Raw genomic sequence first — 104,955 nt, 5'->3', positions numbered from 1 at the left:
ACCTTCCCACTCACTCACTCACCCGCCCACCCACCCTCAGGGTGATTTTAAGGTTGGTAGGCTACACATCACTGTTTAATAGCGAGATAATAACCTGCTTCCAAGATAGGTCAGACGGGCCATTCAGGCGCTAACAAGGCAACACGCGTGAAAGAGCCTTGTAAACCTGACAGCAATCAGTTCTTTGCAAATAATAATCATGCAATAACCCAAATAACCTCCAAATAATAGTAACAGTGCAACACACTGGAGAGCGCACACCGCCCCGTCCACTCTAGCGCGGCCAGCGCGACTGTCCCTTTAAGGCCGCCCCGCCACCTCCCAGCGCTGTCTGGTCTCCCGTGGGGCGTCCAGCGCGGTCTGCGGCGCGCGTGCGTGCGGGGCTCCCAGTGGGGCGACGCCGGCGCTTGTTGCGTGGCCCCTGGCCCCGCCCCGCTCCGCCCCTGCGCGGGTACTCCTCCCGCCCAGCCGGGCCAGTGACGCTGGCTCCGCCGCCGCAGCGTTCCATTCTCCGAAGCCGGCGACCGCCTGGCCGTCTCCCGCCCGCCGCCTCCTCCTCCTCCTCTTCCCTCACCGCCGGCCAGACAAGGGCGCGCGGGGGCTTCGCCTCGATCCCAGAGGGCTGCGGTCGCGCGCGGGCGGCGGAGAGGATCCGGTGGCGCGGCAGCCACGAGCGCCTCCTTCCCCTTCTTCCCTCAGGTCTCCGCGCCCTGCTCTGCCGGTGAGTTGTCACCGCGGCCCGGGCTTGGGAGGTTGGCGAGGCCGGCATTGTGTCACTCGTTGCGCCCGGCCGGTTGTCAGGACTAGGAGCTTGGGAGCGCACCGTCCGGGAGGAACGGCTGGCCGCAGTCTGGGCCAGCTGCTCTGCGCGCCGGCCCGCTTGTCACCCCGCCGCCGGCAGCCCCGCGCTGGCGTGTCCCGGCCGGGTAGGGCTGCGAGGCGGCGGGTGAGCTGTGTGGGGGGCCCGGGGAGGACACCTGATCCCGGGTTTGCCGCCGGCAACTTGGTGTCCGGCTCTGCGGGGCGCGTCGCTGCTCGCGTGCTGAACGAGGGGTCGGGACCCTCGGCGAGTTGGATACAGAGGCGGCGGGCAGGAGGCCCTTGATTGCTGTTCTCAGAGCCGAGCTGAGCCGAGCGGCGGGTGCAGCGCTGGGGCAGGGCCGGCTCGGCTAAGGTGCATTTCCTGAGGAAGTCAGAGGCCGGCGTGTGCGTCCGTGCGCATTGAAGCTGCCCGGAGCCCCTGCGCCTGGTGTGCGCCTCCGTCTTGAAAAACTTCTATTATCCGGGCCGAAACTTGCGGAAACCACTTCCTGTTCTTTCCTTGCATGCCCACATACTCTTTGTGGGTTTGCTCGGCCCGCATGGCTTGTGGCTGTGCAGCTGCGGAAGTGGAAAAAGTTACCTGGGCCGAGAAGGAGGCGGGGAGGAGAAGGGGCGGCAGGATCTGGAAGGAAAGCGGGCGTTAGGGTCCAGGCTCCCGCTGGTAAGGGGGTAGTTTCTGAGCGGGCGCAGGGAGGCTTGCAATACTGTTGTGCGCAGGAAGTTTTCTCCGGCTGGCTGGCAGCGGGCTGGCTTTTGTTGCTCACCGGGGCCCGTGTGCCCCCGTGCCCCCGTTCAGAAGTGCAGTAGGATCAGCCTTGGCTTTAAATGAGATCGGCAGAGATGGGAAGTGTCTTCGTATTCTTCTTGGCGATTGATCCATTTCTTGCTGTTTGGGTTTCTTTAGCTTAAAAAAAAAAAAAGAAATCTATGGATGAGTGATACACACACTCACACACTCACTCTTCCTGTGTGTGTGTGTGTGTGTGTGTGTGTGTTTTGGAAATTCCACACCCAAATTGTCACCATCTAGTGGAGGCAAGTTGAGACTTGTGGTTGGCACTGAGTTCCTGGGTTTCTAGGCTTTGCGTTTTTAGCTACATGCATATTCAAGCAGACATGTTTTCCCAGAGTTGCTGAGGGCTACACCTCAGTGGAGGAGGTATTTCATAAAGGAGAATGGTGGTATTGAGGCAAAAATCCTTGAGCATTTACTGAGCAGGAACCATTGTGCTAGGGGCCTGACTGTCTTGGTTTCATTTCATAAACAGACATCTGAATGAGATATTGTTACAGTCCCCTCTCTTCCCCTTCAGACCAGCCAGATCAGTGAGAGAGCTTGCCCAGGGTCACAGCATGGCTTGCCAGGGAGCCCACAGTCTGAACCAGAAGGTTGTTGTACCCGTTTCCAGTTTGTTTGCCTTTTGGTAAAACCGAAACTGGAGCGGTTTAGAACCCTCTTCAAGGATCCCCTGCTTGGGGCTGTGTCCTCAGGTCAGGAGCAAGCCTAACTTTCCAGGGTACATACTTCGTGTCTGTTTGCACAGTGTTGGTTTATTCCTTCTTGTTTTCACTCAGCAACAAGCATTTATACAATGCAGGATGTATGCCGGACACTGTGTGAAGTGCTGGGGCCGCAGCGCGGAGGAGGAACATGGAACCTAACTGTGCCCTTATGGGCTCACAGTCTTTATTGTTTGAGGAATTTGGCGCCTGGTGAGTTAGAGGATGGTGTGGATCTGAAGCCCGTGGAGAGGAGATAGTGGAGTACACATGGTCCAGGAAATGAATGCCCACCTGGAGACAGGCCCCTGGTGCTCAGGGCATGCTAATAAACACTTAATTTGGATTTGTGTCTGTGAGACAGGAGTGTTCCTATCCATTGGTTTACTTCCAGTGTGAAGGTAGGAACTCAAAGCTGAGTTCCAGGATGATGGCAGTGGGGCCCATGCACGTGACCTGTCACCACCTGTTACCTCCTGGGGCATGCATTACTGGGAATCCTGGGATGGGAAGCCGAGCCAGGACTCAAATACAGATACCCCAAAAGGGGAAGTAGGCATCTGGCCCCCTACACCAAATGCCTGCTCTTCTGTATTTCAACTCTGGGAGCTAATTCGTGGTCGGAGGGTAGAGTTTGACTTAGCTGCTTATGCTGGCCTTGTCAGAGGCCCTGCTTTGGTTTGATAGAGGAGGATCGAAGAGTGAGCTAGGACAGGTGTGGAGGGAGAGGTCTCAGAACGTGATCTGATTTCCTGGCTTGTCGTGGGGGTCTGGTGATTGAACTTGTGCCCTCATTTCTTGGTGCATCTTGCGACAGGGGATTTCCTCCTTTGTTGTTGTTAGGGCAACGCTTCCTGTTGCTCCCTCCCCCACTCTCGCCCTGCCCCTGTGAATGCTGCCAAGGTAATGATTCACCTGGCTTTTTAAAAGTAAGAACTTCTTCAGGTTTATTGCCACCAAGCATTGTCGACGTCTTTCCACACTTGTCCATCTCTCAGATGAAAACTGGATTTTGTTTATGTCATTCCACATCTCTAGTTCTTTCTGGCAACCTTGTCACTATGGGCAGTGGTCTGTGGCCTTAAAGTAATGTTGTATATTTAAACAAGTTTCATTTGAAAGGCAGAGTTGCAGAGAGAAAGAGAGACAGGGAGAGACAGAGAGGCTTTCCATCCATTGGTTCACTCCTCAGATGGTCACAACTGCCAGAGCTGGGGTGGTCTGAAACCAGAAGCTTCTTCCAGGTCTTCCACGTGGGCGCAGAGGCCCAGGCACTTGAGCCATTTTCCACTGCTTTCCCAGAGCTGAATCAGAAGTGGAGCAACTGAATGGATCCCCACCTGGCATCCATATGGGATGCTGACATTACAGGTGGAGGCTTAACTTGCTGTGCCCCCGTGCTGGCCCCTATCTAAAACAATGAATGAGGTACGTAGTCTTTCTCGGTTCGGTTCCAGGACAGGTGAAGAGTGGAGAGAGAAGAGGCACAGTTAGAGGGCACAGGTGCCCGTCTTGCCCGTTAGTTCCCCATTTACCAGGGGACAGTTCTCGAGAGGCAGGCCCAGGGCCACCACAGTGTGCACTTGTAAGCCCAAATGACAGCAGGTTTGCAGGGTTGGGTGTGTAACTATCCTCCAGCAAGCAGCCTAGTTCCTGAGCTGACATGGATTCTCCTAGTTGTAGCCGACAAGTGGAATTCTGTTTGCCTTGTCTGTTTGCCTGGACATTGGGAACATCTTGTTTAGGGGGCATCCCCTCAGACAGGAAGAGGAAGATAAGGAGAACTGAGAGAGCAAACATCAATCCTGTTTTTGATTTTTTTGTTTTGCTTGGGGAGCGAGCATGGCTGTGCTGCAGGCTTGAGTGTTGAGGCTCAGGACGTGGAGAGTCAGGGTCAGGATCAACTTGCTTACTTGTATGTGATGGAGACTCAAGATTGCATTGAGCCAAGGTCACCTGTTGGCACAGTTGGCTTTCTTTTGCTTTTACAAGATACCTGAGACAGTAATGTAGGAAACATTGTTTGGTTTAGGGCTCTGGAGGCTGGGAAGATGGAGAACACAAGACCGCGCTGCTTACCTCCAATGAGACATCTGGGGAGGGCCTTTTTGCTGCATGATAGCCCAACAGAGGGTCTCCTTATGGAGATGGCAGGTGTCTCTCCTCCCCTTCTTCTAAAGCCTCGAAGGCCTTCCTGAGGCCCCACCCTGCTGTCCTTATCCAATCTTAATTCTTCCCCAAAGGTCTCACCTCCAGATATTAGCATATGAGTTTGGGCATTCAGTTTCAACATGTGAACTTTTGAGGCTACATTCAAACTATAGAACTCATATATCCTAAATAATAAAAGTTCATTTAGTGGAATTTTTAAAAAATATTTATTTATTTTTCTTTGAAAGACATTTATAGAGAGGATAAACAGAAAGATCTTCCATCTGCTGGTTTGCTCCCCAAGCAGCTTTAGCTGCCAAAACTGAACCAATCCAAAGCTAGGAGCCAGGAGCTTCTGGGTCCCCCAGATGGGTATGTGGTCCCAAGGTTTTGGGCCATCCTCCCCTGCTTTCCTAGGCCACAAGCAGGGTGCTGGATTGGAAGTGGAGCAGTTGGGACTAGAACCAACACGCATATGGGATGCTGGCGCTGCAGATAGAGGATCAGATTAGCTTCTGAGTCAACGTGGCAACCGCAGAATTATTATTTTTTTAATATTTTATTTTTATTGGAAAATCAGATGTACATTGAGGAGGAGACACACAGAGAGAGAGATATCTTCCATCTGCTGATTTGCTGCTCAAGTGGCTGCAATGGCTGGAGCTGATCCAATCCAAAGCCAGGAACCTGGAGCCTTTTCTGGGTCTCCCACACGTGTGCAAGGTCCCTTGGGCCTCCTTGACTGCTTTCCCAGGCCACAAACAGGGAGCGGGGGTGGGAATCAGGTCATCAGGATATGAACCGGCGCCCATATGGCATGCAAGGTGAGGACTTTAGTCACTAGGCTACTGCACTGGGCCCCCAGAATTATTTTTTAAAAGGCAGTGTTTTTAAGTTATGCTGTATGTTTCAGGAAATTTAGAAATTGGAGCAGTGAGAAACACTACCTATAATGTGGCAGGGCTATACCTTTGTGGTTTTGCTTATTTTTAAAGGAGTTTTTTATTTATTTGAAAGACAGAGCTTCAGAGGGAGAAAAGGAGATCTTCCATTTGCTGGTTCACTCCCCCAAACGGCTGCATGAGCAGGGCTGAGCCAGGGCAAGGCTATGAGCCAGGAGCTCTGCCAGGTCTCCCACTTGGATGCAGAAGCCCAAGCACTTGGGCCACCCTCTGCTGCTTTCCCATGCTGTTAGTAGGAAGCTGGATTGGAAGTGGAGCAGCCAGGATTTGAACCAGTGCCCATCTCCTATGATACTAGCTTTACCAACTATGCCACAGTACTGGTTTCTACATCCCTGTTGATGAGAGAAAGGTATACAGTTTGAGGCTGAGGCTCTAGGCTTTGTGAGGGGTCTTTGGAGCTGTGGAAAGCTCCGGATTTGAGGACCCAGATGTACCTTGGGGTGACTGTCCTGGTGTGTCACTCACCACTGAATTATTTATTTTTATTGGAAAGTCAGATATACAGAGAGGAGAGAGACAGAGAGGAAGATCTTACGTCCAATGATTCACTTCCCAAGTAACCACAATGGCCAGTGCTGTGCTGATCTGGAGCCAGGAGCCAGGAACTTCCTCCAGGTCTCCCACGTGGGTGCAGGGTCCCAAGGCTTTGGACTTTCCTCGACTGCTTTCCCAGGCCACAAGTAGGGATCTGGCTGGGAAGTGGAGCTGCCAGAATTAGAACCGGCGCCCATATGGAACCTCAGTGCGTTCAAAGCGAAGATTTTAGCCACCAGGCCATCGCACCTGGCCCCTGTAAAAATCTTTTATTTAGGGGCCGGCGTTTGGCATAGTGGTGAAGACACAGCTTGGGATGCTCAGGTCCAATTTCAAGCTCCTGGGAAGCAGTGAGTCAGGGTACCAGTGACTAGGTCCCCATACGCACACGTGAGAGTTCCTGGCTCCTGGTTTTGGCTTGGGCTAGGCTCTGTTCCTGTGGGGATCTGGGGGAGCACACTGACAGATAAAGATGGCTCTGCCTCTGCCTCTCTGCCTTCCAAATAAATAAAATCTTTTTTAAAAAAGTAGAGACTAAGAGAAAGTTCAAAAAGAAGTGCTCTTGTCTGAAACAGCATGGGTCACTGCTCACCAGGGTCTGTCATTTTCCTGTGCCATCTAGTTTTGTGGCCTAGAAACCGGCAGGGTGCCCCTGTGTGCTGTCGTTCTTCTGATTCTTACCTTGACTGCGAAGTCTCCACTTTGGAGACCTAGCAGTGGCACCGAGTCGGTCTAGCTAAGCCATGAAAGGCCACCTGTGCCACTCTTTGGGGGTTGAGTCTCTCTGAAGGTAGTGGGTATAGTGACAGCAGGAAGTGCTACAGCTGCGGTGAGAACCGGAACAGGCTTCGGAGACCCTGCTGTGCTCTGTCTTATGCTGTCCCTCCCAAGAGCTCAGATGGCCACAAAGGAGAATAGCCACCCGTGAAGCATCTGAAGGCTGCACACCGGGCGGGCTTGCTGGCACACAGCATTGTTGCCACGTCTTCTTGGCCAGCTGCAGCTGGAGTCCTCTGTTCTTGTCATCAGAGTTAACGGATTCCTGAGATCACCGTGTAGCACTGGGGGGAGAGGAGGGATCCTGAGATCCACTCTCTGGCCCAGTGTTGGATTTCTTTACTTATTTTACAGAGTCCCAAGGCTTGACTTGCAAGATGTGAGCTTGGGGTTCCTGGTGCCCGTAACAGGTTCCCACGGCATTTGCCGACAGAGGTGGTGACTGACAATTCTTTTTCCCTGGAAGAGGGTTTTTATGGTGAAAAAATCACCAGGATTCTTTTCTCCTGCAGTTGGAAGCTGGAAACCAAAAGGTAGGGAAGAGAGCAAAGCAGGGCCGCTTCCCCACCTCTTCTTCCTGGTGGAGAGGGGATGATGATCTTTCCACACGCCATCTGCTGCCAGGAGTGACTTCCTTCACCGTGGGACGCATGGGCTTGCTCTTCACATAGACTGTCTGCTCAAGTTTTCTTCGGCTAGCCAAGGCTTTGGCTTCTCCCCAAGCCAGTACGGTGCCTTCAGGGTTGGGATAACAGCCTGTTTGTCCAATTCTTCCATCTTTGATTTGTTCTCAGTCTGCGTAAGTGAAGTGGATGGAATTTGAAAAAAGGAAAGAATGTGGTTTTGCTTATTTTGCATTTTAAATGTGGTAGCCTAAACCATTCAGGAAAGAGAATTAAAAAAAATTTTAAAAAATGTATATGAAGGGGTTACAGAGAAATTCCAGAGAAAAGACATAAGACTTAATCTAGGGTCCCGGCGGCATGGCCTATCAGCTAAAGTCCTCGCCTTGAAAGCCCCGGGATCCCATATGGGCGCCGGTTCTAATCCCGGCAGCTCTACTTCCCATCCAGTTCCCTGCTTGTGGCCTGGGAAAGCAGTTGAAGGACGGCCCAATGCATTGGGACACTGCACCCGCGTGGGAGAACCGGAAGAGGTTCCTGGTTCCCGGCTTTGGATTGGCTCAGCACCGGCCGTTGCGGCTCACTTGGGAGTGAATCATCGGACGGAAGATCTTCCTCTCTGTCTCTCCTCCTCTGTGTATGTCTGGCTGTAATAAAATGAATAAATCTTTTTTTTTAAAAAAAAGACTAAATCTAGTTTTAGAGCATTTTATTGCTGCAAAAGGAAAGCTGCTGGTAGTCCTTGTTCCTCTGTGGTACCCCCCCACCCCGCCTAGGTCACCATTAATCCACTTTGTCCCGCCAGGTTGGGCGTTTCGTATCAATGGAATCACGTGATGCATGGTCTCTGATGACTGGTGTCTTTCACTTAGCATCATGCTTTTTTTTTTTAAAGATTTATTTATTTTATTACAAAGTCAGATAGACAGAGAGGAAGATCTTCCGTCCGATGATTCACTCCCCAAGTGAGCCGCAACGGGTCGGTGCGCGCCAATCCGATGCTGGGAACCGGGAACCTCTTCCAGGTCTCCCACGCGGGTGCAGGGTCCCAATGCATTGGGCCGTCCTGGACTGCTTTCCCAGGCCACAAGCAGGGAGCTGGATGGGAAGTGGAGCTGCCAGGATTAGAACCGGCACCCATATGGGATCCCGGTGCGTTCAAGGTGAGGACTTTAGCAACTAGGCCACGCCGCCAGGCCCAGCATCATGCTTTTAAGGTCTGTTCCTATTGTGACAGGTGTGAGTACTTCGTTCCTTTTCATGGCTGAACAGCAGTCCATTGTGTAGGTGTGCCACGTTTGTTTGCTCATCTGTTCACCAGCTGATGGGCGTTTGGATTTTCATTCTTTTGGTAATGAATAATTTCTCCAAGGACATCCATGTTTACGTTTTTCTGTAGACAGATACTTTTTTTAGGATGATATTTTAATATTTCTATATTCTTTAAAGGTTTATTAATTTATTTGAAAGACTGATGGGACTGACAGGAAAAGACAGAAAAAGAGAGAGATCTTCATCTGATCATTCACTCCCCAGATGGTCATAACCGTCAGAGCTGGGCCAGGCCAGAGCTTCATCTGGGTCTCCCAGGTGAGTGACAGGGGCCCTGACACCTGGGCCATCTCCCACTGCTTTCCCAGGCTAATAGTAGGAAGCTGGATTGGAACAGCCAAGACATAAATCAGTGCTCATATGGAATGCCAGCATCATGCACTGAGGCTTTACCTGCTGTGCCAGAATGCCAGCCCTGGTATTTCTACTTTTAACTTCAAGTTTTTTTTTTTGTTTTTTTTTTTTGTTTTGTTTTGTTTAGGAGAGGCAGATATATACAGAGAAGGAGAGACAGAGAGGAAGATCTTCTATCTGCTGGTTCACTCCCCAAGTGGCCACCTCAGCTGGAGCTGAACCAATTCAAAGCCAGGAACCAGGACCTTCTTCCAGGTTCCCCATGTGGGTGCAGGGTCCTGAGTACTTGGGCCGTCCTCCACTGCTCTGCCATGGCATAAGCAGGGAGCTGGATGAGAAGTAGAGCAGCCAGGACATGAACCAGCGCTTCTATGGGATCCTGGTGCTTGCAAGTGAAGATTAGTCAACTGAACCCTTGCTCTGGGCCTGTGTCACTGTTTTATATAGAGAATTTCACTGTGAACTGCCACTGAACCTTCCTTATCAAATGTATCTGTTTTCCAAAGTTTTTTTCCTGTCCTTGTGGAGCATTCAAGCTGTGCGGTTTCTGCTCGGCTGGGGAGTAGGATGGTAACTGCACGAAGAGCCAGCTAGCCATGTGGGGAGCAGGGAGTGGGACTGTGAGGGTGGTGAAAATGAGAAAGAAGGCTCTTTAAAATAGCTCTCACAGGGCTCTTAGAGGTGGGCCTTGGAGAAACTGAGATTAAAAATACAGATTGGGCCAGACCCGCAGAGGAGCAGATGGTGCAGCTGGGAGTGTCATTTCCCCTCCAGGATCTAGCCCTAGTGGTTTTGTATCATGCCAGCCACGTTACTGGAGTAAGCCAGCAGCATGTCTCCTTTCGCCCTTGCCCTACTTGGAACACCAGCATTCATGATCAGTATCTGCTCTTGCATTCCTCGCTCCTAGATTCCTCCTTAAAACTCTGAAAGGTGTGCAGGTGCAGGATCCCCAGTTTTTAAAATTTGAGAGTCAGGATATTTTTGTCTCAGAGAAACATGGGATTTGTGCACATACCCTTTGTCCTAGAAAACAGACTAAAGCTAGGACCTTGAGTGATCATCTCTGGGTTCTTAAGTTTGGAGTCATATTCTAGGATCCATCTTTCCAGAAAGTTCCCTTCTGTGTGTGCACATGCAGTGTAACTTAGGTTTTTTTTTTTTTTTTTTTTTTTTAATTTTGTGTTTGTTTGAAAGGCAGAGAGAGGGTCTGGTGTTATGGAACTGGATTAAGTTAATGCTTGTGATAGTCTGATTACTCTGCTTCTGATACGGTTTCCTGCTAATGTGCTGGGAAGGCAGCAGAAGGCAGTCAAGTGCTCGGGTGCCTGCCAGCCACGTGGGATTGAAGGGTGGAATTCTTGGCTTCTGGCTTCAGTTTGACCCCTCCCCAGCTGTTGTGGACATTTGGGAATAGAAGCCCATTCTGTTCTTTGTATTTCTCTGTCACTTTATGCCTTAAGAATAAATAAATGCATATATATATGGAGAGGTAGACAGACAGAGATCTCTTATCCCTCTGGTTTACACCCCAAATGCCCACATCAGCTGGGGCCGGGCCAGGCAGGCCATACCTGGGAACTGAGAACTCAGGTCACCCAGTTAGGTGGCTGGGACCCAAATGCCTGAGCCATCACGTGCTGCCTGCCCTGGTGTGCGTTTGGAATTTGGACCTGAGCTGGAACTCAAACCCAGGCACTCTGATGTGGAATGCTTCTGTCCTAAGTCCTGGGAGTTTCAAAAGGCTATGTGAAGTGAGATAAACCAGCATGTCAAGATTTGAATTTCTCACTTGAGGTGTGTAGATGCTACCAGAACTCCCAGTCTGTGAAAGAGAAACTGTAGGCTAAAGAAATGCTGGAGTTGGGTGGCTGGAACTTTGGGTGCCATCTTCGTAGAAGAGAAAAATGGGAAGTGAATGCTAGCACTGACCCGCCTGAGATCTGAAAAGAGAAGCCAGAGTTCTGGATTCCTAGTCGAAGGCTTCTTCCATTGCACTGGGTTCACCTGTTTATTTCTCTCCCTTGTCACCTGGAACTGTCCCCGGAAAGAGGTTTGTATTGTTTGTACTGTTTGATTGTCCTTTCTGTGAGTGTGGTTGGTGACGTAAGCAGGGGGAATAAGTCTCAAAGTCCCTTTCTTTTGAGACAGAGCTGGTCTTCAAAAGGGTGCGGTTAGTTGTCTTGAGTGTGTGCCTGCTGAATGGTTGGGTCTGTGCTGTGCTGCTTTGCACTTCGGAAACACCAGCTGTCCCTAGGTTGCTGAGATGTGTTCTCTGTCATTTTTTCACTTTGGACTTTTTGCCCAGGCCAGACAAGCGGGAGGTGCTGTTAGCATTGTAGCTGTGCAGGATTGCCTGAAACTGGGAACACGGGAGTCTGGAAGAGCTAGCTGATTTCACTTCCCCACCTCCACTCCACTCCGTCCCATTAGCAGATCAAAGCCCGCACAGTGTGATTCCGACTTCCCCAGTAGATTTTGTACGGCATCAGCCACCCAATCAGGATGCAGTGCGAACACACTTCTGTTAGCTCTGTCTCTAACCAGCTTGGAAGGAAACTGGTCAGATAGGCTGGCATTCCTCATTCACACACAGCCGGGGAGGACAGTTTTGTGTTCAGTGGGTGCTGCTGTTTCACTTGGCACACTCCAGACATTTCTAGAGAATGAACGAATGGTGTGTTGGCTGGCCCCACGCCTTTATCAATCCTTACTTTCCCGTTCACCTCCAGGTAGAAACTCTGATGTGGAAAGGCCATTCACCTCCTTGTTTCAGTCCTATGGGGGTTTTGCTTGTGCTGAAGAACAGCAAGAAAAACAGGCCCTGGGTTTCATAAGAGTCATGGGCCCATCTTTTTCTTCCCTTTACTTGCATCCTCAAGTCATTGTAATTTGTGAGTTGATAATCTGGTTGGGTTGTGATGGCAGCTGGTGCAAGGTGGGTGGATGGTTGCTGCAGAAACCAAAAGGAAATAGATCTAGTCATTGTTTGGCAAGAATCTGGTGGATGTTGGTGCTTAGCATAAAGTTGTGAACAAAGAACAAGTGGAGACAGGCCTTGCCCACGTGGAGTTAGCAGTGCGGGGGAATGCTCACCCAGGAGTTATTTGAGAGCAGTATTGAAAGAATCTGCTACATACAGTGGACTTTCAGCTTCACTGCTCTCACTTTGTCCATGACTTCTGTGTCTCACACCAGCAGTCAAGGGAGGAGAGAAGGACCAGAAAGGATCCTCGGGAGTGCTTGGTCCTCTCCCAAGCAGGAGTTGCGAAGTACCTTTCCTTGCCAAGTGAGCTGGCTGTAGGAGTTTGGTCTCAGATAAGGACTCCTGCTTTTTGACTTGACTTAACCAAGCAGTTTTTAATCTGAGGCTGCTTTTGGACCCTGAAGTAATATTTTTGCATTGTAAGTGAAAATCAGATTGGGTTCAACAGTGAAACAGTGGGAGAAATTGAACATAAGCCTGTATCAGGGACCTGGATTTCCTAGGGAATCCTTTCTCTTCTCCCGTTTGTTTCTCCCAGGTCTTGTTTTTAGATAGGAATGTGGATTTGTGTGACTCTCCCTCTGATAGTGGAATTTCAGATTCTGTAGCCTGCTGCAGCTGGTAGAGGTCATGCGTCCTGGTGGCCCCTGTGGTTTGACTTTCTGTGTAAGCGCAGGTTCTAGGCAGATGTTAGAAGTTCCCTGAGATCAGTGATTGTCTGGTGCCCTTCTTTCTACCCACTCATGGATTAGTTGGTTGAGTGATAAGTGATTGGCCAGGTGTGGGTGATTAAAATAAAGCAGGTGGGAGTGCAGGGTGGCTTTGAAGCCATATGCCTTGGTGACAAGGTGTGGGAGAGTAGTATATTTCAGTGGTATGAAGAAATTCTAAAAGTGGAGATGAGAGTCTAGGAAGAGCAAATAAGACAGATAGTAAATAACTTTTTAAAAAACAATTATCTATTTTTATTAGAAAAGTAGATTTACAGAGAGGAGAGACAGAGAAAACACCTTCCATCTGCTGGTTCACTCCCCATGTGGCCACAATGGCCAGAGCTGAGTCTGTTTGAAGCCAAGAGCCTCTTCCAGGTTTCCCATATGGGTGCAGGGGCCCAAGGGTTTGATCTAGCCTCTGTTGCTTTCCCAGTCTGTAAGCTGGGAGCTGGAACATCTAGGACACTCATATGGGATGCTGATGTGCTGCAAGGTGGAGGATTAGCAAGTTGAGCCATGTACAGCCCCAAATAAGCTGTTCATGTTCACCAAGTTCGCACTGATTGTGAGCAGGAAAGAAGACAGCTCAGGGTGTTGGCAGGTTGTCCAGAATGTTTCGGTAATGCCGGGGAGAACCAAACCGCAGAATTCGCTGGTTGAAGATCAGGGAAGTTCTTGCTTGAGAGGCATCAGCATGCCCTAAGCCCGGCATATACATTTGCCTTTGCAGTTAGGAGAGATAAGTATATTTAGCATCCAGTATGACTCAGGTTGCAGAAAGGGTTGGCTTTTCTTTGTGCTGCAGTATTGAGATCTTCTGCGGACAGCTCTGTTATTACCAGAGCTGTGAAATACAAATGTGTGGGCCGTCTCATTTGAAGGACTGTGCTTTCCTTTTTAAAGGTAGGCTTTTGAAATAAGGGTTGTTCTATACAAATGCTGATGTGGTTTTTTGGGGACATGATGGCTCTTCAAAATGATTAGCAATGCTTGGATTTCAAAGTTGTTTGGCTCTCAAATAAACTCATACTAACTTGTTACAACATATCTGAACAGGATCTGGTTTGAAGTATTTTTATAATTTATAAGGCATCTGGGGGCCATATTGTATTTTTATTTATTTTAAAATAAGTATTTTATATTTGTAAATATATATACATAAATATAATAATTACTTTTCATCATTTATACAGTGCCTGGGGGCTGATGTTGCAGTGTAACAGGTTAAGCCACTGCCTGTATGAATGCCAGTCTGAGTCTTATCTGCTCAGTTTCCAATCTAGCTGCTTACTAATGTGCTTTGGAAAGCAGCAGAAATCCCAGGTGCTTTGACCCATCACTGATGTTGGAGGCCCAGACATAACTCCAGATACAACTCCTGGCTCCTGAGTTCAACCTGACCCAACTTCAGTCATTGTGGCTGTTTCAGGAGTGAACCAGTGGATAGCTGATTCTCCCTGTTCCAGCACCCCTGTCTGTGTGTCTCTCTGTGTCTCTGCCTTTAAAGTGAGTAAGGTCATTTACAACAAACAACAATAAAAAGAGTTTCAATCAGAACAACATGGATTCTGCTAAACTTGAATCAAGAATAAACATCAAATTGATGATGAAGCTTTGTGAAAAGTTTAGGCGCAATGATCCTAAGGAAATCAGCAGTTTATGGATGAATAGCTTAGTTTTGGAAGAGATGTGATATTGAAGATGAAACCCATAGCAGAAGACTTTCCAAATTGATTTATGAGGAGAGATATTCATCTTGTCTGTGCCCTAAGGACCAAACATCAGCAGTAGAAACAATAGCAAATACTATAGAAGTCTGTTGGTTCATCTTACATAATTCCGATTGGAAAATTTAAGTGGAGCAGGCTTTCTGCCTGATGAATGTTACAGCTGTGGCACCCAGGCCTGTGGCAAACAAGAGCAGGGCTTGCCCTGGACAATGTGAACAAGTGGGTTTGAGGTCCAGAAGCATTTCCTCAAAGAATTGGAGCAGAAGGTGAAACCTGCCTTGACCAGTGCAATCCTGCAAATCAGGCACAGGATGAACAGTGACTACCAAGGGCAGGCAGTGCTCCTGTTACAGCACATCAGACTGATCAAGAGCAAAGGGCAGGACATTTTCCTTCGACTTTGTGAAGGGCCTAAGAGTTGATCACATCTGCTTATTATGAGTCCTTCCAGGAAAGTAGGCAAGGCTTTAGCAGAAAAACACCAGGAAAGCTTCATGCAAGTGTTTTTTTTGTTTTGTTTTGTTTTATATATATATATATCATGATGAAGCTGCTGTTTTCCTGTTGTCAAATGGAGCAATTGTGTGAGAGTTTTGAAAGGAAATCATTAGGCATCAACCTTACTGTCCCGATTTGGCTTATTCTCATTTTAAAAAAAGATTTATTTTTATTGCAAAGTCAAATATACAGAGAGGAGAGACACAGAGAAAGATTTTCTGTCCGTTGATTTATTCCCCAAGTGGCTGCAATGGCTGGAGCTGATCTGGAGCCAGGAACCCAGAGCCTCTTTCAGTTCTCCCATGCGGGTGCAAGGTTCCAAGGCTTTGGGCCACCCTGGACTGCTTTCCCAGGCCACAAGCAGGGAGCTGGATGGGAAGTGGGCATGCTGGGATTAGAACCGGTGCCCATATGGGATCCCAGCACGTTCAAGACAAGGACTTTAGCTGCTAGGCTACTTTGCCGGGCCTGGGAAATTGGTGTTTTTTTTTTTTTTTTTTTTTAAGATTTATTTCTGTTTGAGAGGCAGAGTGACAGAGAAGACACACACACACACAGAAAGAGAAAGAGAGAGAGAGAGAGAGAGACAGAGAATCTTCCATTTGTCGATTTGATGTTCGTACCTTGTAGGAGCCAGGAACTTCATCCAGGCCTCCCATGCAGGTACAGAGTCCCAAGGCTTTGGTCCATCCTCGACTGCTTTCCCAGTCCACAAGCAGGGGGCTGGATGGGAAGTGGAGCACCTGGGACACAATTGCTACCCATCTGGGATGCTGGCGCCTCCAGGTTGAGAGTTAGCTGGTTGAGCCATGATGCAGGCCCCATGTTTCTTTGCCTTAATGTCTTTAAAAAGGGTATCTGTTTTTCTTCAATTAATAATGTAAAAAAAAGAAAAAGACAAACACTGCATCAATCTGAATACATTCTTAGAACTCTCAGTTCTTTAGGGATGGACTGAATTTATTTATTTTTATTTATTTGAAAGGCAGAGAAGGAGAGAGAAAGGCAGAGACAGGTCTTATATCTGTTGGTTCATTCCTGAATTCCTACAACATACAGGGCTGCAGAAGAGCAGAACTCTGTGGGAGTCCCTAAGCGTTTGAGCCATCACCTGCTTAAGGATGCAGTATCAGAAAGCTGTACTGAAAAACGCAGTAGCTGGAGCTCAAATCGGGTGTCCCAAGTGACTCTGTCACCTGTTGCACCACAGTGCCCACCCCTCCCCAGCTTGAATGATTTATTAAAATTACCTTTCAAAGTACTGTTCCCATAGAATTGTTATGGAAATCGAAAGAAAGGGGCGGTTTAAAACAGTGAGCACATTTCCCGGCAGCTATAAAAAAATATTCAAATGACAGTTTCGGGAAGAAGTGAAATTAATTAGTAGCCAACCCATGTTTTTCTAGTGCTTGATTTTCTGTCTGGCTGTATGGCTGTGGGTAAGTCTCTTAACTTTGTTGTCAACTTCTTCAACTGCAAGTAAATTAATGGCAGTATCTACTATGGTGGGAGGTTTTGAAGATTAGATAAGACATGTAAATCCGTTAGGCTCGATGTCTGGCACATTCTATGTGCTCAACACAGTATTTGCTGTTTTCAACTCTTATCTCTGCAGCTGTGCTTGAGGTGAGGTGGGCACTGCACTCGCTTTAAAGTTGTGGAAAGTGAAGCCCAGAGTAATTTGGTGACTTGGTTTGTGATCAGATGTTGGGTTAGCGACAGAAATGGTGCTGATGTCTGCATGGACCCCTCCGTGTGTCAGGGTTTGCCTTGGAAGAGTGGGCAGCAGCAAACCTCCAGCGGCCTTGCAGTTGTACAGACAGGAAGTGCTAGGCAGAGCTGCAGGTGCAGATAGCAGCAGAACACTGCTGGTGTGGACTGAGAGGGTGAGTGATGTGGGAAAGGCTGGTTGAAGAACATGTCCTTTCCCCACTTGCTGGAGTAAGTGGTCAGAATGGCCAGAGGGAGATGCTTGTGTCTTCTCTCCCTTTTCCTCAGCATCCTTCTGGCCTTGGAAGATGGCAGACTCCCATCACTACTGTTGTGTGTTCTCTGAAGTCAACCAGGCTGAGAAAATGCAGGTCTGGCGTTACCTGTGAAACTGTCCTGGCTGCTGGAAGCTGCCCAGACAGTGACATGGCCTGGATTCTGTTCATGCTTGCCCTCCTTCATTGCAAGTCCTGTTGTACAGGGGTAGGCTCAGCTGTTCAGGGGAACACCTAGCTTTCCATGCTCAGGACAGCCAAACTACTTGCATGGCTGCCTGTCTACCGTGGGACTGAAGATGGAGCTGAAGCTAGTCCTGGTGGGAAGTGGGTTCTGAGCTTTGATATGGGGGTTTTGTGTATTCATATATTAGGGGAAAAGAAACCCTGAATGTGTTCAGTCCAGTACTGTTGAAAGAGATGGAGGGAAGTAGGAGGGAGATTGTCTTTCCCAAGCTCAGTCTTGGGTCAGGGCTCTTTAAGCCCTGGGTTTTTACAGCATACTTCTTACCCTCATCCTTTTCTCTGTTCTCTGCTTCTCAGACCTTACCGTATTTGCTTTTTTCTCTCTTAGTCCCATGACTCTACAGTATTGTGCCAGCAGTTTTAGCAAACCAGTTTTACATATTGGCCTGGAGGAAGGCGCATGCATTTCTTTACAGACTTGTAGTGGATCGGTTTTGCATTGTTGACATATTTTTCAAATGCAGCTTTTCCACATTTGCATTTAGTGGTGACTAGCAAGTGCTGTAGTCTACCTTTCTTTGGAACATCTCCATAATGTGGGAATTGGGTTCATATTTAAAAGTCTCTATCAGGATTAGAAAAACAGAAGGGATCTACACTTGAGGCACCTACTTCTCCGTGCTTCCAATCAGCCAGTGACTTAGCTTCTTTAGGCAGATGTGCTGATTCCCACTTGTTTGGCAACAGGGAGATCCTGGGAAGAGCTTACAGACTTGGGGTAGGACCCTCTTATTCGAAGCCAATTGAAAAATAAGAAGCCCCTCCGCTCAGCCTTAGTGAAAACCATCTGAAACAGGTGTCCAGCATCTTTATTTATTTATTTTAGTATTTGTCTTGTTTCTGATGAAAGGCTCACTTTGATGATTCCAGTTTTTGGAGTAATGAGTGAATGTGTGAAGGGGGTGCTGGTGGCAAACCCAAGCTCTGGGTTCTTTCAGGCCAATAGGCGTTTGCAGGGGTACTCCAGAAGACCAGGGAGAGAAGCATGGCACACAGGTGGAGAGCTGGCATCTAGGATGCCACCTTTTGGGAACCATATTATAGATAGTCCCTGGTATACATGAAATTGTGCCTGAGCCTTATCAGAAAGGAACCAGATGGTATTTCTAGTAAAGCTGACAGATGTTCTTGATGTCAGAATTAATTAAAATGTTTTACATGTAAAAGTGACTGTAAGGTTTTGGATGGAGGTGAGGGTGCTGCCCTTGCCTCACAGAGATTTAGAAACTCCTAACCTTGTATCTTCTTATTCCCCCCGATTGCTTCTCACCAAATTGGTTATTTGTGATACGCAGTAAAAGGGACCAGTCCTCTCTTGTTGTGACTTGAAGGCTGCTAATGTACCATATGCCTGCTAAGAGATATTGTTGGTAACTAAAGCACTCATTGTTTGCGTCACCCGTGGGTTAAGACATTTGGATTTAGCAGATATCATATATAGAAAGAGTGACTCTATTAGAGTGGCCCAGAAAAGAAAGGAGGCTGAGGCCTTGGGGAGGGGCCAAGGCAGAAGTGTATAATGTGTGCTAGAAGCTTTAACTGGTGGACGATCGGGAAGCCCCGGGCTAAAGCATTCACTGCCTGCAGTTTACTCTATTGGAGCTCACACCAAGGTTGGGCTGATTCCAAAGCCTCTGCTCTTTCATGGCAGATCAAGTGTATGTGGGATGGAGGGTTAGATAGTGAGGGGAACAGAACAAGTGCCTGGGGAGAGATGGGAATGGCTGTGTGGGAACTGCCAACACAGGCCTGGTGAAAGACGTGGGAAGGAGAGGTTGGTTAGCCAAGACGGGTTCCAGTAGGCAGAAGGTGGGAGCTAAGGGTGGGTGGTGGGTGGCGAGTGGTGGCAGTTCTCCCTGGACTTGCTTGGGCCTGGAGGGTGCAGACAGACCCCATGTTTAAGTAGGTGGCATTTGCCCCCCTTTTATCCCCAGGAAGCCTTTTAATCTCTGGTATTTATAGACTGGCCTGTATGCTGAAAGGCAACCCCCACCCCAGCGAAGGCTCAGCATTGTCTGCCTTTGAAACACTACATTTATGGATCCCCATTTGGCCTGGTGGGAGGGGCGGGTAATGCCCTGTTATGTTCTCAGATTCCTTACTGCCTTGGAGGTCACGCAGGGACAGTTTTACCATTTCCCTCTCGGTGACCTCTGGCTGCCCCCTCCTGCAGATGGTCTCTTTCCTTTTACAGACGCCTTGGAGCCGGGCCTGGGGAAGGTAGCCGTCTCATGTCGCTTCAGGCTGGCCATGGATGCCCAGCTGTTTCTCACCCTGAGCCTGGGGAGCTTGACCAACGTTTCAGCAGACATGTGTTTGTATGTGTGTGTGTAGACAAGAGTGAGGCAGGTCTCTGCTCTAGTACAGGAGACTGATGAACAAAGGGTCAGGTTAGTTCCATTTCCTTCTGAGTGTCTTCAAATTTGTAGTCTTGTGTACTGTGAGAAAATGTACTAATAATGAATTGAAACTTCTTTGAAAAGGAAGAAGCTATAGATTCCTGAAAAATTTTTTAGGATTGCAACATAGGTTGATCATAAAGGAACATGCATACTGAGGCTGTGTTGTAGACCATAGGAATGCCAATTCCAAGTCATGGCTGCTCTGCTTCCTGACCAGCTCCCTGCAAATGCACCTTGGAAGGCAATGGAAGATGGGCCAAGAGCTTGTTGGGTTCCTGCCACCCACGGGGGTCGGGGATGGGGAGGGATCTGGATGGAGTTTTATACATCTGGCTTCTGTCTGGCTCATTTCTGGCCTTAGGGACCATTTAGGGAGAAACCCAACAAATGGAAGCTCTTGGTTTCCGTTTCTCCTCCCCCCCCCCCCCGGAACTTTGCCTTTCAAATCTGTATGTCTTAAATAAATAAAATAAAGATATACTGAATGCTTGCTGTGTGTCAGGCAGTATCCTAACTGCTCTGTATGTGGTAATTTCTGTAAGTTTCACACCAACTTTGAAGTAGGTTGCTTATTTGTGTCTACTTTAGAGCTAAAAGAGGTTGAAAAAAAAATTCTTGCCTGGAATGGCATGGCTGGTAAGCAGCAGAGTCAGACACTGGAAACTATTGGCCACAACACGTGTCTTAGGGAGGAGCGGTGGTTCTGTCCCCAGGGGAGGCAGTAGCCCAGACTTAACCTGCAGAGACCCACTCTCCTCCCACCAAGTAGCACAAAAAGGTCAGGCTGGTGCCAAGAAAACATCAGTGTTTCTGTATAGCTTAATCAAATTACTGAAACTGTTTCCGAGTGTAGAGCTGTCTTTCTTGGAGAGTAATGCAATTGAAGCAGATAATGGATGCCAAGAAGGAAGGAAAAATTTGGTGAGCTCACATATGTAGATGGACACTCACTGACTTTGACTGAAACACAAAGGGAAAAGTTGGAAGTGAATGCATCTTTATTTAATTTCACAAACACGTGCAGGGTCCCAGGCAGCATGTCTTGGGTTTGGACACTGAACACACATTTGAAAAGAATAGTACTCTCCTCCCAATCTTTTTCTGTGGTAATTATTATTATTATTATTATTAAGACTATCTGAATTTTTTCATTCCTGTGTGTTGCATCCATTTTAGGCTAATCTTATGTACCCAAAAAATTAAGTTCATTTTTTGGATTTCATTGTCTACCAGATGTGGAGGCAAAAATGCATGTGGATGGGGTTGGTACTGTGGTATAGCAAGCTAAGCCTCCATATGTGACAACCATCCCGTATGGGTGCAGGTTTGAGTCCTGGTTGCTTCACTTCCGATCCAGCTCTCTGCTGGTTGCCTGGGAAAGCAATGGAGGATGGCCTAAGTCCTTGGGACCCTGTACCTACATGGGAGAGCCAGAAGAAGCTCCTGGCTTCCAGCTTCACACTCACTGAGCACCAGCCATTATAACCATTTTGGGAGTGAACCAGCAGATGGAAAATTTCTCTCCTTTCTCCAACTCTGCCTTTCCCACAGAAAATAAAGGAATCTTAAAAAAGAGAGAGAGAGTGGAAAAAGCGTGTGAATGATGGGGAGTCCATCTGTGATGTGTATCTGTAGAGAGCTCTCAGACTTGATGCTTCCAAATCCCACTTTCTCCCACTCCATTCTGTCAGCAGCTCTCTTAACATCCCGGGCCTGTGACTCGTAGCTGATGGTGGTTCACCGTGGATCGTTTAGGGAAATGAACTGTCATCTAGTGATGTGTCCACCAGTTGTTCAGTGGCTTTGACAGTCTTCTAGAATGCCCCAAAGCAGTGACCCGCCCTAGACCACCCTAGTCAGCCCCCTCATGCGTGGAACCCTGGCACTGAAAGCCTTCAACAAGATTTCCTCTGCCTGGATTCTGAGCCAGAGCCGGAAGTTACCCCTACCCCGCCTCCAGAGGGCACAGAGAAGGGAGAAGCGGCTGAGCGATCCCGCAGCACGTCCTGCCTGCCTTTTATAAAGATGCCTCTTCATCTGTGATGATTTTTACACTTAACATGATTTCATTGTATCACTTGGAGCACCTTTGAACTTCTAACTAAGGATGTATGCTTTGGGATTAGGCTGCTTAGTTTGAAATCTTAGCCTCATCATTTCTCTTAAAGAAAGTCATAGTTATTGGGTCTGGCGGCGTGGCCTAGCGGCTAAAGTCCTCGCCTTGAACGCACCAAGATTCCCTGTGTGCGCCGGTTCTAATCCTGGCAGCTCCACTTCCCATCCAGCTCCCTGCTCGTGGCCTGGGAAAGCAGTTGAGGACGGCCCAGAGAATTGGGACCCTGCACCCGTGTGGGAGACCCGGAGGAGGTTCCTGGTTCCCGGCTTTGGATCGGCGCAGCACTGGCGGTTGCGCTCACTTGGGGAGTGAAACATCGGACGGAAGATCTTTCTCTCTGTCTCTCCTCCTCTATGTATATATGACTTTTCAATAAAAATAAATAAATCTTAAAAAAAAAAGCAAATGACCTTAGATTTCTTATTAAAAAAAAAGAAAGTCATAGTTACAATTAGAGAAGGCGGGAGGGAGAGGAGAAAGAAGAGAGAAAGAAGGAGGGACGGAAGAAAGGAAAGGGGGAAAAGAGGGAGAGAGAGAGAGCGATCAAGAGAGATTTTCTATCTGCTGGTTCACTCCTCAGATGGCCACAAAGCCAGCATGGGGCCAGGCTGAAGCCAGGAGCTTCTGTTAGGTCTCCCACGTGGGTGGCAGGCCCAAACATTTCTACCATATTCTGCGCTTTTCCCAGGTAGATTAGCAGGGAGTTGGATGAGAAGTGACCCAGTGGAGCTGGCACTTCAGTACTGGCATCCTATATGGGCACTGGTTCGAGTCCTGGCTGTTCCACTTCTGACCCAGCTTTCTGCTAATGGCCTGGGAAAACAAGCAGAAGATGGCTTCATATCCCTGGGCCACTACACTGTCACAGGAGACCTGGAAGAACTCCTGCAAGAATGCCTGGCCCAGCTCCTTGGTTGTGGCTTCTTGGTGAGTAAACTCGCAAATGGAATAAATATATCTTTAAGAAAAAAATAAATAAGGAAGTGGAGCAGCCAGCACATGAACTGACGCCCATACGGTTACCAGCATCGTAGGCGGTAGTTTTACCTGCTTTGCCATACCACGTGACCCTGCTTCATCACTTTCTGTGTGACTGCTTGCCTCAAAGTGGAGATAGTAGATAGTTCCTGCCTTGCAAGATTCTTGTGATGCTTGTATCTGATATGAGATGCAAAACGCTTGCTGTCCCTCTGAAGTGTGACACAGCTTGTGAGAAGAGATATTCTTGGGACATGTCCTGGTTTTGATTCTCTGAGGCCAAGCGTATGGTTCTGGGGTGGTCAGAATCTGTCACAGGTGGGAAGGAAGCATTCCTTAGAATTCCTTAGAAGATGTCAGAGCATTCACCGCATTGTAAGAGCCGGTGAGGATTTGTTCATTGTTCAATCTGGGCCCTATTTCCTCTTTTGCCTGTTTAGCCGTTTAGGAGAGAGGCTTGCACTGCACTTTTCACCTGTGTATATGCACAACTCACATTCATTTGCCCCAGCAATAGGTTTTGTTGCTGAAGCATTTTAGACAGCCACAAGCTATCCTTGTTTCCTCATGGGAATTACAGGCTAATGGTGAGCTTTCCAGAGATGGCACTGTGTACCCCAACCATGGGCTGCCTCTCCAGGATGTCAGGGAGGGCAGCACAGCCACATTTCTGGGAGCCAGCCTTCTGCCATTGTGCTGGGACAGCCCCACTTGGGGACAGGCTTTTGGCAGTGCCCGTGTCCCCGTGTGTTCTCTCCTCATCGGAGCAGTCGCTGATTCGCAGTGCTGTTTTACACTCAAGCCCTTTGGGTTGGTTCAGGCTCACTCTGCTCTCCTGGTTTTGTGTTCGTTTCTCCCATGGCAGGTGGTAAGGAATCCTGGCTCTTGGAATGGGTTCCTCTGGGTCTGTTCCTCCTCCCTCACTGAGCCTGGGGAGGCTCTTCCTAGAAGGGAAAATTCTCCCATTGTGTAAGAAGAGCACTTCCCTCATGGCTCTGGTAGCGTGTGGTGCTTCCTTCCCCCTTTGCCTTCTTCCCAGAATAGGAGCTGCCAGTAAAACCTCAGTGATGACTCTTGAGGTGTATTTAACCCAAAGTGATGGACCCATCACATTCCTTTCTGGATCTTGTCATTGATGTTCCTGACAGAGGAGAATGATAGGAAATCACAACCAGAATGAAACGAATCCCATGGGCCGATGGGGAAGATGGACCCTGTAACCCTCCACTCCCAGAAACAGGCAGACTGGACCAACAGACTGACCTTTACCTTTGGAGGTCACTGTGTCTGACAGCGCCATCTGGGAATCCAAACCGGGGTCTCGTCTCCTGGGCCTCTCCTGTTTAGTCAGTGAGCAGCTCTGCCTGCTCCTCCTCCTCCATGCGCCCGTTACCACCACCCTGACCGCACCCCGTAGTCCTGCTTGGCCTTCCACGCTGTATCCGTTTGTCATGCCGGGTACTTCTGGTCTTGAGGCCATGCTAGGAAAATAAAAGTCTGTGGGATATAGTGCTGCCATGCCTTCCCACAGCCTTCCCATAGTGGGAGCATTCCTTGAGGCCTGGAGGAGTTGATGTTCCTAGGACTGGGTTAGGTTGGATTTCTGCTCAAGAATAAGCATTGGCTCCCCAATAGCTGGTGGGCCAAAGCTGCTTCTGTACCTGTTTTTTTTTTTAAAGATTTATTTTATTTTTATTGCAAAGTCAGGTATACAGAGAGGAGGAGAGACAGAGAGGAAGATCTTCCACCTGATGGTTCATTCCCCAAGTGACTGCAACGGCCGGTGCTGTGCTGATCCGGAGCCAGGAGCTAGGAACCTCCTCCGGGTCTCCCATGTGGGTGCAGTGTCCAAGGCTTTGGACCACCCTCGAATGCTTTCCCAGGCCACAAGCAGGGAGCTGGCTGGGAAGGGGGTCAGCCGGGATTAGAACTGGCATCCATATGGGATCTTGGCGCATTCAGGGCGAGGACTTTAGCCGCTAGGCCACTGCGTTGGGCCCTGTACCTGGTTTTTAAGGCTGTGCAGAGACTGACTTAGTCAGCTAGCTCTCCATGCTTGGTAAACAACCAGGTGTACTGGAATGTCGAAAGAGTTGGTCCTTGCTTGAAGGACTTCTAATTGAGATTTGTTGGTTTTCTGGATCCTTGGCTCGCTTCTCCCCAGCTTGCTGTAGCATTCCACCCCAGGGTTCATCTTTCCTCTTTTTCTTACTCAGCCCTGAAGGGTTTCAGGCCAGATCTCCCTTCCCTCCCTTTTAAGGCCCTCCTGGATGATTCTTGGTTCAGGTCAGCTTCTTCCCTAACTTTCACTGTTTTGTGAAACTCAGGAGGAGCTGCTGCATGTTTTTATTTCCTAGTTTTATTCATACCTCATGATATAGCCTTGTGTCGCACCCACAAAGAGTAGTATGAGGTAGTTACGCCTGCCTTTCTGATTCTGGTTTATTTGCTGCCTGTGGATTGCAGCCTCCCTAACTCCAGTGAAAGCTCCTAGTAGATGGGGGCTGTGCCTTTCACACGCTTTGGAAGCTGTGTGGAAAAGACGGTCAGAAGGTGATCACACACGGGGTACACAGAGGCTAGCCTATGGATGTTAGGACAGTTTGATAGTGGTTTGTGGTGCCTTGGAGCAGGGCAGGGGCTGAAGGCTGGGACCCACCAGGAGTCGTTGGACTGTGGAATCCAGGACCTGAGACAGGACAGGAGAGAAGGAGCCTGCGCTGTGTCCTAGTATTTATTCTGCTCTGAGAGTCTCGTAGGTGATGATGAAGGTTCTTGGGGAAAAGGTGGTGAGGCTAACTGCCTCTGTTTGACCCAGGTTCTGTGTGTGGGGAATCACCCCAAAAGAAAGGTGTGAGAATTGCTTGGCCGCAGGGAAGCTTACAGAGGAGGGAATGGACAGATAGGGGCCAAGGGAACAGAGCCAGCAGCTTGAGGTTTGAGGTTGGCATTTGTGTTGAGTTCTCTGGGAAGCTTGGAAGTTTCGATGTATCCTGCTAAGGCAGACATTTCATTCTCTGCTTTAATGGGGCTTACAGACTTAAGTTTCATTTTCTTTTTTCATAATGGAAACAATCTTGTATGAAATTAAAAGCAGTATCTTCTCCTTCTGGGATGAGCTGAGTTCTAAGCATCATGCCCCCTGCCCCCAACTCCCACTGATTTCTTAGATCCACGCAGAACTGTGCCACATGATGGTTACCTCTGTGGGCTGGGGCCACTTTCAGCCACCTCAGTTCCCTGTTATCCAGTGTAAATCTGTAGAGCACATATAAATTTACTGGAATTATAGGAAGTGTGGTTGAAAAGGCCCCCCCAAAAAAACCCACATTAAATTATAGCTTGTATGAAAATAAAGCCAGTTAAAATTTGCTTCTCATAAACTGTCTCTAAAACACCTCTTTGAGTCTTTCTTTGTCTTAGGCAAATGCATTTTCGGGTGGTAGCCCCGTTAGTGCTGTGATGGAGGGGTAGAGCAGGTCTGTGGGTGACTTGGCAGAATGCTGAGACTTTTAGAACTGCTGCTGGTTTTGGAAGGTAGTGAGTGCAAAAATCAGGCCCCCTGTGTCAGATTTTACCCTCTTCTCATTCAGTTCTCGGCCAATAAGGACCATGGCCTCAGTTTGCCTGAAATGACAATGGCTTAAGTTTGTTTTTAGTCCTGTGATGGTGATGATGAGAGGCACTTTGTAGCTGGTGCACAGCTGGAGTTGGGGACTAGGTCTTTGCCCAAGGTGCCCAGGATGGGTGAAGAAGGTGAAGGCATCCTCTGCCCAGAGGTTACACTTCAGAGAATGGCTGAGAATGAAGTGGTGTGTTCTCTATTTTGCAAGAGGGCGTGTTGCTTCCTTCAAAAACTTTTTTTTACCACAGCACAATGGCTCCTCTGGCACTCCTAGCGGGATTCTTTTTTCCACCCTCTCCTGGTATTTACAGCAGCTTTCCCCTTAGGGGAGCATTCATTTGTTTTCAAAAAACAGGGAGAAAACAAGAAATCATCCTCTTGGGTGGGAGGTTCGGAAATCAGAACTGCCTTTGCCTCTTGGAAAGGGTGAGTTCTAAAGGATTGTTATTGGGGTGGAAGAGGAGGAGGTCTGGGCATGTGCACGCACATACACAGACACACAGACACACACACACACACACACACACACACACACACACACACGCAGGCACAGGCTCACCTCCCCCTGTAGGTAGGTACCTGTGGCAGGTGGGAAGGAGTTTAGGGCACCAAGTGCTTATTGTGATCCGCCCCCCTTTATTGTAGTAGAGCAAATGGCAATGGGACTTTTCAGTCCCTCAGTTCGTTGTCCTGGCTGGCCACTTTCTGGCCTTGAGTATCTGTGTATAGAGCCCAGGGCTGGGCTTGGCCCTGCATGCTGGGCTGTCTTGGTGGTTGACCTTGAGTGTGGTCGGCAGGGATTTCTGACTTGCCAGGATGTTTACACCACACCCATTGTTTCAAGGTCACAGGATGAGACTAGTGACCTGGTTTAACCTAGGCACCCTTGGGCCTGTCACTGCTGCTCAGTTAGCTGGATGTTGATGTGCATCTTTGTTTTGTTCTGAAGAGGGATTCTGCTTTGGCAGTTGAGTAACTGTGCCCTCTATTTAGATTCTACCGAGAGGTTACCCTGGAAAAGCTAATGAGAGCTTTCTTGCGCTCTGGAGTGGGTGGTAGGCAGAAGGCTGGGGGACCACAATACAGCGAGTGCTGTTGAAGGTGGGGGTTGAGGTGAGAGTGAGGGTAGCTGGGCTCTGTGGCTTTAGGGGCTTCTCACCCTCAGCTCCCTTAGTCCATTCCCCGCAAGGGTAGGCAAAGAAAGAGGCCATCAGCTTCCCTGAAATGACAGCCTTGCACAGCACAGCTGGGTTACTGTGACCCACCAGAGGTGGGGGGGAGGGGTGTGCTCTTGGGAGAGGGAGTGGGAGAGGCCTATTTCAGCCTGCCTGGCTTGGCAGAACCTCAGCCCTGCCTCCTGTTTCAGGGTTGGCTCAGAGTTTCCTTCCGCTCTTAGAACAACCCTTCTCCATTCCCCAGAGAGATCCATTTTTGCTAATTCACAGACACAGCCAGTCTGCAGTGTGTGCCTCTGCCTGATTCCTGGAAGAGACAGGTAGCTACTCTGCTTTCTCGCCGCATCTGAGTTCCTGGAGGCCAATGCAGGCAGCCTTCTTATCTGGCACACCCTTTAGCTGGGTGCTCAGAGCAGACCTGGCTCAGTGGAGGGCAGTCCCAGAGCCGGCACTCCATCCAGGAAGGCCCATTAGTGGCTGGATTTTGGTGGGAGGTGATTGAGGGAAGTAGGTTTTAAAGAGAATCAGAGACCTGGGTTCTGGCACGGCCATTTGCAGTCACACACTCTCTCTGGAGCAAAATTGTCCCCTAAAATGGATAAATGGTGCTTTGCAAGCTGATCCCGCAGGTCCTTTAGGTGCTGCACACAGGAGTTGGGGACTGGACCAGAGGCAGCTGAGTGGGGACATAATGACTTGGGATTCCCAGTTCTGTTTTGTCCTCCAGCCTTTGTTTGTGCTGTTACTTCTCCTTGGAATGCCCTTCCCTCCCCTCACATTGGTCTCCGTTTGCTCTGCAGAGCCAGCTCCTCCCAAAAGCCCGTGTCAACCTACGCTGCTGCTCCTTGGTGAGGGTGCCCCACCTGTGCTGCCACATTACCCTGTACGTAGCACTTACCTCGTCAAATTACTGACTGGGTCCTGACCTTGCTGTGAGCTTCCTGGAGGCAGAGACTGTTTTTGTTGCTACTGGTGCAATGCCTGGCATGTATACAGTAAATGCTGAATGAGTAAATGACCTCTTCCTGGTCCAGCATGCTCCTGTTGCACACTGGGAGCTGTCCTGGTTATTGCCTAAACATATTCCCTCCCCCAGATGTCCCCAGGCTCTTTCACTGAGCTGTGTGTGGTACTGGGGGACCCAGGAGGGACTGTACTGAGAGTTGTTTCTGAGGTGTGTGCCCCTGGGGCAAAGCGCAGGGGGTGGATTGCCCAAACACTCTGGGAGCAGTGACTTCCATCAGGAATGAGCCTGCCTTGGTTCTGTTCCTCTCCAGCTCCAGCCCCGGGGGAGGGGCTGGCAGGCTTGGGCATATTGCTGTCCTATGCCAGCTGCCCAGGGCTGGGCCATCTGCTGCTTGTGACAGTAGGTGGAGTGAGAGACCTGTGCAGGGAGGAGGGAGCATGTTGTGAGTGGCACGGGCACAGTAGGGCGACTTTGTTGCGCTTGACCCCCTGCCAGAGTTCAGCCCCCCTTCTCTCCCCGATAGAATCTTGTGTTCCCAGCTCTGTTAGTTTTGTTCCAGCTGTTGCCCCCTTCCCCAACTCTGCTCACACCCTTGCTGGGTTTTTGTTTGCACTGTGTGTGTGCTTTGCCCTTTTGCCCAAGCTCCCAAGAATCTTTATGTAATGCAGGATAGCAGCAGGGGGGGAAAAACAACTTTAGAAATGAAACTGAACCCTGTGATCTCTATTTAGATGCAAATGATGGGTCTGTGTCCATCAGAGTTTGCACCTTTGGGTTCACCACCTATTTTCCATTTCTCCTGGGGGTATCTCCGAGCAGCAGAGGTGGGTAGACACCCCTCCCAGGGGCCCTAATTTAGCTTTGTGCTTCAAGGGCCGACATCCCCCCCCCCCCCCCCGCCCAAGAGCCCTAATTTAACTTTGTGCTTCAAGCCCTGCTCTTCTGACGCGCACTCCTGAGCAGATGCAGTTATGTTTAGAGATGTTAATCTCCTTGTCTCCTGTGTATCCTTCTGTCATCTTCTCATTTCTTGGTCTGCTTCTGTTGCTTGAGTATTCATCTGGTTTTCGGTCCCAGTGTTGAGTTTCTTTGCCTGTCTGTTGATTGGGAGCCAGAGTGAGTTTTACATTGCTGGGTGCTAGAACTTTTTGTTCCTTTAGAATTACTTTTTTAAGATTTTTGTTTTAATTGGAGAGGCAGATTTACAGGTATAAAGACAGAGAGAAAGATTTTCCATCTGCTGCTTCACTCCCCAAATGGCCACAACAGCCAGAACTGAGATGATCTAAGTCAGGAGCCTCACTCAGGTCTCCCACGCAGATTCAGGGTCCCAAGGCTTTGGGCCATCCTCTACTGCTTTTCCAGGTCACAAACAGGAAACTGGATGGGAAGTGGGGTTGAACTGGCAGCCATATTGGATGCTGGTATTTACAGGTGGAGGATTAGCAGTTGGGCCATTGCACTGGCCTCTTGCATTGCATTGGCCCCTTGTATTCTTTTAAATGTGTAATTTTGAGCCTTATGTGGGATTTACTCTGATTTGATCCTTTCAGGCCTTGCTTTTTTTTAAGTTTTGTTAGGGGGCAGCCAGGACAGCCTTTGGTCTGGAGCTGAGACAGTCCCTTGAGGCAAGCCCTTGTGAAGATTGCATCCACTGTGGACTTGTTTCCACTTTGGCTAAAGTATTGGCGGCTCAGAGTTAGCTCTGGAGGTGGGGCCACCCACTTCTTTCCGGTGGTTACTTCCTCGGCCTTGCTGACTCCCCCACAGGCACACCCAGATCAGTGCTAAGCCAGGGCTCAGAGGCACCCTTCTGCAAGCCTCTGCACCTCTCTCCCTCTGCAGCCCCTTCCTCTAGTACTGGGCCTTGCAGAGTCCACCGATTTGGCTGCTCCTGTGACCTGGGATCCCTCCAGCGAATTAGGTGGGGCATTCGTGGGGTGCACCGAATTTCTAAGAGATTGCTTTTCTAAGAGATTGCTCTCCTCTGCTCCCTCTTGGGCAGTGTCTATTTTCTGAGAGAGTAGTCTCTTCATGATTGGAGGAAAAAGCCCTCAGATGGTCCCCTCAGGCTAGTTTTCCTCCTGTGTTCACTTGCTGAAACATGGATTCATGTGAGTAGATTTGACTGAGAATTCAACCAGCCCTTGTAACAGTTAGCACAATATTTACTGAGCCCCTGCTATGTCTGGAAGAACCGCATCATCCTTCCCTATGGTATAACCTGTAATTTTATACTGTATTCTATTGCTGAACTCTCGAGCCAGATCGGATATGTTTTCAGGCATTATCCTTGTTTGAATGTGGCATATGTACACTTCAGCCTCCTTCACGTGCCTGCTGAGTATAGACTCTTTAATCTGGGTAACTGACCTAGCTAGTGGCAGTTGATGAGCATGCAGCAGGCTTAAAAATTGATTGATTGATTTGAAAGATAGACTAACAAGGAAAAACAAAGATATATATATTTTTCCATCTGCTGGTTTATTCCCTAAAGGTCTGCAACAACAGCTGGGGCTGGGCCAGGACAAAGTCTGGAGCCAGCATCAGCTGCTTCTAAGGTGCAATAGCAGAAAGTTGGATCAAAAGTAGAGTAACAGACCTTTGGACATCGTAAGTGCGTATCTTCCTTATATAGGGAAGGGAGAAAGAACTTTTCCATCTACTTGTTCACTTCCCAAATTGCCATGATGGTTGAGGCTAAGTGAGCTCAAGCCAGGAGTCAGGAACTCCTGCCAGGTCTTCCCCATGGGTCTTCTTCTGCTTTGCTAGGCACATTATCGTGGAGTTGGATCAGAAGTAGAACAGTTAGAACTTGAATGAGACTCATATGGAATGCTAGCATTGTGACTCAGCACTGGTCCCTGAGGTATGCATGTCTTAAGTGGTGGTTTAATCCTACTGCAATACGAATGCCCACCCCTTCTCCTAACCATCAAAAATATTTTGTTTATTTAAGACATACAGAGAGAGGAGAGAGATGGCTCCTTCTCTTTTGATTCACTTCTAAGCAGCCCACAAGAGCCAGGGCTAGGCCAGGCCTAAGCTGGGAGCGTGGGCTATTCTGAGTCGGCGAAGCACTCAGCTACTGGAGTCCTCACCACTGCCTCCCCAGGGTGCACAGTAGCAGGAAGCTGGGACTGGAACCCAAGCACTCTGACACAGGATATGGTTGTCCCAAACAGCATTTTCACCCCTGTGTCAAACACCCATCCCTGTTACCCCAGTTTTATGTGTGGCACAGTAGGCTCACAGCAGTAGAGCAGGGTACCTAGGAGAAGAGACAGGATCAGGGTCTGAACTCAGCATTGTGTGAACTCTGATATCTTGGCAGTATTCATCAGAAGACACTACAGTTATCTATTTCACTTCCCTTTTTGGGGTTTCCATCTTCCCTTCCTGTTTTGTGTTTGACACTTGGCTATTGTATGTGTGTCTTAAATGCATGCCACGACAGACAGAATGCTGTTAGCTATTGACGGAGCGTGTGCTTTCCTCTAAATGCCCACATTTTCATGGAATCTGCATGTGGGAACTCAGTGTGTTGAATCAAGTTAGAAGGGTTCCTTCAGAGAGAAGAATAGGTTGGGTGCTCAGTGCAGAAGTAGGGGCTCAGCTTGGGGCAGCCACATCAGAGTGCCTGGATTCAAGTTCTGGTTCTGGTCTTGATTCCAGCTGCCTGCTAATATGCACCTCAGGACTCCGCAGGTGGTGGCTCAGGCCCTTGGGTCCTTGCCACCTTGGGAGCCATCTGGATTGAGCTCCCTGCCCCTGGCTATGGTCTTGTCAGCCCCAGCTGTTACAGGCATTTGGGGAGTGAACCAGCATATGGAAAACCTCTACTTTTCTTAAAAACAAACAAAATGTTAGAAATGAGTCCAGAAGCCCTGCCTGCCAGGAGGGAACAACAAAGCTCTGTTATTCATTTATATTTCTTTCTCATCTGCTTTGTTTGTCATAATCCTTCTTAACATCTTCTAGGATGTTACCCGGATTTTATAAAGTTCTTCACATGGTACTTTTTCCTGAACTTCGAGGTTACTTTTAGAGTCTTCAGTCGGACACTTAAGGAACTATCCCTTAATGTGAATTAGCTTAATTAGATACTTTCTTGGGTTATGATTTAGGGCCCCACATTGGAAGAAACTGGAAGTCATATTGTGAGTGGGGCCAAAGTGGAAGCATGGAGGCCTGGTGGAGGGGCTTGGGACACTTTGAAGATCATGCGAGGCACAGGTGGTTGCAGGGGCATTGTCTAATGGGAGGGAAGAACCGTGGGCAAGCTCCTCCTTCTTGTTTTTACTTGGGCCTCAGAGTCCACCCTTGAGGACTTAGAGGAAGTTTGAATGATTTGTGCGGAAGTGGACAAGAAGAATAATGGTTTGGTTATGAACTATGAAGCTTTCTGAAACTCATGTGAGATAGGGGGATGTTTCGAGCCAGAAAACCGGGTCTTGCTTGATTTGAACGTGCACTTTGTTGGAGCTGTTAAGCTTTAGTAGATAGAGGTAAGCTGCATGTTCCTAGAAAACTAAACCTGATCCTCAGGGGAAAGAGACTCAGCTGACATTTGAATGACAGGAACTCTGACCTTATTTGTGGAAAGCCCTAGGGAAGGTCATTTCTTTGGTGCTGTAACTAATTTGCTTTTTTCCCTCTCATGAATTCTATAGAAAAGGTATCAATCTCAAGTGAGGGCCTAAAATTTTTGTTGACCTCTGAGGAATCAGGCAACTGTCTAAAAGGCACCCCCAGCTTCTCCTTAGCTGTTGTTGACCATGGCGTGTGGGAGGGTGGGCGTGTTGTTGCTGAGCCATCTGGTCAGCTCGGGAAGCCTGAACAGGGAACTTTCAGCACAAATCCTGCCTAGCCCTCCTATAGTCAGCCTTCTCCCTTCTTTCCCGACGACTCATCCAAATCATCTTGTCCTTACTAAGTCCACTTTCTCATTTTGAATTCTTGGTAGAGTCAAGATGTTTTGTGTTCTGACTCTGATGAAACTGCTTTTGGTGACGTCATTTGAAACTGTGTTTGATGACCTCCTAGTGGTCAGATCCCACGGGGTGTTTTTAGCTTTCATTTTACTGGAACTTCTCCTGTATCCCACTCCTCCTTGCATCCTCCTTGACCTTTTCTTTCCCTCCTTTGACGTCTGATTTCTTCATGTCTTGGTGCATCTTTCGCGGGCTCTCCTTCCTCTGTGTGTACACTGAGTGTTCCCGCTGGGGCTCTGTCCTGATCCCTTCTCACCCAGTTTCCTGTCTCTGTCATCTGCTCTGCATGCTTCCAGCCGTCACCCTGAGGACAAGTAACTACAGGGCGTGTCCTAAGGTCAGAGTGCTCTCTGGGACTCTATATTCGATTGCAGTTTGTTAGACTTTTGTATTGAACGTCTTTCAGGCGCCTTGAACTCAACGTATCCAAAAGCAAGCTGAATTAAGCTTGCATTCCCCACCTTGGTCAGCTGTGTCCTTTTTCTCCTGCCCTAGCTTATAACTGCCCAGCAAGGCCAGAAGCCATGGCATCAGCCTTTGCTGTTTTGTCTCTCCTGGGATGACAACATTTGCGATGTCATGAACAATGAATGAATGAAGACTTTTTTAAGATTCTTATGTTGTTTTTATTTGAAAAAGAAAAGATTTACAGAGAGAGAGAGAGAGAGAGAGAGAGAGAGAGAGAGAGAAAGAGATCTTTCATCCCCTGGTACACTCCCCAAATGCCTGCAATGGCCAAAGCTGAACTGATCTGAAGCCAGGAGCCAGGAGCTTCTTCTAAATCTCCCACATGGTTGTAGGGACCGAAGGCCATGAGCCATTTTCTGCTGTTTTCCCAGGCCACAAGTAAGGAGTTGGGTCACAGTGGAACAGCTGGGGTATGAACTGGTGCCCATCTGGGATGCCAGCAGTGTAAGCAGGGAATTAACTTGCTATACTACTATGCTGGCCCCATCGATGAAAACATTTGTTTTATCTGGATTGAATTACAGTCCAGTAGTTTGGCTTCAATAAAATGAAATCCTCTTGTCTTGGGGAAGGGCATTTGATTTTTGGCCCTTATATCAAGAAAATGACCCTTTTTTCTAAACAAAAATAATTTATGAAGGATTAGTGTTAGCTAATTTTGCCACAAGATGCCAGACAGGATAAGACAGGTCTTTTATTTGGGCGGGGGAGATAGCTGTGGAGCAGAGAGAGAGAGAGAGTGGGAGCAGAGAGAGAAAGACAGAAAGACAGAGAAGAACAGAGTAGAGGATGAAGAGAAGAGAAAGAGCAGAGGCATCTTTATAGAGGTGGGTATGGGGAATGTGGGGTCAGGGATTGGCAGGTGCGGCTGGAGGTGGACACCAGGGATAAATGCCTCAGGGCATTGATGGAGCAGGGCCCTTAGGTTTGAATGAAGGTCTCTAAGCTTACTTAAGCAAGTGGGCCTTAAGGGGACCAAGACCTAGGGGATTTACGGTAGTGTTGGGTAAGCAGGTATTCAAGGGGACTGAGAACTAGGGAATGAAGGTAGTTCTGGGTAAGCAGGCATTCTAGCTGGCTGTTGAGTCCAGGATGATGGAATCAATCTTGGGGGGTCACTGTTTGAGTTACTCCTTACAATTAGTCATTATTATAAATGGGTGGATCCACCACTGTCCTGTCTGGAGGCTGCAGTAGACATTGCTATGAGAATTTATACAACTCAGAATAAGGTAGGTAAAACCAGGTTGTTCTGGCTCAGGGAGGCATTGTCCCTCCAGTTCCTGGGAGTAGAGGCAGGGCATTCCCCTAGTGCTGTAGCTTTACATCGATTTCCTAGTCACAACCTGAGGTTTTAATATAAAGATTGAGGATGGGGGAGGCGTTTGTCACAGCAGTTAAGATGCTGCTTGGTATTCACATCCCATATTGGTATGACTGGGTTCCAGTCTGGGTGGTTCCTAATTCCAGCTTCCTCATCGTGGGAGGCAGAAGGTGATGGCTTAAGAAGCTAAGTCCTTGCCACTTACACAGGGGATCCTCACTGAGCTTCTGGTGCTTGGCTTCAGCCTGGCCCAGCCTGGTTGTTGCAGACATTTAGGGGAGTAAACCAGCAGAAACCAGCCATACTCTTTCTCTCCTTTCCAAATAAAAATAAATAAAAATTAAGAAAAAGTGGCTGCAGATACATGTATAATTGCTAATGCTTTACCAGTTTTTTCTTTCTTCTTTTGTGGTTCAGCCTCCTATAATAAACAAAAAGGAGAAATTGGTTTCAAAAGTCTTAGATTATGGAGCTAAAATAGCTCTTCAAGTAGAGATTGCCTAACCCAAACCTGCATTTTCAGATGATGGTGACGGTAATCATAGATGCTGATGGCTATTTTAGTTGCTACTAGTTTTGATGACTAAGTGCTTTGCATTTCTTCATATCATATAATACAGATTAAACATCCCTACTCTGAAATAAAAAAAGACTTCCAAATTTGAAACTTTCGAGTTTGATGCCACAAATGAAACATTCCTTGCTGTGAAACTTGTCTCGTGTACAAATCTATTAAAAATATGTAAAATTAGTTTCAGGCTATGTGTCTACAGTACGTATGAAACATAAATTAATTTCTTGTGTACTTGGGCCCCAACCCTAAGTATGGATATGCAACTATTCCAAAATTGGAATTCTGGAATGCTTCTGGTCTGCGTCACATCAGATGTGGGAGATCAGTCTACACTTATCAGCAGTCCTATGAGACAGGGAGTTAAGAGGGCCATTTTATAGATGTGGAAACTGAGGCCCAGAAAGGCACACAATGTAAGACCATGTTGGAGCAACTGTCATGCAGAGTTGAAGTATCTTGCTTGCTGCAGGTCATCTTTCTTAGGTTAACTGAAGAGTCCTAAAGTCCTTTTATAAGTGTTTATGATTTTTAATAATGCTGGTTTGCTTCTGTACTCTGCTTGCTAATAGAATAAGGCTTAACCTAAGTGCAAACATTTTAAGAGTAGCCGCCATGTTATATTTAAGTTTCTGTTTCCCGGAAATGAAGCAAGTAGTTATAAGAATGAGGAAGTCGTTATTTGTGGTTTTGAAATGGGCCGTTAGAGTAAAGCTAGCCAATAGGAAAAAAGTTCAAGTTGTTTGTGTAAGTTTGTGATATGTGGTATTTGGCCTATAAAAATCCTGAAGAAATGCTGTTCGGAGCAGCAGCAGCCACCAGGAGTACTGGGGTGCTGCTGTCCATTCGCGAATGAAATAAACCTTTTGCTGTTGCATCCTTCGGTTGGTGTGTGCTGGTTCACCAAGCGACCTCACGTCCCGTTCAGAAGGCCAGTGCGAGGGATTGAGCCTCGTCTAGGGGTCTTAACATTTGGGGGCTCGTCCGGGATCACGTGACCGTCCTCAGTGACCAGCAAGACCGCGAAGGGAGGTAAGATCAGCCGGCTCTTTTTTTGTCTTTTGTTAGTGTTATTGTCTAGTTTCATTTTTGAGTCGTGAAGAATTCCTGCATACTGGAGGACGCTCCAGTGACCTGTATCTGAAACTGGAGGATGCTCCAGTGACCTGGGGACGGGACCACGATCAGGTGGTCTTCGTCCCGAACCTGGGGGTAGGCTCAGAGCGCCCCACCTGGATTCTGTATCGGGCCCTTAGGAGATCTTGTCTGGCGCGCAGTCTGTTGTTTCTGTCAGTCTGTGTTTTTGTGTTAAGTCTGTGGTGTTTGTATTTTATTGTGATGGGTCAAAGTCAGTCTACCCCCCTAAATCTTACCTTACAGAATTGGAATGAAGTTAATGATCGCGAACATAATTTGTCTTTAGAGGTGCGCAAGAAGATGTGGAGGATTCTGTGTTCCGTTGAGTGGCCAACCTTTGGTGTGGGATGGCCCTCGGGCGGCACATTTCACCCTGATGTTATTTTACACGTTAAGACTATCATCAAGACTCCAGGGCGGCAGGGGCATCCTGATCAACTCCCATATATCCTCGTCTGGGAAAACTTGGTCCAGGACCCCCCTCCTTGGGTTCAGCGCGGAAGTTGAGGGGAGGCAGGAGAAGGTCAAAACCCGCTCCCCACCGCGCCGCCCCTGTTATCGCCTCAGACCACTCTCTGCCCCGTGGAAGTACAGAAACCGAAACCAGTCTTGCCTGCTGATGAGCAAAATGCCCTTATGCTCTCTAATTCACCTACAGGTCTGCCGCCACCATATCCCGAAGGACGGGAAACTGGAAGGGCCCGGGCACCACAAAATGACGAAGTTCAGTCCCCCGATACCACAGGAATTGAGCCCGAGGGTTCCCCTGAAATCTGATCCCCAATTCCCACCAGGTTAAGACTTGTCGGGGCCAGGCGGCACCTACTGGGGAAAGCCAGGAACGGTGGTCCTCACAACTTTTTCCCCTCTGGGAGGTTGAAGGTGGGATGCAGTATTGGCCGTTTTCTGCCTCTGATCTGTATAATTGGAAAACTCATAATCCTTCCTTCTCACAAGATCCTCAAGCATTAACAGGTTTGATTGAGTCTATTTTAATGACCCATCAGCCGACATGGGATGACTGCCAACAACTACTGCGAACCCTCCTAACTACGGAGGAATTCCAACGGGTGCTGATGGAAGCAAGGAAAAATGTCAGAGGAGCGGATGGACAAATAACTCAGCTCCCAAATGAGATCGATGAGACCTTCCCTTTAAATCAACCAGATTGGGACTATAATCGCCGCGAAGGTAGGGAGCGTCTTCGTCTTTATCGCCAGACTCTAGTGGCAGGTCTCAGGGCCGCCGGACGGCGTCCCATGAATTTGGCTAAGGTAAGAGCAATACAGCAGGGAAGTGAGGAAAGTCCTGCAGGGTTTCTAGAAAGGTTATTGGAGGCTTATCGAATGTACACTCCTTTTGATCCAGCCAGTGAAGAAAGACAGGGTGAAGTTATCATGGCTTTTATTGAACAGTCAGCTCCTGATATTAGGAATAAGTTGCAGAGATTAGAAGGGCTTCAGAATTACAGTTTACAAGATTTAGTGAAAGAAGCGGATAAGATTTATAATAAGAGGGAAACCTTAGAAGAAAGGAGAAGAAAGGTTAAGAAAGGAGAGAGAGGAAAGAGAAGAGAGGCTGAGACAGCAAGAGGAAGACAAAGAAGAAAAACGAGAAAGGCGGAGACATAAAGAATTAAGTCGCATTTTGGCCACTGTAGTACATACCAATAACCAGACTAGACCCCGAAATGTAGGGAGACAGTATAGGAACCGAGGAGGTGAGGAGAGAGCCCGGCTAGGGAAAGACCAGTGTGCATGTTGCAAAGAGACTGGCCACTGGGCCAGAGAATGCCCCAACAAGCCAGAGCACCGGAAGAAGCCAGTTCACGTTCTGTCTCTGGACTAGGGCATTCGGGGCCAGGAGCCTCCCCCTGAGCCCAGGGTAACTTTGTCAGTGGGAGGCAAACCTACCACGTTTCTGGTGGATACAGGGGCCCAGCACTCTGTTCTAACGGAGGCAAATGGGCCCATGAGTAAAAAGACTTCCTGGGTACAGGGGGCCACAGGAGGGCGAATGTATCATTGGACAACTGACCAGCAGGTTGATTTGGCTAATGGAACTGTTACACATTCGTTCCTCCATGTTCCGGACTGCCCTTACCCTCTACTAGGAAGAGATCTCCTTACCAAATTGGGGATGCAGATAAATTTTGAACAACGGAAAGTTTCCGTAACCGGAGCAAGCGGACAGCCTTTGTGCATTATGACTCTTAAGCTTGGTGATGAATACAGAATGTTTGAAAAAGACAGTGCAATCCCAGGAGAGGAAGGATCGGATATGACTGAATGGATGGCGGAGTTTCCAGAGACTTGGGCAGAGACTGGGGGAATGGGATTGGCTATACAGCAGCCCCCTGTGTTGGTTCAGCTAACATTGCCCAGGGCATCAAAAAGGAAACCATCCTGTTGCGATAGGAAATAGAAAAGCAGATGAAGCAGCCAGGGCAGTGGCCACCGGAGCCGCCACCGCCCTGACTCTAGAGACAAAAGTGGAAAAGAACCAAGAAACCCAGGATTTTATTCGAATTTGGGGAAACCTCTTCCAGTACACTGAAAATGATGTGGTATGCGCTAAGGAAGCAAAAGGAATTTGGGACAATGAAAAACGAGTCTGGAAAGTAGGGGATAATATCATACTCCCTCGCAAATTAGCCATCGAAATTGTACAGCATCTACATCGGCTCACTCACTTGAGTAGACGCAAGATGCAGGTTCTGCTGTCGGATGACAAGTGCCCGTTCATGGTGCCCTATTTGCAATCACTAACCCAGAATGTTGTAGATGAATGTAAAGCTTGTGCTCAAGTGAATGCCGAAAAGTTAAAACTCCCACTGGGAAACCGAAATAGGGGACATCGGCCTGGAGTACAGTGGGAGGTGGACTTTACTGAGGTAAAACCGGGAGTGTGTGGGTACAAATACCTCCTAGTGTTTAGATACTTTTTCAGGGTGGACAGAAGCCTTTGCTACTAAAAATGAAACTGCAAATGTTGTAGTGAAGAAACTTCTGGAGGAGATCTTCCCGTGGTATGGACTGCCATTAGTAATAGGGTCAGATAACGGGCCAGTCTTCATCTCCCAGGTAAGTCAGGGTGTGGCCAAAGTATTGGGGATAAATTGAAAGTTACATTGTGCCTATCGGCCCCAGAGCTCAGGACAGGTAGAAAGAATGAATAGGACCCTAAAGGAGACCTTGACTAAATTAGCTTTAGAGACTGGCGGCAAAGACTGGGTACGACTCCTCCCCATGGCTCTTTTCCGAGTAAGGAATACGCCCACGGCACATGGGCTGACTCCCTTTGAAATCCTGTATGGAAGCCCACCGCCAGCTTCTTCCTTTTGTGATATTGATCCCTTTTTGTCCATTAATCCACCTTCTCTCCAGGCTCATCGGCAAGCTCTCCGGGCCGTGAGAGAATTCATCTGGAAACCTTTGGCAGAAGCCTATCGAGAAGGACAAGCCACACCGAGCCCTCATCCCTTCAAAGAAGGGGATGAAGTGTTTGTTCGCAGACATCAGACAAGAACTTTAGAACCTCGGTGGAAAGGACCTTACACCGTACTTCTCACCACCCCCACCGCCTTAAAGGTAGACGGCATCTCTGCCTGGATTCATGCATCACATGTGAAGAAAGCACCATCCCGAGATTCATCCTCTGGTGCGGAACCACCACCTGAGACCTGGAAAGTACAACGCTCCCCAAATCCCCTCAAGCTAAGATTTTTGAAAGTTTAAAGTTAGGCTGTCAAGTTTGTATATCAGAGATGCTTCTTAGATGGATAAGGTTGATTATAGTATTGATGTACTGCCTTCAGGTTGACGGGGGTAGTCCACATACCCCCTATAAAATAACCTGGACAATAAGTAATTTGGAGACAGGAGCGGTTGCTAATTCCACCACCATAATAGGGCCTATATCCACCTCTTTCCCGACCTTGTATTTTGATTTGTGTGATTTAGTCGGGGATATGTGGGAACCCTCTGAACAGGAGCCTTTTCCAGGTTACGGGTGTGGGTACCCAGGAGGAAGAAGATTGACACGAACGTTGGACCTCTATGTGTGCCCAGGAAGCGGAAGAACACGGGAACAAATACGCCGATGCGGTGGACCCGAGACGGGGTACTGTAAAGCTTGGGGGTGTGAAACTACAGGAGATGCATATTGGAGGCCCACATGAACTTGGGATTTGATTAAGGTAGAAAAACAGTCGCTACCCTCCCCATATACAGGGATGGGCCCATGGGTCTGTAGCATTAATAATGGCCCGTGGCAGGATTGCGGGCCTTGTTACAATTCTAACCGAAAGGAGAAGGTCAGGACGGGTAGTACACCAGGAAGTCGATGTAATCCCCTCAAGCTCGATTTTACTGATGCCGGAAAATCAGCAGACTGGACCAATTCAAAAGTCTGGGGGGTCCTACTATATCGGACAGGATGGGACCCCATAGTCCTTTTCTCTGTCAGTCGACGTGTGGAGTCGGCCTCCTCTAATCCAGTGGGACCAAATCCGGTGCTGCTGGACCAAAAAAAGGCCTGCCCAACCGCAGGATCCCCCTCAGAGCCCAGTCGTCTATGCTAATCGTCACCATGTTGCCCAAAAGCATCACTCAAGCCCCCAATAATTTAAACCGTAGGCGGCAGGGTACGGGAGACGGAATTCTCGGCCTGGTAAAGGGGGCTTATATGGCCCTAAATTATTCCCAGCCAAATAGGGCCCAAGACTGTTGGTTGTGCTTGAGTCCAACCCCTCCCTACTATGAAGGCGTGGCCTACATAGGTAATTTCACAAACATGACCACTATATCATCTATGACTCTCACACAGCATGAGTTAACCTTGACTGAGGTGACCGGGCGGGGCTGTGCATAGGAAATGTACCAGCAGATTTAGACCTTTGCAATATGACGATGAATGTAAGCACAGGAGATTATTATCTAGTACCTTCAAATGGGAGCTATTGGGCCTGTAGTACAGGGTTAACTCCATATATCTCGGCATCTGTATTGAATGTGAGCAGAGATTATTGTGTAATGGTCCAATTATGGCCCCGAATGATGATCCGCACGTCTGAAACTGTTTTCCATTATTTTGAGGGAGAAGTTCGAGAAAAGAGAGAGCCCATATCCCTCACTTTGGCCGTAATATTGGGGGTAGGTGGAATAGCAGCTGGAATAGGCACAGGGGCCTCGGCTCTAGCACAGGTGAATGAATATCGGGATCTCCACAGGGCCATGGATGAGGCTATAAAAGCCCTAGAATACTCAGTCAGAGAATTGAAAGAATCCTTAACTTCGCTATCAGAGGTAGTGTTGCAAAACCGGAGAGGCCTGGACCTATTGTTCATGAAAGAAGGAGGACTCTGTGCTGCCCTTAAAGAAGAGTGTTGCTTTTATGTCGATAAAACTGGAGTGGTCACTCACACGCTAGATAAGCTAAAAGAAAGACTGGAAAAGCGCCAAAAATATTATGAGTCACAACAAGGGTGGTATGAACGACTTTTCAGAAACTCTCCTTGGCTCACAACCTTAGTATCTTCCTTAATGGGCCCAGTTTTGATCTTTATTATAGCCTTGACTGTAGGACCCTACATTTTAAATCGCATTTTCCAGTTCATCCATGAGCGGGTATCAGTAGTCCAAGCCTTGGTTTTAACTAGTCAATATCAACCTTTGTCTACCAGTGTGTCTGAAGTTTGAAGATTCAAAGGATGCAGAAGAGAAAGGGGGGAATGAAGAGTCCTAAAGTCCTTTCATAAGTGTTTATGATTTTTAATAATGCTGGTTTGCTTCTGTACTCTGCTTGCTAATAGAATAAGGCTTAACCTAAGTGCAAACATTTTAAGAGTAGCCGCCATGTTATATTTAAGTTTCTGTTTCCCGGAAATGAAGCAAGTAGTTATAAGAATGAGGAAGTCGTTATTTGTGGTTTTGAAATGGGCTGTTAGAGTAAAGCTAGCCAATAGGAAAAAAGTTCAAGTTGTTTGTGTAAGTTTGTGATATGTGGTATTTGGCCTATAAAAATCCTGAAGAAATGCTGTTCGGAGCAGCAGCAGCCACCAGGAGTACTGGGGTGCTGCTGTCCATTCGCGAATGAAATAAACCTTTTGCTGTTGCATCCTTCGGTTGGTGTGTGCTGGTTCACCGAGCGACCTCACGTCCCGTTCAGAAGGCCAGTGCGAGGGATTGAGCCTCGTCTAGGGGTCTTAACATAACCAATCTGTTAACCTTGAACATGTATTTTGACCTGAGGGCTCATTCTTTATGGCCATTTTTTTTGTCTTTTTTTGTTCTTTATTCCTTTTAATTTCAGTGAAATTGAATGAAATAGAGGGAAGAGTGGTTTGGGCTTGGGGTTTTGGGTGAATTTTTAAAGTTTATTTTTAAATAGGCAGCCTTCCCAGACCAGGAATGTAGCGGGCGGCCTGAGAACCAGGAAGTGACACAGACCTGTTTATCCCAGCCCACTTGGGGGCCTTTGTAAAGGATCTGCAGGCATGGTAAAAAGTAAACAGAGAACCACATCAGCCACTTCTTTGGGGTTTGCTATTTTTGACCTAGAGGAGGTGTTCTCTGCACAGCTGTTTTGAAAGCCAAAAATCCAGCTCCTGAATGTTCCCTAGTGCAAAGAGGCAGCAGCTGCCCCTCCAGGCTGGGCAGGTGTCATCCCTCCCCACCATGCTTTTGGTGAATTGTTGGTGAATTGTTCTTTCTTTTCTTTCTCTTTGTCAATAGCACTATGCATGCAAAACACTGTGCTGAGGCTCTCACCGGACCTGTGCCTGAGTGCAAGGTGCAGCCCAAAGCTTTCTGTTGCACTTCTGCCATTTGAAACCTTTGTTCTGAGCTTTGGACCTCCAGTAATCTCAAAGTTGTTGCTTTTTTTTTTTTTTTCCAAAGAAGTCTTCTCTTGGACCCTAGAAACAATTTGAGAGTGTTTGGTAGACAAACACACTAATTCCTCCCAGTAGGTTGTGAATTCCTTGGGTAAGAGCTGTGTCCCACTTCATGTCTGTGATCACCCAAGCATTGCACAGAAGACAGAAGGCAAATATTTGCTGACCTGTGGTAGAGGCAGTGGACACAGAACCCAAAAAGTCAGGTAGAGCACATCAACTTCCCAAGTTTTATTTGTCCAGTGGGTACTCAGGCATCTCCCACTCAGCTCTGATGGGAACCAAGCAGGGGGTTATAATGACACACAAGACTCAGTTACTTCCACTTCTGTCAAGCACCTGTTTGCCTTGCACATTGCCAAAACGAGACGGTTTCTACCCTTTCTCCTCCCGTTTTATATCTGCTGCTACTTTGCCATTTTGTTCTGCACAGATGATGTCTTCTGGGTTAATGTTTTCCCCCTCCTTCAACAAGCTTGGAGGCACAGAGAGAAGCAGAGTTGGGGATTAAAATGGGCGTATTACCTGTGCTGAGCACAACCTACAAAATTGTTAAGCAGGGCCCAGTGCAATGACTCAATGGCTAAATCCTCACCTTATAGGTGCTGGCATCCCATATGGGTGCCACTTCTAGTCCTGCCTGCTCCACTTCCCATCCAGTTCCCTAGTTGTGGCCTGGGAAAGCAGTCCAGGACAGCCCAAAACCTTGTAACCCTGCACCCATGTAGGAGACCTGGAAAAGGCTGCAGGCTCCTGGCTTTGGATTGGTGCAGCTCTGGCTGTTGCGGCTACTTGGGGAATGAATCAATGGATGGAGGATCTTTCTCTGTCTCTCCTCCTCTCTGTATATCTGACTTTCCAATGGAAATAAAATGAATCTTTAAAATAAATAAATCTTTTCCAAAAAATTGTTAGGTAGGTAAGGGAGGATGTGCTTGGTGGTCCTGTACAGTCCCGCAGTGATGCTGTGGTTTAGCGAACCTCCTATTCCTACAGAGCCAAGTGAGAAGATTTTTTTCTCAGAAGAGATGGAAGCCTTTAAAAAAAGGTTTATTTATTTGAAAGGCAGATTTAGAGAGAGAGAAATCTTCTATCCATTGGTTCACCCCCCAGATGACCACAGCCGCCAGGATAGGCCAGGCTGAAGCCAGAAGCTCTGTCTGATCTCCCACATAGGTGTCAGGGACCCAAGTAGTTAGGTCATCTTTCCTTGCTTTCTTGGGCCATTACAGACAGCTGTTGAAGAGTGGCCAGGACACAAACGCACCCATACGGGATGTCCACTTCACAGTGAGTGACTTAGCCCACTGTGTCACAGCACCAACCCCAGGGGAGCATTTTTGAGTGGGGGAAGCAGTGGGAGGAACGATTTGTGGGCCCCATAGATTTGATTATTTCTACAGTAGGGGTGATGCGGGCTATTTCATGAGGTCATTAATGAGCACGGGTATGCAGATGAGACTACATCAAGTTCATGGAAAGTGGAATTCAATTTTATTTTGGTACAAAAACATTTTAAAATTCAGATGCAGAGCAAACCGGCATGATGGCTCAGTAGCTAAATCCTTGCCTTGCACGTGTCAAATTTCATATGGGTGTCAGTTCATTTCCCAGCTGCCCCACTTCCCATGAAGCTCCCTGCTTGTGACCTGGGAAAGCAGTCAAGGATGGCCCAAAGCCTTGGGATCCTGCACCCACGTGTGGAAGGCCTGGAAGAAGTTCCTGGCTCTTGGCTCCGGGGTTTGGATCAGCTCAGCTATGGCTGTTGTGGCCACTTGAGGAGTGAACCAGTGAATGGACGATCTTTTTCTCTGTCTTTCCTTCTATCTGTAAATCTGCCTTTCCAATAAAAGTAAATTTAAAAAAAAATCAGGCACATGAAAAGTCTTTAAAAAGATATATTATGAAAAAATGCACAATTTCAAAGTGTACCCCAAAATAATTATTAATTCGATTTTCCATGACCTTTTTGAATACCTTTGTTTATATATGTGTGCGTGTACACAGGCTTTAAACAGTATTATTACCTTAGTTACAAATAGTTATTTAATTTGCAGGTGGGCAATACTAATAAAGTGACTTTAACAATAGTTTAGTGGGAAAGAAGCTGTGAGGTTCCTTGGTTTAATCTGTTGGCTGCTATTCTGTGTAAACTGAGTTTTCGTTTGAGTCAGAGAGAGCTGTTTGGGAGTCTTGTGGGGTCAGCCACAGGCTGCCAGCACAGGACTTAAGCTCACGTGGGTGTCTGTTGGCTGGGAGACAGCCCTGAGCTCTCACACCATCTCCTTTCCAGCCCACGGCAGCCCAGTGAGGCAGCCATGTCTGTCCAGGTCACAGACATGTACTGAGGCGGATGCACCCCGGGGCGCCTTGTGAATGATATTCAAGTCCAGAGGTTTACAGGCTTACAGGTTCTCAGCCTCCCTGAGAGAGACTGAGTTCTGGAGTGTTTCTTTTGACTGATGAGGAAACAGACACAAGAAGCAAGTGTTTGTCCTGGGCAGAACATCGATCATCGGCAAGGCTGCAACCAGCACATTGGTTTCCTGCCTTCAGGTCAGGATTCATGGCAGCCCGGTTCCCCACAGTCAGGCGCTCTGCCTGGTTTGGCCTCTCTGCCTCCTTTCTCTGCCATCTTCTGCCTTTCTTGTTTATGCGTCTTTTCTCTTTGTCCCCAGTGCCGACTGCTCTGCCATGGGATGCTTGTGTGTGTGGAGGCTGGGATTTTTTTTTTTTTTTTACTAGACGTTTGTTATTTTTGGAAAGCACTTTAGGAACACTGTGTACGGATGGGCCCTGCAAATGTGCTGATGGATTGATTAAGCTCTAAATGGAAAAGTGGACTCTCCTGGATTTGCTGCAATGCAGTTAGAGGCTCAGAAACTGGCCTTGGAAGATGTAAGGGAGTGGGAGGAGGCTGCTCATGCCGAACAATGCCCGACAGATTTACCGTTTGTTCCTGCCAGCCAGAGCTTTTGTTGACTTACATCTGCAGAGGAAAGACTTCTGGGCCCCTCCTATCCCCCAAGAAGATAATCCAGATCCTTAGAACTGAAAGGACCTTTGGAATCACTCTGGTCTGCCTGGCACCAGGGAGACTGGCTGGCCTGCTCGAGGCCAGACCCCTGCTTGTCTGCTCCCTGGCACTGCCTCCTGCCCTCAAGACCCTGCTCTGGTTATGCTGCTTTTGGGTTCTAGAAGAGAGATGCTGGAGACTTCAGAGAGAAAGCTTATGGATGGGCATGGGCGTATCTGCTGGTATTCTTGCTGTTTGAAATTTGAGGATGAATTGGGAGGTTGCCCAAGGGTGTGTGGTAAATGACGGTGGGGTAGCTAGACGTGGGCTCTTCCAGCGGTTCACAGACACCTCTGGCCCCCTGTGGTGGCTTAGTTGCGGAGTGGCAAGCAGAAGGTAGCTTTTGTGATTTGGAGGAGAAATTGTAACAGGAATTTAGGGTTGGTGCCATTTGAATTAGGAGCTCTGTGTGAAAAGGAAACACAGTAACATTCTGGCAAGAATCTTCAAGTCCAGTAGAGGAATGCGTGGCTTTTGAGGCACTCAAGTGTTAGCCAACAAAGGAAATAAAAGGAGGAGGGAAAGGAGCCGTGGTTCACAGGAGGGAAAAGCAAAAGTCATCCATAAGTAATTTAAGTTACATTTTGTTGGGATGGGAAGTAGGTGTTTAGCTAGCCTGCTGTAGCCTCACCATTTCTGGGGGAGTGGAAGTAGGAGAGCGAAGATGGTTTAGGGGAGAAAGGAGGAGGTAAGGAAGGGCTTGGGGAACCATGGCCCTGTTGGCCACTTCTCTCACCACACACCCTATTGGGGAACTTTGGACTTCAGATTATCACTGTACTTAACTGTGTTCTTGCTTCTGGAACAGTCTTTGTCCTCTCTAAATCACAGATCAGCACTTGGGCTGGTGGAGATAGCTGGTTAAAGGGATACAATGTTCTGGCTACTTGCCACCACTCCCACCTTTCCAGATTAGCCTGAGTCAAAAATAGGATTTATGTTTGTTTATTCTTCCCAGCTCCCCCTTCTTGACTAATGGACAGATGAGCCATACTTTAGGAAATAATTTTGTCCCAGAAATTACCTGTAAATGAGACTGACCTCACCCACTCAGTACCTGAAAGCCACACAGGACTGGCTGGCCCCTCCTTCTTCCATGAAGGGGAGCTCAGTGGCATGTGGCCCTGCACCTCCAGCAGGACTGTGGCATTCTCACAGGGAGAGGGCCCTGGCTACCAAGGGAGCACTCAGGGCCAGCCCTATCTGCTGCAGCTGCCTTCGTCCCAGGCCTGGAGCCAGCTACGAAGGTGACTCCAGGGCACACGGGCCAACCTGGCAGCACGTGTGGCAACAGTAAGAGAGCAGATCATGTGAACTTGGTGTCTGTGTGGCCTGTTCTTCACTCCGGAAGCCCGCTGTGCTGTCCCTGCGTCTCAGGTAGTCCCACCCCCCCAAATCCCACCCCTGCCGCTGTCTTGGCTTCTAAGTAGAAGCTCTTTCTGGTTTCCTTGCCTTTTGTCCCCTTCATGCCTAACCAGAGCCTAGTGAAATAGTTAAAGCCAGCAGTAGCCCACTTCACAAATGAGGAAGCAGAGAACGAAATGAGCTAATGTGGCTCCCTCAAGGTCAGAGCCATGGATCAAGGGCAGTGTCTCTTCCTCCTTGGAGGGTTTCCTGGACGCTGTCACATTCAGCAAGGCAAAGCCACCCAGCCTGTGATGTTTTGGGTTCGCAGAGGCGGGAAGACTAAGTGGGCCTTGCCCTTGGGGGCTGCCCGTCTAATTCATGGGGCCTTCTCCCACTTGCTGTTGGGCGGCAACACCAGTTCTCAAGAAGGAAATCGGGCGGAGGCTGGCTTTCCATGACCCCTCCGGACCCCGAGTTTTGGAAGAGGTACTGGCTGCTAGAGGAAGAGATGGACACACTCATGGAAGTGCAGAGACGTGAAGTCAGGCTACAGACCCACTGTGCCCTGATGGCCAGCTGAGCCACTCCCAGGCCCTCTTCTCTGTGCTCACTTCTCAGTTCAGATACCATGTTCCTTCTGAGCTTTGGAAATGGGGCTTTGTTCTAGGTTCCTTTTCGGTGATTTTTTTTTTTTTTAATTAAAGGAAGTGATCACTATAAAACTGAAAAAGACAAAATATAATACTGAAAAAAAATAAAGTGCCATGGATCTCCCACCAGTATATATACCCATCTTTTTGAACAAAGGTTTTTTTTTTTTTTAAGATTTATTTATTTTTACTTGAAAGATTTACAGAGAGAAGGATCTTTCATCTGTCTACTGGTTCATTCCTCAAGTGGCTACAACAGCTGGAGCTGAGCTGATCCAAAGCCAGGAGCCAGGGGTTTCTTCTGAGTCTTCCACACGGGTACAGGGCTGCAATGCTTTGAGCCATCCTCGACTGCTTTCCCAGATCACAAGCAGTGAGCTGGATGGGAAGTGGGGCCTCCAGAATTAGAAGCAGTGCCCATATGGGATCCTGGCACATGCAAGGCACTGAACAAAGTTTTAACCTTGATATTTCTTTAGGGATAATGAAAACCTGATGTTCATTGGTTATGAAATGTTTTTCTCTAAACTTTGTCTGCAATACAAGAGCAGGTTTATTTTTTAAGAATTATTTATTTAGAAGGCACAGTTACAGAGGGAGGAGGAGGAGGGAGAGGTCTCCCATCACTGCTTTATTCTCCCAGTGGCCTCAATGACCTTGGCTGGGCAGTCTGAAGACAGGAACCCGGACCTCCATCCTACCTGGTCTCCCGTGTGGATGATAAGGGTACAAGTACTCGGACCATCTTCTGCTGCCTTCTCAGGCGCATTAGCAGGGAGTTTGATTGGATATGAAAGAACCAGGACTATAGTTGGTGCTGATATAGGATGCTGGTGTTCCAAGTGATAGCTTAACCTTCTTGCCTATAAGCTGTCACACCACCCCTCCCCCCCCCATTAAAAAAGTTTTGCATGCTAAGCAGGTCATTGATGGTGATTAGAGCCACAAAGTGACCTTTTATGTACAGCAGAACAGGGCCTCCTGTTCTAGGGGGGATTTAGGGGTTCTTTTTCTTCCTGTTCTGGAGCAGTAACTGCTGGCCCAGCCTTGGATGTAAGCAGTCTTTGACTACCCTCTATTTCTTTCTTGCAAAGCCTCCATTTCTGTTATCTCAAACATTCTGCACTCAGTCTTACACGCTTGGTGGTGGGGTTGACCCCTTAAGTCTGTTGGCTGCTGAATCAGTAAGGGAGTGGCCACCTGTTTCTTTTAAGAAACAAATAAACAAACAAACAAAACAAAACAAAACACAGAAGAACCAGGAACTCATACCTAGTGCCTCTTCCCTTCCCAGTTCCTTCCTGGTTCTTCCCCCACACTGTTCGTGAGTATGGCAAACATTGGCTGCCTGCCTGTGAGGTGACAGGCCCTGTCCTGGCTGTTGACAATTCCAAGTTGAGTAATCCACAGTCCTTGCCTTCAAGGAACTGTCTCAGCATCATGAGGTGTGTGTAAATAAATAAGCATAATAGTCTGCTAAAGGTACAGCCATGGCCTGGTAAGAAGGGGTCAGCTCCACTGGGGTGGGCATGGTGGGAGGTATCAGGCAGAATTTCTTCTGGAGGTGACCTGCGTGCTGAGTCCTCACGTGACTCTTGCTGGTCAAGGGAGCCCTTCAAATCTGGAAGTTTATTTTAATGTGGATGTATTTGTTAAGAGAGGAGACAAACGATTATGTACATGAAAGGCTCTGCGATATTATTTTATATTTTGTCTGTCTGAATAGATAATATGTTTATCAGGCACAGTACTCAAGGGGCTTAGAGGAAATATATGCAGTGAAAAGTATTCTCTTTCATTAGCCACTCAATTTCCCTTCTTGAAGGCAGTCTTAGTTACTGGGATTTCACACAGGGCATGTGTATGCCTGCTCTAAAAAGACAAGCATACATTCAAGTGGATTTCTTCCTGGGGCTCTGTTAGCACATAGAAGACTACCTTGTTCTTTTGAAACCACTGAGTATTTAGTTCTATGGAGTTTATGGTAACTTATTTAACAAGTCCCTTTTAATAAACACTAGGCTTTGTCAGTATAAACAATGCAGTGGGGAACAGGCATTTGGCTCAGTGCTTAAGATGTCTACATCCCATGGTGAGTTCCTGAGTTGGAATGGTAGCTCCACCTCTGACTCCAGCTTCCTGCTAATGTGCACCCTGGGAGGCAGCAGGCGATCACTGGAGTGGTCTGGTCTCTGCCACGCACAAGGGAGACTTGGATTGAGTTCTGGGCTCTTGTGTTCAACGCAGCCTAAACCTAGCTGTTTCGTTGCCTAGATGGCTGCAACAGCCATGGGGGCATTGCAGGGGGTGAGGAGGAACCAGGCCAGAGAAAAGAGCCAGAGCCTTCTTTGAGGTCTCCTGAGTGGGTCCAGGGGTCTAAGCATTTAGGCCATCTTTAAAAAAAAAAAATCTATTTATTTATTTAAAAGGCAGGGTTAGAGAGGGGAGTCTTCTATCCACTCATTTATTCTTCAGATAACCTTAATAGCTATCCAGGCCAAAGCCAGGAGCCTAGAACTCCGTCCAGGTCTCCCATGTAGGTGGCAGGTGCCACCTAATGCTGCTTTCAGAGGTACATTATTCAGGAGCTGGATTGAAAGTAAAACAACTGGGACTTAAAACAGACGCCGGTGTCTCAGGCAGTGGCTTTCCACCCTGTACCGCAATGGTTGCCTCACACTTGCAATTTCTGAGAACAGATTGATTTTATTAAGTAGAATGGATGGGTTAGAGAGTATGCCCCCCCCCTTTGACAGATATTATCAAGTTACAATCCAAAGAATCCTACATTGATTGTAAAATAGGAAATCTAAGGTCCTTGCCGCTAGACCACCACAGCTCTCTCCTTGCTGCCAAACCTCTAAAAGTCCCTGCTTGGATGGTTTTGCTGTTTATCTGTTTATGGTCCTTGTAAGCATCACATGGTGTTCAGGGTAAAGTTTAAACTCTTGAGCTCAGCTTTTACCAGGAGTACTGTGCTCCTGTAGTACTCTGACCTGTTTGTGCTGAGTACTTCCTTCTTTGTCTGTCAGTTGAGCCTCACCTCCTTTGAGTCTTCCCGACTTCTATTGCATGGACACCTAAACACCTGCCTGTGCAGCCTCATACACTCACTGCTGAAGTATTTGTTGTACACATGCTCTGATGTCACACCTGTGGATGTCATTTGTGATGAGCTTGTTGCCTTGAGGGACTGCTGCCTGCCTGGTACAATTCCCTGTCGTTGCTGTGTCTGAGCTCCCTGCACCACAGGGCCCATGGCTACCCCTGTCAGTCATCAACTGTGGCGACATACCATTTAATCTCTTTGGGCCCTGGCTTTAGTGTCTGTCAAATATAAAGGTAGAACTGGATGAGCTCCAAGGTCCCTGTGGCTCAAGCCTTATTAATGATTACAACAGCAGTGATAGTGTTCATTAAGGACTTACATAAGACCAGACCCTGTGCCAGGCACTTTGAGCCTAATCCTGGCATCAGCCTTTTGAAGGCAGTATGGCTACTGTCTCCATTTTACGGGTAAGGAAACTGTGATGGACAAGTTATGTACTTGTGTATAATAGAGGAAGCAGATTCAAGTTCAGGCACTCTGACTCTGCCTTTCTTGGGCACAGAAATGCACCCCCATCACACATGTCTGCTGTTTTGTTGGGGACAGTCACCGACTCCCCTCCCAGAACTGTCCCTGTTCCACATCATTAACGGTTCAGGGCAGAGTCTGGGTAAGAGCTGGAGACCGAAAGCTGATTGAGGACCAGAGGCTGGTGGTATCCTGGAAACCTTGGCTAATGCTTATCGAAGATTCCCAAAACGGCTCTTCCCTTGGACCAAGACAGCTCAGGTTGCCGTGTGCTGTGCCCTTTATAGCCAGGGAACATAGGCCTGAGCCAAGGCTTTGGACGTGGTTTATGACTAGGCTGGGAGGAGCCTCTGAGTTCCAGTGCTGTAATCGCAGACTGCCTTATCTATACCTACAAAGCCCTACAGCTGGAGAAGTCAGCCTATGCAGAAGTGCAGAGGCAGTCTAATCTTATTGCTTGGAAAACTTGTCAAAAATTAGAACAAATAAAATGAATTCACAGAAGTCTAATAGGCAGGCATCATGTTATCCTCCAGTGGCCTCCCTAAAGACATGCAGAAGGTAATCCTGGAAGTCTTGACCTCTGGTTTAGATGAACTTTTAAGATACTGGTTCCCACCCTTCTGAAGTCTGTCTGAACTAGAGTGAGTGGTGAGGGCTAATGACAACCACAGCCAGGTTTCTACCCTCCCTCATTGTCAAGGACAGCCACAGAATGTGGTCTCTCCAGTCACAGGTGTGTCAGGCCAGCCTTGATTAATTAGTCCATTTTGGAGATTCACGACCCGGGTGTCAGATCCTCCCAGGCTCATCCAGCCCTTGGCGGCTCAGCAGGCCAGCGGGCTTGGCTCCTGCGGCTGCATTCCTTCCCTAGGCGGTGCGTTTCTCCCTTGAAGACACGTGTTCTCTCTTTTTTCATTTTGGTTAGTTGGACTTGTTCTGAGTCCAAGTAGCAAAGGCAGAACTCCGTGTCAGTAGCTGCCTTTCTGTCCGGAACCCCTACGATCGACGGTGGCACTGAGCTGGTGGCCTGTCAGAGCTGTGCTGTGCTGATGGATGTCCAGGTGACACCAAGCTCTGCTCTTGGCCCCACTGCAAGGATCTGGTTTCCGAACGCTGGTGGCAGCTTGCTGCAGGCCTTGGCTTTTCCCCAGGGAGAAATTGAAAAGCCATTCTGTGCTTGTCTGTCTGGGCTGGCAGCAGGGATTCTTCCAACTTTTTATTTGATCATGGCTTCCTTACCCAAGTGTTTGCTTTTTACTGGCTTATGACTGAAGTTTTCACCTTACTTAAGTTCTTATTTCTTATTTATTTATTTATTTATTTATTTATTTATTTATTTATTTATTTATTTATTTTTGTTGTTGTTGTTCTAGGTGAATCTACCCTCCAGCTGACATAAGGATTCTCACTTCTGGATTTTACTTTTTTTTTTTTCTTAAAAAAAAAAACTTGGACGGATAAAAGATGTGCCATGGCAGGATAGCACCAAAGAGCAGCTCAGCGTTGGCCTTGGCCTCGGTCAGACATGGAGTCTTCCTTCTGCTCGTGATCCTGAGTAGCCTGCTTGGAGACGGGCTTGCTTCCGGTAAGCCCTGGCCTGCCTCCCGCCCGTGGAAGGGAACAGAGTTTACAATGGTTCCTCCTTGAGTTTACACTCAAGATTCTAAGGCTTTTCTGTGGAAGAGGATGAGCTGGGAGGGGCTGGCTCGAGCTGGGGCTAGAAAGGCTGCAGTGAGCCTGTTTGAGTTTATTCAGTTCTTGTTACCTTCAGCAGTGTTCTGAAGACTTAGGAGACCTGGCACCCCTTGAAGGAAGAATGTATTTGAGTGTGTGCAGCAGACCTGTGGGTGACGTAACAGAGCCGGCGTTTGTCAGTACAAGCCCTGTTATCATTGAGCTCACCAGCACCCTTCCCAATTGTGTTACAAGGATGTGTGGAGTAGTTTCCATAGATGGCGCATGCTTGAGAAAGAGTGAGGGAGGGAGGAGGAGAGAAAGAGAGAGACTCATTGATTGGCCTTCCATCCACTTGTTTGCTCCCTAGGTAACTGAAAAGGCCAGAGCAGGGCTGCTCCAAAGCCAGGAGTCAGGAGTTTCTTCCTAGCCTCCTGTTTGGGTTCAGGAGCCCAAGGACTTGAGAGCAGGAGAAACAATGAGAAGGATCTTCTGTCTGCTGGTTTACGTATGCTCCAAGTGGCCACAACAGCTGAAGCTGAGCTGATCTGAAGCCAGGAGCCAAGGGCCTCTTGCAGGTCTCCCATTCTGATGCAGAGTCCCAAGGCTTTGAACAATCCTTTACTGCTTTTCCCAGGCTACAAACGGAGCTGGATGGGATGTGGAGTAGTGGGGACACAAATTGTCACCCATATGGGATCCCAGCAGTTGCAAGGCAAGGATTTAGCCACTGAACCAGTTTGCTGGGCGCAATTACTGAATTTTAAAAATTATTCTTTAATAGAGAGAGACATAGAATAGACTCCTATTTGCTGGTTCTCTCCCTAGATGGCCGCAAAGGCCTGGGTTGTAACCAGAGCTAGAAGCCAAATCTAAGGTATTCGGACCTTAAATTACCTGGTACTTTGTACAAGAAAGTCACACTTTCCGCCACCCCCAGAATCAGTGGCCCCAGGAGGTATATGGCTGACTAGAATGCCTGTCTGAGCAGGACCCCCAGAGCCAGGTGGGCCTTTGGAGGCTGGGAACTTGTCCAGGATTTTGGCACTAGTGGTAGGACCAGAGCCTGACCCGTACCTGGGGTCCTGCTGGTCTGTCTCTTCCAAGGCTTCTCATGGAAGTCACCCAGGGGTGTTACACAGTGGTGTTAGTGGCAGAATGTTTCCAGGCCTCCTGCTTGTTAGTATCATTAAGCCCACCCCTACCCCCACCCTACTTTTTGTTAGTTCCCTCTCCTCCTATTTCCTGTGTCATTGCCATTTTCCATCTACCCACACCTTCCCAGCTTTTCAGACCCAAGGTCTGAAATCAATTATCAGGGTTCCAGACTGGCTGCATAAAGGGATTATTATTCTCCAATATGGAAAAATGTGTCTGTTTGTAGTGTGGGCTAGGACCAGGGTGGGAAAGTTGGCTCCCTGGTTTTCCTTCCCTTCCCCCATCTTCAAAGAATCGTCCCTCCCTGGCTATTCCAACCCCCAAATCTTGTATGTATTGGCAGGCAGGGGAAGGAGTTTCACCATCACTTAGATCCAGTGCACCAAGTTGTTGCCAATGTTTCAGCTTCCCAGCTTTCCTCCTTCTAGCAGCTTCTGAGGGAGCCTGCCTCTTGGCCTGAAACCCAGAGTACACCTGTATGACTGTGCCTACCTGCCATGAGCAGTATGCCAATCTGGGTGGCCAAGAAACCAAAACTCTGAGATGCCCTGAAGCCAGGGGAAGGCAAGTCAGACCAGGAAAAGGCCTTTCTTCCCCTTTTGTATTTCCTTCCTGTGGCTGCTACTCAGAGCCATTTGAAATTGGGGTGTTTGTGAAATACACAGCTTTGTTTCTCAGTGGGCTCCAGTGGCCCTGTCATACACATTGGCAGAGTAGGCATCCCGGGGACAGTTCGCCTGCAGAGTGTCTGGTCGTAAATACTGCTGCCACCGTCTAGTGTTGACCGTAAAGTCAGGTTTGGTGAAGGAGAATCTTATAAGAAGTGCTTGAGAATGGTGTGTGGGGCTGCATACTGTTTGTCGTGTCTGTAGCTAGTAGCAAAGGTCTCAGAGAGGCATTGACCATACGTCCTGCTTTCCTTTGGTCATTCCTTTCAAAAGGGAGAATTAAGGAACAGTTGCTTTGTTAGGAGTGGTGAAATTGCATCTTCTTCTTCGCAATCACACCATGCAGGGAGAAGACCAAAGTGAAAAGTCCAGAGCTGCCCTCTAGCCTTTCTCGGATTAAAGGACTTGGGGTCCCAGCTGTGTGGCACGGGCTCCCAGGTCACATGGCATTGTGATGTTGGCAGACTTACTGTGTGGCCTTCAGTGAATCACTTGACCCCTGTGTGTCCTGTAAAGCAGAAATGACAATACCTCACAGTGGTTGGAATGGTGTTGGTGTGGACTAATAAATAACAATCGGAGGGCATGTGGCATGTAAAACGTGCCGTGTAATTCCCAAATAATGCCAACAGCAGAACTGGTGGGTGACCCACTGTTGAGTCACATTGTGCAGGAGACTTCACAAAGACGACACGTTTTGCTGTCGTGAGAACATAGACCTGAAGGTGCGGAGTCATGTGCAGGTCGCAGGGAAGTTGTCTGACCTGACCCACGGGGAGGTTGTTGACTTCAGGAGTCTCCCCAGGCAAGCGCACAACTTCTGAGAGAGCTCAGCGTTGGCCTGGCCTGCTGACTCATCCAGACAGCCTTTGGCCTACCTTCTCCCCCTTTTCCTGAGCACACTGTGTGGACAGACTCAGTATTTTCCTCTATTCTGATTTTTGCCCTCCCCTGAGAGTGTTACTATGACACATCCGGGGGTGTTGAGCAGCACAGTTGCCCAGGGCCATTTGAATAGCAACCGAAGCAGCCATCTTCATTTCTGCAGCACCGGGAGAAGGCCAGGCTGTCTGTTTTTGGCGCAGATGGAAGATGTTGAGAGCCATTTTCTCTGGGAGATGACGTGGCTTTGGCCCTCAGCCTTGCCGTGGCAGGAAGAGCCTGGCAGGCTGTGCTGGCTGACCTCACCATCTCAAAAGGGACCTGACGTTGGAGGTAATGCACCCCACACCGAGAGGAGAGGACAGAAAGGGAAGCATATCATTTGCATGTCTGATGACTGTCGCTTGGAGAGCTGTCAGATGCCCTGTGGGTTAGGTGGTCCTGTAACCAATTCATAAAGAGAAACTGCGTCAGAGATTAGGTCAATAAACTACTCCGAAGCAGGTGATCGTGAGTGTAGCTTGCTGGGATTTGTCCCCAGTCCATCTGCTTGTGGCTCATGGTCTTGGCTGGGGTCAGGGCAGACTTCCCTTAGATTCATTTCTCAATGTTTCCTGATGCAAATGCCGAGTGCAGCCTTCAGGTTATTCAGCTGGAGGGAGAAAGGAACTTCCTGTGTCCTCTCCCCATGGTTTTATAGACAGGATGTGAGACGCCTGGGTTGCCTTACTTTTCTCTGTGGTGCTTTCTGTTTTCATCCACAGTAGCCCTTGGTTGTTTGAGTCCAGTTTAGGCACAGGGTTTGCCAAAGCACTGCTGTTCTTAGAAAGGAACAATAGGAGCCCGTAGCAAATTGTTTGCTAAATCAGGATGTAGTTCCCAAAACATCCGCAGAGGATCTTCCTGTCAGCTGCAAACCCTGCTGACAGAAGTGATGTAATGGCTCCATGGTATAATTACCTGTGACTATAAAAAGACTTGGGGATTGTGGTAGGAGCCTGGATGGGTCATTATAGGACTTGTTAAACTCTGGTGTCTTGAAAAGACATTGAGAAATTACTCTCTGCACAGTGATTGTTGTGCCGTGTGTAGAACATGACAAACACAGGGTGCTCCCTAGGAAGGGCAGCCCAGAGCTCCCCCAGCTGCTGCCCGACTGCGTCTTGACTGGGTGAAGACCGCACTGTGAGCAGCGGTGCCCCGCTCCCCTGACCTACGGTGGTTAGCTTCGAGGTTATTCTTATTATTTTTTTAAATTTTATTTTTATTGCAAAGTCAGATGTACATAGAGGAGGAGAAACAGACAGGAAGATCTTTCATCCATTGATTCACTCCCCAAGTGGCCACAACAGCCAGAGCTGAGCCAATCAAAAGCCAGGAGCCAGGGGCCTGCTCTAAGTCTCCTACATGGGTGCAAGGTTCCAAGGCTTTGAGCCGTCCTCGACTGCTTTCCCAGGCCACAGGCAGGGAGCTGGATGGGAAGCAGAGCAGCCAGGATTAGAACCAGTGCCCATATGGGATCACAGCATGTGCAAGGTGAGGACTGTAGCTGCTAGGCTACCATGCCGGGCCCTCGAGGATGGTCTTGCCTGTCTAGTGTTTTCTGCGAAGGGAGTCACAGGGTGCTAATAAAAAAGCTAAGTCTAGCACTTGGAGAATTTAATGATTCTAGGTAGGTTTAAGAGGGAACTTTATATTTATGACATCTTTCCAGTGGAGACTCCTGCCCTTTGGGAGCCTGAGCCTGTGGACGTGGCTTGTGCTGATGTGGCTGGCTGGTAGCAATGTGGCCAGGTCAGCAGTGACCTTGGCCTGCTTCATGTTTAGCGTTGGGGCCCAGAGGGGCAGCAGTGTTTAGAGACACTCTTTCTGTGGTGTGTTGTGAATAAAGAGTATATTAGCTGCTGATTTCTCCCCAGGCCTGTTTATCAGCCATATTTTCAGCCACTGTTAACACATGGAAATCTGAATTCACTCAAGAGGAGGGTAGGGTTACAACTTTCTATTTCCTTTAAAAGATTTAAAGATTTATTTGTTTGAAGCACAGTGACAGGAAAGGAAGGTGTAGGGGAGTGTCAGCAGAGAGCAAGCGAGAGAAGGATCCAAGGAGATACACACTTAGACATAGAGCTTTCACACCCTGAATGTCATAGCAGGTGTGGGCCAGACCAGAGTTGGGAACCAGGAACCCCATCTGGCTTTCCCACACCGGTGGCAAGGACCCGAGTACTTGAGCCATTATCTACTCGCTTCCCAGATACATTAGCAGAACACTAGATTCAAAGTGGAATAAATGGACTTTGAACTGGCAGTCCAATGTGGGATGCCAGTGTTGCAAGTAGCAGCTTCACCCTGCTATGAAATAATGCTGGCCCTGAGATGATGACTTTAAAAAAAGTTCCTGGGCCCGGCGCGGGAGCTTCAATGCCCATTGACATGTATGAGAGCTGAATGTGATGTGGGACAGACTGGACTAATCAGCTGCACATACTGGCAAGCATGGGAACCAGGGCAGGGGGTGGGCCTGGTGGGGGTTATTGTGGGTCGCTCTGACTAGGCTGTAGCTCCCACTGGTTTATGTGAGGGCCAGGTGTGTGCTGGGCAGAATCAGGCTGGACTGCAACACCCATTGGTTCCAGTGGAAGATGGGCTGGAAACAGAAGCGACCCAGCACTTGCAACCACCAGTTGATTGGGGCGATGGACTGTACCGGGCCCTGTACTTGCAAGTACACACAAGAATCTGGTGTGGGAACACCTGAGACAAAGTTTCTTTTGGGATTTCTCCAATGGAACTGCCGAACTCACAACCCTAACCATGAAGAGAAGTGCAGGTTCCATGGTCTGCCATGGAGTGCCAGTGTCAGAGCCGAGCCTCCTCAGAGGCTCAGACAGAGCAGTGGAGAGCATAACCAGCTGCACATGGAGGATATGGCAGTCCATTGGAACCTGCAGAGGAAACTGGGCACCACAACAGAGGACAGAACGAATCAGTCAACTATCCCAGCCGTATGTTGGCAGCGAAAAACTGGGCAAATGTAGACTCTAAGGTGGACTATGTCAATCAGTGGATTCTGAATAGATATTATCGTGCTTGAAATGGTGAGATTAGCAGCAAGTCATAACTACTGAACTATCAAAATCACTTAAGCAAGACCCTCGGCGCATGCCCCACATCAGGGACCTGGGATAGGTGGGAGACTGGGTGGGGCTTCTCCCTTTATCTCTCCCTTTACCCCAGATACAGGGAAAAAAATGTGGAAATAATAGTCTTACCCACTTTCCTGTAGCCCTTGAACCTTTGTGTCCTAATTAACTATGTAAAGATTTTCAAAAATAAAGAAGAAAAATGGAAATAATTTTCCTGGGCCCGGCGCAGTAGCCTAGTGGCTAAAGTTCTCACCTTGCACGTGCTGGGATCCCATATGGGCACTCTTTCTAATCCCATCAGCCCTGCTTCCTATCCAGCTCCCTGCTTGTGGCCTGGGAAAGCAGTTGAGGACTACCCAAAGCCTTGGGACCCTACACCCGCATGGGAGACCTGGAAGAGATTCTGGGTTTCTGGCTTGGGTTGGCACAGCTCCAGCCATTGCAGCCACTTGGCGAGTAAATCATTGGATGGAAGATCTTCTTTTCTGTATGTCTGACTTTGTAATAAAAGTAAATAAATCTTTTTTTAAATTTCCCTAGAATTTTTTTCACATAGCTGTCTCTTGTCAGGCAGAATGAGACTGAATTCATATATACCTTAAAATAGCAGCTGTGCACCTGCTGCTCTCCTGGGACCACTAGGTTGCTGGTGTAGTGTGATATGATGTCTGTGGCTGCTCTGCTCAGCTCCTTGCCTTTTCGAGAGGCAGCACAGCCTGAGTACAGTTATGCAGAATTGAATACCACCTTTGTTCCTTGCTAACTGTGTTACCTCGGATAATTTCCTTGAACTTACTGTTTATTTCTCCAGAGTGGAGATGACAGAAATGTCTGATATGGCACTTGGAACCTTGTCTTGCACACAAAGAAGTAATTTCCTTATTAGAAGGTCAGATTCTAGCACCCATTGATACCATTCTGCCTGTTTGGTTTTTGTGACCCTACCATTAATCAGTTCAGAGAGACTGCAGGCTTGGAAGTTCTTTGTGGTCTCTTGGGTTCTGTTCATACATTCCGAGCAGACCTAGATCCTTGATGTTCTTGAGGTTTTTCTGATATCTCCTTGAGGCATCTGCACGTGAAGATGCTGCTGCAAAATGAAGGGCTATGGTGCTGTGAGGTGGACTGCCTGGAGGCCGTTCCCTTCCATGAGGCTACCTTGTGGGCATTCCAGGGTGACCATGTGCCACGATGGGGAAGTTACTTTGGGTGTTGAATGCTCCTCCAAAGGCCATGTATTGACAGTTTGTTTCGCAAGGTCTCACATGAATGAAATTAAGAGGGTGAGAACCTAATCCAGTTATGATATAAAGACACGGGGCCTCTGGGATGTGGTTGGATTGCTACCGTGGAGTCCCATGACTGAATCCTGGTGCTTTTCTGAGGAGACACATGGACTGACCATGTGCTGTCTATTGCCGTTTGTTGTTCTGTGCCACCCTGGGACTCTGCCACCAGCCAGGACTTCACCAGAGCCTGAGCCAGCGAGACCAGCCTGATCTTCTGTGAACCTGCAGAACTGTGGGCCAAAAGAACTGTGGCCTTTCCTTGCTAAGAAGTCATTACAGGAACAGAAAAGCTCACTAATTTAGTTGAAAATTTTTGGAGCTATTTTTGAAATCTTACATATTGAATTTGAAAAGGCTCAGAGTTGATCCAGCAGAATGATGTAACTGAAGGATTTGATTTTTAGGATACAGCTTTTGTTTCTGTTTTTCTGTTAATGTTTTAAGGTAGAGGAGGAAAGCGAGAGATTTTCGCTCTGCTGGCTTACCCCCACATGCTCACCTGAACCAGGTCTGGCCCAGGCCAAAGCCAGAGTCAGGAGCTCTGTCTGGGTTTCCCATGTGGGGGGGCAGGAACACAGATATGTGAGCCTTAACCTGTTGCCTCTTGGGGTGTGTGTTAGCAGAAAGCTGGATCAAAAGCCGAGATGCTGGGGCTCGAACCTGAACTCTGATATGGGATGCTGGGTACTAAGTGCTAGCTTAGCCTGATACACCACAGTGTCTGCCCCAAAGGATTGCTTTTTTTGTTTGCTTGTTTTGTTTTGCTTTAAATGTTTATTTTTATTGGAAAGGCTTATTTACAGAGAGAAGGAGAGACAAAGATCTTCCATCCACTGGTCCATTCCCCAGTGGCTGCAAAAGCTGGAGCCATTCCAAAGCATTTGAAGCCAGGAGCCAGGAACCTGCTCCAGGTCTCCCTTGTGGGTGCAGGGTCCCAAGGCCTTGGGCCGTCCTCGACTGCTTTCCCAGGCCACAAGCAGGGAGCTGAAGCAGAAGTGGAACTGCTAGGACATGAACTGACACCCGTATGGGATGCTGGCACTTAACAGATAGAGGATTAGCCTGTTGAGCTACTGCACCAGCGCCTAGAGGATTGCTTTAAGTGATTCCCAAACACATCTGGGATAATATAACTTTAAAATTTTAAAAATAAGAAATACTGGGATTTTTTGTGTTGTTTTGTTATGTTTTATTGGAAGGCAGATATACAGAGAGGAGAAGAGACAGAGAGAATGATCTTCCATGCAATGATTCACCCCCCAAGTGATCGCAATGGCCAGTGCTGAGCCAATCTGAAGCCAGGATCCTGGAGCTTCTCCCTGGTCTCCCATGCAGGTTCAGGATCCCAAGGCTTTGGACCGTCCTTGACTGCTTTCCCAGGCCACAAGAGGGAGCTGGATGGGAAGTGGGGCCACTAGGATTAGATGGGGCACCCATTTGGGATCCCAGTGTATGCAAGGCAAGGACTTCAGCCACTAGGTAACCATGCCGGGCCCTGTTTTCCTTTTTTTTTTTTTTTTTTTTTTAAGTTTTAGAGACAGACAGAATACCCAGCCACTGGAGCAGTTTCCAGATGCACTCAGCAGCAGCAGCCAGGGATGAACCAGGCTGAATCAGGAGCAGATAACTCATGGGAGTGGTGGTAAGGACTCAGAAACTAGACCCATCACCTGTGGCCTTCCAGGGTGCACGTTGGTAGAAAGCTGTGATCAGGAGTGGAGCTGGCACTGGAATGCAGACACTCTGATGTGGGAAATCAGCTTCCCACCCACTGACTGAACCACAAAGCCAAATGCCCTGTGCCTCCTCCTCTTCTTAGCTCTATCTGGCAGCATTTTTCTTTTGAAGGCAGAGAGAGTGAAGGGGAGAGATGAGGCAAAGATCTGCCCATCTGCCGATTCACTGCTCACATGTCTCCACAGCCGGTTGGTCAGCCTGAATCCAGGAACTCAGAACCCAGTCTAGGTTCTTCATTTGGGTGACAGTGACCCAAGTACTTGAGCCCAACACCAGCTGCCTCCCAGGGAGTGCATTAGCAGGAAGCTGGAGTCAGGAACAAAAGTGGGCCTTAAACCTAGCCACCCCGCTAGGAGGTGCGGGCGTCTCAAGTGGTGTTTTAACTGTGTGTCCATCACCCACCCTAGCATCTCCTCCTTTAAGAACCTCTTTTTTTCTAATTTTTAAAGATTTTTAAAATTTTTATTGGAAAGTCAGATTTATAGAGAGAAGGAGAGACGGAAAGATCTTCTCTCCACTGGTTCACTCCCCAGATGGCCACAACAGCCATAGCTGAGCCTATCCGAAGCTAGGAGCCTGGAGCATCTTCTGGGCCTCCCATGTGGGTACATTGTCCCAAGGCTTTGGGTTGTCCTCAACTGCTTTCCCAGGCCACAGGCAGGGAGCTGGGTGGGAGGTGGAGCAACCAGGATGTGAACCAGCGCCCATATGGGATCTTGGCTCATGCAAGGCGAGGACTTTAGCCACCAGGCTACCACACTGGGCCCTAAGAACCTTTTTCTACCTAGATTGATTTGCTTTCCCAGGCCTGGAGATTTTTTCCCTGTTTAACTTATTAGCTTTGTCAGTAACCAGAACTTTTAAAGTGCAGTTGTTTAATCATCCAGAATTCCTGCAAGTCATGCAGGGAGGAGAAACAGAGTCTCCTCAATATTTCTTCTTTGCAGAGCACTTTGTTTTCCCTTTTAAAATTCACAAAAAGTATTTTAGGCATTTCAGCCTTGGGGGAAGAGAGTGCAGAATGCTTCTGGAAGTTATGGCCATGATAAATCTGCTTGTAGCCTTTGTTATGCTGAGCGTCAAGGGACAGTTTGTGAAATGCCGAGGGCCTTCCCCAGGTCCTCACATGCAGGAGACACGTGTCAGCTTGTGAGAAGGAGGCAGGCACTTGTGATCTGACAGTTCAGTGTTAGTGACTGTAGCAGTGATGGGTAGCACAAGACATGTTCTTGGTACTATTATGGACCAGAAGGAGACTGAGCAGGCCCAAGGAGCCTGCTGAGTGCTGGTCTCTGCACGGGGAGGCTTGAGGCCAGGCAAGGGACAGCCTCGGCTCGCTCTTCTCATCAGATCTCAAGACTTATGACACTGGGCCCAGTGCTGTTTTGAGCAGGTGCAGCTGAGGCTTGTTTTTTCAAAAAGGTGTATTTATTTTTATTTCAAAGGCAGATTTTATAGAGAGAGAAGGAGAGGCAGATTTACTATATGAGTAGCCACCGTGGCTGGATCTGGGTTGGTCCAAAGCCTGGAGCCAGGAGCTTCTTCTGGATCTCCCACATGGCTGCAGAGGCCCAAGGACTTGACCCATCCTCCACTGCCTTCCCTGGTCATAAGCAGGAAACTGGATTGGAAGTGGAGCACTTGAGACTAGAAGGAGCACCCATTTCGATACTGATGCCGCAGGTGGAGGACTAGCATGCTATCTTCTTGGTCTTGCCGGCCCCCACTGAGGCTGCTCTGTGTGGGTGCTCAGGGCTGTAGAGTGGCCTTTAAAGTTCACTGGAGACATCAGTGGGATGTGTGGCTCCCCACCTGTACCTCTTACACTGAGGATCCTAAAAGTCACTGAACTTTGAGATCTGCTTTACATGGCTCTGCATCTTTGTTTTCAGTTCTTGGTTTTTGTTCATAGTTCGTGCGTATTTACACATAAGTTCATTGAAGGCAGGGACCAAGTGGTTTTCTTTTTAAGGTTTATTTTATTTTTTAATTGGAAAGTCAGATATACAGAGAGACGGAGAAACAGAGAGAAAGATCTTCCGTCTGTTGATTTACTCCCCAAGTGGCCGCAATGGCTAGAGCTGAGCCAATCCAAAGTTAGGAGCCCAGGGACTCTTCCAGGTCTCCCACACAGGTGCAGGGTCCCAAGGCTTTGGGCCATCCTGTACTGCTTTCCCAGGCCACAAGCAGGGAGCTGGATGGGAAGTGGGGCTGCCGGGATTAGAACTGGCGCCCATATGGGATCCGAGCGTATAAATGGCGAGGATTTTAACCACTAGGCTACCTTGCCGGGCCTGGGGCCAAGTGTTTTATTTGTCACACCTGTGCTGTCACCAGGCCAGCAATGGTCCCACATGGACTCACAAGCACATTCTGGAGAAGGTGCTCCACGGGCGGTCAGCCCACTCATAGACTGTGCAGAATCATGGTTTGTCCTCTGGCTAGTGACAAGCAGGACTGAGTTCAGATGGTGTGAGCAAGTAGTACTCTGGGATGCCTGTAGTTCCCCAAAAAGATTGTTTCCAGCCTTCTTGTGAGAGTCGAGAAGTGTGTGACAATGTTGGTGTCAGGGATCCAGGTACTGGGGCTCCTCTGCTGGGAAAACCGCTGGCTGACCACCCAGAGAAGTTGGTTGCGAAGTGTGCTAACACACAGTTTTGAGTGAGGAGCTTCATGACCACTGTGGGTCGGCAGAGCCTATGAGGGATGTGAAGATCAAAAGGAAGAAAGTAGGTACAAACCGGACCAGTGCAAACACACCCTGGCATTAGACAGGGGGAGCTGCAGCTGGAATGTGTTTGGCTTCGCTTCTGTCTTTGTAGCTACAGTTCTCTGAATCCATGTCCCTAAAAATCAAGGCTGAGGAGACCCCTTGTCCTAAAACCTGTTCTTGTCCCGTGGTCTTGTGGCTGGAGTGTTCCTTCCTCTCTCCCTTCTTTTTCCCAGCTCAGTTGTGAGGCACTGCCCAGCATCTTTGACCATAATTAATTAAACAATGATTAATAGAAGGAAGCAACATAGGCTTCATGTCTATTTCTTTAGTTTAGCTCAGTAAACAGGAGCCCGTCCTCTGGGTCCTTCCTGTGGGAGAGGCAGGCATACCATATGGACACCAGTTCGAGTCACAGCTGCTCTGCTTCTTATCCAGCTTCATGCCCACGCTCCTGGGTAAACAGTAGAAGATGGCCCAAGTCATTGGCCGCTGCACTCATGTAGGAGACCAGGAAGAAGCTCCTGGCTCCCAGCTGTGGATCAGCGCAGCTCTAGCCATTGTGGCCATTTGGGGAGTGAACCCGTGGGTGGAACATTTTGCTCTTTTTGTCTCTTTGCTTCAAATAAAAGGAATTAAAAGGAAATTCTTTTGGGCCACATGGGCTGATTTGATTCCTAGTTTTGCCACTAACATGTTTGATAATTTTGAGCAAGCTTCTGAGACTTTTTATCTGCCTTGTCTTCATATCTGTCAGGTTGAGATGAGAATACACTTACCACACAGAGTTGTTGCAAGGATCACATGTTGTTGTTATCATCATTACTATTAGGACGCATGTCACAGATGGCAGGGGAGCCAGCATTTTGTGGGGTATCTAGAGGAACCAGCTGTGTCACTTGTGTTCCAGTATAGTATAACCCCTGAACTGCTATGCCCTTGAACCTGGGGCTCTCTCTGTGTGGAGTGTGTTCAAACTGGGAGTTTCACAAAAAAAAAAAAGGAAAAAAAGGAGTGTAGCCTTAGCCTGAGGACCCAGGACTCAGGGCTGCACATCAGCCAAAGCAGTTTGGGGGTGAGAGCCTACTGTTGGAGGTCAGGTGCTTTTCCTGGCTGAGCCATCAGAGTGGAGGAGGAGGAGGAAGTCTGGTTCTGCTAGAACATACTGAAGATCAAAGGGTTAAAAACACACACCCAACAGTGAGCTGATCAAGGGACTGATTGAGTCTAAACAGAAGAATAAAGAAGGCTGGAGGAGGATGTTAATTTTAGGTCCAAATTGTGGAAGAAGTTTGGGGATGAGAAGAATGGCTGATGACTTTCCTTTTCCCACGGGACAGGAAGCAACAGGCTAGGGGAGGCATGTCTGACAAGGGCTTCTCATATCCCTGCCTGTGCAGGGTCCTGAGTAGATCTTAGCTGGCGTCATGAATTCCAAGGGGAGGCTGAAGGATGTGGGGGTTCTTCCCTGGGGAAGGAAGGGTGTGTAGGAGTGGCTGGCCTGGGGCCATGTGGATTGGCATCCAAGATTTCTTGTCTTGGGTCGGGTGGGGGTAACTGGAGGAGCCAGGGTGGGGCCTGCCTGGGATTTGATGTGTTGGAGCTGTGGGGAACTGTGCTGACTGCCAGCAGAGATGGGTTTCTTTAGATGTGGCTCTCCACAAAGGAGCCAGTGCCCAAGCTATTGTTCTCAGCACCTCGTTGTCAGGCAGCCTGGAGGCTTTGTGCTGCAACTGGCCCCTCTCCCTGGTGTTCAGAAAATCTGTTCCCAGTAGTGGCAGACCTGGCCTTGCAGGAATGGTTAAGATGGTGAATAAGAGGATTAGAGATAATATATGTAGAAGTGCTGAGTAACAATAAAAGTCTATTCCAGTGAAAGGGATTATTACAATAATACCCGCCCCATAGTCACATCTTTTTTTCTGAATTGCTCAAAGCACCGAGTTCGCACTCACTGGTTAATCCACCGTCTATTCCTGAGTGGGAGGCTGCCACTTACTGACTGGCTCCCTTGATATACAAGTCAGACTCAAGTTCCCCATCAAACACCAGATCTTCTTGTTGTTGTTTAAAGGGTTTATTCTGTTTATTTGAAAGGCACAGTTAGAGAGTGAGAGACAGTGAGAGAAGTCTTCCATCTACTGGTTCATGCCACAGTGGCTGGGCTAAAGGCACAAGTGTCTCCAGGGACACTCACGTGGGTACAGGGGCACAAGGACTTGAGCCATCCTTTGCCACTTTCCCAGGAACATCAGCAGGGAGCTGGATCAGAAGTGGAGCCGCCAGGACTCAAACTGGTACCCATATGGGATGCCAGCATTGCACTTGGTGACTTTATCTACTATGCCACAGCACTGGCCCTAGAACCCCAGATCCTGAGTAAGTTTAAAACTCCAGTCTATGGGGCCTCATTTGAGGACTGGGACTTCCTATGAGGCCTAATGCCTCATTATTGGAAGTGAAAATGGTGAGAGGAGAAAAGGATCATTACCAAAGAAGTGGGTTTTGTTGTTTAATGAGCTGCTGGTCAGATCAGACAAGGGTGTTGTAGTCAGAATGTTAAGTAATCCAGAAGTCTGACATCCATTTTTGCTCTGAGAAGCCACGGAGGAGGTTCCGGTAGGCACTGAGGCTTAGCAGGAGCCAGAGCAGCAGAAAGGTACGAGTGAGTCAGGGGCAGGCAGAGAGAGGTGGCAAGTTTCTTAACTGTGTGATGTTGGATTATGATTGGGGCACCTGCCATGCCGCCTTCAGCTTTGTGATTCGGTGCCCATTGTCTGCTTGGACATGTACCAGGAATTATCAGGAAACTCTCCTCCCCTGGCAAAGGCTTCAGAACCCCCTCCCACAGACCCAAGTGTTTGGCTTGCCCAGGCTAGTTTTGCTGCAGAACAAGTACTACAACTCAGTTTGGTGGGATGGGATCTGGGCAGATTGGTCTTGTGCCAAGCCTCCGTGCAGGGAGACATCCAGGCCTGCCGTGGTCCCTCTGAAAGCTGCTGTGGGTAAGTCCTGTTTTGTTTGCATTCCTGGGGAAACCATCATCAGGACCCCATGCCTGTGCCTCCTGGTCTGTGTCAGGCCTCAAGGAACAGTTCTGTCTTGGGTTGTGTTCTCTCTTCTCAAGGCCACGAACCTGGGATGTGCTGAGCTGGAAAGCTCCTCCTTCCACCTGTGGAAGCTCTGTGGGCCCCCAGGCATGAAATTCTGGAGGGCACATTGAAGAGGCGCATACTTGGGAGGGAGCCAACAGGCCAGACCTCACAGGTCCTCTGAACAGACATTCAAGTCCCTGGGAGGGCTGAAACACAGATGGCCGGACTGGCCCCCTAGAGCTTCTGACTCAGTGGCTCCGGAAGGAGGTTTCACAGTCTTTAAAGAAAACCTTGGCAGCTGGCCTGGAGACCATACATTGAGAATGCCGATTTGTACTTGGGGTGAATAAGTCTGCCTGTGACCCTTTTTAGAGCAAATTTCAGTCAGGTGCAAGAGGAGTGGAGAGATCTTGAATCCTTTGTGGGGAGAGTTAATTCAGAAGTAGACTGCAACGGATGGATCCAGGTAATTCTCAGATTGGCAGAAGGTTAAAGGACTAAGGGAGGCTGCTGGCCGGTCAGTCTCTTCCCGTCTCCAAGCTGGGCTGGTCCCTCCCTAAAGGCTATCCGGCAGAGTGGCTGGCCCTGCTGTGGACTCCTCCCCACTCCACTTCTCTCTGTGCTTGTCCCCTGGGGTGGCAATGAGCTCTAAGAGCCTTCATTGCAGGACACCTGCCTTGGCTGGCCTCTGAGGTCCTAGTGCCCTAGACCTGCTCCTTAGGATCTGTAGCCAAAGGCACATCTTGCTTTGCTCAAGGGTGGCGTGAAGGCTGGATTAGCTGTCTAGACTCCTTCTGGAGCTTAAATTTCCTGGTTCCTCCAGTGCTTCGCTCAATAGCCTCCTCCCCAGGCGCAGGAGCTCTTTCTCTTGCTTGCTTGTTTGCTAGTTTTCTGGTTTTGTTATTGTTTTCCTGCGTATGAGAACTCTGTTGGTAAGCAATGGTGAGTCAGAATCCCATCCCAAGTCTGGTTTGCCCAAAGTGAAATTTAGAAGTTTGGTCATCAGAAAGGGTAACTTTTGGAGTCTTTGCCTTCTGCAGGTGTGCTCTGCCTCTGTGACACCCTCTGCAGACAGGAACGGCACAGCACCTCTGCCGTCAAGATCATCCCTGCTCACCCCCAGGCTCCGTAGGCTGATGGTGGCAGTTTCCAGGAAGCTCAGGGTTATTATCTCTTATTCCCTGCCACCTGACACAGTACTTGACTTGTGGCAGGGCTGTTCAAGTGCTGGGTAGATGGACCAGTATGGAGTGTCATATCCCAAGTACCACATTGTCTTGTCTTCCATTTCTCCTGTCTTCTTAACTTGGTCCTGTAGTTTTTGTCTGCTGTTGCCCTTCCATTTTTCCCCGCTTCCCTTTCCCTGGGTAGTACTCACTGTAACTGCTCAGCACTCTGGTGGAGCTGGCCCTGTGTGTTGAGTGCTTAGGAGTTGGAGGGTACACAAGATGACCACCGAAGACCTTGGTGAGCTTGGCGAGGTGCACCTCCAAGGGCTTCCCAGTTTTCTCACCTTCTGTTGTCTGCCCACTTAGTTGAGGCCAACTTTGCATTACAGAATGTTTCCACTGTCCCAAGAGAGTTTGAGAGTTTGCTGTTCTTGCATTTCACCCTGCACTGCCAGGCAGTGCTTCTATTGGCAAAGCGAAAGGACTCCTGGCCTGGGGGAGCCAGCACACCCTGCCTCAGAACCATTGTATGGCCTCCCAGTTTGTCTGAAGGGGCTAAAGAGAGAGTTCCCAAACCTGGTGAATTGTCACTTAGCCCCTCTGAGCCAGCCTGAGCAATGTTCAGACAGCTCAAGCACTGACTAGCCTCAGGCCCCTGTTGAAACAAAGACAGACTGAGGCTGGTTTAATTCACTTCAAGAAAAATCACCCGCCTTTTGATGATTCCACTAATTTCCTCCTTTCTGAACACCCCCCTATTAGTTGTAATTGGAAATCCTGACTCTGTTTCTCATTTCCTCACCACTGCTTTAATGTGAGGCAGCTGGCTACTGCCCTCTGTTTTTTCATTTATTGGAAGAAAGGCTTGAAGATGATCTTAATGACTAGCTTGGACATATTTACAGAACCTGGAATTGTTGTTGTCTTTGAGTTCACACCCATCTGGGGGCCTCAGTCTTGCTCATCTTGTACCTGTAAAACTGCCTGGTTCCTGGTGTGCAGTGGGAGGGAGTTCCCTGGAGAGTATTCTCCTGTTCCAGGCAATATGTATGCAACTTCACTTTATTCATTTCTGTTGTCAAGATGTATAGACCTTCTGGACTGTGCCAGGTGCTGCTGTAGTGACTAGGTGTGTCCCTGGCACCGCTTCCCAGCCCTGGTGGAGGTGCAGAGGCTCAGAGAGAGGGGAGTCCAGCAGGGTAGGTGGTAGCTACATGCAGACCTTAGGGACCTGTAGGCTCTGAAACTTTATTTCTCTGTGTACTTTTATGGTTACCGTTCCTGTGCTTTTCGGTTATTTGCCCTGATGAGGAATAAATAATAAAATTACCTCTTGAGATCAAAGAAGTAACAGGTAGCAGTGGCTCTGACAGCTAATCACTGCTGGCATTTGACAGAAGATACCTTTGGCATTTTTGCTCGTGATCAACCTATTGTAGCTGCTGAAGAGCTATATGTTACAGATCAAATTCTCTTTTGTACTACTTTTTTTTTTGAGCACTGATTTCCCATGCTGCGGTCTTTCGTATTGCTCAACCAGTGAAGTGTTAGGAGCCCATTATGTATGCACTGGGTCTCTTCCATGAAGCAAGAGCCTTACAGTCTAGTTAGGGGAAAAGATAGAGTATATCTTAATTGCTCTCCAGAGGTTCAGGTACTTAGTCTGTCTAGGAAGGTTTCCAGAAGAGTGGAGACTTATATGAAGCCTGCTGGGAAGGCAGGAACCTAAACAAGGCAGAGCTGGGAAGGGGGTTTGGTTTAGTACTTGACATAGTATTGGGATACAGAAAGGTGGTGACGTTTAGTTTCATCATCATACTTGGCCCCGCAGCATCCTGTGGTGTGATGCTTCTCCAATATTAACTGTGCTTTTATGAAGTCCCATGCCCCAACCACAAAGGACCATTTAGTAGATCCAAACTGTGTAGCCCAGCAGTCAATTCTCCTTGTTTTGTTTTCATTTGTATTTGTATTTGTTCAAAAAGAATGTGTGTGGTGGGTAATAGAGCTCTTCCATCCATGGGTTCATCTCTAAATGCCCACAACAACCATAGCTGGGCCAAGCCAAAGGAGCCTGGAACTCCTTCTGGGTCTTTCATTGTGGGTGCCAGGGGCCCAAGTACATTAGGCTTTATTTTCTGCCTCCCAGGATGTGCATTAGCAGGAAACTAGAACCAGAAGTGGAGCCAGGACTTGAACCCAGGCACTGTCGTGTGGGATGCGTGCCTAAGTGACTGCTTAATCAGTGCATCAAATGCTACTTCTAAGTTGCATTCTTGAAAATATTTTTCAATACTGTGTACCAGCCTCCTAGCCTGCAGTTCTCCTTTTTGAAGAGAAGCAACCAAGGATACAGATTTCATTTGTTCATTTCCAGAGTCAGACCGTGTTTACTCTGCTGCCCCATCATTCCTTTACCAAAGGTGAGGGTGGCCCACACTTTGGGGAACCCTGCAAACCAGAGCATTGTGGCTGTTGTCCATGTTGAGGGGGTCTAGGATCTGGGAATGGAAATCACATAAATTCTACCTTGAGCTTAATATTTAGGGTGAAACTGAGGAGGAGTTGGAGGAACATATAGTAAAATATTTTCAGTCAATTAAATTCATTCTGAGAGCAGCCAGGTCAGTCAGACTGTCAGATTGACTTTGTTGTTGTTTTTTAAAGATCAATTTATTTTTCTTGAAAAGGCAGATGTATGGAGAGAAGCAGCAGCAGAGAAAGATCTTCCATCCTCTGGTTCACTCCCAAATGGCCGCAACAACCAGAGATGAGATGATCTGATCTGATCTGAAGCCAAGGAGTTTCTTTGGAGTTTCCCATGCAGGTGTAGGGTCCCAAGGGTTTGGACCATCCTCCACTGCTTTCCCAGGCCACAAGCAGTGAGCTGGATGGGAAGTGGAGCAGCCGGAACATGCTGTGCCCATATGGAATCCCTGCATTTGAAGGGGAAGGATTAGCCAATTGAGCCACCACGCTAGGCACTGTCAACTTGGGGGTACTGGGGACAATAAAGCCAAAAGCTTCTAAAAGTTGTTGGTCTGCTTGCAGTTACATGACTGACTTTTAAGAAAAGTGTTGTTACAGGTTCTGTTTATTAGTGAGGCTTTCAGGTGAGTTGTTTTCGAGGTGGGTTCAGTTACTGAGGAGGTAGAGACAGGGCTGCCTGAGGATTTGGCAAACTCAAATCTATTTCTATCTGCCTTTTGAGGCCAAATGAGATCCACAGTGGTGGTGAAGATTGAAAAGGTAGTTATCATATTTCCAAATACTGTGTTAGAAATTATATGCTTTAGTTTTGAGTTATTGTGAAATACTGTAAATGAAGAATTACAGGTATAATTTAGTTCTTTTTTTAAAAAGTATTTATTTTTATTGCAAAGTCAGATGTACAGAGAGGAGGAGAGACAGTGAGGAGGCTCTTCTGTCCGATGATTCACTCCCCAAGTGACTGCAATGGCTGCAACCAAGCCGATTTGAAGCCAGGAGCCAGGAACTTCCTTCAGGTCTCCTACCTGGGTACACGGTCCCAAGGCTTTGGGCAGCCCTCTACTGCTTTCCCAGGCCACAAGCAGGGAGCTGGGTGGGAAGTGGAGCTGCCGGGATTAGAGCTGGCATCCATATGGGATCCTGGCGTGTTTAAAGCAAGGATTTTAATTGCTAAACCACTACACCGGGTCCTAATTTATAGTTCTGTTGGTAATAAGATATTTGTACAACATTCCCTCGCTAGTGGATGACACCAGTTTTTCAGTGTTGTAAACAGCATTGCAAGGGACATCCTGGTATGTGTGTTGTAAGTACATGTACTAGAGTTCTCTGGTGTGCACACTTGGCAGCGGCACAGGAGTGGTTGTATCAGTTTATACCATTAGTGGTGCAAGAAAATTCATGCTTTTCCATATGCTTTTCAGTTACTGATATTGTGGCCCTATCATCTATCTGTTAAATTAGAAATAATGTACACACAGGTCTTTGATTTTGTTAAATGAGCAAAATTAAATTTAAAAAATGAAATGCAATGTAAATGTTATTTTCTTCTCTGATTTGTAAAAGATTCAAACTTTCTCCTTATAGTGGTCTCCCGGGGTTCGTGAGGCCCTCTGCAGGACTGGATAAGGTCAGAACTGTTCCCCTAGTAATATCCACTTGATGTTGGCTTTTCTGCCCTCATTCTTTCCTTAGTTTGAGAGAGGATTCTTGACATGTTGTTGTGACATCTCTGATGTTAAGGTTAACCAGTTTGCTGTTTTCACAAAGACTCTATAGGTATTTTTAAGCCTTTGAGTTCTGTTTCCAGTATGGTGAAGTTGATAGACGTAACACAAACTTCCTCGTGTGGCAGAACCAGAAGGCAGAGCTGGGGAACTGCTGCTGCTTTGCAGGGTCAGTTTTATTAATATGTTTTCCTTTCTGGAACGTGTTTTCTTTGTCTTGTCTAAGACATTCTCTTTCAACCAAAATTCATGAAGGTGGGCTCCACATTTTCTTCTTGGAGCTTTGAATGTATTTTTATGGGCAGTGTCTGCTATTTCCCAGGCCCTTCAGCTACTAGGAATAGCTTTTAAACGTTACACCTTCTCTCAAGCACCTACATAGCCTGAACGAAATAGTTCCCACAGCTCCCTTCATAATAGATTCCTTTCTTTGGAGCTGGGTCGGCTAGGCTGGGATGCAGCCTGCCTTCCCCAGACCCCTCCATTCTAGGGCTTTGCACAGTGCAGCTGTCTCTCTGGGGTGGTGGGCACTCTGATCTTGGGTCCTTGGGTTCACAGGCTTTGCATAGCCCTAGAACCCACCAGTGACAGGGATTCCACAAGCCAAGCCATCCCCCTCTGCCCCCATGCCCCACTTCACTGGCTTCCCCTGCACACCTTCCGTTCCCAGCAGATCTGTCAGAGAGGCACCAGTGCTCTTGGTCCCAGGGAGTCGTCCTGGGCAGCTGCAGTCCAGGCTATAAATCAGGAGTGGGGAATCTTTTTTTCTTCTTCTTCTTACAAGGCTCATTGGGAAATTTATAGCATCATTTGCAGGCCAAACACAATTGCCAACTTCAAAGTTAGCCTGCTATGGAGTTATTGCATGTTGAATCCTGCCTGTGGTTGCCTTGACAGGGCCATACATGGCTCGCAGGCTGGATATTCCCCATCCTTGGTGTAAGTGATAGCCCCCTCACACTGCTGGCAACCCAGGCTTCATCATCCCTCATCAGACCCCTACTGGAAAACCTGGCTGTGATGTTGTCTCATTCCTTTCCCCACAAATCCGTCTTCCACTCTGCTGCCAGTGTAACTCTCAGTATCTTAGACTTGGCTTAATACTACTCCTCTGCTTGAGACCAGACAAAAGGAACTCAAGGTTCTTTGTAGGACAGCTGGTAAGGTCCATATACCTTAGTGACATACTCAGACTGTGTGCTTTTAGCTTTTCCTCGGACCAATTCCCTGTCCTATTTTTCTTCAGTCCTGGAATCTCCCCGGGTGTCTCACCATTCCCTGGTAGGTTGTCCATGGTGTGTGCCCCAGCAACTTGCATGCCCTGTTCCCTGCACCTCAAATGTTATTCCCCATTTGTCTGCTGGAGAAGATAATTTTTGTCTCTGATACCACAAATGCTGACAAGTATGAGTCTTGAAATGAAGATTTCTTTAGTCTCCAGAGTGACTCAGCCTTTCCAGCTAAGATGAAGACTCAAGCTGCTGTTGGTCTGTTTCCCTTGTGGCTTTGCGAGAGGAAGAAAGCTGATACATTTCCATGCCTTCTGTTTACAAGGCCCCTGCCATTGTGCAGCACAGTTCTTCCTGGCCACAGAAGGGCACTTTGTGGCATCTTGCCTTCAGACAGTGACTGCACTGAACAGTTGAGGGAAACACCTAGTTCCTCTTCTCCTGCCCAGCAGTTCACTTATTGTTCATCTTAGAAAGTAATAAATTGACACCTGACACATTTGGAAAGTGGCACATGAAGTGCATGAGTGCTGTCTGCAGAAATGCCTTGCTCAGGGAGAGAATTTTAAACACAATGGTCTCATTCGGCCACATCCAGTCACCTGCCTCCTCTTCTCTCCAGAGACCCGTTAGACACGCAGGTGAATCCAGGTAGCATACTTTTCTTTTTAAAATTTAATTTGTTTGGGAGATAGACTGAAATATGGATAGATAAAACTCCCATCCACAGTGCAGCACCGGCCATTGCGGTCACTTGGGGAGTGAATCATCGGACGGAAGATCTTCCTCTCTGTCTCTCCTCCTTTCTATATATCTGACTTTGCAATAAAAATAAATACATCTCTTTTTTTAAAAAAAAAAAAAAAAAAAAAAGAACTCCCATCTATTCATTTGCTCCCCACGTGCCTGCAATGCCTGAAGCCATGGGCAGACAAATGGGATAACATTTGAGGTGCAGGGAACAGGGTCTCCCACTTGGGTGGCAGAAAGCTGGTGTACTTGTGCCATCACCCTTGTCAGAGTTAGGAATTAGATTCAGGTGCTCAAATGTGGGATATAGGAATCTTAACTACTGGATAGATGTCTGTATAGAACGTCAGTGTTGCAGGAAGAGGCTTTACTAGCTATGCCATAACAACCCTTCTTCTTTTTATTTACTTATTTATTAACATTTATTTTACTTTTATTGGAAAGACAGATTTACAGAGAGGAGAAACAGAAAGATCTTGCATCTACTGGTTCACTCCCCAAGTGGCAGCAACAGTCAGAGCTAAGCTGATCTGAAGTCAGGAGCCAGCAGCCTCTCCCAAGTCTCCCTCACAGATGCAGGGTCGTAAGGCTTTGGGCCGTCCTCCACTGCTTTCCCAGGCCACAAGCAGGGAACTGGATAGGAAGTGGAGCAGCTGGGATATGAACTGGCACCTGTATGGGATCCTGGCAGATACAAGCCAGGGATTTAACCACTAGGCTATCACTCCAGGCCCGCGCCATGGTTCTTTTAAAATATGGCCCAGTGCCATAGCCTAGCGGCTAAAGTCCTCGCCTTGAACACACCAGGATCCCATAAGGGCGCCAGTTCTAATCCCAGCAGCCCTGCTTCCCATCCAGCTTCCTGCTTGTGGCCTGCAAAAGCAGTTGAGGGCTGCCCAAAACCTTGGGACTCTGCACCTTTGTGGGAGACCTGGAGGAGGCTCTTGGCTCCCGGCTTCGGCTTGGCTCAGCTGCAGCTGTTGTGATCACTTGGAAAGTGAATCAATGGACAGAGGATCTTCCTCTCTGTCTCTCCTCTCAGTGTGTCTGATTTTGCAGTAAAAATAAATAAATCTGTAAAAAAGCAAATAGCAAGTGCTGTGGTGTATCTAAAATATCATTGCGTGTGTGCCCAAGTTCTTGGATGCCATCTGTTGTTTAAGATGTGCATGTGAGGGAGAAAGGGAACATCGAGGGTAAGGTCGTGGTGGCACATTGGGCAAGATCAGTGGAAGCATGTGCTTGGGCCTGGAACTCTGAGTACTACGTGGAGCTCCATATCCAGCCTTGAGGAGTTACCACCTGACCCCCACAGGCCCAGCTCTCCCATTCCTTCTGCAACAGGCTTTGCCAAACTCAGGAGCCTGGATATGTAGGCTCTTTCTCTCTGTCCTGATAGGGAAGCTGTTTTGTATTGTTTCCAAGAAGACTTTTTTTTTTTTTTTTTTTTAATTGCACTTGGGGAATTTTTTTCGGGTCTCTTATGGGAAATTGCTTCATCACTTCCCCAAAATAGGCTTTACCTCTTGTTTAGACGGCATGCCCTTGAAGAGCTTCAGAGCCTGCAGGGGCATGGGGGTGTTGTGCAATCCTTTGTTTGATGCTTTGATGCAAGCTGGAATGCTGGCTGGCTGCAGGCAAAAGTCTGTTTGCCAAGACTGGGTCAGGAGTCGGTGCAGGGAGGAGCATCTCCCGGGAAAGCAGTTGCTGGGACTGTTTTAAGCATTTAGCTTGTGCATGTTGTGGGAGGTATCAGACCGCTGACTCAGAAATCATTGTCTAGTGCCTACTGAGCCAGGAAGGGTGAAGGTGCGTACTTTCTGCTTTTGAGGAGCTCAGGGTACCCCAGGGGACAGGATCAACTCCCTCTTAGGGACACTGAGCAAAGTGATATGAAACTATAGACATGGGTTCAAAGAAGAAGAGAGTACTGAGGACAGGCCGGCTTCCACCGTGGGCTGAGTTGATGAGAGGGGGTCTACAGGCTGCTGGGGGAGATGGAAAGTAGCAGGAGTTGAGAGGAACCTGGAGGCTGAGCTGAAACCAGCCTGGTGGCATGTCAATGTGGGAGAAGTGGAACAAGCCAAAGTGTGGAGACTTGTCTGTAAGAGGAGCAGTGAGACTTGTGGGAAGAAAGTGGCAGGTTTTGGAAGTTGTATAACCAGAAATAATCATGGGGAAAAATGTTTGAAGGGAAGAACCAGCCCGGGAGGGTGAACTGGGATGTGTCTCAGGAGGGAGCCCCAGCTCTGTCTAGAGGTTGGAAGGCAGCCAGTGACCGGCAAGGAGGAGTGGTCTGATAGAAGGTGGATGCTTTTGTCACGGGTAAGGTTGGTGGCCTCTGCTGCAGCTCCCCCACAGGGGACATACCTGGAACCTGAGGACATTGCTGGCTGATTACGATCCATCAGAGGCAGCACCCTGAATAAGGGTTTGACCAGGGCCTGCCCCCAGCGTACATGCTGTCCCCTGGAGGGCCCAGTGGGGTCAGCGTGCAGCAGTATCAAGCCTCTGCTGGTCATTTCAGAAGGAGGTTGGCCAGGGATCATTGTCAGATGACAGAGTCACCACACACCTAATTGGCTATTTCCTCAAACCCTGGGTTGGGTGTATTGCTTTTCACTGTGCCATGTGCCCCTATACAGGATGTAAAGGAAAAATCCTGAATAAGTTCAGATTTTTAAGTAAAAGGAAAGATGATCCTTCAAAAAATATTCTTAATAGTGTATCAATGTAGTAGTTACTCGATGAAATCGCAAAAAGAAGTTTTATTGAAAGAGATTGTGTCAGTGGGAGCCAACAAGCACAGGCATGTCGTGCTGATCCCACAAGGTTTTAATTTCCAGTAGAAGTGGAGAAAGTTGATGGTTGCCAAAGGGGATATTGCCCAGTTCACTTCATAATCAGAATGAATAATGGTTTCAATTCTAGCTGCTGTGCCTGGGCTGGGTCTGCCGCTCCCAGCAGACCTGCCATGGCCTGGCCTTACTGCCTTGGTGAAGTGAGCAGTTCCTTTTTGGGGAATCAGCCCAGCCTGTGCGATACAGGGCAGACTGAGGTTCCATAGCCAGTCTTGGCTCTCTCTATCAAGGAGTTTGGGGCAGAAGTGTTAAGAGGAACACTGAGCTTGCAGCCTTGAGTCTCCAGCAGTTTTCACCCTAAGCCACTGCTCTCAGATCGGGGCCTTCTTCCCCTTTTCTCGAGACCTCTGTTTCTAGTTCCTGGTGCATCAAGTATTGTGGTTGTGTTGGTGGGGTACCCACAGTATAGGATGGGCTGAATGGCTCTGCCCATTCGACAAGAGTTTTCCTTTTTGCTTTCTTTCTGTTCTTCTGAAATGGGAACACTGAAGGGCCCTGGGAGGATTGATGGAGGCAGCAGCTCACCCAGCGTTGCACTGCAGCTTTTGGATCCTGTGGGATGGGTGGTTGGCTGCAGTGAAGGGCTGCAGTTGGATCAGCGTGGAGCAGATCATCTGCATGTGTCAGTCAACTCCATGTGTCTGTAGGTAAGGCACACTGGTCCCGTAGGTTGGGTTGCTTCCAGTTGGAAAGTAGCTATTGTGCCCATTATTATACTGCAGGTTCTGGCTGAATGCACCTGTAAAGATCCTTCAGGGCCCTGATTGCCTATTTGACAAGTCTTTTCTATCAATAAGGCAGCAAGGCCAGGGAAACCCAGGGGAGCTTTCATCGTCAGCAGCAGGCTTGTGCAGGTGCTGATGGGCTACACTGCACACTGTGCGGTGCAGTGCAAACCTCTGGGCTCTGGATGGTTTTTGCTGAGTGCCTGGACATAGTTCATGTGTATGTGGGCCTACCTTAAACTGTGTCTCCTCTGGGTTCTGTTACCTTCCCATGCCCCCCAAACCCAAAAGCCAGACACAGTGAGTCACTCAAGGAGGTCTTTATTTCAGCAGGGGAGATAGCCAGGGGCTGGGTGAAAGCCAGAGCAGAGACAGAGAGCTGGAGGAGACAGAAAGAACAAAGGGCAGAGGGATCTTTATATCCTAGAGGTGAGGTGTGGGGAATGTGGGCTCAGGGATTGGCAGGTGCGGCTGGAGGTGGATAAATGCCTCAGGGCATTGATGGAGCAGGGCCTCAGGTTTGAACCTGAAGGTCACTAAGCTTACTTAGACAAATGGGCCTTAAGGGGGCCGAGACCTAGGGGATTTACGGTAGTGTTGGGTAAGCAGATATTCAAGGGGATTGAGAACTAGGGAATGAAGGTAGTTCTGGGTAAGCAGGCATTCAGAATAGCGCTGAGTCCAGGATGGTGGGGTCAGTCTCAAAGTTACTGTTCGAGTCACTTCTTACAGGTTCACCAAAATAATTCTGGGACTTTGGGGCTAGTTGAGTGAGGGATGAGGAATCTGGATTTGATATCCTATGAAATGGTTCTGAAGCAAGGCCAGGGAGTGTCCTTCTAAACATTCATTGTAGGCACAGCCTGGAGTCTGGTGCACTGTAAAAGGATGATAAATGGATGGTAGTCACAGAGAGGGCAGGGCCTCTAAAGTTGGTGTAAATATGAGATTGTGCTGCAAGGGGGGATGTCAGCGGGACAGCCCTTGACTGGCAGCTCTCACGAATTAAATCCACAAAGCCCTCATTAGATTGTTGGGATTCACTTGGGCATTTAGTGATCTTTTTGGGGTCTCTGGAAATAGAACCCTTTTATACCATGTCAAGCTATTATTTCACCACGAGGGCCCCATCTAGGCTGTGGGGGGGAGTACCTATAGCAGGTCAGGTGTGACTATGGCCTTGCAAAGACAAAAACATCTATGTTGGTGAAAAAGGCCCTTCCAGAGCAGCCAGAGCCTGTTTCTATGGAACACATTGTGTGTTGACCTCAGCGTTCCATGTGTTAATGCCCTTCCCCCCATGTTGGCTCATTTATATGCTAATTCCTGTCATCGTTATTCCATTTAGGTACTTTTAACTTACATGGTTTTAAGCTGTCAGTTGGGCTTTTATGTAAAAATTTGCCATGCTCAAACCTTGCTAGCCCCAGATTTGAGGAATTTGAAAAGAAAATAACCAGCCCAAAGTGAGCCAGCTCCTAGACTGAACTTTCTCAAATTTCTCCAGTTTCATTCAGTTCCTCACTTGGTAATTAACAACAGAGAGTTTTAGAAAAACTAAGCAGTATCCTACAAAGGTACTGTTACACTGGGGAAAGACAGCATCTCTCACGACAGAACATCGCGGGCCTCTCCCATGCCTGGCTGGCTGCGCCGTGGAGTTGATAAGCGTACACTGTCTTTCATACTTGCTGTTACAACATGTTAATTAAGAGCATTCAGCTGTGGCACCAGCTGGGGATGTCTGGCTTTGTGGAAGATTGCAATTAAATGCTTTATTTTCTATTTCCCTTTTCCCCTTTCAACTTTGGTGGAGGGCCTATGTGGAGAGGCTTGGAGACTCAACAGTACAAATGCTTTAATGCGCCTAATTATGTAATCATACACTTGCACTCCTCTGTGTGCACACACATCATTGTGTGGATTTTTGTAGAATATGTGGAACATCTAGCCAGGTTGTGGGCTGGCAGGTAGAAATTTGGGCAGGAAGAAGTGGACAGCACATAGTGCCTTTTCTCTTATCATGATGTGCCCTTCTTATTTCCACATCCCTTTATGGGCATGTGCTTATCTCCCAAATAATTCGCAGCTTACATAGCTTCCCAACAAAGTCCAGATGACTTCAATAAAAGTGGATTTTGTAATACTCTGCATGAATTTGCAAGGATGGTCTGTCAAAGTATGCAGTGTTAATTTTTCCCCACTCCTCGTTCCAAGCAGACACAGGGCATGTGCCTGGCCCGGAGATCTCTGTATGCAGGCACAATGGGACCCATTGATTTCTGGCATTCAGCTTGAGCACAGAGGACCTGTGACCCCAGCTGTTAGAAGCAGGACCCAGGAGCAGCTGCTTTCTGGGGTCCAGTCCTCCAGGGATAGGCCATCTGCTGCCCTGGGAGGGAACCCTGGAAGAGAAGTGGACAGAAGCCATCTTTGTATCCTCCCAGCCCGCCCCCGCCCCCAGGTGTTTCCGTTGCCCTTCACCTAGGCAAACATGGTGACTGCTGCCCTGGCAATGTCACACAGTTTTCCCTGTTCCTCCTCCCCTGCCCTCTACCCCCCCACCCAATTTCCCCAGCACATGGAGCAACACTGGAAAATTGCTCCCAGGCAGATGTGCAGGGCTGGCACCTTTGGAGGGATTGGCACTGTGGAGCAGACTTGGGATTTCTTGGGAACAGCACGGCTGTGTGGTTTAGGATGGGATGGGTTCTTAAAATCTCACTTCAGGGTGTCCTGTATTTCAGCCTTGCATTCAGAGACCTTCCCCAAGCTCTGACAAGTTACTACTACATGTTAGAATTAGAAAAGAAGCTGCATGGAAATCCAACTCTATTTTAAGCTCTACACAAGACCCAAGTGAATACCACCTGCTCTTCAGCTACCACTCTGAGGGTGGGCAGTGCCTGGGGCAACACGTCAGGCTTCTCAGAGCCCCTGCTTGTGGCTCCCAGAGGCAGGGGATTCTGGGAGGGGAGAGTAGCAAGTAGCAAGTAGGTTTAGGCTGTTGGTAGGGTGAGAGATGGAGACCTGGAGGAGGGATTGCTGGTGAGGGAAAAATACACATCAGCTACTTTGAATGAACCCTTCAGTGCCCTCTCCAGGGAAACGTGGTAGCATTGGTTAATCCATGAGCAAGCTCTGCTGTCACCCCATCGTTGTGGAGGTGGGGACAGCTATGAGTTCTGCCCTAGAGGTCACTTTATTGGGGTGTGGCTTTGGCATCGAGTGGCTGAGTGGAGGAGGGTCTCCTGCCAGCCCCCTTCTGCAGCTGTCCCAGCAGTGGGAGGAGGAGGGCCCATCTGGGCTGCCAGCCGGTTCCCTGGGTCCTTGAGCAGCAAGGACAGGAGGAGGAGGTGAAAGGGTGGCCGGCCATATGGAGGCTGTTTATCTGAGAAGGGAAGTGGGGAAGGGGCTGGCGATTCCGGAGCTGGGGCATGGGGAGAGGAGACAGTCCCCCACCCCCACAGTGCTCACATCCTGCTCTGCCTTGCTGCCTACTTCCCCACAGCAACAGCCTTTATTTTTTTTTTAGATTTATTTTTATTTTTATTAGAAAGTCAGATATACAGAGAGGAGGAAAGACAAAGAAAAGCTTCTGTCTATTGATTCACTCCCTATGTGGCCACAACGGCCGGAATTATTGCCAATCCAAAGCCAGGAGCCTAGAGCCTCTTCTGGGTCTCCCACGTGGGTGCAGGGTTCCAAGGCTTTTGACCATCCTTGACTGCTTTCCCAGGCCACAGGCAGGGAGTTGGATGGGAAGCGGGGCCACCGGGATTAGAACCAGCACCCATATGGGATCCCGGCGCGTTCAAGGCGAGGACTTTAACCGCTAGGCTACTGCGCCAGGCCAGCAGCCTTTTTTCTACCCATTGCCAAATCCTTTGCCCTACCTCATTCCAAAAGTCACAAAGAAGGGTTTAAAAACAAGACAATTAACCGAAAATTGGAAATTGGGGCAGTTTTCTACAAAGCACCTACTCTGCTGAGTGCTGGGGCCATAACAACACATCCCTGCCCCGACAGCTTGTGGGTGTAAGTAAAGGCGGAAAAGACCGATGGCTGAGGAATGTGTTGCAGATGCAGGAATGTTCTGTGGGGGGGGTGGTGAGGCTGGGAGCGAAGTGAAGATGGTGTTTTTCTGGGCACAGATGAGGAATACAAAGACTGATTATCATGTGCTAAGTATGTGCTGGACCCCCCCACCAGGTCCTAGACCCCGGCGACTGTGATTAAACTGCCTGCTAGACTGGCGGGGAGATGGATGCCTTTGGGGAAATTGGAGAAGAGGAGGCTCTTCCCGAAGCTACGCAGCAGGTGGCAGTTAGAGCTACACACAACCCCTGGTGGGCTGATTCTACATCCCAGCTGGGTCACTGTAAACCACTGCTAATTGTTCTTTCTTGTGCTGCCTGGGGAGGTTTCCTGGAATAGGCGCCGGTTTCCTGGAGGCGGCCCAGTAACCTTGGGACCTAGGAACTTTGGCACCATCATGGAAGAGGTCCCAGCTGACTGCCTATGCAGGTTCCAGGCCCCAGGGAGAAAGAACAATTCTTCCTGAATGACTAAGGACTTCTTGTGGCTGCCTCCAGGTGACAGGAGTTTTCATGTTTGGATTAATAGAGGAACTGTTCTCCCTCTGTTTGGCTCCCAGGCTCCTGGCCGGCATTTCCCCTCTCCTAGGAGGAGAGGGAGGAGGAGGGAACCAGGCACCCAGACCCATCTCTGTGGGTGATCAGATCCCAGTGGGGAAGAGGAGTCACAGGAGCATCCAACTGCTGTGTTCCCACCCCCAGCTCTAGCACCACACCCCCCAAAAAATGCAGGCTGGCATTCCCAGTCTGTGGGAAGTTCTCATGAGAAAAGGGATGGGGCCGGACAATGGGCTTCCTGTCTGACTGCTAGGAAGGTTTGTCTCATAGGAGAGGAAGGTTGCAAGTGGCCTGAGAAACCATCTCATATCCCTCCCACTGCAGCTTCTTGTAGACGTTGGACTGAGTGGGCGCGTTGGAAAGACAGAGGGTCGCGGATGCAAGCAACCCTGGTGTTTTCCTAGGGAACTGGATCTTGCCTGCTTTCCCGCTTCTGCTGAAGCTCCCTTAACTCGTCCTCGAGCCCTCACACCCTGTGCTGAAATCACATCCAACGTGGCTGCAGAGGGAGTCAGGCCAGCAGCTTTAACACAGATTAGTTTGTTTTCTTAAAAAGTAGAGAGAGAGATCTCCACCACTGTTATTCCCCAAATGTCCACGGCAGCTGGGAATAGGCCAGGGCAGCGTCAGGAGCTGGCAGCTTATCCAAGTCTGCTGTGTGGGTAGCAGGGACCTTGCCCGGGAGGTACATTATTAGCATGAAACTAAAATCAGGAGCAGAACCGAGGCTCAGACCTAAGCATGCCCTGAGTCTTAAGCAGCCACTTAACCTGCTGTGCCAAGTACAGTCCACTCTTTTTGCCCTTTTAATAAGTCCATCTGTGGCCATATTATGATTCTGTTGAATAGCTCTGTGCTAGGTGCTTGATTTCCGTTTGTTCCCATCTCTCTTCTTTACCCTGGTCTCTTGCCCTTTTCTGGTTGGCAGAAGAGTAAGATCAACTCTGCCCCAAAGAGACACCTCAGGCTAATCGAAAAATGCTCATGTGAGCAGTTTATGTCATACGTGATGCTTACTTCGTTGATAACGTTAGAGTGGGTTGTATAGTGTGTGTCATCTATGTTGTAACCTTTGACCTCTGTGGAGAGGGCCTGCTGTGACTGGTAGGATTATAACTAAACAAGAACACTTACAACCCTGCCTTGAGGTGCTATGAGGTTGCAGCTGCCTCAGTATGTTGGTTTTCGGGGACCCTCTTGCTTCTACCCTGCAGTCCCAGGAAAGCACTTTGGCCATCCTTGCTTTCAGAACTTTGCTTAAGCACCTGTTTCTGTGAGTCTTGCTGTATCCCCATGTCCTAAATGCTACTGTATCAATATTTTAGTTTACAGCTGTTTCAAACTGGGAGTAAACTCATGACCCAGTTTCTGAAGCCCTCAGGTACGATGCTTAGGATGTAGTGTTTTCTTAATAACTCTTCATCAGCTAGAAAGCTTCCTTGTTGAATCTGTAGAATGTCATAGTATTATATTTATTTGTTATTTGTTTGAGAAACAGAATGAGACAGATAGCAAGACCGTTAAGATGCCCACAACCGTGGGTCCAGGCCAAAGCGGGGGGCCGAGAACTCAACCTAGGCCTCTAGTGTGGTTAGCAGGAACCCCACTATTTGAGCCATCACTGCTCCTCCTAGGTCTACCTTAGTGGGGAGCTGGAGCCAGGCATGGAACCCAGGTACTCTGGGCTATGGGTGTCCTTGGCTAAACACCTGCTGCAAGAGTACCGTGGTGTCTCAGTGTCTGCCTCTCCTGCTCTAACCCCCTTTGAGGATTGGGAAATCACTGCTGGTCTTCATACCCTCCCAACGTTGGAAGTGTGTGGTGCTTTGTTTGCCTCTCCCTCCTGAGAGGCTGGCCCCTGTAAGGACCAAAGCAGAGCTGTTGAAGGAGCAGAGTCGATGAGGCTTCTTGTGGGTTTGTGGAGGTATTGAACTGGAGTGACCCTACAGTGCAAGCTCCTGCCAGCTGCTCTGCCTCCGTGCCATCTGCATTCCCTCCAGCTGTGTAGATGGACTTCATGGAGAGCCTGCTGTGAGCCAGGCCCTGCTCCAGGCACAAGCATCACCTTGCTGTGCCCTCAGCTCTGTGGAGGCCCATGTGGTGGGGGAGACAATGACGCACAGACAGGAAGCTCAAGAACACTGATTAAATTGTGATCTGCCTGGCCTTCCTCTCATTTTCAAATTATGTAGCACTGCATAATCAAATGAGCCCAGTATCTTCCCGGTTAAGAGTAGAGCCTGGAATTCCTCCAGGCCTGCAGTTGTCAGAGAGAACCCCATGTTCATATGATGTCAGCCTCCGGCTTGCGACAGTGGCTTCTGGAAGCTACCAGGTGATTTATTGGCTGTGTGGGTTCCAGTGTCTTCCCTTTCCTGTTAATGTGCACATGCATACGCGTATGCTCCTGGGCTTTAGAATGACCTTGTTTAGTCCCACATCATCTTCTTAAAATTTTTTTAAATCATTTTTATTTATTTATTTGAAATGCAAAATTGCTCTGAGTTGGAGAGACAGATAACTTCCACATCTGTTGGTTCACACCCCAAATGGCCCCAGTTGTTGGGGTTGGGCCAGGCCAAAGCCAGTAGTCAGGAGCTTCATCCAAGTCTCCTACTTGGATGACAGGTATCCAAGCTCTTGGACCAGCTTCCTTCCACTGCTTTCCCAGGAGCATTAGCAGGGAGCTGGATCGGAAGTAGTCAGCCAGAACTTGAGCCAGCACTCCCAGGCAATGGCTTGACCCTCTGTGCCACACCAGCCCCTAGCTCTTCCTTGTAAGGCCTGCTTATTTGCTCTCATGAACCTGCAGCAACATATGATGCTGAACAGACATGTGGGCCTATTTCCTTTGTGTGAGCTTTATCGATAAACACAAGAGAATTTTTGTGCTGAGTTTATTTGACTCTGCCGGGGCAGCTAAGCTCTTGAAGTCCCTCTGAGAGGCCTTTGCCCCTTGCTCCGTGGGCTTTGGGGTTCACTGCTATGATGGTTTCTCCTCAAGAACCTTCAGTGGCTCCCCCTTTGAGTTGAATGTGTCACTCCCTGTAGTCGGGGCTCTGTGTGAGATGGTCCCTTGGCTCTCCACGTGACTTCTTAGGACAGATTCTGTCTTGAGTGACAGCTGGGTTGGATCCCACTCTCCTTGGCTCCTGGATGTCTCTGGACCAACCTGCGCTTTCCTGTGGCACTGCATCTGCTTCGGCTGCCACTTCCAAAATGCCACTTCCTCCCGACACGCCTTTCCTGGCCGCCCCCCCACCAGGCACAATGTCTGCTGCTGGGAGCCACCTGTGCTGGTGTGAACTCAATCAGTCTGAGCCCAGAGTGTCTGGGAAAGAACCTGTAAGAAGCCTATATATTGCCCTTGGGCTGGGGTACCTGGTTGGCAGTGGGCCAGGGGAGGGGCTTACTTTTCACTGTGCACCCTTATTTTTTAAAATTTTATACCATGTGTTATTCCCACTATTTTTTCTATTAAAATATTATTTAAATCAAAACCTCCTAGATAAAAAATAATAATAATAATAATAAAGAGGCCTTGCAGCTGCTTGGGCTTAGCATGGATGCAGCTAATCCAGACCAGGGTCCCATGTACTGCTAGCCATCTCCCAGACAGACTGATTTTAAGCAGAAGTGACCCTATGAGCTATACCCCTTAAGAGCCACTCAGCTCATGGAGTAGGAGCAGCATGTGCTGGAAGAAAGAGCATAGTGTTAGAATCAGAAGGCCTGACGTTGAACCTCAAGTGTGGTCATGGTCATTTCACTGTCCTGGTCCTCAGGGTCCTCACCATGAGAAGGGAGTGGTGATAGCTGCCTCCCCGGGCTGGGGCAGTTTTAGAACTGTGCTGTCCGCCTGAGTGAGCAACGCAGGGCTGATGGTCAGAAAAGGGAAGATGTGTGGGGGTTCTGGAGTTCCCTGGAGGGCCCCTCAGAGCCTGAGGGCTCACAGAGTCCTTTCTGGAAAAGACAGTGAAAACAAGGGGAACATTTCCTGCTGGCAGGCCAATGGCGCCTGGCTTCCCTTCTCTCGGGTTCATGGTTGTGCTGGTAGGACTGAGACACATTGTGTCTCAATCACTGTAGGTTCAAGACTTGTCAGAGTCTGTGCTCAGCTCTGGGTGCTGTTCTCTTCAGGCAGGTGCAAGGCGACGGAGGTATGTGGCAGGTGGCACGCCAGCCCAGCCACCAGGCTGACACACTTCCCTGTCTGCCAGTGGCACCTTGGATTCCCAGGGCTTGCTCCCCAGCCTTCCCAGGGGCCTGACCCTTTGCTCATTCACGTGTTTCCCATCGTGGCCTTCAGTGCAGAGCTGCTGAGACACTGGAATCCTCCAGTACCACTTCTCTCTGTCTTTGCAGTGTGCCCCCTGCCGCCGCAGCCAGAGAATGGAGGCTACATCTGCCACCCCCGGCCCTGCAGAGAGCTCCTGACAGCAGGCAGCGTCATTGAGTACCAGTGTGCTGAAGGCTACATGTTGAAGGGCGATTACAAGTACCTGACGTGTAAGAATGGCGAGTGGAAGCCGGCCATGGACATTAGCTGCCGTCTCAATGAGGGTCAGTGTGGCAGAAGAGAAGGGGTGCAGGGTTCTGGTTCCTTTACCCCCGGGGTGTGGCATGTGCTCCCCACCCCCCAACCCTGTGCCGTTTGACTTCCTGCAGCTCCTCCTCCTTTGAGGGTCTCTGTCTCTGGGGCTGCTGGTGCGTGTCCTGCTACGCTTCACAGAGAGCCCGAGAGAGTCCTTGGCTTTGTAAGGCCTCGGCCCTGCTCTGCAAAGCCCCTTTGATGTTCATGGTCTCTTGTTTGCCTCGCCGAGTGCTGGTGACCCTTGACCATGTTCTGCTAACACAATGTGCACAATGCCAACACCTTGTCTGGTGCCACCGCGGTTTTGTTTTTCCTTGAATGGAGACGGACTGCTTTGTTGTGGAGCCACAGGCCAGCTGCACAGCAGCGCTCTCTTCCTTCTGCCTCCTCCCGTCTTGCCTGGCAGGAATGTCCAGCTGCCTGCAGGAAAGAGTGTGTCCTGGAGCTTCCTGTGTGCCTCACACTCCGACTTGGAGCCTGGAATGAGTTTAACCCATGGCATCCCAGAGAAGTGTGGTGACTGGGCCAAGTGTCCAGCTGAAACTGTGTGAGGTCGGGGCCCTATCATGGCCTGGGCTGCCGCACAGGGAGCAGTGCACAGAGGACTTCAGGTGGAGGGGGTGTGTGACTCTGTGAGTGATGTTCCAGCCTCCTCCAGAGGCTATGCCAGTGTGGTTTACAAAGGGAGGCTGTTTGGGCTTACATGAGCCAGGGTAAGGGACAGTCCCCTTCAGGGGCTCCTTGAATGTCCTTGCCACAACATGCTGTCCGTCCTGAGGCAGCCCAGTGGCCTGTCGCTGGGTGATGGATCAACTGCAGGACCTTGGGTTGCCAAAGGAGTCTGATGATGGCTTTTCCCACAGAGAAAGACACGCACGCGTCCCTTGGGGTCCCCACGCTGTCCATCGTGGCTTCCACCGCCAGCTCCGTGGCCCTGATCCTCCTCCTCGTGGTGCTGTTCGTGCTGCTGCAGCCGAAGCTGAAGTCTTTTCATCACAGCAGGTGAGTCTGGTGCCAGTGCTACTGTGGGAGCAGCGTTTTTGATGGCCAGGGTTGCCGGTGGCCTGCTGGCCTCTGTTGCTCAGTGTGTGCACAGCAAAGGGTAGACCCTGCCCCATGTTAAACTTTGGGCACTGCACTTGCTGCTGTGCCTGCGTTGTCTCACTCCTCATAGGAGCCGTGGCTGAGAGGAATTTTTAGACCATTCTCTCAAGGTCATAGCTGGTCTAGATGATAGCAGGGCTGAGACTTGAACCCACTTCTATTCACAGCCTTTCCTGTGTGTCAGCGTTTCTCTGAACAGGGCTCCAGCAGCAGCAACAGCTGGAACTTGTTGGGAACACACAATTTCAGACTTTACTCTGACAAGTTAAATGAGAGGCTCTGGGACTGGGGCCCACGCTGTGGTTGGATAAGCTCTTCCCAGTGATTCTGATGTATACACGCCCCAATTTGCTGCCTGTTCTCCTGGCTGGGGTGGAAGGCAGCTCCCAGGAGCTGAAAGCAAATGCCAGCAGTGCTGGTCGGTTTGCTTTGGAGTGGGACCCTAGCATTTGCATTTCTCGCAAGGGAGCACCTGCACAGCACCACTGAAAACACGGAGGAGAGGTGGCTTTTCCTGTCTGGCTGTGACATTTCTCTTCGTGCTTTAGCCACAAATCATCCTGCATGGAGATGGCCACCCCTGCTTGGCCCCTGGGGATCCCTGTGGGTGGACTTTTTTCTCAGGCTGTCGCAGCTTCTGTGGGGCAGAGTGGCTGCTCCCTGTTGCCTCTCACAGTCCATCCGCCTTGTTCATCACAGCCCCTCTCTGAACACTGCTGTCACTGCGACCAAACTCAGCTGTGTTCACGGGTATGGGATTCCCAGACAAGGACCCGGCTGCCTTCAATGTCTGCAGCTTGTGGTGACCGGGCTTCCTAACATTTTGTTTTGCTTTGGGGAAGAGAGCAGCCGTTATTTTTTAATAGAATATTTTAAAATCACTTGTTTATTTGAAAGGCAGAGTTGCAGAGAGAAATATGGAAGTTCTGGCTGTGATGTTCAGAGCTGGATGTATTTGGAGCCAGAAGCCACAAGCTTCATTTCGTTCTCCCAAGTGGTTACAGAGGCCCAGGTACTTGGGCCATCTTTCACTGCTTCACTAGGCACAATAGTAGGGAGATGAATTAGAAGTATAGCAGCCATGGCTCTGCTTGCTGTGCTACAGTGCCAGCCCCAGTAGAAGTGTGTGTGTGTGTGTTGGCTTTTTTGGGGGTGGGCTGGGGGAGAAAGTTATTTCTACCAAATAGAATGGCTGTTGTGACAGTGCAAGACTAATCCTCCGCCCTGTGGTGCTGGCATCCCATATGAATGCCAGTTCATATTCCAGCCACTCCACTTCCCACCAAACTCCTTGCTTACTGTGCCGGGTAAAACCTCTTCCCCCTACAAAGCATGCATAGTGTTGGAACTGGAAAGTGCAGATTTTTATCTCCCAAGTACGGATGAGGATTTGAGAAGAAATAACAGTAGTCCAGTGACAGTGACAAAGTCTGGCCACCCCTCAAGGCACCTGCCATTATGATGAGCTGAAAGGACACAGCCTCACCTGTGTGGTTCTTGGCAAAACTTGGTATGAGTCCAATCCTGAGGAAGCAATTAGACAAACCCAGATTGTGGGCATTCTGTGAGACAGCTGGCCTAGACTGTCCCAGGAGAAGTGCCAGTGTCTTGAAAGAAAAACTGTTGTGGACTGTTGCAGATTAAAGAAACTGAAAGAGTTAGGACCACAAAATGGAATGGTGAGCCTTTGCTGGCCCAAGAAGAAGACAGACTACTTCTGAAATGGATATACTTTCTGCTCTGTCTGGAAACATTGCACCATAATATCATACTAGTGCTGTAGTTTTGGGATGTGTTGCTGTACTGGTTGAGCATCACAAATCAGGAAATGCAGAATCCAAAATTCCAACATGACACCACCAGTGGGAAATTCCATGTTAACCTCATGTAAGAACACTAAAATTGAATAAAATTAACCTTCAGGCTAGGTCTGTAAGGCATATCTAAGACAAAGGAATTTTGTGTTTAGACTTGAGCCCCATCTGTAGATGTGATGTCTTGTTGGGCATGTGCAAAGATTACACAGTCTGAAATCCGAAATACGCTTGGTCCAAGCATCGTAGATGAGGGATATTTAACATGCAGTTATGTAAAAGCAGAAGTGCGTAAGAGAATCACGCTAAATAGTCTTAATTTTGTTTTCTAGTGGACCAAAAAAAAGTGTGATATGTGTATATATATAACAATAGTAATTGCAAAACAAGGTACTCATGTGAAAAAATTTTTACAGTATAGAGTAAAAGATGCCAGACACATATTACTGTGTTTTCAGCTTATATAAAGATTAAAAAAATAACATGGTATTGAATATTTAGGTAGTAAACTTAGTAAAACAAAAAAACCCATGATTTCCATAAAAGTCACAGCAGTGGTTCGTTGTGCTGATGAGAAAATGGAGTGACTGAGAACGGAGCAAGGCATTCAGGTTCTTGGGTTCAGTAATAGTTTAAGCAGTTTTTGAAAAAGGAGATAGATAGGCAAGCAAAGTGGTTGAATCAGTATGAAATTCTTCCAGTTTCTGGTCCAGTACCCTGTTTCAAGATCATAATGTTTATCTGTCTGATGCCTTTATGAAGATCTAATTTCTATAGCATGCAAGGTAGCCACTTGAACAATGACGTGGTTTTAGTGTTTTCCCAAGTACTTGCTAGCATCAGCATCTCAGTTTTTTGTCCAGCTCTGCTGAAAGAATGAATGGCTTCATTTCCAGGTCTGAAGGCACCGAGCCTTTGCACAGGACAGGGTGTGAGTGCCTGTCACCCAGAAGTGAGAAATCATCTCTGGAGGCAGGTGTAATTGGATTCAAATCTCAGCTCCATTCTTTTTTTTTTTTTTTTTAAGATTTATTTATTTTTACTGGAAAGGCAGATATACTGAGAGAAGGAAAGACAGAGAGGAAGATCTTCTGTCCATTAATTCACTCCCGGAGTGGCCGCAAGGACCAGAGCTAAGCTGATCTGAAGCCAGGAGCCCAGAGCTCTTCTGGATCTCCCACATGGGTGCAGGGTCCCAAGGCTTTGGGCCATCCTCGACTGCTTTCCCAGGCCACAGGCAGGGAGCTGGATGGGAAGCAGGGCCACCAGGACACAAACCGGCACTCCTATGGGCTCCCGGCGCGTGCAAAGCAAGGACTTTAGCAGCTAGTCTACCGCACCAGGCCCTGTCTGCTCCATTCTTTATCAACTGTAGGACTGTGGGCAAGTTACTTAACTTTTCTGGGCCTGAAGTGTATTCCTGGTGAATCCCTACCCTACCCGGCTCTGCTGAGTCACAATGGGATCAAGTGTCCTGATTACCACATGCCTGACATGGAGTAAAGGCACAAAAAGGGAGGCTGCTGCTAGGTCATGATAGTTCTGTATGAGTGTTTAATTCTTCCTTTGTCTTTTCCTCCTGCATCCAATCAGGCGTGACCAGGGTGTCTCCGGGGAACAGGTCTCCATCATGGTGGATGGAGTCCCGGTTGCATTGCCGTCGTATGAGGAGGCCGTGTACGGCAGCTCCGGCCACAGCGTGCCACCGGCTGATCCCCGAGTGCAGATCGTGCTGTCTGAAGGGTCCGGGCCCAGTGGGAGCAGCATACCGAGAGAGCATCAGCTGCAGGACCAGGGGGCCTGTTCCTCCTCAGGTGGAGAAGACGAGGCCCCGGGCCAGTCTGGACTGTGTGAAGCCCGGGGCTCCCGAGGCTCAGAGACAGTCATGGTGCACCAGGCGACCACCTCCTCCTGGGTGGCCGGCTCAGGGAACAGCCGACTGGCACACAAAGAAGCCGTGGATTCCGAAAACAGCGACATACAAAGCCTTTTATCCCTCACGTCAGAGGAGTACACAGATGGTAGGTGGGCTGAGCAGACCGTGAGTGGTGAGGGCCCTTGGTGGGTGAGGAAGGATCGAGAACCTCTCTAATCATTGTTGCGTTTTTGGCAAAGGGTAGTAGCCCACAAGACAAGCTTTGAGCCCTGAAGTAGTCCCAGGGAGGGCTGTGAGCTCCCTGTCAGGAACGCAGCAGAGCAGGCTGTGAGGTTTGAGGGTTTGCAGTCTTTGAGATCTTCACGCTGGACCGTCAGCCACACACTGCAAGATGCATCTCAGCACAGGCCGCCGCCCTTCTCCCACTCCGCTGCTTTTCCTTGCAGCCCTGCTGTGTTCCGTGTGTTGAACAAACATTTTTGACAAAGCCCATTTTGTGCCTGATGCTCTTTAGTAGGAAACATGCTCTCTGATGCATGGAGCATCAGTGGGTTGGGAAGTTGGAGAAGGTGGGAGCAGAGGGCAGGGGGATATCCTCCAGAAATTGTGGGACTGGGGATTGTAGAGTCAGTGTCAAAGTTCAGAGGGGTCCAGAAGGTTAGTCCACGTAGGTTAGTGATTCGTGGGACATGGCTGAGCTGCCTGGGAGCCACAGGACCACAGGGAGGCAGGAGTGGCAGGCACAAGGCTGCTGACATGAAGACTCTAGAATCCAGAGAGGGCAGACAGCAGGTGGACAGCTCTCAGCAGGAGGTGTGACAGGAGCTCAGCTCTGTAGGCCAGAAAAGCAGAATGAGGAAAGAAGGGGAAGCGAGCTGGCCAGAGAGGAGGGAACCTGATGGGAACCCCCAGGAGTTTGAATAGCAGGCTGAGCCATCTCATCTCACTGTGCATACATTGGGAAAGATGAGCCAGAAAGACCCAGAAAAGAGGCAGGCTGCATTTGGCCTCTTGGAGGTGTATGGCAAAGAAGATGCCGGATTTCTTGAAGCTGTGTGTCAGCTGCAGTGGGAGTGGGTCAGGAGTGACGTAGGGAGCCCCCTGAGCTGACCATATGCTTCCCTGTCTTCCTGCAGATATTCCACTGTTGAAAGAAGCGTGAGGGTTGCCAGCTCTCTCTCCACTGCGGGGGTCCTTCCTGCCCTCCCCGCCGCCGTCCTGTGGGTTCGAGCACTCCGTACTCTCCAGCCACCCCACCCGGATACCTGAGTGCCACCTGTGTAGCTCTGAGGGCCTGTGGCCACCTTGCTGAAAACTCCAGGAAGATCTCTCTCAGCTGTCTGCCTGCTGCACAACTGGGGAATAGGCCCTTTGCCTGGCCCAGCCCTGCCACCTGTGGGGACATATTTGAATGTGCTGGCTCAAACCCACCCTCTCCCCACCACCACCCCCCCACCGGTCCCCAAGCCCCCAGCCTCTAAGCCCCTCCAGCCAGCTCTGGGGTGGCAGCCCGAGAGCCGCCATGTTTACTTGTGCCTTCCCCAACCCTGTCCAGTTCCCCTGCTGTGCAGGCTTGTTGCTCTCAACGAGCCTTAGTGGCTGCACCGCCGCTCCTGCCCCAGGAGACCAGGCCTGGCTCTGGCGTGTCTCCTGCGAGGGCTGGCGCCCCCCTTGACAGGAGCAGATCCAAGAGGCAAAGCTCTCCAGTGCCACGTGGCTCCCACTGGGGCAGGAGTGGGTCCCTGGGGTGGCCCTGGGTTGACTCCTGTGGTGCAGTCCCCCTGGCTGAGGCTGCAGAACTTGGAGAATCATGTCAAATTTTCCCCAGCACCAGCTGCCCAGCTCAGAGATGCAGGCTCTGGTCCCCTTTGAGTAGAGAGATTCCAAGAAGCACCCAGGAGATCCTGAGGGTGGAAAGGAAGGTGGCTGATACCAATTGTCTTCCAAATATGCAAATTCTTACCTTTTGTTTTGCGCAGCAAGCTTCCTGGCCTGGGTTTTCTCCTTTTCCCTGGAGTGTAAGGGGAGGCTACCTCCTGGGCTCCATCCTTGCCGCCCACAGGGCCTCCAGCAAAAGAGTTGCCGAGTGGCCTCAGGAGGACTGCCTGGCCACGGGTAGTCTGGCAGGTTGTCCCTCTTGGGTTCGTGGTGACGGAGCAGTGGCACATGCCGAGTGTCCGGGGTAGCTGCAGGCAGCTCCAGCCCGGTCCTGAGGCTCCTCATCACGGTCATGTGCCTTAGTAACTGCCCAGGAAGTGGCTTGCTGCCGGCTGCTCTTCCTCCTGCACTTCCTTACCATTTTGCCCTGTGCATGTCATGGCTGGCAGGTGGCCCGTTGCTTCCCTGACACCTGGGGTGAAGGGGGGTGGGTACAGGGCTGTTGGAGGGGAGCCCCAGGCATGAGGGGCCTCTCGCTTTGCCCTGTGCCCTGCATCGAATGCTAACGAGGCTGGGTGGAAAGGCCCCGCCCAGTCCAAGCCATCTTCAGAAGATAGATGTGGCATTAAGGAATGTTGGCTTTCCTTTTTTTGTGTGTGAAGTCTCTGAAGCACTGAGGCTGGGAAACTTGGAAGCCGACCCGGAGCTGCCGCTCTGCTCCTCCCCCAAGCCTCTCTCCTGCTTGGGATGGGAAAATCCATAATACCCCACAGACGGATGTGCCTGAGCTGATGGAGTTAGCTGCAGGCATGGGCGGACCCTTCAGGATGAGAGCGACAGCCTTCTCCCGGCCCACTGCCCTGCCGCCTCCACTCACACGCACTTTACTCGCTGGTCTTCCCCCTCCTCTCAGGGTAAGGGCAGCACCTGCTATGCCCCTAGACTCCCCCCCCTCCAATGCATCCCCCTACACAGCCAGAGTGGTCCAACCGGAGGCACACTGGACAAGGAACTGAAGGTGGGGGAATGTGGTGGGCCCATCTGTCTTAGTGCACACAGAGACACCACAGCCTGCAGCAGCACCTGGCCTCCCCTCCTCGCCTAGCTCCCCAACTCCGGGAGGAGAAAAGCAGCCGGGACTACTGGGCACTGCCTGGGTATGTCCTCCAGAACGCCAGTTCTATCCTCCCATTTCTGTCCTCTGGGGTTCCCCCCAACACCCCACTGGGAGAGACTACTCTGGTTTTGGGGGGTTTGTTCAACCTCTTGGGTGACTGGCCGGCTCAGTACTTGATGAGAAAAAAGGCTGGCCTTCCAGAGAAGCTGCTTTCCACTTGCTGCCATGGAAGTGGCAGGGTTACAAGGCCAAGCTTGCCCACCTGGAGAGCAAGAGGGAAGCGTCAGAACCAGTGTGCACCCCTGCTCCCCTGCCCCTGCCCCGTCGCTGGCTTTAACAGGGTCCCCCTGGAGGCTCCAGGGCTGCGGGTGCAGGCACTGGGCTCACATTCCTGCTGACCCCTGTGGCGGCCCCCTCCCTGTTAGTTCTCTCCCCTGACCCCCACCACTTCCTCACTATGAGCCTTGTGTTCTGCTTCTTGAGCTGTGGCTGGCTGAAGGGTTAGGGTCTCCACTGCTGCCTTGAGATGGGGCCTGGCTGAGAGCCTAGAGCACTCTTAGGCAGGAGGCCACCTGGAGCAGGTGGGAGGGACCGACCCCCGAGAGCCCTGCCTGCTTGAGTTTGCCTCCAGGGCAGTCAGGCAGAAGCCTGGTGCCAGAGCAGTGGCCAGTGCTGAAAAACTTGGATATGAGGGTTTAGGTGTTTCTCTTTGCACACTTGTGCCGTAGTCATATCCTCGCAACATTTCCAGGGCCAGAATCCAATGAAAATCACTTCAAATCTCCATCCCCTTCATGCCTTAGTTTAGCAGGTAGGCTCTGTCTTTCGCCACTTCTATGCTTTCCTGTGCTGTTTCACTGGGTGTGAACTGTGACATGGGCCAAGCCCTGGCCAACTTTGTGAGTTTGGTTTTATAAGGCATTTCAGTGCATGTCCGACAAGCACTCCATTTGCAGACAAAACTTTAGGATTGCCTTCCCCGATTCACCCAGCCCTCCTCCTGCCACCCCCAGCTTTAGAGTTGTGTGGAGAAGCTGCTGGTGAGACAAAGGTATACTCTTCCTGCTTCAGTGGTGGTGGGCCAGGGATGGGCAGCACTCAGCCTCGGCCTGTCCATCCCCATCCCAGTGGAGTGGCCTACCACTTGCTTCTCACATGACAATGTGGCCTCTGTTTCCAGGAACATCCTTGTGTAGAGAATGGAGTATGCTGCAAACATTTCTATAACCTCACCCTGCCCACTCCCGGCACAAAGGGCCTAGAAGGGAAGTGGCAGCCAGATGCCACAGCTTAATTCCAGATGTGCTGGCCAAGGACCATGGCCGGGAGCCCCTCTTGTGGGACCTGCCGGGTCTCCTTGTGATCAGTATGAGGACAGGCATCCGTGGGGCCCTAGGAGGGGGCTTGGGGAATATTTTGCTTGGAAGGTATTGGTGCTGAGTAATGCTGATTCCCCAGAGAGGGGAAGGCTCAGCTCTTCTGGGAAATGAGTCTTAATTTCCAGTAGAAGTCTGGCCGAGCTTTGAAGGAGAAACCCTCCCCCCCAGTGTTGAGCCCTCAGCCAAGTAGCCAGGCAAGCTGGAGCGGATGCAGAGTTGGAATGCTCAGATTGCTAAGCAGGGAGGAGCGGGGACCCAGGTTGCATGGCAGCTCCCACACCTACCCTGGCTTCTTAAGGTTATGACACCACTGAGGCACCCTTTGCAGAATGGTACTCGGAATGGTTGCAGACAACACAGGCGTAATTGACTGTGCAGGATGTCACTCAGTCAGTTTGGGTTTGCTTTATTTTATTCTCTATATATATATTTTTTGGTATCCTGTACATTGCAGTGGGTGTGAAGATAGTATTTTAATATTTGTACAAAGTTTAATTTAATTTTAATTGTTCTATGTATATAACTGCATTTCTAAATAATAATAATAAAAAGTTCTTATGAAGGCGGTTGTGGGAGATGTGATCCTTGCAAAGTTTTCGGTGGAAACATTGGATTGAAATGAGTGGGTGTCATTTGGAGCTCATGAAGGAACCAAGCCCTGACTGGTAGGGCGGGGGTCCTGGCAGGATGGATGAGGTATGGAAAGCATGTTTGGCACATTACACCACATCCCTTACAGGAATACCTGAGTTTGGGTCCTAGCTCTGCCGTAATTCCAGCTTTCCACTGATGCACACCTTGGAAAGCAGCCCTGAGTTGCTGGCGCCCACGTGGGATGCCCTCAGTTCCAGGTTCCTGGGTTTGGCTCAGTCTAGTTCAAGCCATTGTGGGGAATAAATCAGTGGACGAGAGTGCGTGCTTTGTCTCTCTCACACATACAAACGCACACACTTTCTGAATACAGTGGAGGAGATAGAATGGGAAGGTACAAAAAAAGTTTGTGGGAAGCAGTACCAAAAAGTTTGAATTAAAAGTATTTTGATACAAAAAAAATTTTTTAAGGATATATGCTATTTATTGGAGAGGCAGAGTTAGGGACAGAGAGACCTTCCATCAGCTGGTTCACTACCCGAAAGGCCATAATATCTAGATCTGAACCAGTCAGGAGCCAGGAATTTCTGCATCTTCCACATGGGTGCAGGGGCCCAAGCACTTGGGTCTTACTCTACTGCTTTTCCAGAGATTTATTTATTTTTATTACAAAGTCAGATATACAGAGAGGAGAAGAGACAGAGAGGAAGATCTTCCGTTTGATGATTCACTCCCCAAGTGAGCACAACAGCCGGTACTGCGCCAATCCGAAACCAGGAACCTGGAACCTCTTCTAGGTCTCCCACGTGGGTGCAGGGTCCCAAAGCTTTGGGCCGTCCTCTACTGCTTTCCCAGGCCACAAGCAGGGAACTGGATGGGAAGTGGGGCTGCCAGGATTAGAACCGGCGCCCATATGGGATCCCGGGGCGTTCAAGGCGAGGACTTTAGCTGCTAGGCCACGCCGCCGGGCCCGGGAGCTAGATCTGAAGTGGAGGAGCCAGCGCTCAAATCAGTACAGACAGTGGTTTTGCTGGCTACACCGCAGCTCCAATCTTTTAAAAGACTTGTTCATAAGGAAGGGAGAGTAACAGGGAGAAGGAGATTAGCTACCCTCTATTGGACTCTCCAAGAGTCAGGGCTGATTGAAGCCAAATCCCAGAACTTGGAATTACCTCTGCCCTGTGGGTGGCAAGTGCCAACATCTTTTACTTTCCCAGGCCCATTAGCAGGGAGCTGAATCAAAAGTGGAACAGCCAGGACTTGCAATAAAAAAAATAAATCTTTTAAAAAACATGTTTAGTCTTTGTAATCAATGCATCTTGAAAATCCCAAAGCCTTATGTGTGAGAACTGAAAAGAGTGATTTCTGCTCCAAACTCAAGAATTGATGAGGATACTTCCAACAGCTCATGTTCAATGCCACTGAAGGACATTCATTTGGAGAGTGACTATGTGGGGCAGCCAGCCGATGACGTACTGTTTAGGACTGCCGCATCCCAAGTCAGATTGCCCGGTGCAAAACTGCTCCGAGCTTCTGGTCCAGCTTCCTGCTGACACACCTGGCAGGCAGCAGATAGTAACCCAAGAGATGTGTTGGCTTTCCAGGCTCCTGCCTCTAGCCTGGCTTAACTCTGCCTTTTAAATAAATACATACACCTTTTTAAAAATACCAAAATATTGTTAAAATAATTTTTGAAATCCACACATACAAGTGTAGTGCAGATTTTTTTTTAAATTTGCATCAAAGTAAACTTCACTTTTAATTCCATTTTCCACGCCCTTTTCAAAGGAGCCTGTGTACATACCACACACCCATCAATATACATTGGGTGTATGTAATGAAACTTGGAAACCTCTTGGGAATCGGGAAGCTGTCCCATGCCGCCTACCACCCCTGGGAAACTTGGAACCCAATGCCTCATTGCTAACAAAGTTTTCCTGCTAGATTTCCATTCTGACTTAATCAAAGGAGCACGTGTTCTGCACGAAGAAAGCATTCGCTCCTGCCTTGAGACATTTTCTCCAGACAATGAAGTCGATTTGGGAAACAGGAGATGCGCTCGCCCAGGCCAGTGTGGATGTGTGTGGGTGGAGTGTGGGTGGTGGGCAAGGAAGGGCCCAACAGTGGAGGGAAACTGGGCAGAAAGCCACAACATCTCAGGGTTATTAAGAGGAACTTTCAACTGAGCCCCACAAAAGCAAGGCTCTGGATGGTAATCCTGGAAAGGAAAGAGATGTTGGAGCGAGATGGCAGGGCTGAGAGCTCTGAGAACCCACTTAGGAAGAAGGAGGGCTGAGTCCCAGTGAGAAAGCACCTGGGGGCACTGTGGGTAGAAGCACTGAGGTGGGCAGGTGGAAACAGAGTGCCAGGCTTTTAGGGAAGGGCAAAGCCACAGCTGGCCTGCTTACTGTGCCTCAGTCACATGGGTGACAGCAGTACCTGGCTCATGCTTTCCCACACTGTTGGCCTGCACTGCCTGCAGTCCTCCGCTGCCCCGTGGGGACCAGGATGGGGAGCCAGGCTCAGAATTGTGAAGTGAAACTTCATTAGGAAGCCACACAGCTCTGAAATGAAGAGAACTGGGATTCACAGATGACTGTGAAACAGCCCAGTGTCTTCACGTCTGCCTCGAAGAACCACTCTGCCCCCAGCACTCAGCCTGCTTCCGTTGTATGAACAGAAAGCACAGCCAGCTCAAACCACAGCACCTGGCAGACCTTGGGCCCGCTGGTGACTTCAGGGCCTTCCCCAGATGCTCTCTAGGAGACTAACTGTCAGAGCAGGAAAGAAAATAAGCCACAGACTCCTAGTGGCCATTGCCTACAAATGTCCCGTTTTTCAGATGAAGTCACTGCTGTGTATGCGCCATTCAGATCTCCCTCACGGGTGGGAGGAACCCAAGGACCTGGGCCGTCTCCTACTCTGTCCGTAAGCACATTGGCAGGGCACTGGGTTGGAAATAGAGCAGCTGGAACTTGAACCAGTGCCATGCAGGCTACATGTTGATTTTTTCCAGCGCCATATGACTGGTTGACCTGGGCTGGGTCGAAATCTTGGGCCCCTTCCCAGGTCTGATGTGTATGTGCCCCCATCTCACCACGCTCAGCCAGGGCACTCTGCTCAGCTTCCAAGCCTGGCTCCAACCTAACCTCCATCTGCGCCCTGAGCACCCACTGCCCATTGCTCCAGGGCAGGTCTCAGTGAGAGCAGACCAAGATCACGCAGGTCATGAATGATCAGTCGAGCTGGGATTCGAACCCAGCTGTGCTTGCCTCGACACTTCACCCCCACACCCAAGTTCACCTCTTCTACTCCCCAGAGTTCCTGCCTGGACTGCCTTTGGCCTCACACCTGCTACACTGACCAGGAACCACATTTGTGCATGCTCAAAACCAGGACCCCAAGTGGTTTAGAGTAACACTTGTCGTGCCAAGCACTCAGTTCTGTCTCAGCAAGGCTGTGACACCTCACCGAAGGGCCCAGGACCAGGGCCCAGCGTGATGGCCTAGTGGTAAATACTTATCTTGCATCCACCAGGATCCCATGTGAATGCCGGTTCCTGTCCCGGCTGCTCCACTTTCCTTCCAGCTCCCTGCTTGTGGCCTAGGAAAGCAGTAGAGGACGGCCCAAAGCTTGGGACCCTACACCTACGTGTGAGACCTGGAAGCAGCTCCTGGCTTTGGATTGGCGCAGCTCTGGCTATTGCAGTCACTTGGGGAGTGAACCAGTGGATAGAAGATCTTCTCTCTGTAGATCTGCCTTTCCAATAAAAATAAATAAATCTTAAAAAAGAAAGAAAGGCCTGGTGCCATTGTGGGGAAGGAGGACCTGATATGTTTGGAAGGTGGGCAGGGGGAAGGAGAAAATAAAACTTGCTCAAATGGAGTAGCAGGCATTTTACAAAATAACTGCCTTTTGATCTTCAAAATAGCCAGGCCACATAAATCAAGAAAAGACTGGGGCACTGCTCCAGGCCGAAGGAGACCAGAGGGACACAAATCAAGAAACAAGGAGAACAGGAATCTGAACTTGTCATGAAGACAATCACACACAGAGAGATTGTCCACCTGCTGATTCACTCCCCAGATGGCTGGAAGGGCCGGGACTGGATTAAACCCAGCCCAGAAGCCAAGGTTTGCCACATGGGTACAGGAGCCCAAATGCCTGGGCCTTCTGCTGGTTTCCCAGGTGTATTAGCAGGGAGCTAGACTGGAGGAACAGCAGCTGGGACTTAAACCAGAGTTCCGATGGGACCTTGATGTCTTAGGTAGCAGCCTGGCCTCCTGCACCACCATGCTAAACCCCATAGAAGGTATTATGGGAACGAAACTTTAATGGAGTTTGAGGATTGGACGTTGAGTAAAGCATCGGTATTGATCTTTTCTTTTTAAGGATTTATTTATTTGAAAGGCTGCGAGAGGGTGAAAAATAGCTTCCATTTGTTGATTTACTCGTCCAAATGTTCTGGGCTGGGCCAGGTCAAAGCCAGGAGCCTGAAACTCAATCGCAGTCTCCCAGATGGAAGGCAGGGGCCCACACACTTAGACCATCATCCTCTGCCTCTCCAGGCATGGTAGTTGGATCAGACGTGGAGCACTGGGGTCTTGAACCAATGCCCATATACAATGCCGGTGTCAGAGCTGGCAACTTAACTCAGTGTTCCACAGTGTTGTGCTCCACCCCACCCCCTGCACCCCTTGCACCTGCCCCTTGTTAATTTGTCAATTAGACAATTGCCTCATGGATGTACAGGAGAATGCCCTGGTTTGTATATGACATTTATTAAAATATTTGGAGGGGATTGGACAATTTCTCAGACGATTCAGGAAATATTCTATAAGTTTGAGATGATTTCTAAATACAGATATTTTACTCCACTTAAAACAATATGGCAATGTACTCTAAAAGTTCTTTGTCTGAATTCATTTTCTGCCGCCCTAACACGTTATCTTAGGAACTTTATGAACAACTGGAATGTATTTCTCACTGCTGTGGATGCGGACAAGCCCAAGGCCAAGGTTGCGGCTTGTGTGGTGAGCCCTCGGCTCTGTATCTGCTGCTGTCAGCTGCCTTAATAAACTGATGCTTTGGGGCCCAGCATTTGGTCCAGAGCTAAGCTGCTGCTTGGGACAACTGCATCCTACATCAGCGGGCCTGTGTTCAAGTCCTGGCTCTGCTCCTTCCTCCAGCTTCCTGCTAATTCGCACCCTGGGAGGCGGTGGGACGGCTCTGGTCACGGGACCCTGTCACCCATGTGGAGGACTCAGATGGAATTCCTGAGTGCTGGCTTCCACCTGGCCCAGCCCTGACTGCTGCAACTGGAACATTTCTCTCTCTGTCTCCGTTCAAATAACATGAAAATAGAAACACAAGCGTGCATAGGTCCAGCTCCCTGGGATCCCTGTGGTAGGAAACAGCGTGAGGCCGCAGGGGAAGAGTGAGTGAGTAGATGCCTGGGAGCAGGTGCCCAGGGAGTTGGACCCTGCGTAAGCACCCAGGAGGCCACGGAGGGCTCTAGCAGGAGAGGGAGTTGAGTTGAGGCGTCTTCAAAACGGACTTTTGGCTACATTGACAGTAGCTGGAACAGGCGCCGAGAGAGTGCAGAGAGGTGAGTTGGCACCATGCTGGGAGAAGTCTCAGCACACGGGAGTTATCAGGGGAGTTTACCCTTACGTAGGAGGGCTAGGTAGAGCCTGAGATTCTGCGTTTCTGGTGCTTTGAGAAACATTCATTTGTTTGAAAGAGAGCGAGAGCACGCTCACTCACATCTGTTGGCTCATTCCCCAGATGCCTGCAATAGCCAGGGCTGGGATCAGACGAGAGCTGGAGGAACTTAACCTGTGTCTCCCAAATACTTGAGCCATGGCTGCTACCTCCACGGATGTGCCTTAAGAGGAAGCTGGAAGGCCCGTGTATAGCCATGCACCCTGACGGGCGCTGCGTAAACTCTCAGGTGCTTGCTGGCCCGCAGACCACACTTGGCAGGGCGAGCAATGGCTGTGGCCTGCGCCGGGGTCCCGCACACAGCCTCCTGCGAAAGAGAGCGAGAACGAATGCGCCCTCTGCGGGCAGCCCAGACACTGAGCCGCCACGCCACGCTGGGCGACCCGATT

At 49.0% G+C, this 104,955-nt stretch overlaps 1 protein-coding gene across 2 annotated transcripts; it reads left to right on the top strand.

Moving 5' to 3' along the window:
• Nucleotides 1-471: 471 nt before the first annotated feature.
• SUSD6 (sushi domain containing 6) lies at nucleotides 472-95,343 on the top strand. Of its 2 annotated transcripts, none has more exons than XM_004584442.2 (6): nucleotides 472-721; nucleotides 53,895-54,106; nucleotides 88,855-89,052; nucleotides 89,947-90,085; nucleotides 93,595-94,022; nucleotides 95,014-95,343. In XM_004584442.2, the coding sequence occupies exons 2-6, from the start codon at nucleotides 53,986-53,988 to the stop codon at nucleotides 95,037-95,039; spliced, it is 912 nt and encodes a 303-aa protein (XP_004584499.2). In that variant the 5' UTR covers nucleotides 472-721; nucleotides 53,895-53,985; the 3' UTR covers nucleotides 95,040-95,343. The 2 variants fall into 2 exon arrangements, with proteins under 2 accessions (XP_004584499.2, XP_058511150.1); XM_058655167.1 differs by lacking the exon at nucleotides 472-721 and adding an exon at nucleotides 53,559-53,582.
• Nucleotides 95,344-104,955: the final 9,612 nt, after the last annotated feature.

This window comes from Ochotona princeps, chromosome 26 (assembly GCF_030435755.1).
Source record: "Ochotona princeps isolate mOchPri1 chromosome 26, mOchPri1.hap1, whole genome shotgun sequence".
Taxonomy (NCBI): Eukaryota; Metazoa; Chordata; class Mammalia; order Lagomorpha; family Ochotonidae; genus Ochotona; species Ochotona princeps.
Note: the sequence above shows the minus strand (reverse complement) of the source record. Positions and strands in the feature narration are given on the sequence as shown.

What these genes read in the sequence shown, in the direction of transcription:
- SUSD6 (XM_004584442.2), top strand. Translation starts at nt 53,986, where the DNA reads ATGTGCCATGGCAGGATAGCACCAAAGAGCAGCTCAGCGTTGGCCTTG. An exon ending in AAGTCTTTTCATCACAGCAG is followed by an intron (nt 90,086 to 93,594) that starts GTGAGTCTGGTG and finishes GCATCCAATCAG; the next exon opens with GCGTGACCAGGGTGTCTCCG. An exon ending in GTCAGAGGAGTACACAGATG is followed by an intron (nt 94,023 to 95,013) that starts GTAGGTGGGCTG and finishes GTCTTCCTGCAG; the next exon opens with ATATTCCACTGTTGAAAGAA.